Raw genomic sequence first — 144,179 nt, 5'->3', positions numbered from 1 at the left:
GCCCTAAGCATCAATATGTCCACTGGCATCTCACAATGCATCATTCTGAAGCAAAGTTTGCAAACTGCAAATTTAAGGTCTATTAGAAAGACCCAAACCAGGACAAGAGCTTCTTTACATAGCCAAACCCAGACCTTTTATTGGTGCTAAATTGGGCTGGCTTTTGCTTACAGTGAGCTGGTGAGTGTTGCTGCTGCAGTTTTTCTGGAATGTTACTTTTGCTTTGTCTTTCACAGCAGGCCTCATTCTTCCAATCCATGACACCATCAACTGAAAGGTGTATTGGAGAAAAAGAGGGAGCATCCATTATTTTTTTTGGACCAGGAGATGTTCAGGTGTGGGCGATGAAATCCGCTCTGCTGGTGGAGTTCCCAGAATTGTTCCCCAAAAATATGCACAGTGGCACGGAATGGAGTTTTTTCTCTCACTCACCAACTGTAGGTCCAAATGTGCAGCAAGTCCATCTTCCTGCTCTGCTCTTATATCCTCAAGGACTCATGTCTCTGTTTTGATTACTAGGAAATTCGTTTTCTGGATGATTCCAATACTAGCTTAGTTGTGACTGCAGCTAATACAGCAAGGAGAGACAGGGTTGTGGTTTTGGTGGTGGTACCATAGGCCTAGCAGTAATCCCAATGACTTGGTTCCCAGATATGGTGCAGCAGGTGCAGCACATTGCACATTTAAGTGCAAAAAAAAGAAAGGGATTTGATGACCGTGCTCTTACTAGTGGTGACAGACTTCTCTTCAACGCACGCTTTCTTGGGAGAATTTGGTTTCTTAGGTATCATCTTATTAACATTACCAGAGAGATTTGAACTGCAATAAAACAAAAATCGCTGACATTTCTTATTCTCAGTCTTGTTTCCCTTCAGGTAATGTAAGATAAGAAGGAAGAATGTCAAGCTTGGCGATTCTAGTGAATTGAAGATAGGTCAATATAACACTTAACAATGGTAACTTGTAAAACAGTTTATGCTTTAAGGTAGTCAAAATCCTTCAGGAAAAGCTGAGATGGTATTAAAAACAAAGTCATTACTAAAAACTGGGTTGATGCTGATAGTTCATCAAGTGAAATTTGATGTCATACCACACACACACACAGGTACACACATACACACACGGAGAGAGATGAAAAGGTCTAGTAAAAGGTAAATATCATAAAGAAGCTTGAGAACACCAAAACATTAGCACGTTTTTTGGAGAACCTCAGAGCATAATGAACAGGCCCCCACAGAGGCATCCACATGGCATTTATCCCTTATGAAATTCAAAATTGCCCCTCATTTTAGTAACAATATAAAGTAATAAGTGTTGCTCTCAAATATCCATGAGACCCAAATGAGAAAATCAGGGAGGCTGGCAAAATAGAATAAGTTAATAAAAAATAATGACCATAGAGCACCAGGCCCAATCGCTACTGCAGAAAATGTTGAATTTCTTTTTCTTTTTTTTTTAAACAAAGGTAAAATGAGTCGTATCTAGTGAACGTCAATTGCCTACAGGACCCATGACACACAAAATAGTTGCAGAAAATGACAGTCAGCACATGGCATGGCCAAGAGGAAGGTAAGATAGAAGCAAAGAGAAAATGATTTTCTGTCCTGGACCTATCACCTCCTCCCTCGAACAACTAACTCAAAGCAAATCTACAGTGCAGAAATATATATTCTGAAAGGGGGATAGGCTCAGCCCCAGAGCACCAGGACACAACAGCGTGAATGTGAAAACTAAATTAAAAATTAAAATAAAAGAACATCTAAGGCCCTCAAAAAGGGTTCATAAATCTCACAGTACAGCACAGGAACATTGGAACTGGCAACAAGTGATTACAATTAACATTGTAATTGTAATTGTAATAGTATTTATATAGCGCTTACTACCCCTCACAAGGCGTCAAATCGCTTTTCGGCGAGTAGCACGCTACTCTGGAACCCAACAAGAATTAGTGATGGATTAGTATAGGGAAATATGAGTACAGTTTTAGTATCATTATGAGTTAATTTGAGCCGGGTTATGAGAGTTTGTTCGTTAGATTGACTGGAGTAATGGAGGGGTAGGGGAGGAAAAAATCCAGAAGTGTTAATTGGGAGTAATGGCAATAGGATTTAGGCTTGGGATGAGTAAAGGAGGAAGGAGGACGGAAGAGTCTGTGGAAGGGGTTAGGGAGATCATAGTTGCAGGGTGAGATAAATGAGGGCAAATTAAGTAGGGTTGTTTGGGAGGTCATGGTAGTAAAGTGAGGTTTGGTGAGTTAGATGTGGAAGCGGAGGGAAGAGCTTAGGCAGAGTTATTTAGGAGATGAAAATAGTAGAATGGATTTGGGATGAGTCAGAGTGGGAATGGAGAATAGATTGATAGAGACATGACATATGGTGATGGGTAGAGAAGTGTGATATAAGATGAGAGCAGGGATTTATAGATATTTAGGATAACAACCCACCCAGGAGCCATGCAATGACCAACGAACATGCCAAGCACAGAACAACATACACACATACATACATATATATATGCCCACACACACATACACACATGAATACACACACATATGCACACATATATGTGCATACATATACATATTTAAAACCATGAGTAAATATACTTAGTTAAACAGGTATAAAGAGTGTGTGTGTAGTTTATTGTTATGACATAGTAGAGATACATATTTTCTAAAGAACTATACATAACTAGAATATACACATAATCAGAAAAAAATATTTATCATCATAGGCATATGCAGTCCATAGTTGTTTGAATATGGTGGTTATGAAGGAACGAGACAACTCTTGAGTAGTTTTCTGACGACAAGAAAGTTATCTGTGGCTCTTATAGTTGGGGGTAATGAATTCTATAGTTTGGCTGCTTGAGCGGAGAAGGATGCACCACCTATAGTCCTTCTCTTGTATGGTGGTGTTCTAAGGCGGGGTGCCAATCTTGAGCAGAGGTTTCTTTGTTGAATGTATTTGGTTATTTTGTTTCTGATAAAAAGCGGTCCTGTTCCATGTATAGCTTTGTGGGTGATACAAAGCAGCTTGAAAGTACATCTTCTGGCAACAGGTAACCAGTGTAGTGCTCTCAAGGCAGGGGAGATGTGGGCTTGTGGCTTTACATGTAATAGTAGCCTGGCTGTGGAGTTCTGAATACGTTGTAGTTTTTTCATAATAGATAGAGATGATCCATGGTAGAGGCCATTGGCATAATTAAGTTTGGATAGGACAAGCGAGATAGTGGCTTGCACCTTGTGTGGAAATCCGAACGGGGGGAAGATGCGTTGTAGAGTCTTCAAGGTGATGAAGCTTGTTTGTGCTAATTTGTCCACTTGGGCATTCATAGTTAACTTGGAGTCCATGGTGATTCCAAGGTTTTTAACTTCCTTGGATAATTGAGGAGGGAGTCCGAGATCGTCAGGCCAGGCGCACAGTGGGTCATAACTTTTCCAGTCAGCACATATGAGTATTTCTGTTTTGGAGGTATTTAGTTTGAGATGGCTCCCGGTCATCCACTGATCAACGGCTCTGAGGCAACTGAAGATTTCTGAGTTTTCAATGTTTTTGGGGAATTCTAATTTAAGTAGTATTTGTGTGTCATCTGCATAGATGAGGCATGTGAGATGAAAATCATTGATCAATTCTGGTAATGATATCATGTAGATGTTGAAAAGCAAAGGTATGATTATTGATCCTTGTGGGACCCCCGCTTTTGTGAGGTAGGGTTTGGACGAGTAGGGGGGCAAATAGATGATATTAGATCTTTTTTGATGATAGGATGTACTCCAGTCCCTTGTATGCTGGCTTCATGGAGTCTTTGAATTAGGGTGTCATGGTCAACCGTATCAAAGGCAGCTGAGAGGTCCAAGAGAAGTAGTACAGCAACTCCATTGCGGTCGACTGTGTTTTTAAGATCATCCCAGATTGCTATGAATGCCGATTTAGTGCCTCTTCCTGGGTGAAATCCAGTTTGGAAGTCTGAGAGTATAGAATTGTCTTCAATTAATTGTGACATCTGGGCAAATGCTGCTCTTTCTATCAGTTTGCCCAGGAAAGGTCCATTTGTGATTGATCTGTACTTGTTGGGGACCTGCAGGTCTAGGTTTGTTTTCTATAATAACGGTCGTGTGTATGCCTTTTTCAGGTCTACAGGAAAAGTTCCTGTAGTTAAAGAGTTGCTGATGATTCTTCTTACAGGTGTGGCAACAGAAGTAGATAAAATAATGTTTTTGAAGATTTGTGGTGGACAAGGGTCAGAAGGGAAACTGGAAGGCCTGCTTGCTTTGACCAGATCCATAGATTCACCTTGGGATATTTGTTTGAAGGACTGTAGAGGCTGGGTTGGTTTATTCTTAGAGGGTATTTTAGGAAAAGGGTTGGTGCTGATGGTTTTCTTCTGTTTTAAATAGGAGTCCAATGTGTCTGCCTTGGTTGTGTAATGAGTTGCCAGTTTGTTTGTGAAATCTTGAGTAGTGGGATGACTTCCTTCCATGCATGTAGGTTTTCGAAATTCATTGAGAATTTTATAAAATTCCTTGGTTGTAGATTTAGCATTTTGAATTCTGTCTGAGTAGTACCTGTTTTTAGCTTTTTTGATGAATGATTTGTTTATTCTGTTAAGTTTGTGTAGCTTCAGTTTGTCTTGACTGTTGTTTGTTTTGAGCCAGGTCTGCTGCAGCTTTCTGATTTGTTGTTTTATCTTTTTAAGTTCTGTGTTTCTCCAAGGTGTTGGTTTTCTTTTGTTGTGTTTAGTTTTTCTGAGTGGTATTAGGATATCAAAAGCTTCCTGTAGCCACTCATAAAGTTTTGGAACAGAATTAATTGTATCTAGATCTTTGTTGGTTGTTAGTTGTGTTTCTAAGTCATCCAAATTGAGTTTGCTCCATGGTTGATAGGTGCATGTATGTACGTGGTTATGGGGTGTGTTGATTTGTGGAGTTTTATGTTGGAAAGTTATCAAATGGTGGTCTGACCATGTGATTGGTGTGATGCTATGAACGGTAACTAGTTCAGACTTAGCAAAAATGACATCTAGGATGTGTCCAGCGATGTGTGTGGGATTGTGTACAATCTGATGCAGGTTCAATGCGACTAGGCCAGTGGTGATAGCTTTTGGATGAGGCATATTGGGTTGTCAAACCAAATGTTCAGGTCTCCAAGAATGCATAGGTTGGAGTATAGTGTAATAAGGTCTGAGACTGTATCTAGAAAAGCATCTGGGAATGTTCAGTTGTTAGGTGGAGGTCTGTAAAGGAGGAGAAGGTTACAGGAGGAAGTTGGAGTAGGGTGGCATCTGGAGAGGAGGGCTTCACAACCTTGTATGGAAATGTTGTCTGTTTTACTGAGATTTATTGCCTTTTTTAATATAATAGCTAGTCCACCTCCTCTCTTGCCTAAACGGTTTTGTGTGATGGTTTCATAGCACGGAGGAAGGGCTTCGTGCAACACTGGGGCCATATCATCTCCCATCCATGATTCTGTTATGAATAGTAAGTCAGGTTGTATTTCTGAGAGCAGGTCATAGATGTGGTGTTTGTTTTTTTAGAGTGATCCAGCATTTACGAGCTGGCAGTTTAGAAAAGGTGTGTTAGTGACAGTGTTGTTTTGTTTAGGAGAAGGGTAAGCAGTATAATTTGAGCTTGAAGCAGGTGTGTTGTTAGTTGTGATAACTGTATGTGAGGTAGTGCTGGTGAGTGGAATTAGAGGGGGTGTTGATGTGTTTTGGAGATGAATGTAAGAGGTGTATAAGAGGGGATGGATATGTGTCAGGGGAGTTTGTGTTAGTTGTGATGACCAGAAGAGATAATATATTTGGTGGAGTGTGGTGTTTGTATGGTTGTATGCAACTGGTGAAGAGAGGGGAAGGGTGTTTGTAGATTGTGTGTTGGAAAGCTGGGTTTGGGCATTGTTATGATGAAAGGTAGTCTGTGGGGAGTAAACAGAGGATAGTGTTGTTGGTTTGTATGAACAGGGAGTGTGTATCTGGAAGGCTGAAATACATGTATAGTGTGGTTTTGTGTTGTGTGGGTGATGGCAGGTTGTGTTAGTGGGAGTGGACAGAGTAGTGTTTGTTGTAGGAATGCAGGTGCTTGACGGTTGTAGTTGTGGAGGATATGTGTATATGTGTTGTATAATGGGTATTGTGTTGGATGATGGGGCATTGCAATCTGTCTGCGGTCACTTTGTGATGCTTGAGTTGGATGTCTTTGCAGATAATGTGTTTGCATTTGGATGGATATGTAGGGAGTGAAATCATATCTGGTTAATTGAGAATTGGGCAGCATTTCTGGCCCTAGGCCCTACTAGTCCTGAATAGGCCCAAACAGGCAACTTCCCTTGTCTTCTCTGCTCTTTGCCTCGACGCCTGGGCTGAGACGCCCTGAGTCCTAGGCTTAAATAGCCCTACTGGCCAATAGAAACCTAGTCCTAACCCTAACCAATCAGATTTGTAACCCTGATTCTAACAACTAATGGGAGACTGTAGGAAAGTACCATCTTGCCTGGCATGTTACCCCCATTTTTCACTGTATATATGTTGTTTTAGTTGTATGTGTCACTGGGACCCTGCCAGCCAGGGCCCCAGTGCTCATAAGTGTGCCTGAATGTGTTACCTGTGTTATGACTAACTGTCTCACTGAGGCTCTGCTAATCAGAACCTCAGTGGTTATGCTCTCTCATTTCTTTCAAATTGTCAGTAACAGGCTAGTGACTAATTTTACCAATTTATATTGGCTTACTGGAACACCCTTATAATTCCCTAGTATATGGTACTGAGGTACCCAGGGTATTGGGGTTCCATGAGATCCCTATGGGCTGCAGCATTTCTTTTGCCACCCATAGGGAGCTCTGACAATTCTTACACAGGCCTGCCACTGCAGCCTGAGTGAAATAACGTCCACGTTATTTCACAGCCATTTTACACTGCACTTAAGTAACTTATAAATCACCTATATGTCTAACCTTTACCTGGTAAAGGTTAGGTGCAAAGTTACTTAGTGTGAGGGCACCCTGGCACTAGTCAAGGTGACCCCACATTGTTCAGGGCCAATTCCCCGGACTTTGTGAGTGCGGGGACACCATTACACGCGTGCACTACATATAGGTCACTACCTATATGTAGCTTCACAATGGTAACTCCGAATATGGCCATGTAACATGTCTATGATCATGGAATTGCCCCCTCTATGCCATCCTGGCATAGTTGGCACAATCCCATGATCCCAGTGGTCTGTAGCACATACCCTGGTACTGCCAAACTGCCTTTCCCGGGGTTTCACTGCAGCTGCTGCCAGCCCCTCAGACAGGCTTCTGCCCTCCTGGGGTCCAGCCAGGCCTGGCCCAGGATGGCAGAACAAAGGACTTCCTCTGAGAGAGGGTGTTACACCCTCTCCCTTTGGAAAATGGTGTGAAGGCAGGGGAGGAGTAGCCTCCCCCAGCCTCTGGAAATGCTTTCATGGGCACACATGGTGCCCATTTCTGCATAAGCCAGTCTACACCGGTTCAGGGACCCCTTAGCCCTGCTCTGGCGCGAAACTGGACAAAGGAAAGGGGAGTGACCACTCCCCTGACCTGTACCTCCCCTGGGAGGTGCCCAGAGCTCCTCCAGTGTGCTCCAGACCTCTACCATCTTGGAAACAGAGGTGCTGCTGGCACACTGGACTGCTCTGAGTGGCCAGTGCCATCAGGTGACGTCAGAGACTCCTTCTGATAGGCTCCTTCAGGTGTTGCTAGACTATCTTCTCTCCTAAGAAGCCAAACCCTCTTTTCTGGCTATTTAGGGTCTCTGCTTTGGGGATTTCCTTAGATAACGAATGCAAGAGCTCATCCGAGTTCCTCTGCATCTCTCTCTTCACCTTCTGCCAAGGAATCGACTGCTGACCGCGCTGGAAGCCTGCAAAACTGCAACAAAGTAGCGAAGACGACTACTGCAACTCTGTAACGCTGATCCTGCCGCCTTCTCGACTGTTTTCCTGGTGGTGCATGCTGTGGGGGTAGTCTGCCTCCTCTCTGCACTAGAAGCTCTGAAGAAATCTCCCGTGGGTCGACGGAATCGTCCCCCTGCAACCGCAGGCACCAAAGAACTGCATCACCGGTACCCTGGGTCTCCTCTCAGCACGACGAGCGAGGTCCCTTGAATCCAGCAACTCTGTCCAAGTGACTCTAACAGTCCAGTGACTCTTCAGTCCAAGTTTGGTGGAGGTAAGTCCTTGCCTCCCCACGCCAGACTGCATTGCTGGGAACCGCAATTTTTGCAGCTACTCCGGCCTCCGTGCACTTCCGGCGGAAATCCTTTGTGCACAGTCCAGCCTGGGTCCACGGCACTCTAACCTGCATTGCACGACCTCCTAAGTTGTCCTCCAGCGACGTGGGACTCCTTTGTGCAACTTCGGGTGAGCACCGTTTCACGCATCCTTGTAGTGCCTGTTTCTTGCACTTCTGCGGGTGCTGCCTGCTGCTGAGAGGGCTCCTTGTCTTGCTCGACGCCCCCTCTGTCCCCAGACGCAATTGGCGACATCCTGGTCCCTCCTGGGCCACAGCAGCACCCAAAAACTCTAACCGCACGATTTGCAGCTAGCAAGGCTTGTTGGTGGTCTTTCTTCAGGAAAATACTTCTGTACAACTCTCCACGGCGTGTGGGATCCGTCCTCCAAAGGGGAAGTTCCTAGCCCTTGTCGTTCCTGCAGAATCTCCAGCTTCTACTGTCCAGTAGCAGCTTCTTTGCACCCACAGCTGGCATTTCCTGGGCATCTGCCCATCTCCGACTTGCTTGTGACTTTTGGACTTGGTCCCCTTGTTCCACAGGTACCCTCGACTGGAAATCCATCGTTGTTGCATTGCTGATTTGTGCCTTTCCTGCAGAATTCCCCTATCACGACTTCTATGTCCTTTGGGGAACTTTGGTGCACTTTGCATTCACTTTTCAGGGTCTTGGGGTGGGCTATTTTTCTAACCCTTACTATTTTCTAATAGTTCCAGTGACCCTCTACAAGGTCACATAGGTTTGGGGTCCATTCGTGGTTCGCATTCCACTTTTGGAGTATATGGTTTGTGTTGCCCCTATCCCTATGTGTCTCCATTGCATCCTATTGTAACTATACATTGTTTGCACTGTTTTCTAATACTATTACTGCATATTTTGGTATTGTGTACATATATCTTGTGTATATTTGCTATCCTCATACTGAGGGTACTCACTGAGATACTTTTGGCATATTGTCATAAAAATAAAGTACCTTTATTTTTAGTATATCTGTGTATTGTGTTTTCTTATGATATTGTGCATATGACACTAGTGGAACTGTAGGAGCTTCACTCGTCTCCTAGTTCAGCCTAAGCTGCTCTGCTAAGCTACCATTATCTACCAGCCTATGCTGCTAGACACCCTATACACTAATAAGGGATAACTGGGCCTGGTGCAAGTACCCCTTGGTACTCACTACAAGCCAGTCCAGCCTCCTACATTGGTTGTGCAGCGGTGGGATAAGTGCTTTGAGACTACTTACCACTTTTGTCAGTGTACTTTTCATAAGAGAAAAATATACAAAACAAGTTCAGTGTATGTACACCTAACCAAAAAGTTTAGCATTTCTTTTCTCACCTCTTTTCTAAAGTGCTGAAAAGTACCTCTAAACTTTCTCAAAAGTTCTTAAAAGTTTAAAAAGTTTTTTTCTGTCTTTCTAAAAGTTCTGAAAACTTTTTTCTCTTTTTCTATCACTTAAACTCCCTTTCTATAAATGTCTGGCACAGGCCAAAATGTTGATCTGTCCAAACTTGCATATGATCACCTTAGCTGGAAAGGAGCAAGGAGTCTCTGCATAGAAAGAGGTTTGAGTGTAGGGAAGAATCCTTCTTTGGAATTATTGCTTAACATGCTTAGAGAACAAGATAAGGCCAAAAGGGCCCCATCTGTTGAAAAAGTAGCTAATGGTTCCCAATCTGATCCAGGGACTCCACTAGGAAAAGATTCAGGAAAGAAACTTCCTAGCCTGCCCAATACTAGACAGCCTAGCATAGTTGGTACTGAGGTTGAGTCACACCATACAGATAGTGTTGTCTCACATCATAGCAAGAGCATTCATTCTCACCACAGTAGAAGTGATGTTTCTGTTAACCAAGCTGTTAGGGTGCCTTTTGTAAGGGACAGGTCTCCTTCTGTCAATTCTCATCATACCTCTGTTTCTAGACACGTCCCTCCCACCCACCCTGATGACAGATTGTTAGAAAGGGAGCTCAATAAGTTGAGAGTGGAACAAACCAGACTGAAGCTTAAGAAGCAACAGCTGGATTTGGATAGACAGTCCTTAGAACTAGAGAAGGAAAGACAGAAGTTGGGTTTTGAAACCCATGGTGGCAGCAGCAGTATTCCCCATAGTCATCCTGCAAAAGAGCATGATTCCAGGAATCTGCACAAGATAGTTCCCCCTTATAAGGAGGGGGATGACATTAACAAGTGGTTTGCTGCACTTGAGAGGGCCTGTGTTGTACAGGATGTCCCTCAAAGGCAGTGGGCTGCTATCCTATGGCTATCATTTAGTGGAAAGGGTAGGGATAGGCTCCTTACTGTGAAAGAAAGTGATGCCAATAATTTTACAGTTCTTAAGAATGCACTCCTGGATGGTTATGGCTATGTCCCTACTAATAGCAGTGGTGGTGGGAGCAAACCTACTAATAGCCAATCCAAGGGAGTAGCTGGGCTCACTATTGGTAACTTAGTTGGGGTTGGTCTTGTTAGGGAGACCACAGAGGCTGTGTTAGTCTCTGAGGGGGCTATTGATTTAGCCACCTTAGTTGCTTGTCCCCTTAATATGGATAAGTACAAGCAGCTACCCCTAATAAATGGTGTTGAGGTTCAGGCCTACAGGGACACAGGTGCCAGTGTCACAATGGTGATATAGAAACTGGTCCACCCTGAACAACACATACTTGGTCACCAGTACCAAGTAACCGATGCTCACAACAACACACTTAGCCACCCCATGGCTGTTGTAAATCTCAACTGGGGGGGGGGGGTTACTGGTCCAAAGAAAGTTGTGGTAGCCACAGATTTACCTGTAGACTGTCTACTAGGAAATGATTTGGAAACATCAGCTTGGTCAGATGTGGAGTTGGAGGCCCATGCAGCAATGCTGGGCATCCCAGTGCATATTTTTGCTTTAACCAGGGCTCAGGCCAAAAAGCAAAAAGGACAGGGTGACTTGGATCCTGGAACAATGGACAAAGTGCTCCCTAAAGCTAGGGCTAGTAGAAGTAAAGCACTTCCTACTATCCCTCCCTCTACAGTGGATTCTACTTCTGAGGAAGAAGAATTTCCACCCTGTGCAGAACCTACACCAGAGGAGCTGGAAGCAGACACTGCTGAGCTTTTGGGTGAAGGGGGGCCTGCCAGGGAGGAGCTGAGTGTGGCACAGCAAACCTGTCCCACACTAGAGGGTCTAAGACAGCAAGCTGTCAAACAAGCTAATGGGGATGTCAGTGACTCTCACAGAGTTTACTGGGAGGACAACCTCTTGTACGCTGAAGCAAAGGATCCTAAACCTGGAACTGCCAGGAGGTTAGTGATTCCTCAGGAGTACAGAAAGTTCCTCCTAACTCTAGCCCACGACATTCCCCTAGCTGGACATCTGGGACAAATGAAAACTTGGGACAGGCTTGTTCCCTTGTTTCATTGGCCTAGAATGTCTGAGGACACAAAAGAGTTTTGTAAGTCCTGTGAAACCTGTCAAGCCAGTGGCAAGACAGCTGGCACTCCAAAGGCACCCCTTATTCCACTGCCTGTGGTTGGGGTTCCCTTTGAAAGGGTAGGGGTTGACATAGTTGGCCCCCTTGACCCTCTAACTGCTTCAGGCAATAGGTTTATCTTGGTGGTAGTGGACCATGCCACAAGATATCCTGAAGTAATTCCTCTTAGGACCACTACAGCACCTGCAGTGGCAAAGGCCCTCCTGGGAATATTTTCCAGGGTGGGCTTCCCAAAAGAGGTGGTATCAGACAGGGGAAGCAATTTCATGTCTGCTTACTTAAAGGCCATGGGGAAGGAGTGTGGTGTGACTTACAAGTTCACTACAACCTATCATCCACAAACAAATGGACTGGTGGAGAGATTTAACAAAACTCTCAAAGGCCTGATTATGGGACTCCCTGAAAAACTCCGCAGGAGATGGGATATCCTTTTACCATGCCTCCTTTTTGCCTACAGGGAGGTACCCCAGAAAGGAGTGGGCTTTAGCCCCTTTGAACTCCTCTTTGGACACCCTGTTAGGGGTCCACTAACACTTGTCAAGGAGGGTTGGGAACAACCTTTAAAAGCTCCAAAGCAAGATATTGTGGATTATGTACTTGGCCTCAGATCAAGGATGGCTGAGTACATGAAAAAGGCCAGTAAAAACCTTCAGGCCAGCCAAGAGCTCCAAAAGCAATGGCATGACCAGAAGGCTGTTTTGGTTCAGTACAAACCAGGGCAGAAAGTGTGAGTCTTGGAGCCTGTGGCCCCAAGAGCAGTCCAAGATAAATGGAGTGGACCCCACACAATTGTTGAAAAAAAGGGTGAAGTCACCTACTTAGTTGACTTAGGCACTGCCAGGAGTCCCCTTAGGGTGCTCCATGTCAATCGCCTTAAACCCTACTATGACAGGGCTGATCTCACCCTGCTCATGGCAACTGATGAGGGACAGGAAGAAGACAGTGATCCTCTACCTGATCTCTTTTCTTCCACAGAACAAGATGCTCTAGTGGAAGGTGTAGTTTTGGCTGATTGTCTTACTGCTGAGCAGAAAGACCATTGCATAAATCTCCTGGGTCAGTTTTCTGAACTCTTCTCTACTGTGCCAGGCACCACTTCTTGGTGTGAGCACACTATAGATACTGGAGACAGCTTGCCTGTCAAAAGTAAAATCTATAGGCAGCCTGACCATGTCAGGGACTGCATAAAGCAAGAGGTGCAGAAAATGTTAGAACTGGGAGTGGTTGAGCACTCTGAAAGTCCATGGGCTTCTCCTGTGGTACTTGTACCAAAACCTCATTCCAAGGATGAAAAGAAAGAAATGCGGTTTTGTGTTGACTACAGAGGTCTCAACCAGGTAACAAAAACTGATGCTCACCCTATACCCAGGGCAGATGAGCTCATAGATACACTGGCATCTGCCAAGTATCTAAGCACTTTTGATTTGACTGCAGGGTATTGGCAGATCAAATTAGCAGAAGATGCTAAACCTAAAACTGCATTTTCAACCATTGGAGGCCATTACCAATTCACAGTAATGCCTTTTGGATTGAACAAAAATGCACCTGCCACTTTTCAGAGGTTGGTGAACACAGTCCTGCAAGGGCTGGAAGCTTTTAGTGCAGCATATCTGGACGATATAGCTGTCTTTAGCTCCAGTTGGGATGATCACCTGGTCCACCTATGGAAAGTTTTAGAGGCCCTGCAAAAGGCAGGCCTCACTATCAAGGCTTCAAAATGCCAGATAGGGCAGGGGAAGGTGGTTTATCTGGGACACCTTGTTGGTGGGGAACAGATTGCACCACTTCAGGGGAAAATCCAAACTATTATAGATTGGGTTCCCCCTACTACTCAGACTCAGGTGAGAGCCTTCCTAGGCCTCACTGGGTATTAAAGGAGGTTCATTAAGAACTATGGCTCCATTGCAGCCCCTCTTAATGACCTCACATCCAAGAAAATGCCTAAAAAGGTATTATGGACAGCAAACTGTCAGAAAGCTTTTGAGGAGCTGAAGCAGGCCATGTGCTCTGCACCTGTCCTGAAAAGCCCTTGTTACTCTAAAAAATTCTATGTCCAAACTGATGCATCTGAATTAGGAGTAGGGGCAGTCCTATCACAACTTAATTCTGAGGGCCAGGATCAACCTGTTGCTTTTATTAGTAGTTGGTTGACCCCTAGAGCAAAGCGTTGGTCTGCCATTGAGAGGGAGGCCTTTGCTGTGGTCTGGGCACTGAAGAAGTTGAGGCCATACCTGTTTGGCACTCACTTCATTGTTCAGACAGACCACAAACCTCTACTTTGGCTAAAACAAATGAAAGGTGAAAATCCTAAATTGTTGAGGTGGTCCATATCCCTACAGGGAATGGACTATACATTGGAACATAGACCTGGGAGTAGCCACTCCAATGCAGATGGACTCTCCAGATATTTCCACTTAGACAATGAAGACTCATCAGGTCATGGCTAGTCTTATTGTCCTTCGTTTGGGGGGGGGGTTGTGTAGGAAAGTACCATCTTGCCTGGCATGTTACCCCCATTTTTCACTGTATATATGTTGTTTTAGTTGTATGTGTCACTGGGACCCTGCCAGCCAGGGCCCCAGTGCTCATAAGTGTGCCTGAATGTGTTACCTGTGTTATGACTAACAGTCTCACTGAGGCTCTGCTAATCAGAACCTCAGTGGTTATGCTCTCTCATTTCTTTCAAATTGTCACTAACAGGCTAGTGACAAATTGTACCAATTTATATTGGCTTACTGGAACACCCTTATAATTCCCTAGTATATGGTACTGAGGTACCCAGGGTATTGGTGTTCCAGGAGATCCCTATGGGCTGCAGCATTTCTTTTGCCACCCATAGGGAGCTCTGACAATTCTTACACAGGCCTGCCACTGCAGCCTGAGTGAAATAACGTCCACGTTATTTCACAGCCATTTTACACTGCACTTAAGTAACTTATAAGTCACCTATATGTCTAACCTTTACCTGGTAAAGGTTAGGTGCAAAGTTACTTAGTGTGAGGGCACCCTGGCACTAGCCAAGGTGCCCCCACATTGTTCAGGGCCAATTCCCCGGACTTTGTGAGTGCGGGGACACCATTACACGCGTGCACTACATATAGGTCACTACCTATATGTAGCTTCACAATGGTAACTCCGAATATGGCCATGTAACATGTCTATGATCATGGAATTGCCCCCTCTATGCCATTCTGGCATAGTTGGCACAATCCCATGATCCCAGTGGTCTGTAGCACATACCCTGGTACTGCCAAACTGCCTTTCCCGGGGTTTCACTGCAGCTGCTGCTGCTGCCAGCCCCTCAGACAGGCTTCTGCCCTCCTGGGGTCCAGCCAGGCCTGGCCCAGGATGGCACAACAAAGGACTTCCTCTGAGAGAGGGTGTTACACCCTCTCCCTTTGGAAAATGGTGTGAAGGCAGGGTGAGGAGTAGCCTCCCCCAGCCTCTGGAAATGCTTTCATGGGCACACATGGTGCCCATTTCTGCATAAGCCAGTCTACACCGGTTCAGGGACCCCTTAGCCCTGCTCTGGCACGAAACTGGACAAAGGAAAGGGGAGTGACCACTCCCCTGACCTGTACCTCCCCTGGGAGGTGCCCAGAGCTCCTCCAGTGTGCTCCAGACCTCTGCCATCTTGGAAACAGAGGTGCTGCTGGCACACTGGACTGCTCTGAGTGGCCAGTGCCATCAGGTGACATCAGAGACTCCTTCTGATAGGCTCCTTCAAGTGTTGCTAGCCTATCTTCTCTCCTAAGTAGCCAAACCCTCTTTTCTGGCTTTTTAGGGTCTCTGCTTTGGGGATTTCCTTAGATAACGAATGCAAGAGCTCATCTGAGTTCCTCTGCATCTCTCTCTTCACCTTCTGCCAAGGAATCGACTGCTGACCGCGCTGGAAGCCTGAAAAACTGCAACAAAGTAGCGAAGACGACTACTGCAACTCTGTAACGCTGATCCTGTCGCCTTCTCGACTGTTTTCCTGGTGGTGCATGCTGTGGGGGTAGTCTGCCTCCTCTCTGCACTAGAAGCTCCGAAGAAATCTCCTGTGGGTCGACGGAATCGTCCCCCTGCAACCGCAGGCACCAAAGAACTGCATCACCGGTACACTGGGTCTCCTCTCAGCACGACGAGCGAGGTCCCTTGAATCCAGCAACTCTGTCCAAGTGACTCCCACAGTCCAGTGACTCTTCAGTCCAAGTTTGGTGGAGGTAAGTCCTTGCCTCCCCACGCCAGACTGCATTGCTGGGAACCACAACTTTTGCAGCTACTCCGGCCTCCGTGCACTTCCGGCAGAAATCCTTTGTGCACAGTCCAGCCTGGGTCCACTGCACTCTAACCTGCATTGCACGACCTCATAAGTTGTCCTCCGACGACATGGGACTCCTTTGTGCGACTTTGGGTGAGCACCATTTCACACATCCTTGTAGTGCCAGTTTCTGGCACTTCTGCGGGTGCTGCCTGCTTCTGAGAGGGCTTCTTGTCTTGCTCGACGCCCCCTCTGTCCCCAGACGCAATTGGCGACATCCTGGTCCCTCCTGGGCCACAGCAGCACCCAAAAACCTTAACTGCACGATTTGCAGCTAGCAAGGCTTGTTGGCGGTCTTTCTTCAGGAAAACACTTCTGCATGACTCTCCACGGCGTGGGGGATCCGTCCTCCAAAGGGGAAATTCTTAGCCCTTGTCGTTCCTGCAGAATCTCCAGCTTCTACTGTCCAGTAGCAGCTTCTTTGCACCCACAGCTGGCATTTCCTGGGCATCTGCCCATCTCCGACTTGCTTGTGACTTTTGGACTTGGTCCCCTTGTTCCACTGGTACCCTCGACTGGAAATCCATCATTGTTGCATTGCTGATTTGTGTCTTTCCTGCAGAATTCCCCTATCACAACTTCTATGTCCTTTGGGGAACTTTGGTGCACTTTGCACTCACTTTTCAGGGTCTTGGGGTGGGCTATTTTTCTAACCCTTACTATTTTCTAATAGTCCCAGCGACCCTCTACAAGGTCACATAGGTTTGGGGTCCATTCGTGGTTCGCATTCCACTTTTGGAGTATATGGTTTGTGTTGGCCCTATCCCTATGTGTCTCCATTGCATCCTATTGTAACTATACATTTTTTGCACTGTTTTCTAATACTATTACTGCATATTTTGGTATGGTGTACATATATCTTGTGTATATTTGCTATCCTCATACTGAGGGTACTCACTGAGATACTTTTGGCATATTGTCATAAAAATAAAGTACCTTTATTTTTAGTATATCTGTGTATTGTGTTTTCTTATGATATTGTGCATATGACACTAGTGGTACTGTAGGAGCTTCACTCGTCTCCTAGTTCAGCCTAAGCTGCTCTGGTACGCTACCATTATCTATCAGCCTATGCTGCTAGACACCCTATACACTAATAAGGGATAACTGGGCCTGGTGCAAGGTGCAAGTACCCCTTGGTACTCACTACAAGCCAGTCCAGCCTCCTACAGAGACCCAGCCCCAATCAACAGTCATACCCCTAATCCTGACAACCAATCACAACCCCAGCCCTAGAACCAGCAACCAATCAGATGCCCAGCCCTATCCACCAATCACAGCCCCAGCCCTAGAACCAGCAACCATCAGAATCTCAGCCCTATCCACCAATCATAGCCACATCCCTAGAACCAGCAACCAATCAGAATATCAGCCCAATCCACCAATCACAACCCAAGCCCTAGTCCCTAAAACAATGGAAAGACAAGCCCCCAACAACCTATCACAACAACATATGCAACAACCAATAGGAACGTATATAAGGGGCAAGTTAACTGAAGTCCAGTCACGGTGGGCAGGTAGGAGGCAGCTGTTGCTCTATTCAGAATCTCCTTGGATACAGACAGGCTGAATCCACACTTCCAAGCTAGCACAGTCTATTTTCCAGGTAAGGGAGAGATTGTATAAAAACAAAAACTGAAATACTGCTTGTCGCGCACTCTGAAATGTGGCTTTTTTAAGGCAAAAAACAGGGGAAGCAGACAGTTTCTACACACAATGTTAATCACAGAAACAGATTAAGCAGTCTACTAACCACACTCTGCAAGATGTATGTATCCTTTTTAGTTAGAAAAGAGGGGGGTTATGAAGTCTTATGCCATAAACTAGAAAGGAAATTCACACAGTCACGGCTAAAAAAACACCACTTTAAAAGATCAGGCTGCCTGAAACACAGAGAGTCTACAGTTAAACAGGCACGGGTAGCTGTGTAAAACACTTTCAGACAAATAATACTATTTCCCAGAAAAGTCTGGGGCTCCTTACCTGGGTCTTTGTCAATCGCTAAACACTGGGCTGTATTAGGACACAGGGAAAATGCTGGGCTCACTAAATGGGGTTGGCTGTCTTGGACTTCCCTCCACAAACTTAAGGGGCCAGAGCAGGTGTGGGAGGAGGGCCCAGGTTGCCAGGGACTCAGAGAGCCAATCAGTTAAGTCCAGTCCCTGTGGGTAGGGAGAAGGCAGCTGCTGCTCTATTCAGAACCTCCTTGGATACAGACAGGCTGAATCCACACTTCCAAGCTAGCAGAGTCTACTTTCCAGGTAAGGGAGAGATTGTTTAAAAACAAACACTGAAATGCTGCTTGTCGCGTACTCTGAAATGTGGCTTTTTTAAGGCAAAAAACAGGGGAAGCAGACAGTTTCTAAAGACAATTTAAATTACAGAAACATATTAAGCAGTCTCCTAAACACACTCTGCAAGATGTACGTAACCATTTTACTTAGAAAAGAGGGGGCTTATGAAGTCTTATGCCACAAACTAGAAAGGAAATTCACACAGTCACGGCTAAAAAAACACCACTTTCAAAGATCAAGCTGCCTGAAACACAGAGAGTCTACAGTTAAACAGGCATGAGTAGCTGTAAAAAACACTTTCAAACAAATAATACTATTTCCCAGAAAAGTCTAGGGCTCCTTACCTAGGTCTTTTAGCAATCCTTGAACTCTGGGCTGTATTAGGACACAGGGAAAATGCTGGGCTCATAAAATCGAGGTGGCTGTCTTGGGCTTCCCTCCACAAACTTAAGGGGCCAGAGCAGGTGTAGGAGGAGGGCCCAGGTTGCCAGGGACTCTGAGAGCCAATCAGCTAAGTCCAGTCCCTGTGGACAGGGAGGAGGCAGCTGCTGTTCTATTCAGAATCTCCTTGGATACAGACAGGCTGAATCCACACTTCCAAGCTAGCAGAGTCTACTTTCCAGGTAAGGGTGAGATTGTTTAAGAACAAACACTGAAATACTGCTTGTCCCGCACTCTGAAATGTAGCTTTTGTAAGGCAAAAAACAGGGGAAGCAGACAGTTTCTAAACAGAATTTAAATTACAGAAACAGATTAAGCAGTCTCCTAAACACACTCTGCAAGATGTATGTAGCCATTTTACTTAGAAAAGAGGGGGCTTATGAAGTCTTATGCCACAAACCAGAAAGGAAATTCACACAGTCACTGCTAAAAAAAAACACCACTTCAAACGATCAAGTTGCCTGAAACACAGAGAGTCTACAGTTAAACAGGCAGGGGTAGCTGTATAAAATACTTTTAAACAAATAATACTATTTCCCAGAAAAGTCTGGTGCTCCTTAGCTAGGTCTTTTAGCAATCCATGAACACTGGGCTGTGTTAGGGCACAGGGAAAATGCTGGGCTTACAAAATAGAGGTGGCTGTTTTGGGCTTCCCTCCACAAACTTAAAGGGTCAGAGCAGGTGTGGGAGGAGGGCCGAGGTTGCCAGGGACTCAGAGAGCCAATCAGCTAAGTCCACTCCCTGTGGGCAATGAGGAGGCAGCTGCTGCTCTATTCAGAATCTCCTTGGATACAAACATGTCTCTGAGACTAACACTGCTAGCCAATAGCGCCAGTCAAATGTTTTTTTAAAGAGATTGAAGATGAATGTAAAATGTCACTCACAAACACATGCACACACTTAATAAAAGAATGCATAAGCTCATATTAAGAATAAAGTTGTCTGATAACAAAGGCAAGTGCTGCATGCCTGGATGTGGATACCCCAACCACAAACAAGGAACAAATAAAAAAAATAGCCCAAAGTGGATCTGCATTCAGGTTCACAAAAATGCCCTTTCTCCACCTCTACTAAAGCAGCAATTCAAGTTTGGAAACAAATTTAAATTAGGATAAATATCTATAGCCTACTGTGATTACTTCACCACAACGTAAACTATGTAATATCACTGAAACAACAACTGTAAACCTCAGCAAAAACAAGGAAAAGGGGAAAAATAAATAAATAATATAAATACATTTGTCCCTTACCTTCCAGGTGGACCTGCTCTGTGTCTCCTTAGAGAGGCTCTTCATCAACAAATAAAGTGAAACCCCAAAAGAGTACACTGTGGTGATTCCTGCACTCTCTCAAGCATGAATCCATCACAATGAAGTATCTTGCAAAGAAAGAGGCGCAACTTCCATGATTTTGACAAAAAATGCAATATAGGATGATACATTAGAGATTGCAGATCCAGGTTAAGTGACACTTTCCCATTGGGATACAAATCAAAAATTATCAAACAGTGAATAGTGAAAAGGGAGGAGCCTCTGAGTGACAGGAAGAGAAAGTTGCTATTGAATGTACAGTAGTCTTACTCTCTGTAACGTTTTCCCTGAATGAAACATGAATTCCACACCAAAAGGTTTCTCAAATAGTGCATTTTGGTTAAAAAAAACAATTGAAGTGAATTTTACTCAATAATTAATGCCAGCTGATACACAAATAGTGCACACATCCACTCAGTTAAGGTATTCATTCTGTAACTGATGTTAGTGTTGTTCCTTCAGTACTTTTCTTTATGAATGGAATACTGCATTACAGGTGTTAGTGTACTGGCAGATTATCAGGAACTTGATTATTCCAGTGTAATAGAAATTTCTCACATGTGTATTCCACACCAGACTCCACATATCTCTCTTGTTTATAAAACCCCTTGTTAATCATTGTTTATCTATGGGATATATTTTTCCTTTCTTTTGCTTTAAGGCTGACTTCTGCTTCATGTCCTCAAGATACAGCCCACTTCTACCTTTCTGCCCACTTTTTCTGCATATAAATATGTGATATTTTTATTCTAACCTAATTTTTTCTATTTATTTTACAGCTACACCTTAAGGCCCATATTTAAAAAATGTATGCACTACCGGTGTGCCATGTTTTTTAATGCAAAAGCAGAGCTAACTCAACTCCATATTTATAAAGTGGTGCTAGAACAGTCTAGCACCCCTTTTTCTTGCATTGTTTAATGCCAATGATATGCAAGGTAGGCATTCCCTCCTAAAAAAGTATGCTAGCCCGCTAGCGCATAATTCATAAGACATTGGAAAAATGGCGCACGCCTAGGATCACCTAGGAAAAATGTTGATAAGTGTGATTTGTGTCAAAATTGTAACACCTGGTAAAATGATGTGCAGTCATAATGATACGATAAAAACTCATAGACGGAACTCTGGCAAACAAAAGGTCAACTTGGACCTGTTACTGCTACTGCTCGTAACTCAGAGCCGATGACAACAATGCTGCCAAGTGCCACCAGCACCACTGAAGCACCCTCAAACACCACAAAGCAGCCACAATGGCAGCACAGAAGGAGAGAGCAAATATGTTGCCAATGGATATCCATCCTTGGCCTCAGGAAACAAGAGGTCATCAGACACTAACGTCTCAAGGGGGAATCCATTTTATACCTGCTCCACCACATTGCTCCCCATATAACGGCAAGAGTGGAAAGTCCAACAACCATACCACCATGACCAAGCTCCTGGCTGTGCTCCACATGCTGGCCTCTGGCTCATTTCAGACAACTGCAGCATAAGTTGGTGGGTGGATGCCATCATCAGCCTCACTCCCCACCACATCCCGTTGCCCAACCCTCAGCAACTGCAGCAGGATACAAAACAAGGATTCTACCAGATTGCTGGCTTCCCACATGTGCTGGGTGCTGCGGACTGCACACTGCTGCACAGTAACACCTTTCTAGGGACATGAAACATAGACACTCCATAAATGTGTAGGCCATTGTGGACCATCGTGTGCGATTCAACAACATCTTCACTAAATATCCTGGCAGTGTACATAATGCCTACATCTTCTACCACTCAATAATAAACTAACGCTTCCAGGATGGACAATATGGCTCTGGCTTACATTTAGGTAGCCAAGTAGACATGACATAACACATGCAACATACTAATCATGTGGGACAAACAATACACACACCACCCTCCGCACACATCGACAGGGAAGCATAGACGACCGCTGAACAACACATATGCTACATGCATCACTCCACACATCCAATGCACATCACCCTCACATACCACCACATGTATAAGGCCCTTGCACCACCAGGCTGTCATGTTCAATGATGCTCCAGTGGAGCAATCCCCTTTCTGCTTTTAAAAGGGGGTGTTAGGCCATCACGTGTGTCCTAATGCTGACTTGAAAATAAATCCTCTTCACACACATCACTTAGGGGGTCATTCCAAACCTGGCGGTCGGTGTTAAAGCGGCGGCTGACCCACCAACAGGCTGGCGGTGTAAAAAATGGAATTCTGACCCTGGCGGAAACCGCCAACAGAGACCGCCACTTTAACACTCCGACCGCCACGGCGGGACAAACAAACAGCGCGGCGGTCACCGCCAACAGACAGGCGGGAGACAATGTACCGCCCACCCTATCACAACCCACCAATCCGCCACCTTTTCCGGGGCGGTAGCCCCGCCAAAAAAAACACGGCGGAAACAGACATTTCAAACGGAAAACGCTCACCTCCATACACCCCACGAGGAATCTGGACAGCATGGAACCCGAACTACACATCCTACCAGCCATTGTCTTCCTGCTCCTCTACCAGGAGCATGAACGCCGGCGCAGAAGACTACAGTGAGTACTGCACCTACGACACAGGGGAGGGGGAGGAGAAAATATTACGGGCACACATACGCTACACACCCACCACCACCCTCACCCACTACAACACACACATCAATGCATAGCAATACATCACTGTTACAACCCCCAAACCCCCCGGAAGAATGCAAAGACAAAATTAAATGATCATAAACAGTCGAATATATTGTATTATCGGCATATAAAAATATCACACATTTAAAACTAATATAAACATAAATATTAAAAGTCCGATAATTTTAGCTGTCATTGTCCGTGGACCACTGGGCCCAAATCACATGGGCAAGGCCCACACAGGATACCTGACACCAATGGAGAGAACACTGCAGGGGCATCAGATAGAAAAACTACAGGAACCTCAGGGGGAAGGGAAGGGGGGGCACCTCAGCCACATGAGTACACAACGCCAGATCCACGAGGGGCCTCCATGGCCACTGTCCCATCCTTGGGAGTGCAAAGCCACAGTCTCTCAAGTCCATACAGTGGGTGGCTTGCCCACTGTACCATCCTGGGGAGTGCAAAGCCACAGTCTCTCAAGTCTCTACAGTGGGTGGGTTGCCCACTGTACCATCCTGGGGAGTGCAAAGCCACAGTCTCTCAAGTCCATACAGTGGGTGGCTTGCCCACTGTACCATCCTGGGGAGTGCAAAGCCACAGTCTCTCAAGTGGATGACAGTGTCCACTGGTTCTGGAGGGGGACTGGTGCCCAGAGTGCTTCGTGCAGCCCTGCCCGACACAGATGCGGCACTGCCGCTTCCGCCAATGGGCCAGCGGTGCTTGAGATGAAGGGCCCAGTGCAGCGGTGCTTGAGACGGCGGTGCCCAGCGCAGCGGTGCTTGAGATGAAGGGCCCAGCGGAGCGGTGCTTGAGATGAAGGGCCCAGTTCAGCGGTGCTTGAGATGAAGGGCCCAGCGCAGCGGTGCTTGAGATGAAGGGCCCAGTGCAGCGGTGCTTGAGACGGTGGTGCCCAGCGGAGCGGTGCTTGAGACAGCGGTGCCCAGCGGAGCGGTGCTTGAGATGAAGGGCCCAGTGCAGCGGTGCTTGAGACGGCGGTGCCCAGTGGAGCGGTGCTTGAGATGAAGGGCCCAGTTCAGCGGTGCTTGAGATGAAGGGCCCAGCGCAGCGGTGCTAGAGATGAAGGGCCCAGCAGAGCGGTGCTTGAGATGAAGGGCCCAATGCAGCGGTGCTTGCCTTGGCGGTGCCCAGCGGAGCCGTGCTTGAAATGAAGGGCCCAGCGGAGCGGTGCTTGAGACGGCGGTGCCCAGCGGAGCGGTGCTTGAGATGAAGGGCCCAGTTCAGCGGTGCTTGAGATGAAGGGCCCAGCGGAGCGGTGCTTGAGATGAAGGGCCCAGTTCAACGGTGCTTGAGATGAAGGGCCCAATGCAGCGGTGCTTGAGACGGCGGTGCCCAGCGGAGCGGTGCTTGAGATGAAGGGCCCAGTTCAGCGGTGCTTGAGATGAAGGGCCCAGCGGAGCGGTGCTTGAGACGGCGGTGCCCTGTTCAGCGGTGCTTGAGATGAAGGGCCCAGTTCAGTGGTGCTTGAGATGAAGGGCCCAGCGGAGCGGTGCTTGAGATGAAGGGCCCAGTGCAGCGGTGCTTGAGACAGCGGTGCCCAGCGGAGCGGTGCTTGAGATGAAGGGCCCAGTGCAGCGTGCTTGAGACGGCGGTGCCCAGCAGAGCGGTGCTTGAGATGAAGGGCCCAGTGCAGCGGTGCTTGAGATGGCGGTGCCCAGCGGAGCGGTGCTTGAGATGAAGGGCCCAGTTCAGCGGTCCTTGAGATGAAGGGCCCAGCGGAGCGGTGCTTAAGACGGCGGTGCCCTGTTCAGCGGTGCTTGAGATGAAGGGCCCAGTTCAGCGGTGCTTGAGATGAAGGGCCCAGCGGAGCGGTGCTTGAGATGAAGGGCCCAGTGCAGCGGTGCTTGAGACGGCGGTGCCCAGCGGAGCGGTGCTTGAGATGAAGGGCCCAGTGCAGCGGTGCTTGAGACGGCGGTGCCCAGCGGAGCGGTGCTTGAGACGGCGGTGCCCTGTTCATCGGTGCTTGAGATGAAGGGCCCAGTTCAGCGGTGCTTGCCTTGGCGGTGCTTGCCCAGTTCAGCGGTGCTTGCCTTGGCGGTCCTTGCCCTGTTCAGCGGTCCTTGTCCTGTTCAGCGGTGCTTGCCTTGGCGGTGCTTGCCCATTTCAGCGGTGCTTGAGACGGCGGTGCCAGGCGGTGCCCAGCGGAGCGGTGCTTGAGATGAAGGGCCCAGTGCAGCGGTGCTTGAGACGGCGGTGCCCAGCGGAGCGGTGCTTGAGATGAAGGGCCCAGTGCAGCGGTGCTTGAGACGGCGGTGCCCAGCGGAGCGGTGCTTGAGATGAAGGGCCCAGTTCAGCGGTGCTTGAGATGAAGGGCCCAGTGCAGCGGTGCTTGAGACGGCGGTGCCCAGCGGAGCGGTGCTTGAGATGAAGGGCCCAGTTCAGCGGTGCTTGAGATGAAGGGCCCAGTGCAGCGGTGCTTGAGACGGCGGTGCCCAGCGGAGCGGTGCTTGAGATGAAGGGCCCAGTTCAGCGGTGCTTGAGATGAAGGGCCCAGCGGAGCGGTGCTTGAGACGGCGGTGCCCTGTTCAGCGGTGCTTGAGATGAAGGGCCCAATTCAGCGGTGCTTGCCTTGGCGGTGCTTGCCCAGTTCAGCGGTGCTTGCCTTGGCGGTCCTTGCCCTGTTCAGCGGTCCTTGCCCTGTTCAGCGGTGCTTGCCTTGGCGGTTCTTGCCCTGTTCAGCGGTGCTTGAGTTGGCGGTCCTTGCCCTGTTCAGCGGTGCTTGCCTTGGCGGTCCTTCATTGCCCAGCTGGGCTGTGGCTGGCGCTCCTTCATTGCCCAGCTGGGCTGTGGCTGGCGGGGCCCTCCTGGGCAGCTGGGCCGTGGCTGGGGGGCCATCCTGGGCAGCTGGGCTGTGGCTGGCGGGGCCCTCCTCGGCAACTGGGCTGTGGCTGGCGGGGCCCTACTGGCCAGGTTGGGATGGGGCTGGTGGGGCCCTCCTGGGCAGCTGGCCTGCTGCCGGACTTGTCGGGCGTGCTGCCCTTCCCACCCTTCCCTGGTCGTCTGTGGCCCTTTCCCACCTTTGGCGGTGTGCCAGGTGGCACCCCACGTCCAGGCGGAGCCAGGGTAGGGATTTTGGTCCCTGGTGTCCTTGGCCTCTCGCGCCGGGCACTGGTGATCTTTGGGTGTTTTTCCGGGGGTGGGCTGGCCGTGCCTTGGCTCCTACCAGAACTAGTTGCCCTTGAGGGTGGGGGACTCCACAGTCCTTGGACAACAGTCCTGATAGGTCCTGGTTTGGTGGTGGCTGAGGTGCTGATTGCAGTCTTATTCGATGGACGGGGTGGGGGAGTTGTTGGAAAGAGGTCAAGTTTGGAAAGGAAAATCAATTTGGAAAGAGAGGGACGGCTAGGTGTAGTGGGTATGGGAGTGGAGGAAGAGGATGTGGTTGTAGGAGTGTGAAGTCTGGTGTCTTTGGGTGCAGGTGCTTGGGCTGGAGGCTGTTGTGAGGTGGATGGCTGTTGGGTGGGTGGCTGCCTGAGTTTGTGTGGTTTGGAAGAGGGGGTGACAGACACACTGGGAGAGGACACAGGGGATGTGTAAATGGTAGTGGGGGTGGTGACTGCACGTGTGCGGAGTGTTCTGGTGGGTGTGCTGGTGATGGACGTAGTGGCTGAAGTTGTTGTGCATGCAAGTGTGAGTGGAGACGTCACAGGGAGGGAGGGGGGAGACGAGGAGGAGGGGGACACAGTGGAGGCAGTGGGTGTTGGTGTGTCTGCATGTGGATGTTGCTTGTGTGAATGCTTGTGTGAAGTGTGGTGCTTATGTCTGGATGAGCTTCCCTTGGGTGTTGAGGTGTGTGCAGGCTGGTCTGTAGGTGTGTCTGGGATAGGCAGAGGTACAGGGGATTGGGTCTGGGTGGAGGAAGTTGGAGGGGGGAGGCTAGAGACAGGGACAATTGCTGCCGTCAGTGCTGAGGCCAGAGCGTTGAACGATCGCTGATGGGCAGCCTGACCCGAATGAATGCCCTCCAGGTATGCATTACTCCGGTGCACCTCCCTTTCTACACCATGGATGGCATTCAAAAGGGTAGACTGCCCAACAATGATGGTCCTCAGGAGGTCAATGACCTCCTCACTGAGGGCAGCAGGGGTGACAGGGGCAGGGCCTGAGGTGCATGGGGCGAAGGAGATGCCCACCTTCCTGGGTGAGCGGGCACGGGGCAAACGCTGAGGGGCTGCTGGGAGGGCGGTGCTGGTGCGCTGGGTGGCGGCTGTACCTGTTGTTGCGGGGGGCACGGATTTTGCCGCCACCACAAGGGAGCTCCCTTCAGAGGACGAGTCGCTGCCACTGACATCAGCACGAGTCCCGCTGTGGAGCTCCCCTCGCCCTCCGTCTCACTGGTGAACTCCGAGTCAGTTGCATGGCCCGCCATGGCCATGTGAGATGCAGCTCCCTCGTGCTCCGATGCCACTTCCCCTTCGCCTGATGATGCTAATGCACACATGAACAGGAAGACTACAAAAAAGGGGGGGGGGAGAAATAAAGACATGTTGAGAGCATGGATTACCGTTACCGTTGGCGGAGAGGACAGACACAGAAGCCCCCTGCACTACGCTGCGCACTTGTGGTCCACTATGCAATCCGTGGGATGTGGCCTACAAGCCTATGGACGACGACTGCACACATAGATGACACAGGGCCATGAATAGCTGTACTTGGCACCCTACAGAGGTGGGGGGCGGGGGCACAGGGCCATGCCTTACGGAGGGGCCTAGCCTACAGAAATCGCCCTGGACTAGAGATACCCACAGCCCACCTCCCCACCCAGACACCTCCACTGCGCGCAAAGTCACCAGAATGAGAGTGTACTCACCCCCTTGTGTCTGCTGTGATGTCCTCACGCGCCCATCCAAATCGGGGTAGGCCACCGCCAGGATCCGGGACATCAGGGGGGTCAATTGACGACTGGCACCCCGCCTACGTTAGGAGGCCATCCCCAGCAGAGCCTCCGCCGTCTTCCTGCTCCCGCGTCGGATGTCCTCCCACCTCTTCCGGCAGTGGGTGGCCCGTCTGTTGTGGACCCCCAGGGTCCGGACGTCCTTGGTGATGGCACGCCAAATAGCGACTTTCTGGTGGGCGCTGACCTATGTGACATGTACAGGGGGAGAAAAAAAATCATCACCTTCTGCATGCTTGATGTGAGTGGCCCCCCATCCCCACCCTTGCCATGTGGCACATGCTCTCATCTGTCGTCTGATGCATGCCTCAATCGCTCCCCTCCCCACCATCTTTCATCCACCCGACTCAACCCAGGCATTGCCCACAAAGCATGATCCCAGTGTACTTACCTGTTGGTCTGGAGGACCGTAGAGTAGCGCATACTGGGGGAGGACCCATCCACGAGTTTCTCCAATTCTTCAGAAGTGAAGGCAGGGGCCCTTTCCCCAGTCGCAGCAGCCATTGTCTCTTCCAGACCGAGGTCAAAGCAGCACTTGCAGTGTAGGTCCTCTCCTGTGGAAGATCAGGTATCGAGTGATTAAGTAGATAGAAAATGGCGGCCACGCACGCGGCGGTGCGTACCTCGGCGGTGCGTACCGCGACCGCCGGCGCACATCGTCATTGGCTCGTGTAACCCATAGGATTCTATGTTAACCAATGCGGCTTTGCGCCGCGGTCTTCGACCGCCTACCGCCACGGTGTGCCACGCCAGCGCATTGACCTCACATCCCATTGTCACACTTCACAGGTCAGGCAGCCGCCATTTCAAGGGCCCACATGGATTAATTTCTACTGCGTCACACATACCTAGGCCTTTCCTCAACACTCATACAAACCATTCAATGCATAGTTGTAGGAGGCTGGACTGGCTTGTAGTGAGTACCTGTGGGTACTTGCACCTTGCACCAGGCCCAGTTATCCCTTATTAGTGTATAGGGTGTCTAGCAGCATAGGCTGATAGATAATGGTAGCTTAGCAGAGCAGCTTAGGCTGAACTAGGAGACGAGAGAAGCTCCTACAGTACCACTTAGTGTCATATGCACAATATCATAAGAAAACACAATACACAGATATACTAAAAATAAAGGTACTTTATTTTTATGACAATATGCCAAAAGTATCTCAGTGAGTACCCTCAGTATGAGGATAGCAAATATACACAAGATATATGTACACAATACCAAAATATGCAGTAATAGTATTAGAAAACAGTGCAAACAATATATAGTTACAATAGGATCAATGGGGACACATAGGGATAGGGGCAACACAAACCATATACTCCAAAAGTGGAATGCGAACCACGAATGGACCCCAAACCTATGTGACCTTGTAGAGGGTCGCTGGGACTATTAGAAAATAGTAAGGGTTAGAAAAATAGCCCACCCCAAGACCCTGAAAAGTCAGTGCAAAGTGCACCAAAGTTCCCCAAAGGACATAGAAGTCGTGATAGGGGAATTCTGCAGGAAAGACACAAACCAGCAATGCAACAACGATGGATTTCCAGTCGAGGGTACCTGTGGAACAAGGGGACCAGGTCCAAAAGTCACAAGCAAGTCGGAGATGGGCAGATGCCCAGGAAATGCCAGCTGTGGGTGCAAAGATGCTGCTACTGGACAGTAGAAGCGTAGGTTTCTGCAAGAACGACAAGGGCTAGAGACTTCCCCTTTGGAGGACGGATCCCTCACGCCGTGGAGAGTCGTGCAGAAGTGTTTTTCCGCCGAAAGATTGCCAACAAGCCTTGCTAGCTGCAAATCATGTGGTTAGTGTTTTTGGATGCTGCTGTGGCCCAGGAGGGACCAGGATGTTGCTGATTGCGTCAGGGAACAGAGGGGGCGTCGAGCAAGAAAAGGAGCCCTCTCAGCAGCAGGCATCTCCTGGAGAAGTGCCAAAAACAGGCACTACGAGGATGTGTGAAACGGTGCTCACCCGAAGTCGCACAAAGGAGTCCCACGTCGCCGGAGAACAACTTAGGAGGTCGTGCAATGCAGGTTAGAGTGCCGTGGAACCAGGCTGGACTGTGCACAAAGGATTTCCGCCGGAAGTGCACAGAGGCCGGAGTAGCTGCAAAAATCGCAGTTTCCAGCAATGCAGTCTGGCGTGGGGAGGCAAGGACTTACCTCCACCAAGCTTGGACTGAGGAGTCACTGGACTGTGGGAGTCACTTGGACAGAGTTGCTGGATTCAAGGGACCTCGCTCGTCGTGCTGAGAGAAGACCCAAGGTACCAGTGATGCAGTTCTTTGGTGCCTGCGGTTGCAGGGGGACGATTCCGTCGACCCACGGGAGATTTCTTCGGAGCTTCTAGTGCAGAGAGGAGGCAGACTACCCCCACAGCATGCACCACCAGGAAAACAGTCGAGAAGGCGGCAGGATCAGCGTTACAGAGTTGCAGTAGTCGTCTTTTCTACTATGTTGCAGTTTTGCAGGCTTCCAGCGCGGTCAGCAGTTGATTCCTTGGCAGAAGGTGAAGAGAGAGATGCAGAGGAACTCGGATGAGCTCTTGCATTCATTATCTAAGGAATCCCAAGAGACAGAGACCCTAAATAGCCAGAAAAGAGGGTTTGGCTACCTAGGAGAGAGGATAGGCTAGCAACACCTGAAGGAGCGTATCAGGAGGAGTCTCTGACGTCACCTGATGGCACTGGCCACTCAGAGCAGTCCAGTGTGCCAGCAGTACCTCTGTTTCCAAGATGCCAGAGGTCTGGAGCACACTGGAGGAGCTCTGGGCACCTCCCAGGGGAGGTACAGGTCAGGGGAGTGGTCACTCCCCTTTCCTTTGTCCAGTTTCGCGCCAGAACCGGGCTAAGGGGTCCCTGAACCGGTGTAGACTGGCTTATGCAGAAATGGGCATCAAATGTGCCCATGAAAGCATTTCCAGAGGCTGGGGGAGGCTACTCCTCCCCTGCCTTCACACCATTTTCCAAAGGGAGAGGGTGTAACACCCTCTCTCAGAGGAAGTCCTTTGTTCTGCCATCCTGGGCCAGGCCTGGCTGGACCCCAGGAGGGCAGATGCCTGTCTGAGGGGTTGGCAGCAGCAGCAGCTGCAGTGAAACCCCGGGAAAGGCAGTTTGGCAGTACCAGGGTCTGTGCTACAGACCACTGGGATCATGGGATTGTGCCAACTATGCCAGGATGGTATAGAGGGGGCAATTCCATGATCATAGACATATTACATGGCCATATTCGGAGTTACCATTGTGAAGCTACATATAGGTAGTGACCTATATGTAGTGCACACGTGTAATTGTGTCCCCGCACTCACAAAGTCCGGGGAATTGGCCCTGAACAATGTGGGGGCACCTTGGCTAGTGCCAGGGTGCCCACACACTAAGGCCCTCATTCTGATTCTGGAGGGCGGCGGAGGCCGCCCGCCAGAATTCAGCCCTCCATAATACCGCTCCGCGGTCAAAAGACCGCGGAGGGTATTATGAGTTTTTCCCTGGGCTGGCGGGCGGTCTCCAAAAGACCGCCCGCCAGCCCAGGGAAAAACTCCCTTCCCACGAGGATGCCGGCTCGTAATCGAGCCGGCGGAGTGGGAAGGTGCGACGGGTGCTACTGCACCCGTCGCGTATTTCACTGTCTGCTACGCAGACAGTGAAATACTAGCGGGGCCCTCTTACGGGGGCCCCACGACAATCCTTACCGCCATCCTGTTCCTGGCGGGCGAGCCGCCAGGAACAGGATGGCGGTAAGGATTGTCAGAATCCCCTCGGCGGCGCAGCGAGCTGCGCCGCCTTGGAGGATTCTTAGGGGCAGTGGAAAACCGGCGGGAGACCGCCGGTTTTCCCTTTCTGACCGCGGCCAAAGCGCCGCGGTCAGAATGCCCAAGGGAGCACCGCCGGCCTGTCGGCGGTGCTCCCGCCCCCGTTGGCCCTGGCGGTTCTCTACCGCCAGGGTCATAATGAGGCCCTAAGTAACTTAGCACCCAACCTTTACCAGGTAAAGGTTAGACATATAGGTGACTTATAAGTTACTTAAGTGCAGTGTAAAATGGCTGTGAAATAACGTGGACATTATTTCACCCAGGCTGCAGTGGCAGGCCTGTGTAAGAATTGTCAGAGCTCCCTATGGGTGGCAAAAGAAATGCTGCAGCCCATAGGGATCTCCTGGAACCCCAATACCCTGGGTACCTCAGTACCATATACTAGGGAATTATAAGGGTGTTCCAGTAAGCCAATGTAAATTGGTAAAATTGGTCACTAGCCTGTTAGTGACAATTTGAAAGAAATGAGAGAGCATAACCACTGAGGTTCTGATTAGCAGAGCCTCAGTGAGACAGTTAGTCATGACACAGGTAACACATTCAGGCATACTTATGAGCACTGGGGCCCTGACTAGCAGGGTCCCAGTGACACATACAACTAAAACAACATATATACAGTGAAAAATGGGGGTAACATGCTAGGCAAGATGGTACTTTCCTACAATAGTGAATCGTGTTGTGTGCAGGCTGTGGGAACATACCTGTGGGTTGATTGACTCTGTGCTCGCTGTTGTCCTTCCTAGGCACCGTCCGCTGGGCAATGCGAGGAGATGGAGGAATCTTCCCGTATACAGACCGCTGGTGGACCTGTCGACAATGGAGGAAAGACATGTCATACTGACATACAGGCTTGACCGAGCCACTATACAGGAACTGTGTGCCCAGCTGGAGGCAGACCTGATGTCACCCATCCGCCAACCCACAGGGATCCCCCCTCTAGTGCAGGTGCTGTCAGTGCTCCATTTCTTAGCAAGTGGGTCATTTCAAGCAACTGTGGCCATATCATCAGGGATGTCTCAACCTATGTTTTCCAAGGTGTTGTCCAGAGTGTTGTCTGCCCTGCTGAAACACATGAGGAGCTACATCATTTTCCCTGAGGTGGGGGATTTGCCTACAGTGAAGGGTGATTTCTATGCCCTTGGACATATCCCCAACATCATAGGTGCCATTGATGGGACACATGTGGCTTTGGTACCCCCCAGCAGGAGTGAACAGGTGTACAGGAACAGGAAAAGTTATCATTCGATGAATGTACAGATGGTGTGTTTGTCTGACCAGTACATCTCCCATGTGAATGCCAAGTTCCCTGGGTCAGTGCATGACGCCTACATCCTGCGGAATAGCAGAAATCCCGTTTGTGATGGGTCAACTCCAGAGGCACCGGGTGTGGCTATTAGGGGACTCTGGTTACCCCAACCTGTCCTGGCTACTGACCCCAGTGAGGAATCCCAGGACCAGGGCAGAGGAACGCTACAATGAGGCCCATGGGCGGACTAGGAGGGTGATCGAGCGAACCTTTGGCCTCCTGAAGGCCAGGTTCAGGTGCCTCCATATGACAGGGGGATCCCTAATGTACTCACCAAAGAAGGTGTGCCAGATCATCGTGGCCTGCTGTATGCTTCACAACCTGGCTTTGCGCCGCCAGGTGCCTTTTCTGCAGGAGGATGGTCAAGATGGTGGTGTTGTAGCAGCTGTGGAGCCTGTGGAGAGTGAAGAAGAGGAAGCCGGAGAGGACGACATAGACAACAGGAACACAGTAATAGAGCAATATTTTCAGTGACACACAAGTAAGAGTACACACCGGCATATTACATTTACTTAAAGACTCCTACCTCTCTACTGTCTGCCTTTTTCCCCCAGTGTATGGTAACTATGTTGTGACTTTCCCTTCCGTTTTCAGAGCTGTGTGCCACACTGCGTGACATCTGCTTTGTTACCCAATGGACTACAGCTGTGTGACAGCGGTTTGTTGGCATCACAATGTGAATAACAATTTTGGCACTGTCATGTCTAATACATTTGTTAAAATCACAGACAGACTCCAGATTGTTTATGTGCAATAAGTGTGTTTATTCAAGTGCTCTAATTTGGATGGGTGGTTGCAAATCGGTGAGGGGTGATGGTGGAGGATTGTCCATGGCAGAGCCCAGACTATCAGGTTCACAGGTGCATTGTCCAAAAGCCTGTGGGAAGTGGAGCAGGGGCAGTTTAAGGTTGGACAGGGTGACAATGTGGGACAGTGGGATGACAATCAGGGCGGTATCCTTTGCTGGCGGGGGTCTTGACATGTTACTCTGTCTTCTTCCAGGATCTCAGGGCCCGCTTGCGGGATGGTTCTCCTTCTGCAGGGGTGGGGTTTTGGTGGCCTGTTGGTCTTCTGTCGGGGTCTCCTGTCCACTAGCGCCGGCGGAGGTGGTAGCCTGTTCTTGGTCCATGCTAGTGTCAGGGGCCCTTTGAGGTGCCACAGTGGTCCGCAATGTGGAGATTAACTCATTCAGGGCCACTACGATGGTACCCATGGCGGTACTGATGTTTCTCAGTTCCTCCCTGAACCCCATATACTGTTGTTCCTGCAGAAGCTGGATTTCCTGAAACCTGCCCAGGACCGTCGCCATCGTCTCCTGTGAGCGGTGGTATGCTCCCATGATGGAGGAGAGGGCCTCGTGGAGAGTGGGTTCCCTTGGCCTGTCCCCCCCTGTCGCACAGCTGCCCTCCCAGTTCCCCTGTTTCCTTGGGCCTCCGTCCCCTGGACCGTGTGCCCACTACCACTGCCCCCAAGTCCCTGTTGTTGTTGGGGTGGTGGGTTAGCCTGGGTTCCCTGTAGTGGTGGACACACCGCTGATTGACGTGTCCTGGGGACAGAGGTATGGGCCCGCTGGGTGGGTGCTGTGCTGGTGGTCCCAGAGGGGGGAAGGTCTGCTGTGGCCTGTGCCTGTCTGAGGGGAACCGACTGTCCCGAGGTCCCAGATGGACCGGGCTGGTCATCTAGATCCATTGAGACAGAGCTGCTGTCATCACTGTGGGCCTCTTCTGGGGGTTGAAGGGACATTTGTGGACCCTCCTGCGCGGTGACTTGGCGTTCGGGTCCTGCAGGGGTATAAAAGTATGGTTATTGCTTCTGTGTGTGCCAATAGCGTGCAATGGGTGGGTGCCCGTGTACCCCAGTGCTGGCATTCCTTTGTGGGGGCTGTTGTGACGGTATTTTGGGGGGGGGGTGATGGGTATGTGCATTGGGCATGCCTTGGTGATGGGTGTCCATGCTTTGGGGACGCATGCAGGGCTAAGTGTTGGGATGGGTGGGTTGTGATGGTGAGACATTTGCAAGGGGTAGTTGTGATGGGGGTAAGGGTGAGGGTGGGAGTATGAGTTGGCATGCAGGTGGGGTGGGGGGGATGAAGTAGTGAAGATGAGACTTACCAGAGTCCATTCCTCCACCGACTCCTGCGAGGCCCTCAGGATGTAGGATGTTCAAGACTTGCTCCTCCCATGTTGTAAACTCTGGGGGAGGAGGTGGGGGTCCGCCGCCAGTCCGCTGTACCGCGATGTTGTGCCTTGATACCATGGAACGCACCTTCCCCCGTAGGTCGTTCCACCGCTTCCTGATGTCGTCCCTATTTCTCGGGTGCTATCCCGCAGCGTTGACCCTGTCCACTATTCTGCTCCATGGCTCCATCTTCCTGGCAATGGTGGTGTGCTGCACCTGTGTCCCGAACAGCTGGGGCTCTACTCGTAGGATTTCCTCCGCCATGACCCTGAGTTCAGCATCTGAGAACCTGGGGTGTCTTTGAGGTGCCATGGGGTGGTGTGGATGATGTGTGGGGTGGAGTGTGTAGTGATAGGTGGGGTGCTATTTAGTGGTGTGTTGTGTGAGGTGCGTGGAAGTTCTGTGGGTATTGGTATTGTGTGCCTGTGGATGCTTGGTAGTTGACTGTGGTGTCTCTCTCTCGCCTTCTCTCTGAATTTCTGGTCGTAGGGGTTTGTGGGTGATGTGGGTGTGTGTTTTATATTGTATTGGGTGTGTGGGAGTGGTGTGTGTATGTGTATCAGGTGTGTGTATTTCGAATAGTCCAATGTGGTTGTGTTTTGTACGAGTATGTGTATTTCGACTGCGGCGGTGTGTACCGCCAATAGAATACCGTGGTTCAAAGACCGCCGCGTGGATTCGTGGGTCGTAATGGCATGGGCGTATTTCTGTTGGCGTGATGGTGGAGGTTTGGTCATCGCCAGTTTGTCGCTGACCTTTGGTGTGGCGGACTTTTGTGGATGTCGGAATTTGGCGGTTTGCCTGTTGTGGGTCAGAATGACCGTGGCGGTTTACTGCAACCGCGGCGGTGTTATGGTGGTCTTCTGACTGGCGGTAAGCGGCTTTTACCGCCGAGGTTGGAATGACCGCCTTAGTGCTGAAGTGGTCATTAATGGGTCTCACAGTGGGCATGCAAATGTCAAACAACAAACATATTTTCACTGCCCCACATTTATGACATTCTGGAAACTTGAGGCAGCAATATCAAATAATGCCACCCAGGGGTAGCATCACCATTGTCCTCTGGAGACAAATACCTGATACTCTCATTGGGTATACTTCTCACATGTGTGGTGCATAGTGCAGAACACACTGAAAGAGGAAATTACCATAAATGATTTATCATGTGCAGGAAGGGACACCTTACTGCACAGAAGTAATCAAACCTACGAAGTCTACATTGAAGCTTGGCAGCTGAACTACTGCCAGCACATTGGTAGTGGTCAGAAATGCACCATATCTAGGAGATATGGCACATTGCTGGGCTTTACTGGTGATCCAGAGTATTGCAGAAAAATACCTTTTCCTCTGTCCAGTGCCACAGGTGTTTGCAAATGTGCCTCATTTACGGCAATACAACTCACACTATGATGCCACACTTTCGATGATCTCTACATACACACTTGCATGCTAGCCATTAAATACTGATTACAGCTCTGTGTGCAAGGGAGATGTACCATGTCCAAGGGGAAGGGGGGTACACATGCAACACACAGGGCACAAAACCTGTCTCATGTCACAAACCACACAAAATAGTTACAAACTCACACAACATGGCTCTTTTGCAAGTCAAAGGTTATAGGACAAATCTACAATGATTTGCAACATCAAACATATCCTGCATGGGTGGACCGTCATGCCAGACAAATCCTTCAATCACTGTGCCCCTAAGGTTCAACCCTTGATTGGAAAATGCACCACCAGACAACAATACAATCATGCATGCAAACAGGAACCAACACCATGCCAGACGCTATTCAGATTCTCCACCTCAATGACAAATACTGTGGCAGGCCAATTAGAATAAAAACACAAATGCAAGTCTGACACTGTTTCTCACCTTCCATTGCAGCAGACCAAGGTTAGGGCATCCCGCCATGGGTCATGACCCCATATTGACACTCACAAACAGATACAGAGAAGGCTTACAATGATGCACACAAAAGGTCCAGAAATGTGTTGTAGAGGGCATTTGGCATCCTGAGATCCAGGTTTAGATGTATCTGGAGGAGTACTTTTGTGTGCACCCCCTTCTGTGGAAAATATTTCTAGTCTGTGCAATTTTGCACAACATCTGTGTTTACACCAATGTCCCTGGGAGGAACACATCAAGGTCAAAAGGGAGGATGACGAGGACAACGATAAACAACAGGAGTATGGGAGAGAACAAAACTCTGCAGCTGGAGCACACAGAAGGAACAATGTTGTGTCCAACTTCTTCACTTAGAGACTGAATTTATCATCACTGAGCACACATTTTTTAACAAATCACTTGAAAACAGATTTGTTTCATAGTACTTTTTAACCTGCACATGCCTCAACAACTCACCCACATCCTGGAAAGCATGACTAGGCCACAACAGTTGGAAAGTCCAATAGGAACACACTCAGGAACTCCAAACAACTACACACAATGCACTAATAATGAATTGTTGGGTGAAATGTATGCATAGATTATGGATTAAATCATATAAAATGCAACACACATATCACTTAAGTGTGTCTGGTTGACATTTGACAGCAGCCACATTGAAAAAACATGGAATGACTGCTGTTCAGATGTTTGGCCTAAGTATGACAAGAGTAGTCAGTATTTACAACAGTAGGTCAGTGTCTGCTATGTAAAAAGTCAATGCCTGAGTGACACAATCACAGGTGACAACATACAACATACCCCTCAGTGGCACTCACATGTATGACTCATAGAGATTCAAGTACAGAGGTCAGTACACCTGAATGTCAAACTCAAATCAGTTGGTAACTTGTATGCATGTCAAGCAATGTCATAACAAGTCACAAACCCTTGGCAAACTGTATGTGTGAATAAGGACACATACATTTAGAAACATGCATGGCCTACTCATAGCTGTCAGGAGTATTGACACAATCCAAACATGCTTATAGTGCATGTAACCAAGGATTATGAATGCAGCTGTGTGTGACTGCTCATATTCAACAAACAACTGTGGAAGTCCAACTAAGTCACTCCTCTACTTCACTTTGCCAGCCAATATGTGGAGGTGACTCTGACAGTACATATGTGCTATGGCTGGTGTTGAGAGATTTGTGGGGGTCATTCACCCCATATTGCAAACAATGGAAATGGTATGGCAAATTTTGCTCAGCCTGTAGAAGGAGCAATGTCTGTTGGTAAAGTCCACATGTAAGAATTGCCATGGCGAGCATGAATGACTGGACAGTGAGGATGAGGAAGATGTGTAACAAGAAAAGTCTGCACAAACTGTGCAAGGAACTTTGACTTAGAAGCCTACAGTACACAATCTGTCTTCAAAGTGTGGGAATGATCACACAACGTCAAATCCTTAATTTACAAAACAACATTGTAGCCATGTAAATTCAGACACATATTCAAAGGCATTGTGTAGGTCAGAAAATATCCCAGTCACATTGCTAGCAACTACACCTGTGTGCTTGGCCAGCGCAAACAAGTGTGAGTGATGTAAGTGGAACATAACACCAACTGTACCCTGGGTCTGCACACATGACCCTGTTCCACCGTCTACCAGTGACCCAACAATGCATTAGTGGAAAAAATACCAAATAAGATAAAAAAAAGTCTTGGCAGTCCCTAGTATATGATAAGACAAGTCCAACACAACCAACTAGTAAGTCCCTAGTATGTTATAGTGCAAGGCTGCCATCATCAACCTGTAAGTCCCTAGTACAAAATGGGGAAAGGTTGACATCAACAATCTGTAAGTCCCTAGTATGTAATAGTGCAAGGCTGACATCAACAAACGGTAAGTCCCTAGTACGTAATAGTGCAAGGATGGCATCAACAACCTGTAAGTCCATAGCACATAATAGTGCAAGGCAGATATCAATGACCTGTAAGCCCCTAGCATATAATAGGGCAAGGTTGATATCAATAACCTGTAAGTCCTTAGTACTGAATAAGGCAAGGCTGATATCAACAAACTGTAAATCCCTAGTACATATTATGGTCGGAGACTTCAGGTGTGCAGTTGGATTGCTGTCATTGACTGTGCACTGCAGTGGTGTAACAAAAATTGAGAATGCTCACCTCCCTGCAAATTCCCTGAGGGGACTACATCCACTCTGTACACAGTCAGGGGCCTGCCACACATGCACAGTGAATTGTGATGAGGGGGCTACTGTGAGCATGGGACCTCACCAACACCAAGGGCTCTGTGGGGGTGTTTAAAATGTCATTAGTGTACTGATGAGTAGCCAGCCATTCCTGTCTGACAGCAGCCCTGCCATGCAGAGTGTGTGCTAATAGGGAAGTCTCTGCAAAAAGCCATGGTGAGGAATTGTGCAGTCAAAGAGTATGTGCAAACAAAATTTAAACTAAACTCAACCTACATGTACCCCCTATAGGCACAAGCCTTGGTGTGGCCTGTAACTTTACGTATATACAGCTGAAAACTTGCAACATATGGCATGGTGTGTGTGAAAAACAACCCCTGAACATGTAAACACCATACACATGTATCTACATAGGATAACATATTTGACACTGATATGAGCAAATATGTTTATTCTGATGGTGCTCAATTACTCATGAAGGATACAAAAGTTTAGTGGAGTTACATCCCTAAACACACCACTGTAGTAGGAATCACTGATCACATATGAAGAACATATACCACTCACTAACATGTCACATATGGACAAACCATGATGCACCAGTCCACCATATCCAATAACTTGCATGCATGGGGAACTGTAATTTACACGATAGGCATTGCACCATGATGTATGGCCCTCAGGTCACACTTTAAATTGTCACACACATGCACATACATAGGTCTGGGTTAGCGGACCACATAACAGGCCACGTCACCAGCATCCCTAGGTGTGCAATTGTTAAGGGTATCATGTGCATAAACATGTTTTGCACATGGGCCAGCTAACCTAAGCTGTATGGCCAAACAAACAGAGGAAATGTAAAAAATGCGTAGTGGAAGACCAGAAATGTAAATTTTCGCACATATATACACTCACAGTATACACATTGCAAACATGTGAAGACGAGAATTTTGGGAATAGTGTCATACACATGCACACTTACAGTCTGTATCACTCTCCTATGCATCCCACAGACCAACATACATAAACAATTACATTTCAATGTTTGCGTGAAACAAAAGACAGATGTGGTCATTTCCTGTCATCGCATATTAAAAAAAATACGCATCACACCTGCCCATCAAAAATAAGACAGTGTGCACTTTCAGCCGTCCAACAAAAAAACACACATGGCCGTCATGCATCAAATAAACAACACATCACATGAAAACATGATGCATACACCCAGTAAGTGATGAAATTGATCTTCCTTGCTGCAAACATGGTAAAGGGAAAGTTATTTTCACTTCCCCTTTACTGTGTTTTAGTCTGTGCTTGTGTGAGGTGGTGTGGTGCTGGTGTGAGGAGTGGTATTTTGTGAGTCAGTTGTACTGTCTGCTGTGTGTGTTGTGTCCCAAAAGTCTTTTTTGTTGTGTTTTTTGTCTTTTTGTGTTCTTATTAACTGTGCATTGTCAAGTGTCTCTGGGGTAGATTAGTTTGTTGGGGTAGTTTGGGGTATTTATATAGGTTTTTGGGTTGCAGTGGAGTTTGGGTGTGACATGGGGAAGGGAAGGGCAAGGCGTATGACTGCAGATGAGCTGGGTGGTTTAACTTGGCTTGTCTGTCACTACCTCCTCAATATGGTGGCTATGGGTGGCTGTGTCAGTCTTGGTTATAAGACAGAGGCACGGAAGCTGCAGTGGGGCAAAGTCCACCACCAGCTCACCCGCATATATGATGTTGAGCACACAGACCACCAGCTGAAGCACCGGTGGGCAGACCTAATTCCTTGGGAACAGGCCTCCTGGACCACCTGAGAATCGAGGTTGGCGGTATTGTGGGTAAATATCTTATATGTGACTGATTCCAACTTTGCTTTTGCTTATCAGTTGGCCATCAAGGGCCTGGCCACTGTAGTATGTTGCATGGTCATGTACATGAGATGACAAAAATTATGCTGGAATATAGGGAGTCATGGAAGAGTGTGTCCCCTAAGTCATGTATGTGAAGAGTGACACAACAATGTGCTCTGCTTGTGAAAATTGTCAGTGGAATGTCCTCTGCAAAATATGACTAATGTAGCTGAGTCACATATGTATGGTACCAGCACATATCTGCATATATTAGCCAGGCCTTCCTATGGCTGTCAAAGAGACATGTAGAGGGCCCACTTGAATATTTAATACACTAACTCTTCCATGTCCATCTGCAAAACATGTGCACGTTCCCAACACGTCCACCACTGAACAGCTCCAAGACTCTGATAGATAAATCATAGAGACTGAGAGAGTTCAAGAGGGAAGAGGGGATTAGGAAGGGAACAGCTGAGAAGGAGACCTGTAGTAAGAAAAAGGTTAGAACACACAATATGGAAATTATATCTCCTGAAATCAATACTAGACTATGGGGGTCATTCTGGCCCTGGCGGTCATTGACCGCCAGGGTCAACGACCACAAGAGCACCGCCAACAGGCTGGCGGTGCTCTCAAGGGCATTCTGACCGCAGCGGTTTGGCCGCGGTCAGAAAGGGAAAACCGGCGGTCTCCCGACGGTTTTCCGCTGCCCTCAGGAATCCTCCATGGCGGCGCAGCTTGCTGCGCCGCCATGGGGATTCCGACACCCCATACCGCCATCCTGTTCCTGGCGGTTCGCCCGCCAGGAACAGGATGGCGGTATGGGGTGTCGTGGGGCCCCTGGGGGCCCCTGCAGTGCCCATGCCAATGGCATGGGCACTGCAGGGGCCCCCGTAAGAGGGCCCCACAAAGAATTTCAGTGTCTGCTTAGCAGACACTGAAATTCGCGACGGGTGCAACTGCACCCGCCGCACCTTCCCATTCCGCCGGCTCCATTCGGAGCCGGCTTCCTCGTGGGAAGGGGTTTCCCGCTGGGCTGGCGGGCGGCCTTCTGGCGGTCGCCCGCCAGCCCAGCGGGAAAGCCAGAATGGCCTCCGCGGTCTTTCGACCGCGGAGCGGCCATATGGCGGTTCCCGCCAGGCGGGCGATGACCGCCGCCCGCCGGCCTCAGAATGAGGCCCTATGATTCTAAACCTAGTCACTCTGAAAACATGAACAATCAAAGAGTTAAGTTTAAAATGACTAAGTTTCAAGATGGCCGGATACCTGTAGGGGAATCAAGATGAATTCAATTAAAACTTTCTTATTCAAGTACTTTCCTTTACATGAGAATCAGAAAAACATTCTGACTAAATTTTAAACCTGTCATATAAATCGTGTTTTTAGAATGTATACTAGGACCACACAATATTGCATCTAGAAACTCTGAACTTCTGTGTACTCTTAAAATGATTCAACACCTATGAATTTTGGGTTAAACATGTGCTTCTTCTTGAAGTCCATGGCCCTCATTACAACATTGGTGGTAAAAGCCGCTTACCGCCGTGCAGAAGACCGCCAACACACCGCCGCGGCCGCAGAAATACGCCACAGCTATTATGACCCACATCTCGGAATCCGCCGAAATTCAGACACCCACACAAGTCCGCCACACCAAAGGTCAGTGATAAACTGGCGAAAACAAAACTTCCACCGTCACGCCAACAGAAACACGCCCATACTATCACGACCCACGAATCCACGCAGCGGTCTTTCAACCGCGGTATTCCATTGGCGGTACACACCGCCGCGCTCAAAATACACACTCATCTCCAAAACACCGCCACATTGGACAATTCGAATTACACACACCTGATACACATACAAACACCACTCCCACACACCCAACACAATATAAAACACACACCCATATCACCCACAATCCCCTACGACCAAAAATTATTGACGAAGGCCAGAGAGAGAGCACAGAATAGACAACCCCACCACACAGAGGCACACAACACCATCACCCACACAACATCCACGCACAAAACAACACACACCACTACATATCACCACACTTATCACCACATACACCACCCCACACATAACCTACACCACCCCATGGCACGCCAGAGACACCCCAGGTTCTCCAAGGAGGAGCTCAGGGTCATGGTGGAGGAAATAGTACGGGTAGAGCCACAGTTATTTGGAGCACAGGTGCAGCACACCTCCATAGCTAGGAAGATGGAGCTATGGCGAAGAATAGTCGACAGGGTCAACGCAGTGGGACAGCACCCAAGAAATCGGGACGACATCAGGAAGAGGTGGAACGACCTACGGGGGAAGGTGCGTTCCGTGGTCTCCAGGCACAACATCGCGGTACAGCGGACTGGCGGCGGACCCCCACCTCCTCCCCCACAACTAACAACATGGGAGGAGCAGGTCTTGACCATTATGCATCCTGAGGGCCTCGGAGGAGTCGGTGGAGGAATGGACACTGGTAAGTCAAATCTTAACTATCATATCCCCCACCCTACCTGCATGCTATCACACACCCCCACCCTCATCTCCTCCTCTATCACTCCAACTCCTCACTAATGTACTAATAACACAAACCACACATCCCAACACCAAGCCCTGCATGACACAACAAAGCATGGACACCCCTCACTAAAGCATGCCCATGGCACATACCCATAACATCCCCCCCAACCATCATCAAACAAGCCCCCACACAGGAATGCTAGCAATGGGGTACACGCTCACCCACCCATTGCACACCATGACACACACACATGCAATAATCATATGTTTACAGCCCTGCAGGACCACTACCTAACGTCACCAGACAGGAGGGTCCAGACATCTCTACCCCACCCACAGAAGAGGCCCACAGTGATGACAGCAGCTCTGGCCAACTGGATCCAGATGACCAGCCCGGACCATTGTGGGCCTCGGGACAGTCGGTTCCCCTCACACAGGCACAGCCCAACACAGACCTTCCCCCCTCTGGAAAGACCAGCACAGCACCCACCCAGCGGGCCCATACCTCCGTCCCCAGGACACGTCAATCAGCTGTGTATCCACCACTACATGGAACCCAGGATAACCCACCGCCCCAACAACAACAGGGACCTGGGGACAGTGGTAGTGGGCACACGGTCCAGGGGACAGAGGCACAGGAACACAGGGGAACTGGGAGGGCTGCCGTGCGACAGGCGGCGGACAGGCCAAGGGAACCCACTCTCCACGAGGCCCTCACCTCCATCATGGGAGCATACCACCACTCCCAGGAGACGATGGCAACGGCCCTGGCCAAGTTTCAGGAGACCCAGCGCCTGCAGGAGGAACAGTATTTGGGCTTCAGGGAGGAACTCAGAACCATCAGCTCCGCCCTGGGCACCATCGTAGGGGTGCTGAAGGACATACAGAACACCATGAGGGACACCGTGGCACTCCAAGGGGCCCCTGACACTAGCATGGACGATGAACTGCCCACCACCTCCGCCAGCACTAGTGGACAGGACGCCCCGCCACAGGACCACCACACCAGCACCCCACCCCCTGCAGACAGAGAACCACCCCGCAAGTGGTCCCTGAGATCCAGGAACAGGACAGAGCACGATGGCAAGAACCCCGCCAAGAAATGAGACCACCCTGATTGTCATCCCACTGTCCCACTTTATAACCCTGTCCATATTGGAACTGTCCCAGCTCCACTTCCTATGCCCATATGGGCAATGCACCTGTGAGAGTAATAGACTGGACTCTGCCATTGACATTCCTCCACCATCACCCATCACCATTTTACCACCCCCTCCAATATTTAGCACTTCAATAAACACCATTGAACCACAAAACAATCTGGTGTCAGTCTGTGATTTAGAAAATGTGTATTAGCAATTACAGTGACAAAATCCGTGACAAAAACCTGAGAAACCGTGAGGGAAATGTACAACTCAGTTACCAAATACTGGTTGAAATTGACAGACAGGATAGAGGTAGAAGTGTGAAAGTGCTTGTAGTAGTCAAGAAAGTGTTCTCACCTGTGTGTCACTGGAAATATTGCTGTATGACTGAGTCTCTGTTGTCAATGTCTTCTTCCTCTGCTTCCTCCTCATCACTGTCCACAGGCTCCACAGCTGCTGCAACACCGTCATCTGGACCATCCTCCTGCAGAAAAGGCACCTGGCGTCGCAAAGCAAGATTGTGAAGCATACAGCAGGCGATGATGATCTGGCACACCTTCCTTGGTGAGTAGAATAGGGAACCACCTGTCATATGGAGGCACCTGTACCTGGCCTTCAGGAGGCCGAAGTTGCGTTCGATCACCCTCCTAGTCCGCCCATGGGCCTCATTGTAGCATTCCTCTGCCCTGGTCCTGGGATTCCTCACTGGGGTCAGTAGCCATGACAGGTTGGGGTAACCAGAGTCCCCTAATAGCCACACCCGGTGCCTCTGGAGTTGACCCATCACATAAGGGATGCTGCTATTCCGCAGGATGTAGGCGTCATGCACAGAGCCAGGGAACATAGCATTTACCTGGGAGATGTACTGGTCTGCCAAACATACCATCTGTACATTTATGGAATTATAACTCTTCTGGTTCCTGTACACCTGTTCACTCCTGTGGGGGGGACCAGAGCTACATGGGTCCCATCAATGGCACCTTTGATGTTGGGGATATGTCCAAGGGCATAGAAGTCACCTTTAACTGTAGCCAAATTCTCCACCTGAGGGAAAACAATGTAGCTCCTCATGTGTTTCAGCAGGGCAGACAACACTCTGGACAACACATTGGAAAAAATAGGCTGGGACATCCCTGATGCCATGGCCACTGTTGTCTGAAATGACCCACTTGCAAGGAAATGGAGCATTGATAGCACCTGCACTTGAGGGGGGATTCCTGTGGGATGGCGGATTGCTGACATCAGGTCTGGCTCCAACTGGGTACACAGTTCCTGGATTGTGGCACGGTCAAACCTGTAGGTGATGATTAAATGTCGCTCCTCCATTGTCAACAGGTCCACCAGCGGTCGGTACACCGGAGGATTCCGCCATCTCCTCACATGTCCCAGCTGACGGTGCCTAGGAAGGACAAAAGTGACCACAGAGTCAAGCAACTCAGAGGTATGTACCCACAGCTACACAGAACACGAAACATAATCCAAAAAGTTGTCTGTAGGAGTGTTGAGTCCAGGCCTAGCAATGTGTGACACAGTTGAAAATGAAGCCATGTGGGCCCCTGAAATGGCGGCTGCCTGACCTCTAAACTGGGACAATGGGATGTGAGGTAACTGCGCTGGCGTTGTACACCGTTGCGGTAAGCGGTCGAAGTCTGCGGCGCAGTGCTGCATTGGTTAACATTGAACCCTATGGGTCCCAGGAGCCAATGAGGAAGTGCGCCGGCGGTGATGATACGCACAGCCACGGACTTCACCGCCGCGGACATGACCGCAATTGTCTATCTGTTGAATCACTCGATACCTGATCTTCGACAGGAGAGGACCTATACTGCAAGTGCTGCTGTGACCTCGGTCTGGAAGAGACAATGGCACGTGCGTCTGGGGAAAGGGCCCCTGCCTTCACTGCATAGGAGTTGGAGAAGCTCGTGGACGGGGTCCTCCCCCAGTACACGCTACTCTACGGTCCTCCACACCAACAGGTGAGTACATAGGGTGCAAGTTGTATGGGCTATGCCTGGCTGGAGAGGGCTGGTCATAAGGACTATGAATGCATGTGCCATATGGCAAGGGCAGGGATGTGGGCCACTCATTTCGACGGTGCAGTTGGTAATGATTTCTCTTCTTCCCCTGTCCATGTCATGTAGGTCAGCGCCCACCAGAAGAAGGATATGTGGCGTGCCATCGCCAAGGAAGTCCGGACCCTGGGGGTCCACCAGAGACGGAGCCCCCACTGCCGTAAAAGATGGGAGGACATTCGCCGCTGGAGCAAGAAGATGGCGGAGGCTCAGCTGGGGATGGCCTCCCAACGTGGGAGGGGTGCCCGTCGCACCATGACCCCCCTGATGTTCCGGATCCTGGCGGTGGCCTACCCTGAGTTGGATGGGGGCTAGAGGGCATCACAGCAGACACAAGTGGGTGAGTACACTCTCATTCAGCTGACTCTGCGTGCAGTGGAGGGGTCTGGGTGGGGGAGAAGGGCTGTAGGTTTCCCTAGGCCACGGCGAGTTCCGTATGCTAGGCCTCTCCATAATGCAGGCCATGTGGCACTCCACCCCACCTCTGTAGAGTGCCAAGTACAGGTATACATGTCCCTGTGTCATCTATGTGTGCAGATGTCAACCATAGCCATGTAGGCCATATCCCAGGAACTGCATCTGTAGAGCCCAACAGCGAGGCGTAGTGCAGGGGGCTCCTGTGTCTGTATTGTCCGCCAACGGTAGCGGTAAGCCATGCACTCAACCTGTCTTTCTTCTGCCCCCCCCTTTTTGTGCTCTCCCTGTTCTTTTGTGCATCAGCATCATCAGGCGGAGGTACAATGGCACCGGAGCACGAGGGGGCTGCATCCCACATGGCCATGGAGGGCCACAGCACGGACTCCGAATACACCAGTGGAACGGAGGGCGAGGGGAGCTTCACGGCGGTCACCGGATCAGCAACCAGCGACACGGACTCGTCCTCCGATGGGAGCTCCCGTGTGGTGGCGGCAAAATCTGTGCCCCCCACTCCTACAGGTACAGCTGCCACCCCCACTACCAGCACTGCCCTCCCAGCAGCCCCTCAGCATGTGCCCCGTGCCCGCTCACCCAGGAGTGTGGGCATCACCTTCGCCCCAGGCACCTCAGCCCCTGCCCCAGTCACCTCTGCTGCCCTCAGTGAGGAGGCCATTGACCTCCTCAGGTCACTCACTGTTGGGCAGTCTACCATTGTGAATGCCATCCAGGGTGTAGAAAGGGAGTTGCAACACACTAATGCATTCCTGGAGGGCATTCATTCTGGTCAGGCTGCCCATCATCGAACCCTGCAATCTCTGGCCTCAGCACTGATGGCAGCCATTGTCCCTGTGTCTAACCTCCCCCTCCAACTTCCTCCACCAAGACCCAATCCCCTGTACCTCTGCCTATCCCAAGCACACCATCAAACCAGCCTGCACACACGTCAACACACAAGGGTAGCTCAGGCAAACATAGGCACCACATATCCTACAGGCACTCACACAAGCATCACCCACATACAGACACAGCAACATCCACTGCCTCCACTGTGTCCCCCTCCTCGTCGTCTCCCTCTTCCCTCCAAGTGTCGTCTCCACTCTCACCTGCATGCACTACCACTACAGCCACTAGGACTCACACCAGCACACCCACCACCACACCCCGCTCACCTGCACTCACCACCCCCACTACCATTTACACGTCCCCTGTGTCCTCTCCCAGTGTGTCTGTGACGCCCCCTCCCAAAGTACACACCCAACATCCATCCACCTCACGACAGCCTCCAGAACATGCACCTGCACCCAAATCATCCAATGTTACACCTCCTACAACCACCTCGTCTTCCTCCACTCCCAGACCCCCTCCAGCTACCCGTCCCAGTGTTCGTAAGAAACTTTTCCTGAGCAACGTTGACCTCTTTCCCACCACCCCCCCCTCTGATTCATAGGTCCCGTACTAGCACCTCAGCCAAAAAATCTCCAGTACCAGTGGTGCCTGTTAGAGGTATGTGGGGTGCACCGGGCACCAGGGCAGCCAGTGTGACACAGAGCCAAAGCACAGCCAGTCCCCCCCCCTGTGAAGCACCAGAAGTTGGACAGTGCCCGACGGGATAGGGGGAAGTCTCCAGCTGGCAAAGCCGCTCACAAGGGTCCCGGGGGGAGTGTCGACTCAGCTGTGACTCCTCCCAAGGTTGGGAAGTGGCAGAAGAAAGCGCCAAAGTCTGGGAAGAGCAACACGGCGGAGAAGGCCGCCATCATCCCCGCTGCCCAGGAGGCCTCCGCCAGCCCCATCGTCAGTGGTCAGGAGACCACCGCCAGAGTCAGTGCCCAGGAGAGCAGTCCCATCGTCAGTGGTCGGGAGACCACCGCCAGAGTCAGTGCCCGGGAGGGCAGTCCCATCGTCACTGGTCAGGAGACCACCGCCAGAGTCAGTGCCCGGGAGGGCAGTCCCATCATCACTGGTCAGGAGACCACCGCCAGAGTCAGTGCCCAGGAGGGCAGTCCCATTGTCACTGGTCCAGAGACCACCGCCAGAGTCAGTGCCCAGGAGGGCCCCGGCAGCACAGCCCCGCTGGGCAATGAGGGACCGCCATGGCAAACACCGCTGCACAGGTCAGAAACTGCAAAGTCAAGCACCGCTGAACAGGGCAAAGACCGCCATGGCAAGCACCGCTGCACAGGGCAAGCACCGCTGAACAGGGCAAAGACCGCCATGGCAAGCACCGCTGAACAGGGCCAAGACCGCCATGGCAAGCACCGCTGAACAGGGCAAAGACCGCCATGGCAAGCACCGCTGCACAGGTCAGAAACTGCAAAGTCAAGCACCGCTGAACAGGGCAAAGACCGCCATGGCAAGCACCGCTGCACAGGTCAGAGACAGCAAAGTCAAGCACCGCTGAACAGGGCAAAGACCGCCATGGCAAGCACCGCTGAACAGGGCAAGCACCGCCAACTCAAGCACCGCTAGCCCATGTGCGGCAGGGGCAGTGACGGAACAGGGACCGTCACTGGGACAGTGATGCACTCTGGGCACCAGTCCCCCTCCAGAACCAGTGGAGAACAGCATCCACTCCGTCTGTCCTTAACAGGTTGATGGGCACCAGTCCCCCTCCAGAACCAGTGGAGACATGCATCCACTCCGTCTGTCCTTAACAGGATGAAACACTCTCTGCACCAGCCCCCCTCCAGAACCAGTGGAGACATGCATCCACTCTGTCTGTCCTTAACAGGATGAAGCACTCTGGGCACCAGTCCTCCTCCAGCACCAGTGGAGACATGCATCCACTCCGTCTGTCCTTAACAGGATGAAGCACTCTGGGCACCAAGCCCGCTCCAGAACCAGTGGAGATATGCATCCACTCTGTTTGTCCTTAACAGGATGAAGCACTCTGGGCACCAGTCCCCCTCCAGAACCAGTGGAGACATGCATCCACTCCGTCTGTCCTTAACAGGATGAAGCACTCTGGGCACCAAGCCCCCTCCATAACCAGTGGAGCCTGTTATCGACTTGAGAGAACGTGGCTTTGCACTCCCCAGGATGGTACAGTGGGCAAACCACCCACTGAAAAGACTTGTGAGACTGTGGCTTTGCACTCCCCAGGATGGTACAGTGGGAAAACCACCCACTGAAAGGACTTGTGAGACTGTGGCTTTGCACTTCCCATGATGGTACAGTGGGCAAACCACCCACTGAAAAGACTTGTCAGACTGTGGCTTTGCACTCCCCAGGATGGTACAGTGGGCAAACCACCCACTGAAAAGACTTGTCAGACTGTGGCTTTGCACTCCCCAGGATGGTACAGTGGGCAAACCACCCACTGAAAAGACTTGTGCGACTGTGGCTTTGCACTCCCCAGGATACATCAATGGGCATGGAGCCCCCTCGTGGATCTTCCCCCTGAGGTGCCTGTTGTATTTCTATCTGATGCCCCAGCAGTGTTCTCTCCGTTTTGCTCAGGTATCTAGTGTGGGCCTCGCCCATGCATTTTAGGGCCAGTGGTCCACGGACGTATATTTTTATATTTCGTGATGTATATTTTGTAGAATGTGAATATATATCTGTATATATTAGCTTACTGTTTTTTTATACATTACAATGGTTGCACTCATTTCCTTTTGTCTTTGCATTCTTCCGGGGGGGGTTAAGGGTTGTTACTGTGTTGTTTGGATATGCATTGGTGTGTGTGTTGTAGTGGGTGAGGGTGTGGGTGGGGGTGGGGGTGTTGCGTGTGTGTGTCCCTGACTTTTGCCCCCCTCCCCTATGTTGTAGGTGCAGTACTCACCGTTGTCTTCGGCGCCGCCGTTGATGGTCATCGTACAGGAGCAGGAAGACTATCGCAGGGAGTATTTGGAGTTCCGGCTCCATGGTGCCCTCCTTCCTCATGGAGTGTTTGAGGTGAGCGTTTTCCCTTTGAAATGGCTGTTTCCGCCATGTTTTTATCCACGGTGAATCCGCCCCGGAAAAGGTGGCAGATTGGTAGGTTGTGATACCGTGGGTGGTACTTTGTCTCCAGCCTGTCTGTTGGCGGTGACCGCCGCGCTGCTTGTCTGTACCGCCGTGGCGGTCGGAGTGTTAAAGTGGCTGTCTTTGTTGGCGGTTTCCACCACAGTCATAATTCCCTTTTTTTTTCCACCGGCCTGTTTGCGGTCTTACCGCCACTTTAACACCATCCGCCAGGGTTGTAATGACCCCCTATATGTTTTGTGGAAAGCCACACTTTGTCACCTGGTTGATATTGCGGTCCCTCACAATGTTTCTTGTCATAATTCCTTTTATATGTTTTTTGGCTTTTTTTAAATGCTGTTGAATCAGTTTCTGGGTTTGATGTAAATGCTAAATGGTTTCTGACACAGCTGGAGTAAGAGAACTTTCTTGAGGAATTGTGATGGGCAAGGTGTCAGGATGATAGCCAAATAAACCAAAAAAGGGTGTAATGCCAATAGAAGTGTGGAATGAGTTATTGTAAGCTAACTCAGCTAACCAGAGCATAGATGTCCAAGTGCCTTTTCAGCGTAGGCACGTAGGTATTGTTTCAAAGTCTGTCTTAGTCTCTCCGTTTGACCATCTGTTTGAGGATGGTGACTAGTAGATAGCGTAGATGTCACTTGGAGTGTTTTACACCATGTCTTCCAGAAATTGGAGGAAAACTGTGACCCCCGATCGGAGAGGATAACCTTTGGCAGTCCATGATAACGAACCACTCTGTTCAGTAAAATAGTTGCCAATTCACTAGAAGTGGGCAATTTTTTACAGGCAATGAAATGTCCATATGTCGTGAGACTATCTACTACCACCAGAATTATTGAATGCTGTTGAACCACTGGCAGACCGGTAATAAAGTCTAAAGAAATGTGCTCCCATGGACGACTTGGGGTTGGAAGTGGATGTAACAACCCTTTTGGTTTTTAATGACTTGTTTTAATGCGAGCACAAACTTCACAGTTGTTTACCATTGCTTTTACATTTTTGGTTAGGGTAGGCCACCAAAAATAGCGTTGGATCAGTTCAAGAGTTTTAGGAGTACCTGGGTGACCTGCCATAGGTTTTACATGCAACCAATGAAACACTATCTTGCGAAGTTTGGTAGTGAGTACGGACAAACGAGTGTCATGAAAGGGTAAACCTTGATTGATGACCTTTTGGGATCTGCTTGGGCCCATGTTTGCCATTTTTCAACAGTGAAAGAGTTGCGAATTTCTTCAAAGAAATCTTCAGTTTTTATGATACATAGAACCTTGTCAGGAGCAATGATAGCTCTGGAGGCTTGAAATGCAGGCAACGTGGTAGACTCTTGATGGGACAAGGCGTTAGCCTTGCGATTATCTTTACCAGGCCGGAAGGTTACTACAAAATCTAATTCGGCAAAAAAAAGCATCCAGCATAATTGCCGAGGGGTCAAAAGTCTGGCGGAACTCATGAATTGAAGATTACTATGATCAGTATGTACTGTAACAGTGTATTTGACACCCAACAAATGATTTCTCCATTCTTTAAAGGCATCACAAATCGCCAGAAGCTCTTTTTCAGCAATGACATAGTTATGTTTGGCTTCGTTCAACTTCCGAGACATATAAGCTACAAGATGAAGTTGACCAGTGTCTTTATTTCGTTGTGATAAGACGGCTCCTATTGCTACATCTGAACCATCAGCTTCCACTATGAAAGGTTGATTCGCATCAGGATGGGTCAAGACTGGGGCAGTGGAGAAACCTCCTTCAAAGTCGAGAAGGCTTGATCAGCTTCTGGGGACCATACAAACTTTTCTTTCTTTCTTAGTAGCTTAGTGATTGGAGCCACTGTCTGGGAGAAATGATTTATGAACCTCCGGTAAAAATGTGCAAACCCCAGGAAACATTGTACATCACGAACAGTCTTTGGGGTGGGCCAATCAGATACGGCTTTTACTTTCTTTTCTGCCATCACCATACCTTGAGGGGTAAGAATAACCCCTAAAAACTCAACTCTGGTAACATGAAACTCACACTTGGTTAGTTTGCAATATAAATGGTGTTTTCAAAGGGCTGTAAGAATTTTCTTGACATGTTGGACATGTTCGTTTTCATTGTCTGAGTAGATCAAAATGTCATCGATGTAGACTATGGCAAATATGTCGAGGTACGCTCTAAGAATGTCATTCAAGAAAAATTGAAATGCTGCTGGAGCATTACACAGACCAAAAGGCATGACGGTGTATTAAAAAAGGCCATATCTTGTCTTGAATGCTGTTTTCCATTCGTCACCCTCTCTCATTCTGACCAAATGATAAGCACCTCGAAGGTCAAGCTTTGTGTAGATTTTTGCTCTCTTTACTTGTTCCAATAAGACCGGAATTAGGGGTAAAGGATATTTATTCTTGATGGTGACTTTCTTCAAACCCCTATAGTCGATGCAAGTTCGAAGTTCTCCATTAGCTTTTGTAATAAAAACAAAGGCGAAGTTGCAGGAGACTTAGAGGGGCGAATGAAGCCATTCTCCAAAAATTGATCTAGGTATTGTCGTAAATGTTGATTTTCATGTTCTGACAGGGCATATACACGACAGTTGGGAAGTATCGCACCTGGGGCTAGATCAATTTGACAGTCATAAGATCTATGAGGAGGTAGAGTCTCTGCTCCTTTCTCATCAAATACATCTTTGTAAGATGAATACTGTTTGGGCAGCTGAACTTCTTTCTCCGCTGCAGTAGCTATGTAAGAGTTGCTAACTTTTGGTACTTGAATCTTTAGGAGACATTGTTTGTTACATAGCGCAGATGAGAACACGATTTTTCGTTCTGCCCAATTGATCTCCGCATTGTGATGAGTTAACCATGGCAAGCCGAGGATAATCCCATATTTCGGGTGGCATGGATCACGTCAAGGATGATTTTCTCTTTATGTTTCTTTCTTTGATTCTTATCTTCACAAATCATCGACAAGGGGATAGTCTGAAGAGTTACCGGACCTTCAGTCAAGAGTTTTCCATCAACTGCCTGGATGATTTCTGGGGTCTTCTTTTCAATACATGGGATCCCCCATGCACGAACCAATTGGGCATCAACAAAGTTACCAGTAGCCCCAGAATCGACTAGAGCTTTTTTGAAATAGATCTTTTTCTTGACCTGAACTCTTATTTCCAGTTTAAGATGTCTAGATTGTGAAGGGTCCACAGTGACACCCAAGAGCAACCCTTCTCTGCATCACGGGTGTTTTAGTTTTCCAACTCGACTGGTGCATTGTTTGCGACCTTCTGAACTGGACCTTGCTTGTTCTTTGGTTTGATTGGACAATCTTTGGCAAAATTACCTTTTCACCCACAATAAAGACATTGTTAATTTTTCCTGCATAGGTCCTTTTCATCTTTGGTCAAAGGTCTTCTAATGGTTCCAATTTCCATCGGTTCCGGCGTTCTTTCTTTCGGAGTTCTTGAGTCTCTGTTATCATGAACGCGCCATGAATATTTTTCAATCTTTTTGCGCGTTCCTTTACGTTCTGATAAACGATGATCAAGTCTCAAGACAAGATTTATTAATTCTTGAAGGTCTGTAGGTTGCGGGTCGATTTGCGCTAAGATATCTTTTAATTCTTCTTTGAGTCCCTTGTAAAACAAGACAGCTTGTTTTTCTTCAGGCCAGGATGTCTCGGCAACCAGCCGGTTAAAGTTGGCTAAATACGACACAAGGTCTTGATTTCTTTGGCATAAATCTAATAATTCACGATCTGCTGACTGTGTTACAGTTCTACGATCAAAAACTCTCTCAAATTCACGAACAAAATGTCTCCAGTTGTACAACAAGGGACTATTTTTACGCACAAGAGGAATTGCCCAAGTAGCTGCATCCCCAGACAGATATGATAACAAGAAAGCTACTTTGGACTGGGCATCGGGGAAAGTATTTGGTCTGCAGGTGAAGTGTAGTTTCACTTGAACCAGGAAAGATTGCGCTTTCAAAGGGTCACCTGAGAAATGTTCTGGGGAGCTAAAGGAATTGCAGATGGAAAATTTAAGGAAATCAGATTACTTCCAGAAGCCTGAGAAGAAGTACCTGGCCAAGACACACCTGTGGGACTTTGTTCCTTCTTCTCTACCTTATCTCGCAACTGACTCACTCTCTCTGCTAAGCTAGTTGTCAATTCTTTGGATGATACCACCTCTGCTTGGAGCTGGGTGATAGCCTTGACTAACTCGTCTAGTGTGGCCATGCTGAGAACATACACAAGCCAGGAGGATAATAATTTGTGGGCTCACTATTCTGTCAGAGTCACCAGATCCTCGGGGTCTGTGCACGTTCCCAACACGTCCACCACTGAACAGCTCCAAGACTCTGATAGATAAATCACAGAGACTGAGAGAGTTCAAGAGGGGAGAGGGGATTAGGAAGGGAACAGCTGGGAAGGAGACCTGTAGTAAGAAAAAGGTTAGAACACACAATATGAAAATTATATCTCCTGAAATCAATACTAGACTATGATTCTAAACCTAGTCACTCTGAAAACATGAACAATCAAAGAGTTAAGTTTAAAATGACTAAGTTTCAAGATGGCCGGATACCTGTAGGGGAATCAAGATGAATGAAATGAAAACTTTCTTATTCAAGTACTTTCCTTTACATGAGAATCAGAAAAAACATTCTGACTAATTTTTAAACCAGTCCTATAAATCCTGTTTTGAGAATGTATACTGTGACCCTAAAATATTGCATCTAGAAACTCTGGCCTTCTGTGTACTCTTAAAATGTTTCAACACAAATTGCTCATATTGCAGATATATATATATATATATGTATATATATATAATAAATACCATAAAAGGATTGTGCACCATGAAAAACACAATATGGGTTCAGGAAACAAATCACATAACTTATCAACTCGAGTATTACATAATAAATATCTTAGAATAGTGGCATACAATAAACAACATGAATTAAACTCGAGAAGAGAATCGTGTGTCTTGCCGATTCGAGTGCCACCATGTAAAATACCAAGAAATGGTAGCATAACATGAATATCAAAGTCAAATCATCATTAATCGAATCGCGCATCTTGCCGATTCGTAAAACACGATGTAAATGTCAAGAAATAACAGCTCACAATAAATAACAAGATCAAAGTACAATGAAACGAATCGCGCTTCTTTTGCCGATTCTTAAGCCACCATGTAAATGTCAAGAAATGGTAGCGCGCAATGAACAACAAAGTCAAATCCTCATTAAACGATTTGTGCGTCTTGCCAATTCGTAAAACATCATGTAAATGTCAAGAAATAGTAGCGCGCAATGGACAAAAATGTTTAAACACCATAAAACGAAGCACGTATTTTGCCGATTCTTAAGCCACCATGCCAATGTCAAGAAATGGTAGCACGCAATGAATAACAAAGTCAAACCTTTATGAAATAAATCGCGCGTCTTGCCTATTTGTAAACTACCATATAAATGTCAAGAAATGGTAGCGCGCAAGTAATCTGTTACTCATTTAAGAATTAAAACAAGAATATGAAAATTCTCAATAACGGTGTCGGGAAAGTCCAACCACCGTCTTACCGCCTGGAACAATGATCACCAATGAAGGATGAAGTGCAGAGGTCTGGAAGATCCAAATAGGCCACTGGGACAGGAGCTCAGGAAAAAGCTGCTGCTCTGCACCGGAACCTCTGAATAGTGAGCACTGGGAGTTGGGCTGGCTCTCTTTTATAGAGTCTTGGCCCTGCCCAGAACCACGCCCAGGCATGTTGCAGGGAAAGTCTCTGAAAGGCCCTGGAAAGGGGCCACACCCTAACACACTCTGAAAACCTGCAGCAATACATTGCAAAGGAACAGTATTTGTAAGCATATTAAAAATAAGTTTTCAGGATTGAACTCTGCAATGCAAATGGTTAAACCACAACATATCAGCACAATGCATAAATTACGTTGTTTTGAGAGTGCTGGGTTTTTGCATTTTTGTCGCCAATAGAGCGCGTACTGCTCTGGTGTTGACAAATGTCTAACATTTGCCCATGATGTTAATTGTACAACATTCGCAGTGCAATGTCTCATGTCATGTCTTGCAGGTTTATAGCTGGGCCCACCCCCCCACAACTGGAGAGGTGTCATGCTTTGTAGATCACAATGCTACCAGTAAGTGTCATTCTGTTTACCTAATGTGTAATGCAAGGGTTGTGTGTGAAGTTGTATGCTGTGTTCAATGTCATTTAAAAATTGTATGTATGCCAATTTGGACTCCATTATCTATCTTTGGATATGGACAGGATGTCAGATGTTATGCCCAGGACGTGGAATACAACTAAGCGATGCACTAATGGCAACATGTGCTGCAAGGGCCTTGTGATTTTTAGACACAGTAGATTTGCAGACAAACACAGTGATGACAGTCAAGACAAGTGCCAGTAGTACTGTTTTCAAAACATGTATGGAGGGTGGTAATATGTTGGCCACTGCTCTGTGTGTCACTTGTAGCACACAGTTACACAGGGCATGTTAGGATTAGGGACCATGTGAATAGGTCACTAAGAGGCTTAAGATGAAGCCCCTTGCACTGTCTGTGCTTCACATTGTCACCTATGAAAAGTGACATGTGGGTGGTGCAAATGGCTTACAATTAAGCACCTCAGATAGGCAGGACATAGCTCTACATACCATACATGAACACTGCATTTGATTTGCACACCCATGTTGTTTATATCCCATAGACTATGTTGAATGTGGCAACATAGGCAAGCCATGTCATCCTCATTGATCTTGACATGTCTGGATGACATGAGGAATGGTCATGCAACATTGTCACAGAACATGCCTCTACTCAGTACATCTTCAGATAGTTCATGTCCTGGGAGGGTCCATTTTGTAATGCAAACACCTTCACACAATGAACAGTATTAGCCAGTGTTGTTGCTAGATCACTGAGCAGGTAAGATGTGGGGCATGCATGTCCTCACATCTGAGATAGTGGTGCTGAGAGTTGTGCAACATGCTGACCTGAATTTACTGACACATATAGAGGCTTAGGGCAGCACAGTGTGACACATCAAGTTGCTTTAGAACAATGCATGATGTCATGGCACAGCCCAACATGTATTGAGCTGAGAGGATATTGGAGTGAATTCATGCATCTCTATATCACATGAGTGGATATTCCACCCTACATTCTCACATACAATACCTGTCACATATAGGATCAATATTGCTGTGTGTCAAGACATCTGTCCATGCCATATCAGACACTAAAGGACAGATTTAAGAGAAGTGGTGCTTCCCCCAGTGCAGCACCACTTTTCTCGTGGCCCTTAGCACCCCCATCACCACCATGCAAGCACCGTATTTAAAATATGGTGCACCATGGTGTAGGGTAGGGGTCAATAGCGTCAACATGTTTGACTCTATTGATGTACAGTTCAGGGTTACCACCAAAAAGTTTCCTTGAACAGTACATAGAGGCCCATTGTAACCAGTGGTGTGCCCCCCTTTTAATGCCTGCTCTGAGCATGCATTGAAAATGCTGAAAAAAAGTCCCCATTGAATACGTTATACCTGGCACAGACATGATGTGGCGCTAGGGGTTAGAAAGTGGCAAAATACATTAATTGCACCACTTTGTAAATCTGGTGCAGCTGTTTTGGCCTCGTTGGGCTACAATACTGTGAGACTTGGCATCCTTGACGTGGTCTTCCCGGTCTTTTCTCCCTCCTGCTTCCCATGTTTTGACTCTGTGTTGGACTCTGTTTTTGCTGGTGTTGTTACTCTTGGCACATTGCCGCTGCTGACCAGTGCAAAAGTGCAAGTGCTCCCTGGTAAAATTGTATGTGTTATTGGCTTTTCCATGATTGCATATTTGATTTACTTTTATGTCCCTGGAAAGTGTACTAGATGTGCGCAGGGATTGTAAATCAAATGCTAATAGTGGGCCTGCGGCACTGATTGTGCCACTCACTTGAGTAGCCCTGTAAACATGACTCAGATCTGCCGCTGCAGTGTCTATGTGTGCAGTTTTAAACTGGCAATTTGACTGGTAAGTGGACTCATTTGCCAGGTCCTAACCTTTCCTTTTTATATAACCCTTAGGTTGGTCCTAGGTAGCCCCATGGACAGGGTGCAGTGTATGATAAAGGTGGAACCTGTACTGATGTGTTCTACGTGTCCTAACAGTGAACTACTGCCAAATTCAGTTTTCACTGTTTCAAAGCCCATCTATCTCATAGGTTAACATGGGGGCTGCCTTTAAATATCTTTTAAGTGCAGTTTCCCTTTGGAGCAGATAGAGATTTAGAGTTTGGTGTTTCTGAACTCACAATTTAAAAATACATAATTTGGTAAAGTTGGTTTTTAAGTTGTCTGTTTGAAAATGGCACTTTTATAAAGTTGGATTTTTTTTTCTTAAACCATTCTGTGACTCTGCCTGCTTGTGTATTCCTTGTCTAGGTCAGGCCAACAGGCTGTTTGTGAATCTCCACTAGACAGTGACACAAAGGGAGCTTGGGTGTAGCCTAGAGTGGCAGAAGGAGTGGTCACTTACACCTGAATGGGCTGTGCCTGCCCTCACACAATGCAGTCTCCAACCACCTGGTGTGTGTCTGGGGCCAGACCTGTGCAAGGGAGGATCTTGGCCTACTTCAAAACAGACAGGGTTATAAGTAGTGGACCCAAAACCCCAGATTTTCAGATTACTTCTGGATTAAAGAGGAACCTATCCTCTCCTAACCTAAAGAGCTGGAGGAGGAGTACTGCCCCTTTGCCTGTGACTGTGCTTTGCTGGGTTGACCTGCAGTTGCTGCATGTGCCTGAAACAGGACAAAGACCGGACTATATGGTATATTCCTGCTTGTGAAGTGTCTCCACGGGCTTGAACTGAGCTTGCTTCCTGTTTTGAAGTCTCTGCGCCATCAAAGACTTCCTCTGCCAGCACTTGGACTCTCTACTGAGACTCCTGCCCTACCAAGTGGTGCCCCATACAGTCCCTGGGCCCTTGAAAGGTAAAGCTGGTAGGATCAAGGTAGAAATCCATGCACAGGAGCTGTGCGGTGAAAATTTGGATGCACCACCTACAACCTGGCTGTAAAAACAATGCACCACCTGCCTCACGCCTGAGAAATCAATGCCCCCCTGCATCACGGCTGGGAAATTGACGCATCACCTGCGTCTCGGCTGGAGAGACGATACAACATCCACTTGAGGCTGTTGGAACAGCACAAACCCTATGCATCACAGTTTTCCATCACTGTATGGCTGGATTTCAAACGCGTCATTGCTGGACGTCAAAATCAACACGAACCTGCATGGATCTGGGGTGCCCCGTCTGGCACTGGACTCATCTCTCTCTTGCGGGAGAGAAAAACGACGCATCACTTGCCCCACCGGAGAAGAAACAATGCACAGCCTCACTTGCGAATAAGGAATCAATGAATCTCTGACGTTTCCGATGCACGCTCGCCTTTGCAGCTTTATTTTTTACGCCAACCAGGTACTTTCTGTAACAATAACGTTATGTGGAGTAAGATTCCATTATTTTAAAAAATCATAACTTTATATGTGTGTGTTGGATTTTTGTAGTTTTGGTCTTGTTTGATTTATATAAATATTGTCTATTTTTCTAAATGTGCGTGGAGTCCATTCTGTAGTGTCTTCACTTTATTACTCTGTGTGTTGGTACAGGTACTTTACACATTGCCTTTAGGATAAGTGTGACTGCTTGTGCCAAGCTTCCAAGGGGGTGAGCAAGGGTTATCCAAGTGTGTATCTCCTTTACGAATAGAGTGAGGGTCCCTGCTTGGACAGAGTGTAAACTGACTGCCAACCAGAGACCCCATTTCTAACATTGGTGATCAGTGGTTGGGATTGAACTTGTGTTTGTACTTGACATATAGGCCCTCATTATAATTCAGGTGGTAAATCCCGCTTACTGCCACACTGACATCCACCAACTTACTGCCACAGCGGCCGATATCTGTTCACCATATTATGACACACACACACCAATCTGACAGAATCCAGCCTCACACACAAATCCACAATTCCAAAGGTCAGTGCTAAAGTGGTGGTATAAAAACCTACACGTTATGCCAACAGAACACCGCCCACCACGTTGTGACCCACGAATCACCACAGCAGACTTTTAACAGTGGTAAACCATTGACGGTACATACCGCTACGCTCACAATTGACACCCACAGGCAAAACAACACCACATTGGACAATTCAAACAACACACACCTGACACCCATACACACACCACACCCACTCCACTATAAAACACACACACACATTACCCACAACCCTTTACGATTACAAATCATTGCCACCAGAGAGACACCAAAACCACTGAGACAACTAGAGCCACACACTACTCACACCCATAAATCACTCACGCCCTGCACATCACACACCCCAACACATTACCCAACACACCCTCACCAACACACCTCACATAACACCCATGGTATCATAAAGACACCCCCGTTTCGCAGAGGAGGAGCTAAGGGTCATGGTGGAGGAAATTGTCAGGGTAGAGCCACAGCTTTTTGGAACACAGGTGCAGCAAATATCCATTTCAAGGAAGATGGAGCTATGGCGGAGAATCGTAGACAGGGTCAACGCCGTGGGATAGCACCCCAGAACAAGGGATGACATCAGGAAGAGGTGGAACGACCTATGGGGGAAGGTACGTTCCATAGCAGCGAGACACCAGCTCGCTATGCAGAGGACTGTCGGTGGACCCCCACCTCCTCCCCCACAACTCACAGCATGGGAGGAGCAAATTTTGGCAATACTTCATTCTGAGGGCCTGGCCGGAGTCGGAGGAGGACTGTACCCTGGCAAGTCAACTCTCTACTATTATCAACCCCCTACCTGCATGCCATCACATACCTTCACCCTCACTACTATCACTCCACTCCATCCCACACACTCCACCATCACATCTCACTAATCCCAATGCCAAGCCCTGCATGCTGTACCAATGCATGAACACCCATCACTAAAGCACGCACAGCAAAGAGAACTAACAATCCCACCATACAGTAACACACACAAATGAAAGCTGCCAGGGCAAAACCAACCATAGAGTGGAAGACAGGTATATACAATATGTCATACACATCAACCATAACACATTATTTACATCCCCACAGGTACCCCAGCCAATGTCACCAGAGAGGAGGTGCCAGCACTATCCAGTCCCCTAATTGAAGAGGCCCACAGTGATAACAGTAACTCTGGACTTCAGGATCTGGACGACCTACCTGGCCCATCAGGGACCACTGGATAGCCGGTTACCTAAGCTCAGTCACACACCACCACAGGGCCTCCCCCTTCAGGAATCACTACCACAGTGCCCACCCAGCATACCCACACCTCTGTAACCAGGACACGTCAATCAGCAGTATGTCCACCTGTACAGGAACCCCAGGCCACACCTCACACCCAAACAATCACGGCCCTGGAGTCAGTGGCAGTGGCATGCGTTTCAGGCACAGGCCAGTAGGGAAACTGGGAAGAGTGCTGTGCACCAGGGGAGGACAGGCCCAGGGAACCAACTCTCTAGGTGGCACTCTCCGAGATCCTGGGAACCTACCAAAATTCCCAGGACACGATTGCCAGGTCCTGGACAACGTGCAGAACAGGCCACTGCAGGAGGGACAGTACCAGGCGATCAGGGAGGACTTGCAGTCCATCAACAACACCCTGATCTCCATAGCAGAGGTGCTGGCAGACATGGCCAACATTATGAGGGAGGCAGTCTCACACCAGTGGGCCCCTGCCACTAGCCAGTCATCTGAACAGCCATCCACTTCCGCTGCTGCTAGTGGCCAGGAGGCCCCGCCACAGAATTCACAGGCCACCAGCAACCCTCCCCCTGCAGAAGGTGAACCATCCCGCAAACGTTCCCTGTGATCCAGACAGAAGCCAGAGGCACTTGCCAAGACACCCACCAGGAAATGAGACTCTCCTGATTGTCCTCCTTGTGTCCCACTCAGTCACCCTGTTCACCTTGAACTGCCATTGTTCCACTTCCTATGTCCCCTCGGACAATGCACCTGTGCGACAAACAGACTGGAACAATACCCTGGACTTCCCTCCATCATCACCCCATACCACTGCACTTTCCACCTACATGTTAGAACTTCATTAAACACCCTTGGACAAATATTGATTTCGGGAATGTCATGTATATCAAATATGTATTGGTTGAAACAGGTACAACTATTGCATATGAGCTGTGCAGAGAATGAGCATATATTTAATGAATAGTAGTTGGCTGTAGTGATCACACCAGGAGTATTTGTCAAATCACCAACATCTGCACAATTTATAGCCAGAGGGAATAGTAATTGGGCATTGAATTGGGAATTACCAGCATGCCAATGCCACACAGATTACAACCAAAGTCATTGAAATATAAAGTTACACTGTCTTACCTGTGTGTCATTGGAAATACTGACGGATCACAGATGTTCTGTTGTCCTCATCTGCATCCTCTGCCTCCTCATCCTCACTGTCCACAGGATCCACTACTGCCACAGGGACATCTCCAGTCTCGTCCTACTGCAGAAAAGTGACATGTTGTCTGAGGGCCAGGTTGTGCAACATGCAGCATGCCACCACTATCTGGCAGACCTTCTTGGGTGAGTAGCACAGGGATCCACCTGTTAGATGGAGGCACCATCTCTCAATTATCCTTCTAGTTCACACATGTGCCTCATTATAACGTTCTTTTTCCCTTGTCCTGGCATTCCTCACAGGTGTCAGCAGCCATGATAGGTTTGGGTAACCAGAGTCACTTGCAATTATTGAGGGACAACATTTAGCCACACACTATCCTATATGGCCCACCCATACCCATACACCAACATATTCCTCGTGAGAACTAGGGCTCACCTATGAGCCACACCCTGTGCCTCTGTAGTTGGGCCATCAAATTTGGGATGCTGCTATTCCTTAGGACAAAGCCATCATGCACCGACCCAGGATACTTAGCATTAACATGGGAGATGTACTGGTCCACCAAGCACACCATCTGCACATTCATGGAATGGAAACTCTTACGATTCCTGAACACCTGTTCATTCTGGCGGGGGGGAAAAAATGCAATATGTGTTCCATCAATTGCCCCAATTATATAGGGGATATGTCCCATTCCATAAAACTGGACCTTCACAGTGGCCAAATCCTCAACCTGGGGGAATGCAATGTAGCTGCACATGTGTTTTATCAAGGCAGACAACACTCTTGTCAGCACTATTGAGCACATTGGCTGGGACATTCCTGGTGCCAAGCCCACTGTCGCTTGTTAAGAACCAGTTGCCAGGAAATGGAGTACTGATAGCAGTTGCACAAGAGGGGTATCCCAGTGGGGTGACGGATATCAGATATCAGGTCAGGCCCCAATTGGGCACGCAGCTCTGTGATTGTGGCCCTGTCCAGTCTATAAGTGAGTATTATGTGCCTGTCCTCCAGGGTAGCCAAGTCCACCAGGGGTCTGTACACAGGGGTATGTCTCCATCTCCTATTCATCTGCAGCGGTAGGAATCTATGGGACAAAAGAGTGAGGAGCCTGTCACAAACTGAACAATAGATCCACAACAGTAGTTTGCATTCTGTGAACATGTAATGGGTCAGTGTGATTTGTCTAGTATGTGCCTATTACTCCTGTGACGCAGCATTATTCCATAGGGCTCCTCCCCTGAAATGGCGTCCGCCTGTGCTGTGTGGGGAGACAGGTGGAAGTGAGGTAATTCCGCTGACGTTGAGCACCGTGGTGGGAGACGGTTGGGAACCGCCGTGCAAATATTCATTGGTTAATAATGCGCCACATGGGTTACAGTGGCCAATGGTGATCTATGCCGGCAGTGACTGTGTGCACCGCCGTGGACGTGACCACCGTTTTCTATCATATTCCTCACTTGTTACCTGACTTTCCGTAGGAGAGGACCTACACTGCATGTGCTGCTGTGACCTGTGTCTGGAACCTACCATGGCCTGTGTTACTGGGGAAAGGACCCCAGCCTTCACTTTGGAGGAGTTGGAGCGACTGCTGGGTGGGGTCCTACCCCAGTACGGGCTGCTGTATGGGCCTCCAGACCAACAGGTGGGCACTGCGGGCACGATGTATGTGGCTTGGATGTCTGGAGATATGTACGAAGGCATTGTGTAAGGGGGGGATTATCTGTTGGCAGTGTACATGTTGTGAGCTGGCCTATTTATGTGCCAATGGTGATGGAAAGGGGTATGGTGGGCCATGTATGTGACAGGCTGGACTGTTTGCCTAATGGTGTTCTCCTGTCTATCTTGCCTCTGCAGGTCAGCGCCCATCAAAAGAAGGGTCGATGGCATGCCTTCGACAAGGAGGTGCGGACCCTGGGGGTCTATGGCAGGCAGAGCACCCACTGTCGCAAATGGTGGGAGGACCTGAGATGCTGGGCATTGAAGACTGCGGAGGCCCAGCTGGGGATGACCTCCCAACAGCAAGGTTGGTATCTGTTGAATCCTGACCCCACTGATGGCTGGCATACTAGTGGTGGCCTATCCATAGCTGTCTGGTGGGGTGGTATCTGGGTGGTGGGTGTGATTCCTTTGGGTGCCCCTAGGCCAGGCCAGACATAGCAGTGTAGGTCCTCTGGTGACTAGGGGTCTGATTAGAAAATTACAGCTACATAGCTTGTTAGCATCCACTACTGGGCAGGGCTGCGTGGGTCCCAGGTGTGCTGCATTTGGCGGTGTGTGCTCCTTCTCATGCCTTGGTGGCTGGTAATATCATTGGTAGTGCAATGTACAGTGTGTCAGCCTTTTCCCTGTGCGTGAGGGTGCTGTGTACGCCAACTGTGGTGTTGGTGCAGTCATTGACCCAGTGTATCCTTTGTCTCTCTCCCCCCTTCTTGTTTTGTCATCCTATCCCTATGTGCATTGGCATCATCTGCAGAAGAGCAGAGGCACTGGCCATGGAGGGAGCTGCATCACCCAGGACCCAGGAGGCAGAGTCCACTGACTCTGAGGGCGCCAGTGGGATTGAGGGGGAGGTGAGCACCACGGCAGAGACTGGAGGCGACAATACAGACTCTGATCCCTCCTCCGATAGGAGCTCCCTGGTGGTGGAGGACACCTCTGTGACCACCCCAGCTACAGGTACAGCTGCCACCCCCGTACCAGCGCAGCCCTCCCAGCAGCCCCTCATCGAGCTGCCCATTCCCGCTCACCCAGGAGGGTGGGCATCTCCTTCTCCCCAGGCACCTCAGGCTCTGCCCCTGTGAGTCCTGCTGCCCTGAGGGAGGAGGCTATTGACCTCCTGAGATCCATATCTGTAGGCCAGTCAATCATTGTGAATGCCATCCAGGGGCTGGCAGTCCAGATGCAACAATCTAATGATTTCCTGGAGGGCATTCACACTGGATTGGCGGCCCAACAGAGATGGATTCCAACAGAGATGAGGCCACAGACTCGCTCTGGCCTCCTCTCTGATGGCAGCTATTGTCCCTGTTTCTACTGCCCCTCCTCCAACTTCCAGTTCCCAGTCCCTATCTCCTCAACCCCAACCCATCCCAAGCACACAGCCAGACAAACATGCACACAGGACAACACCTAAGAGTGCTACAGGCAAACACAAGCACCACACTCCATCCCCCAGACACTCACACAAACACCATCCAGTTGCAGACACAACAATATCCACTATTTCCACTGTCTTCCCCTCATCCTCCAACTCCCAAACAGTTACGTCAACACTCACACCTGCATAAACTACATCATCATCACCACACCAAGCAGAACACACACCTCACTGGCTGACACCTCCACAACAGCATGCACATGTCCCCTGTGTTCTCTCCCACCGTGTCTGTCCCCCCCCAGGTACACAAACACAAGCACTCAGACACCCAACAGCCATCCACCTCACTACAGCCCATGCACCCGCACCCAAATCCAGCAGACAAACACCTCCAAAAACCACTCCCTCATCCTCCAATCCCATCTCTTCTCCCTCTTCCCACCCCAATGTCCCTAAAAAGCTTTTCCCTTCCACCACTGACCTCTTCCCTACCAGCCAAGCACCTCAGCCACACAGTCCACGGGCTCACTTCCATCCGCACCTACTTGTCAGCAAGAAGGGGAAGAAGCCTGCACTAGCAAGCAAGAATCGGAAGGAGCCTGCACCAGCAGCTGTCACAGAGCCCCCACCATCGACTGTGGTTGTGCAGCCATCAGTGAGTGCAGGAGCTGAGCAGGAGCCTCCCACTACTTTACCTACCACCACAGTGCAGCCATCGCAGGGTACAGGGGCTGAGCAGGAGCCTTCCACCACCTCCACCACCACAGTCATCCATCGCAGGGTGCAGGGGCTGAGCAGGAGCCTCCCACCACCTCCACCACCACCACAGTGCAGGCATCACAGGGTGCAGGGGCTGGGCAGGAGCCTCCCACCACATTCACCACCTCCACAGGACAGCCATCACAGGGTGCAGGGGCTGAGCAGGAGCCTCCTACTACCTCCACCACCACCACAGTGCAGGCATCACAGGGTGCAGGGCTGAGCAGTAGCCTACCACCACCACAGTGCAGCCATCGCAGGGTGCAGGGGCTGAGAAAGAGACTACCACCACCACCACCACCACAGTGTAGCTGTCACTGCCGGCGGACGCAATGTGATCCAGCCTCCATGGCCTGCTGTGTGGACTGTCCTCTCTAGAGCCAGTGGGGAAGACACCCACCCGAGAGACTGTGGCCTTGCACTCCCCAGGACCAAACACAGGACATGTTGCCCCCTCCAGAACCAGTGGGCAAGTCACCCACCTGAGAGACTGTGGCCTTGCATGCCCCAGGACCAAGCACAGGGCATGATGCACCCTACAGAACCAGTGGTCTTGTTTCCGCCTCCGGCTGAGGTGCCCCCCCACCCTGAGGTGCCTGCCTATTTGCCAACTGATGTCCCCGCAGTTTTCTCTCTGTATTGATGCAGGTAACAAGTGGGGCCTTGGACTTTGCCCTGTGGCCATGTGGCCCATGCGAACTGAGGACTGGGCAGTGTCCTTTTTTTGTACATTTGTACATATGTGTTGAATTGGCATATTTATTATTTATACTGTGTTGATCTTATTACAATCACTTTAGTCAATTCCTTTTGTCCTTGCATTATTCAGCAGATTTACGGGGATTAACTTGTTTTCTTGGGCAGCTGGTTGTGTGTATGGTGTGTGTGTCTGTGGTGTGCATGGTGCATGTGTGTGTCACTCTCATTTTCCTCTCCCCCTCCCTTGTGTGCTAGGTGGCTGTAGTCACTGTTGTCGTCTTCGCCCGTATTGGTGATCGTGGGGGAGCAGGACGTAGAATATCATCGGGGACACTTACAGTTTCCATGGTGTTGTGGTTCTTCCCTGTGTCTCCAATGGTGAATCCTTTCACTTCTGTGCAGAGTTTCTGCCAGGCTTTTGATGCCAATGGTACTGCCCCGGAAAAGGTGGCGGATTGTCTGTTCATAATATGGTGGGCAGAACTTTGACTTCCGCCTGGCTTTGGGTGGCTACCGCCATGGGGCCTGTTGTTTCTCCCCGGCGGTCAGTGTGATACATTGGCTGTCTTTCGGAGATCTTTCCGCCATGGTCATAATTTGTTGGTAGTTACCACCAGCCTGTTGGCAGTATTACCCCCACTTTATCGCCAGGGTCGTAATGAGGGCCATAGTGATTAAGTGTACACTACTGTTTTCAGTGCAGACCATTACGTGACCACATACTACTTGTTTTAGCTTTTTCTGTTTTTTGATTGTTTCTGCTCCTACTTTTTAATTTGATGTTTTCTTGGGAACTCTCTAAACTGTTCTTTTTGGAACTTTCACTTTTTTTAAGTGAACTCATCAACATGTCTCAATCTGGGGATGCACCAGCTCTGGCCACAAAAGCTGTGTTTGAGTTGGAGAAACTGGAGGAGTACACAGTGGCTCAACTGAAGCAGTTTTGTAAGGATTGTGCATGCCCAGTCAAGAGGCCCACCAGGAAGGAAGAGCTGCAAAAAGAATTGAGGGCCTTGGTGGCAGCCAAGGAGGCTGGGAGGCACACAGAGGAAGAGGATGTGGATGAGGAGGTACAGAGTGGTCATAATGTGGTGTTGGGTATACCTGTTCTGCCTGGGAGCAGAATCTCCAGGGCAGGCAGTAGTGTTTCATCTAAAGGTCTGACCCCTGAGGAGGTGCAAGACAGACAAGCAGAGAGGGTGCACCAGTTGGAGTTATAGAATTGTAAAATGGAGATGGAAGAGAGAAGATTGGCCAAAGAGGAAGAAAAGATGCTTTTGGCTCATGAGATAAGTTTGAGGGAGCTGGACCAAAGGAGCTAGTCCACCAGAGATGGTGGTAAAAATACCTGAGTGAAGCCTGAAAGGAGTGTACACATTCAAAAGGGCTTATTAAAAGGGCTCTTCTTGACCTCCTATATGCTATGGAGAAAGATGGGTCTGTGGAGGGTGTAAACCTCTCCCCCTCACTGACCCCAGAGCAACAGAGGGACTTTCGCCAAGTGCTGGGACTGTTTGCCTCCTTGTTTTACTTGATCCCAGGGGTCACTCATTTGTGTAAATATGATGTGGACACTGGGGCTAGTCCACCTGTAAAACACAAGGTTTATAGTGTGACTGACAAGGTCAGGACTAGCATTAAGGATGAGGTATCCGAAATGTTAGCCATTGGGGTTATCAAGTTCTCCAGTAGCACTAGTAGCACCCATGCTGCAAAGAGCCCTGAAATGCAAGGATGAGTGTTGTTGTGCAGGAGGCAAGACCTTCCTGTCTGAACACATAGACAAGTGGTGGTTGATCCTTAAAATGAGTGTTGCAGGATGCAAAACACAAGACAAGGTGAAAAGTAGGATGCATGAGGACAGCTCACTCCCTTCAATCGCTCTTAGTACACATGTGTGGTGGCATAAGGACCTAATACATTTTGAAACTTGTTTATGTGTGGATGCTTCAGGTTGCTATGCCACCCCAGGGGCGACATTGTAGTAGTGCTACAAAGGACTGGCATTGATGTTGGCCTCGTTTCTGCATCTTTTTATGGGTGTTGCAATCATCAACAGTCATTGTAAGTGGCAGACAGCATTCCTGTTTGTCGATGTCATAGGATGTGTCCCTTCCTCCACATATGCATTTGGACCTGCAACAGACACACCTCTACACCATGCAGAATGTGTGGCTGTGTTGCCCATCATTCTTAGGCCCATCACAACGCATAGTAAAGGCATGCTTTGCATGTCAGTGACAGCTACACACCCCTGCACATTAAGAGTGATGCAGCACTGCAAGCTGGGCCTCTGCACTGCACTTTATCATTTCATAATACATGGGTAAATATGTCACACATTTCCCATACATCATAGTATCCCACCAGTGCATATTTTTTACATTACACTCCAGTGGTGGATTGTACTAGCTCATATTTACCATGCCAAGCTAAAGCACCTTGCATGCCTTATCATGGCCTGTCGATCATGTGCCCATATCACACCTGGCACTGGATGTAGTTGGCATGCTGTGTGTACTGCTGGGGTTATTCCCATGCAACACATGTGTAACCCACACTGCTTCTGATGCACTCCAATTTTTACACATATAGGTTTGCTTAAGTTGTATCCTAAAACTCAGGGGTGGGGTAGCAGTGACAAGAGGATATGTGAAATCTTTGTATGCCCTGGTAATTTAAATGTTCAATGTGTGTTGCATTGTGCATCAGACATGGGGCACAATTTACCAGCCAATGCTGCATCTCTACCGATGCACCACTCTTCTTGCACTCCCCTTGTCCCACCTATAGACACCATAGTAGCAACATATTTACAATATGGCACAACATGGCGAACATTTCCACAGTAACCTCATGTGTTATGGCACTATTGTGGCACTTTACTGCATCAGTGCCATAATTATGGCACTAGTGCAGCAAAGCACAGGGAGGTCCATTGATTACAATGGGTGCATCATTTTAATGTCTGCCTTTGGCAGGCGTTACAAATGACATCCAACGATGGCACAGTGAAATTTTATAGATTTCATTGCACCATTTTATCAGCCCTCACTGCATGGGAATGTCCTCCTTGCATACATCATATCCGGCACAGGCATATTTTTGTGCAAGGATTTATATTGCGGAGCTATGCATGGCATGCATTGTGCCACTTTGTACATATGGTGAAAGAGGAATGGGCTCTTCAAGGCCACATTAGCATAAATGCCAATTATGCTAGTATGGCACTAAGGCCTTGTAAATATGGCCACTAGTGTGGCAGAAAGACCACTTGTGGCTGATGTTATGCAGGAAGGTGTCCCTTTGTACACGACACCAAGGCACCCTTGCAGCATGGGCACATGGCTGCAACTTGCACAGCAGCCCATATGGTAATCACAGACATGTCCCATATATTGTGTACAAATCACATTTGTGCCCATTCCCAATGATGCAGGCAGGCATATCCCAGTTCTTGTTGCCCCACCCTTTGCAACAGGCCTTGTACTTGATGCTCAATGAGTTTCACACATGGGCAGATGGTAAAGTTGCCACAGTGAAGGGAGTGATCAGAGGGACCGAGGGTTGAGAAATGGTCTGTGCATGTGGGGGGAACAGTACCCATTACATGTGTTTAGCCATTGTTGTGCCCCATGCAACCCTTTTGCATGCATACAGTGGGTCTTATTTGCCCCCCCTTTCTGCCATTTGTTAGTTACCAGATTGCTCCCCCGAGGCAAATAACCCTGAATTTATAGTAGTTCTTGATACACTGCACTATCCTGTCCTGGCATTTCTATCACCAACTCCTCCGGGATGACCGCTGCCACCATCTCCTCCATCTCCTCCAGCTGCTCCTCGTGTGGTGGACTTCCACCTCCGGTCTGCAGTGCTGCCTTTCGGTTGCTAGCCAGTTTCTCTTTAGTTCTGCAGTTACAATCATGCCAGCACTTTTCACAAGCAATCACAGACATCTTGACTATTGATTTTATCTACTAATGACTGCAATATGGCCCCATTCCTACCTACTGGCAATTTAGAGGTAATGAAAAGCTGGTGTTGGTGCTCTATCACTTCTGTGATCAAGATGTTGTTCTCCTCCTCACTGAAACAACACTTCCCCTTCCTTTTCCCCTTCTCCTGTGAGTCTGTCTTTCTATCCTGGCTTGTACATGGCTCATTTGGATCTCTCCGGGGTCTCTCTTGTCCTGCATTCTCCATTTTGGGTCCTCCTGGCTTGGTTTTTGTTTTAGCAGGATTTTTCTTTTTACTCTTTTGAAGCTAAAATGGCGCTAACAGGTTTAGCATAAAAAAGTACTGCCAAATATGCTAGCGCCACTTTTCCAGCATAAGCGTAATTTTTCCATATGACGTGTCATAAAGGTTAGCGTCATTTTTTCCACTCTAACCTTTTCTTAGCACCATGGTACGCCGTTTTATAAATACAGCGCCTGCATGGCGCTAAGGGAAGTTGTTGTGCAGCGTTAAATATTTTGACGTACAACTGTGCTTTTGTGTCATTTTTCTTAAATATGAGCCTACGTCACTCCCTGCTTACATTATAAGTGCTGTGCTATTGGTGTTTACCTTAGATGAGATTGTGAGGTTTGGTTGCTGAGCTTCTGTCTCAAAATTAGGGTACCTCATGTTTAATGGTGATGATATTTTACAATCATCTGTTGTTCTGTTTTACATCTGCATTTAGTTAAACTACCCTCGCTGCAACTGTCTGTTATTCTTTGACAACAAAAGCATAGTTTACATATGATATTTTTCAACCTGCTAAGTAGGGCGCACTGATTGATACTCCTTTGGCCAGACGTCAGGCTATGCAAGAAAACATATTGAAATAAAAATGAACTTGCTGTGACATCTTGCAAGGCAAAATAAATGAAACTTAAAGAAATGCCAATCAACAATGTGCCTTGGCAGTTCACATATCACATATATCTTGACTGTTGTCAACTATATGGAGATCGGCATACCTCTACAAGAAAATTGCTCCCCTCAGTACTTGTGAGATGTAGGTCACGTGTTTTCTGATTAAGTGAGTTCTGGCCGTAGGCGTTTTTTATCTTTTCTTAACGATGAGGAGATGAGGACCTTCTAGATTATGTAAACTGTATTAAACTAAGACTGGCATTTTTTGATACCACACTTATGTTGTAGTAAGTAATACTTTTTTTGATAACACTGCAGTGTCTTCTTAAGAACTTTTGGGGCTCAGGGAAGACCTATTTTAGGGGACCATTTCTGGAATACCTTTGAATTGTGTTACCTACTTTTTGCTCATTCAAGTCTACATGATGCCAACCAAATTTGCAGAAATTGACTCACTCAACAACAGCAGAAATATGTCTGGGCCATACAAGGATGCAAATGGTTACTATTCCTATTGCCAATAGGTTAAACTAATAAAAAGTGCTTATAAAACCACAAATAAATATTCTTTGACTAGGATCCCCAAAACCTTTAAGATGACGAAAGGTAAAGAAAAACCAAGTTAAATGTAGAGTAGTCCAGGAGGACAAAGCTTTACATCAAGGGCTAGGCAGAGTGAGACAGAGAAAATTTTACTTTCGAAGGGAGGATCTTGGAAAGTGGGGGCCCTAGGCAATTGCCCACTTTGCTCATGTCTTAAATAGTCCATGCAAGACTACGATATAAAGTAATTTGGGATCGTTCACGTTCATGCTCATAACCAGAGCCTGCATTTAGTCAGTTGCAGATTTGACTGAAAAAGTATGAATGCAAGTATCTATCTATCCCACCAGTAATGAAAAACTGGTACAACGTGCCGTTGGCATGATAGCCTTATGACTAACGCACTGGCCAGCGATTCATAACATTAACTTTCAGGGGGTTATTTAGTAAGGTTTTACATAAGTGCTCACGTGCCACAAGGTTTGGCAAAATATTGCATCCGTTTTCTAGTAATGTATCCCACAGGGCACTGCAAAATTGCAAAGCGCGGTGAAAGGACCAACACAGCTCTTAGTAAATATTGGCCCACGGTTACTCAATAGGCGTCACATAATTTTCCACCACTGCAGAAAGCTCTGTACTACAGAACTGAATGAAAGTTTAACTGACCGCTCTTTCACGGTTTCCAAGAAAGCTTGCCAGATTTTGACAATGGAGACTGAGGTTATCCAGGAATTGAGGAATCTAGTCCTTGACAGCCACCTCTCTAATAAGCTCCCTAACCCTCTATTTGATTCACAGGTGCAAAGTTACCTCGCCCAGAGCATATTGGCAGGGACTGGTTTAGCCGTCATAATCCATAAACCCTTTCATAACTATGTGCAGGCATCTATCAAATGTTTCATTAAATAATGTAAATACAAGGACAGGTAACCTAAGGGAACTTCCCAACTAATAAATATTTTTCAGTTGTAAGCTAGAGGTCCCAATTCATATGAAAAGGGCCGTAAGGAGTAAACTGCAAAACTCCTAGCAGGAAGTTCTGATTCATTAATTGGACTAAAGTCACCATGGGAGAAGGATTGAGATGTACAGATCTTTAAACATCATCCAGTTAGTACATTTAGCTGAATTTCTATCCCTAAATTAGAGATAAATGTTTAATGGCATACGTCACTGCTCACGACTTACATGGTCAGTGGAGTGCCTGGTCTACGTGGTAAGTGCAGGGGCAATTTAATTATCTGCCTGTATTCCACCTTCATCTGCAGTCAACTTGGTTCAGCTTAGTATTCCAAGTAGTGCTCCAATGAAGTCCGTGGAACACTGGGCCCACACGGTATGGGCTAGGCCCACAGAAGATCACCGACCATGACGGGCAGAACACTGCAGGGGCATCAGAGAGCAAGAAAACAGGCACCTCCGGGGGAGGGAAGGCACCTCAGCCAGTTGAGTGCATAACGCCAAATCCACAAGGGGCCCACATGCCCACTGTTCCATCCTGGGGAGTGCAAAGCCACAGTCTCTCAAGTCTCTACAGTGGGTGGGTTGCCCACTGTTCCATCCTGGGGAGTGCAAAGCCACAGTCTCTATAGTAAACTGTAAACTTTGCACAGCGCACTACTCACCCTTTAGGGTCTCAAGGTGCTGTACTCATACCGCTATGGAACCCCTCCTGGCTTTTCCCTGTGAGGTGCCCACTCCTGGGCACCCCCAGGGTGAAGCCAGGCATCCAAGCGCTGTTGGGGCCGTTGTGGAGATTAAGCAAGCTATTGCCCAGAGTTGCAGAGTGGGACCCATTAATTAGATTAGGCACCGAGGCGAGAATTATCTGGTCCAAGGGAATTGAGCCGAAGACCTGCTGAAGCGGGACTTGAACCCTGGTCTTGAGCCCGATCTCTGCTTCAGGGTCTGCCGCTCTAACCATTGTGCCACACTTCTCCACATAGTGGGTGGGTTGCCCACTGTTCCATCCTGGGGAGTGCAAAGCCACAGTCTCTCAAGTTTCTACAGTGGGTGGGTTGCCCACTGTTCCATCCTGGGGAGTGCAAAGCCACAGTCTCTCAAGTCTCTACAGTGGGTGGGTTGCCCTCTGCTGCATCCTGGGGAGTGCAAAGCCACAGTCTCTCAAGTGGATAACAGTCTCCACTGGTTCTGGCTGGCCTTGTGCCCAGAGTGCTACATCCTGCTAAGGACAGAGGTAGTGGATGTATCTCTCCACTGGTTCTGGAGGGGGCCTTGTGCCCAGAGTGCTACATCCTGCTAAGGACAGAGGTAGTGGATGTATCTCTCCACTGGTTCTGGAGGGGGCCTTGTGTCCAGAGTGCTACATCCTGCTCGTGACTGACTCGGTAGCGTCAGTGCCCTTGGCGCTCATTGGCCAGAGGTGTTTGAGGCGGCGGTACCCTGTTCAGTGGTGCTTGAGGCGGCAGTGCCCTGTTCACCGTCACAGTCGTTGGCCCCCATCCCTACCCTTGACATGTGCCACATGCACACACCGTCGTTTCATGCACACCGCACTCTCCCCCCCCTTCTTACATCCACCCCTCTCCACACAGGCATAGCCCACACAGCATGCTTCCAGTGTACTTACCTGTTTGTCTGGAGGACCGTAGAGTAGTGTGTACTGGGGGAGGACCCCGTCCACGAGTTTCTCCAACTCCTCCGATATGAAGGCAGGGGCCCTTTCCCCAGACACTCGAGCCATTGTCTCTTCCAGAACGAGGTCACAGCAGCACTTGCAGTGTAGGTCCTCCCCTGTTGAAGATCAGGTATCGAGTGATTGAACAAATAGAAAATGGCGGTCACGTCGGCGGCGGTGTGTACCATCACCGACGGCGTACATCGTCATTGGCTCCTGGGACCCATAGGTTCCAATGTTAACCAATGCAGCATTGCGTCGCGGTCTTCGACCGCCTACCGCAACGGTGTACAACACCAGCGCAGTTACCTTACATCCCATTGTCCCACTTTAGAGGTCAGGCAGCCGCTATTTCAGGGGCCCACATGGCTTCATTTTTTACTGCGCCACACATACCTAGGCCTAGACTCAACACACATAGAGGCCACTTTTCAGGTTATGATTCATGTTCTGTGTAAGCTGTGGGTACGTACCTCTAAGTTGGTTGACTCTGTGCTCGCTGTTGTCCTTCATAGGCACCATCCGCTGGGACATGTGAGGAGATGGCGGCATCCTCCGGTGTACAGACCGCGGGTGGACTTATCGACAATGGAGGAAAGACATGTGATCATCACATACAGGCTTCACCGTGCCACAATCCAGGAACTGTGTACCCAGCTGGAGCCAGACCTGATGTCGGCTATCTGCCATCCCACAGGAATCCCCCCTCAATTGCAGGTGCTGTCAGTGCTCCATTTCCTTGCAAGTGGGTCATTTCAAACAACAGTGGCCATAGCATCAGGGATGTCCCAGACTATGTTTTCAAACGTGTTGTCCAGAGTGTTGTCTGCCCTGCTGAAACACATGCGCAGCTACATCGTTTTCCCTCAGGTGGAGGATTTGCCTACAGTGAAAGGTGATTTCTATGCCCTGGGACATATCCCCAACATCATAGGTGCCATTGATGGGACACATGTGGCTTTGGTCCCCCCGCAGGAGTGAACAGGTGTACAGAAACCGGAAGAGTTATCATTCTATGAATGTGCAGATGGTATGTTTGGCAGACCAGTACATCTCCCATGTGAATGCCAAGTTCCCTGGCTCAGTGCATGACGCCTACATCCTGCGGAATAGCAGCATCCCTTATGTGATGCGTCAACTCCAGAGGCACCGTGTGTGGCTATTAGGTGAGCACCTGGAAGCAAGTCAGAGGGAATGGTTATCTGGGTCTGGGGTTATCCCTACAGGTTAGTGTGTGTCTAACAGTTGTCCCTCGTCATTTGCAGGTGACTCTGGTTACCCCACCTGTCATGGCTACTGACCCCAGTGAGGAATCCCAGGACAAGGGCAGAGGAACGCTACAATGATGCCCATGGGCGAACACAGCGGATAATCGAGCGGACCTTCGGCCTCCTGAAGGCCAGGTTCCGGTGCCTCCATATGACTGGTGGATCCCTATTCTACTCACCAAAGAAGGTGTGCCAGATCATCGTGGCCTGCTGTATGCTTCACAACTTAGCTTTGCGAGGACAGGTGCCTTTTCTGCAGGAGGATGGTCCAGATGGCGGTGTTGTTGCAGCTGTGGAGCCTGTGGACAGTGAAGATGAGGAAGCAGAAGAAGAGGACATCGCAACAGGGACTCAGTGATCCTACAATATTTCCAGTGAGACACAGGTAAGAACACAGACCTGCCTACTACATGTACTTTAACACTACTATCTCTCTACTGTCTGTTGTTTTCACCCAGTGTATGGTCACTGAGTTGTCACTTTCCCTTACGATTTCACAGATGTGGGTCCCACTGTGTGACATCTGCTTTGATTCCTCATGGACTAGAGCTGTGTGACATAGGTATGTTGACATTACAATTGAAAGAGCTTTTTGCCACAGTAATTGATAATACACTAATTCGAAATCACAGACTGACTCCAGATCGTTTTGTGCTTCAAAGGTGTTTATTTAAGTGCAAAATATTGGAAGGGGTTGCAAAATGGGGAGGGGTGATGGTGGAGTATGTCCATGGCAGAGTCCAGCCTATTGGTCTCACAGGTGCATTGCCCAGATGGGCATAGGAAGTGGAGCTGGGGCAGTTTAAGGATGGACAGGGTGACAAAGTGGGACAGAAAGATGACATTCAGGTTGGTCTCATTTCTTGGCGGGGGTCTTGCCATCTTTCTCTGTCTTTGTCCTGGATCTCAGGGACCGTTTGCAGGGTGGTTCTCCCTCTGCAGGGGGTGGAGTGCTGGTGTGGTGGTCCTGTGGCGGTGCCTCCTGTCCACTAGCGCCGGCGGAGGTGGTGGGCAGTTCATCGTCCAGGCTAGTGTCAGGGGCCCCTTGTTCTGCCACAGTGTCCCTCCTGGTGTTGAGTACTTCCTTCAGCACCCCTACGATGGTGCCCAGGGTGGAATTGATGGCTCTGAGTTCCTCCCTGAAGCCCAAATACTGTTCCTCCTGCAGGCACTGGGTCTCCTGAAACTTGGCCAGTACCGTTGTCATCGTCTTCTGAGAGTGGTGGTAGGCTCCCATGATGTTGGAGAGGGCCTCGTGGAGAGTGGGTTCCCTGGGCCTGTCCTCCCCCTGTCGCACAGCAGCCCTCCCAGTTCCCCTGTGTTCCTGGGCCTCTGTCCCCTGGACCGTGTGCCCACTGCCACTGCCCCCAGGTCCCTGTTGTTGTTGGGGTGGTGGGTTAGCCTGGGTTCCCTGTAGTGGTGGACACACTGTTGATTGACGTGTCCTGGGGACAGAGGTATGGGCCCGCTGGGTGGCTGCTGTTCTGGTGTTGGGGGGATGCTCTGTAGTGGCCTGTGACTGTGTGATGGGAACCGACTGTCCCGAGGTCCCCGATGGGCCGGGCTGGTCATCTAGATCCAGTTGGACAGAGCAGCTGTCATCACTGTGGGCCTCTTCTGTGGGTGGTGTGGTCATGTCTGGACCCTCCTTTGCAGTGACGTAGGGTAGGGGTCCTGCAGGGGTGTAACAGCATGATTATTGCATCTGTGTGTGCCATGGTGTGCAATGGGTGGGTGACACCAGTGCTTACATTCCTGTGTGGGACCTTGTGTGATGATGGTTTAGGGGGGTGTATGGGTTTGTGCAGTGGGCATGCTTTGGTGTTGGTTGTCCATGCTTTGTAGTTGCCTGCAGGGCTTGGTGTTGGGATGCGTGGTTTGTGATATTGGGACATTTGTGAGGAGTTGGAGTGATGGGGTGAGGGTGGCGGTATGTGATGGCATGCAGGTAGGGTGGGGGATGTAATAGTTAAGATTTGACTTACCAGAGTCCATTCCTCCTGCTACTCCTGCGAGGCCCTCAGGATGCAGAATCGCCAAGACCTGCTCCTCCCATGTTGTTAGTTGTGGGGGAGGAGGTGGGGATCCACCGCCAGTCCGCTGAACCGCAAGGTGGTGTCTTGAGACCACGGAATGCACCTTCCCCCGTAGGTCGTTCCACCTCTTCCTGATGTCATCCCGATTTCTTGGGTGCTGTCCCACTGTGTTGACCCTGTCCACTATTCTTCGCCATAGCTCCATCTTCCTTGCAATGGAGGTATGCTGCACCTGTGATCCGAATAGCTGTGCCTCTACCCAGACGATTTCCTCCACCATGACCCTGAGCTCCTCCTCCGAGAACCTGGGGTGTCTTTGCCGTGCCATGGGGTGGTGTGGGTGATGTGTGGGGTGGTGTGTGTGGTGATAAGTGTGCTGATATGTAGTGGTGTGTTGTGTTAGGTGCATGGATGTTATGTGGGTGATGGTCTGGTGTGCCTGTGGATGCTAGTATTGTTGATGGTGGTGTCTCTCTCTGGCCTTCTCTCGGTGATTCTGGTCGTAGGCGTTTGTGGGTGATGTGAGTGTGTGTTTTATATTGCATTGGGTGTGTGGGTGTGGCGTGTGTATGTGTATCAGGTGTGCGTATTTGGAATTGTCCAATGTGGCTGTGTTTTGTAAATGTGTGTGTATTTTGAGCACAGCAGTGTGTACCGCCAATGGAATACAGCAGTTGAAAGACCGCCGCGTGGATTCGTGGGTCGTGATAGTGTTAGCGTATTTCTGTTGGTGTGACGGTGGAGGTTTTGATTTTGCCAGTTTATCACTGACCTCTGGTGTGGCGGACTTGTGTGGGTGTCTGAATTTTGGCGGATTCCGTGCTGTGGGTCATAATAGCTATGGCGGATTTCTGCGGGCGCGGCGGTGTGTTGGCGGTGTTCTGCACGCCGGTAAGCAGCTTTTACCGCCAATGTTGTAATGGCCGCCATAGTTTTAAATGTGGTCCAGTGCCACTTCAACTACACTACCTCAGCTCATCTACCCCAACCATACAATTGAACTGACTTTTTAAAGTTAAAGTAAACTCATTTTAATTCATCAGTATTTCATTCTAACATAATTTATCTTATCATAAGTATAATTCTTACACAAACCCTAAATTAACCTAAATGAAATTTATTTTATTTAAATATTTATCAGTAACCTAACCCCAATAATATCTAAGGATCTGATTTAGAGTTTAGCGGAGGGGGTTACTCCGTCACAAACGTAACAGATATACCATACTCCGTATTACGATCCCTGTATAGCCATTTGGGATTGTAATATGGCAGAAGGCATGTCAATCAGGTTAGTGACAGAGTAACCCATCTGCTAATTTCTAAATCAGGCCCGATGTCCCAAACCCATTATTGTATTAATTTAAATAAAATTAGAAAATCTCCTTTACCTGACCACCATCATCATCTAAAGAACTTTTTTCAGCCAAAACTGGCCATAAAAGCATAACGGCAAGGAGCATACAGTTTAAAACAGTTAAAATACAAGTAATATAAATAAAATATAACGCAAACAGCTCACAATTAACAGCCTGTCAGTGGCCTTATATCTTTCCTGATCCTAAGAGAATGACATGTAAAACTAGTAACAGCATGGCCGACAGTTTCTGTTGGCAAGCACCGCAGACGTGAGAGGTTTTTTCTGGTCTAGAGTATTGCTGACTAGTATTGTCACATGGATAGCAGAGCAAAGAGGAAAACCAGACATCCTGTTGTGGAAAAGTAATCAAGAAATGGGTGCTACTCAACCTAAAGCCTGTTAAGCAAAATCTGTGCTCCTGGTTGGGTATCCAAGCTAAATGTGGACAGCATCCATCACATCTGGCTTGTTAGATCTCTTTATATCGATATTAGTTTGGGAAAAGTAGCATATTAGAGTCTTTGTGTTGTTATCAACCTTGCTAGGAGATTGGAAAAGGAGGGGGACAACGAGATATAGAAAGGATTTTCTGATATACGCCAACCATGCAGTATGCACTACTATGTCCATAGAGTGGTGCCACTTTAATCATGTCCTCAATATACGAGAGGCCAACCTCAGTATAGGTGATAAAGTTGGCAGTGCTTTTTGGGGCTGCCAACTATCTGGCAAGAATGTATTTTTGGCTGTTTGTAAACTGGCACAATTCACATACCCTCAAACTCCCACCCCAGAGATGCCCACAGGAAGGCTTTTAGACTTATAAAGTGAAATGGGTTCTTTAATTCATTTCTGTTTCAGTTTCCCAGCAAATTTAAAGATTGCATCAACAGCCATTCCCATTCTGAGCACTCTCTGGCCCAGGAGCATGTCCCATTTAAAACTAGCCCCAGATGGTGGTGGACTAGTGCCATTCTAACATCACATTTGCATCAATTTTTTTTACGCTAAAGTGGCGTGGGAAGGGCAAAAACGCTGAGCTATATTTAAAAAGTGGTACACTGCTTGCATTGCGTCACTTTGTAAACCCTTGCGCCGTATTATGTCTGTGCCAGGCATAATGTATGCAAGGAGGGTGTTCTGACGCTAGGGGGGGCAGTAAAAAAGGTGCAAAGGGCCCCAGCGGCGACCTTTTACCATATGGTCTGGGAATGTCGCACAATCAACACTGGCTGGAACCAAATCGTCAACACAACCATAGACCTATCAGGCCAACCGCTTATCCAGACTCCAGAATCCTGTCTACTTAATATACGACACCGGAAAAAAAAAGATAAGCACACCCACAAGTTTGTAGATTTAGCATTCGTGACATATAAACGTCTGATAGCCACACATTGGAAGGCCCCAAATGCACCCCCCCATTCTATCTGGCTGCGTGACCTGCACGATTACACATTGGCGGAAGCTCAAACTCTGAGGCTATCACAGCACAGAGGTCAGACACAAAGTGGGATTGAAAGTTGGGATCTCTTTGTAGTTAGAATTGAATCTAGAGATGACAAATACCCCCCATAAACTACACCCTTCAATAAACTCAAAACATGCTATCCCTAGATCTACTCAAAATAACTGAAGCTTTCAAGAATAGATCCAAATTACTGCATCACTAGGCCTAGCCCGCATCACATTTACCCAACGACCGACCCAGGATACAACTATCCCCCTATACCAAAGAACACACACAGCAGTGTAGCTCTCTGAGCCAGTACACCACTATCATAATGGACGCCAAAAGACATACTTAAGAATATTATTTATCATGTCAAATGTTATTGGTTATAGAATGTTCATGGAAAGCCAGTACATTGAAATGTATCAATACTGTGTAACGTATAAAAGTTAGAAGATAGGTGACTTTTCGCCTAAATATATGTAATGTACTGCTATGTCCAGACCTTGTTTAACTTTAAGTTTAATAAACAGATTTAAAAAAAAAAAAAAAAAAAAGGTGCAAAGGAATCTCTGAGATTCCTTTGTGCCATTTTTATCAGCATTTTTTAATGCCTGCAAAGTGCAGGCTGTAGAAAGAGGCTCCCATTGTATTCAATGGGCCTCTGGAGGCTTTGCAGGATTAGCATCACAATATTTGACACTAATCGTGAAAAGCACCAGACTAGAGTAAACAATTATGACACTAGTCCCCCTGACTACTGCCATGGTGCGCCGTATTTTAAGTACGGTGCACACATGGTGGCATTATGGGGGCGCTAAGGGGCACAAGAAAAGTGGTGCTGCACTGGTTGTAGTGCCCCTTTTCATAAATCTGGGCCTTAGTGTTCAACAGAATCCCCAAATAATTAAAATTGAAAACTTTCAGAATGGGATCTCATCAATGGTGAACCTGCGTGAGAGATTATTGCTAGGGCCCAAAAGTTATAATAATTTTTTTTTTTATGATTAGTCCTTAGACTTCGTTTCACAATAAAATCATCGAAAGAGTCCAGCAAGATCTGTAACCCATTTGCTGTATGTGACAACAGCGCAGCATCATCACCATACTAGAGTACAGTTACTGGTTGATCCCCGATCTTCCCCAGGTCCTTCCCTTTGTGTCATAAAAATTGGTCAAGGGAATTAGCATTAAAGAGGAATAGAAAGGGGGATAGTATGTACCCCAGACTCACCCCCTTGTGGACCTTAAAAGTAGGTGTGCACTTCCCATTAGCCTCAAACCACACCTGGGCTAGAGTGTCCCAGTGTAGGCACATAAGTAGTTTGATCAAGCAGATATCTAACTCAGCTTTGAACATTATATCCCACAATCTGCCCCTATCTACAAGGTTAAAAGCACTAGAAAGTCCCTTGAAAGCCAGATGTAATGAATCTCCCTTGGCTCATAGGTACTTCCCTCTGATCAGGAACAGGTTGAGGGATTGTCCCACCATGCCCACACCTGTCAGGAAAGCAAACTGAAGTTCAGAAAGGAAGTCCTTCTCTTCCGCATATGCCTCCAATTTCTGAAGAATCACCCAGCCAAATATTTTAAAAGAGGAATCCAACAGCGAGATTGGGCAGTTGCATGTTGTGTTACTTCTGTTGCCCTTTTTGATGATGGGGACGATAGTGGATTTCTTCCAAGAGCTTGAAATTTCTGCTTTGAAAATGGTGAAGAAGACATTTGTCAGTAGGGCCACCTAAAAGTGTATATTATGCCTAAAAACATCAATCAGGACCCTTTCCAGGCCAGATGCCTCACCAGGAGTACTCTTGAGGATGGAAGAGGTTACATCATTCACATCAATGGTGAAAAAAAGGAGATTCCTTCCAGGCTCAAAGAAGATGGAGGGTCTTTGCACTAATTAAAGGTGTACCATAAAAATGTGAATCAAAAGGGTTGGAGGGCTTATCCTGAAAAATATTTGAAAAATGTCACAACCAGAATTTTGGTGGGACATGACAGGTAATTTTCAAATAATTATTGTCAGAGAAAAAGGAATAATCAATCACGTCCCAGAACACCCTAGAATCCCTAAGTTTAGAGGTTGTAAAAAGGTCCTCCCAGACCTTTTCTCTGATTTCCCTCCTTCTTAGTTCAAGTCTCACCCTATCAAACCTCCTCATATGCCTTATTTCCTCAATATTTCTAGGGAAAGACTTACATACCAGCTTCAGCTTCTTGGAAGTGGCAGAGCAAGCAAGGTTAAACCATTGGTGACCAGGAGGGTCAAAGATGGTTTTCTTGGTGAATATAAAGCTAGGAATTGATTTGCACAAGTCATTAAATTACACAAAACCAATTACAGTTCGGCTGTATCAGAGAGGCAACACAACGCATCCTCTTTCCTGCAATTTATTAAATTAGCAAAATAACCTATCGGGTTCATGTTTTTCCACTCCATGCATATTCCCTTAATTTTACTCTATTGCAAACCTAGAGGGGAGGCAAGGACAGGTGGTTCATGACCAAGACAAGAAACACAAATAGTTACTGGGTTATGGTTACTTATGTTAAAAGTCAAATCTGATGAATCTGACACTAACGTGGACAAATGAGAGACAAACAGAATAAAATCAATAGTTGATCCACCACCTCTTGGGGGACACTCCACATAATCCTTAACAAACTCCAAATTAAAAGATAAGCCATGCTTAAGGATAATTTGGTTCAAAACATTCCCATACAGGTTGTGGAAGAAGTGGGTTAGACCTTCCCCCTCCCAATCCTTAAAGCCACAGTAAGGAACATTTTGAGATGTTAAAATCGCCTAGCCACATAATAGTCTCCCTATCAGAGTGTCCCTCTACAAAATCTGAAAAAACTACCCAGTTCCAAAGGATTTCAAGGGGACGATTTATAAAAAAGTTAACATTGAAAGTGATCAAAAGAAAAGTAAGAAAAACAAGAAAACTCAGTAACAGAATTTGATACCACCAGGGGGTGCACTTCAGTTCAACAATTATTACACTTCTCAATTTTCAGTGAAATGAGCATCCCAGGCACACCCTTGGGCTGACCGGACAAAGAGGGCATAGCTGCAACTCAAAAGGATTGATAACCATTTACATGAAAATTGTTTAATGCCCATGGCCTGATTTAAGAAAAATGACGCACAAGTGCAGTAGCGCAGTTGTGTGTCAAAAAACTACTGTGTGCTAACACCATTCCATTGCACCATCCATGTGTCATATTTAAAAAATGACGCACCATGGTGCTAAGGAAAGGTTAGATTAAAAAAAACGCTAACCATTGCCACATGCCAGAAAGAAAAAAGACACTAATGCTGTTGAAGTGGCATTACAACGTTTTGTGGCATGTTTTTTTATGCCAAATGTGTTGACGTCATATTTAACAGCATTAGCATAAAAAATGAACGAGCAAGAAAAAAATAGGGAGACATGATGGAGAATACAGACCGGGAGAGACCCGAGAGAGATCCCAATCAGCCCAGTAACATCCAGGAGTGAACAGCAATTTCCTCGGAGAGGGAGAAGAGGAAGCAGGAGTGTTGCATTAGTGAGGAGGTGTATGACATCTTGTTCAGAGAGGTGACGGAGCACCAAAAACTGCATTTTCAGTACCTTCAAATTGCCAATAGGTAGCAGAGAGGCTATATGGCAGGCAATAGTGGATAAACTTAACAGCGTGGCAGAGGTGAAGAGGATTGTCACTGATTGCAGGAAGTGCTGGCACGATTGCAAGCGCAGAAATAAGGAGAAACATGGCCAGGAACTGAAAGGCAGCACTGCAGACTGGAGGTGGAAGTCCTGCAGCCCATGAAGACCTGGATAACCTGGAGTAGATAGTGGCAGCAGTCATCCTGGAGGAGCTGGTCACTGGAATTGCAGGACAGGACAGCGCAGTCTGCCAAGAACTACCATAAATGCGTGGTAAGTTGCAGGGGGACTATCTGGAATTTTACAAATAGCGGAAGGGGGAGGCACATAGGACACACTTACTGCATGCAAGAGGTTTGCATCAGGACACATAGGGCCAAAATCATAAGGCCTCATTGCCACCGGAGCCTCACTTTCAGTGACACTTTGGTGGCCCTATGCACTCCAACATATGCACAATGTGGTCTTAAGCCCTCCTGTCTTGGAACGTAAGTGGTCTCAGGGTAAAGAGTAGGCAGAAAACGTTGGAGCAATATTTGAGGGATGTCCCATTTGATGTCTTGATCTTACAAGAGACTCATCTTTCCAGGGAGGAATGTTTTGAAGTTTTTAAGGTATGCGGGTGGGTTCAGCAGATAGCTAGCTCAAATTGCTTGAGTGGTAGTAAAGGAGTGGCTGTTCTAATTAAGAAACATGCCAGTATTACATTTTTGGAAGGCCCCATAGATAACTTAGGGAGGTGGGTGATGGGGAAGCTGTCTGCTTTTGAATATGTCTTTACTTTGGTAGGATACTATGGTCCTAATAGGGATGATGTAGGCCCATTAAGGGAACTCTCGGATTGTCTCTTACAATATTTAGGTCCAGTAATATGGGCAGGTGATTTTAATGGTGTACTGAGCTACAAATTAGATAGATCAGCGGGTAGTAGGTCCAAAGTAAACGAGAAAATGCAGGGTCAGATTCGGGTAATAATGTCCCACTGGGGGCTATATGATGTTTGGAGGGATAATAGGGGGTCAGAGAGGTGTTACTCTTATAATAATAAGAATCGGCATCAGTCCAGAATTGACTATTATCTGTTGGATACAGGCTTGAGGGACTTTGTTGAGTCAGTAGTACATATTGGGGTCCATTTATCAGATCACTCTGCGGTTAGTTTAGTTCTTAGGTCGCCAACGAAAAGGAGGGAAAAAAGGTGGACTCTAGACAGAACTTTGCTTCTGGAAGATGAGGTGGTTGCAGAATTGCGGATGGATTCAGGGGAATTCTTTAGGATAAATGAGGGTTCAGCTCCCTTAGCAATAGTTTGGGACACATTTAAGCCCTTTTTGAGGGGATGTCTGATTAGGATAGCTGCATATAGCAGGAAATTGTATAATGAAGAAATAAAAAGGCTGGAGAGTCAAATACGATAGTGTGAGCAGGGAACGTTAAGTAAAGAGCAGGGTGAAGAATTGGACAACTTATATAAGCAACGTCAGACAGCCAGTCTGGAGTTGGCAGCTCTTTTGGACTGCATGGTTAGTTTGAGATGTGAAGCTAATAGGGTGATGCATTTCGAGTATAGTGAGAACAGCAGTAAATTGTTGCCTTGGAAGATAAAATCAGACAGGGTCAGGAATCGGGTGACAGAAATTTGGGATGTGGACTTGGGCAAGATTAGTAAAGGTGCTGAGCAGGTGGAAGAAGGCCTTTTCAATTTCTTTAGGGACTTATACTCTGAAGATTTGAAGCCGCTCTGAATGATGAGGAGAAAAGGGCGGTTAATGAACCGTTGCAGCTGAGTGAGGTAGAAAGGGTCATTTCAGCAGGTAAACTGGGGAAGGCATCAGGACCAGATGGGTTACCGATGGAGGTTTATCGAGCTCTGGGTAGTAGCATTTTAAAAGTTCTGAAGCAATTATGTGACAATATCATGGGGGGGACGAGAATCTGCCTCCTTCTTGGAAAGAGGCGATTATTACGTTAATTCTAAAACCTAGTAAAGACCCTGGGAAGTGTGATTCATACCGCCCAATATCACTGTTAAATTGTGATTATAAAATCTTTGCCAAACTCCCGACTGATAGACTAGCGATGGTAATGGGGAAACTCATACATACAGATCAGAAAGGGTTTCCGAAAGGGAGGCATATGCATGAATTGACAGAGGGATTGGTAGTGTCGATAGATTTAGCTACGTCATTGCATATGCCTATGGCAGTGGTAATGGTGGATGCAACAAAAGCATTTGACAGGGTTAATTGGAGTTATTTGATGATGGTATGTGAATCATATAAAATTGGAGACCAATTTATTAGAATATTGAAAAAAATCTGTCAGGACCCAAGTGCAAGAATCTTGGTTAATGGTATGCTCACTCCTCCGGTAAAAATAGAAATAGGGACCAGACAGGGGTGCCCATTATCCCCTCTATTATTTGACCTCTATATTGAACCCTCAGCTTGCAGAATTAGGAGAGATAAGAGAATACTGCCTTTCCGGTGTGGAGACCTGGTTAGGAAGGTCTCTCTATATGCGGATGATCTAATGATCTATACAGAAAATCTAAGCCAGGCTAAACCAGTTCTACAAGAGTTAACAGAGGATTTTGGGGGGATTTCTGGTTATGCAGTTAACAATCAAAAGACCGAAATTATGGCATGGAATATGGAACTAAATGATGATGTAGTGAATGCAAAAAAGAAGTTAGATATTTGGGGATTACAGTGACACTTGAAATAAGTAAAATGGCGGAAACAAATCTTGCTCGGGTTATGAGAGAGGTGCATCTTTTACTGAGAAAATGGCTAAATCTTCCACTAACTATAATAGGTCGGATTAACGTGGTAAAAATGGTGATTGTCCCTAAATTAACTTTTATTTTCAATGCATTGCCATTAATGTTTAACAAGGTTGCTTTAAAGAAATTGCAGGGGAAAATTAGCAGTTTTATTTGGGCATCGAAAGGTGTTCGTATATCTTGGAAAAAGCTTAGGAGAACGAAGGAAAAAGGTAGTCTGGCGGCCCCTGATATACAGTACTATGCATGGGCATATCTGTTAAAAAATGTGAGACAGAGTTTTTATGCATTACACCGTTCTGAACTGGGGCAGGTGTTAACTGCTATGATGGAAGGTCAGGAGGTCCAGAGAAGTATTTTGTATAAGTTCGGGGATCTGAAGTTCTTTAAAAATTTTTTATTTAAGGTATTATTTGATTGGGCAGTGCTGTGGTATGAGGTGAGGAAGATCACGATGTTGTCTTATTATAATGAGTATGTGCCGATTTGGGACTCTCCTGGCTCCCCGGAATGGACTAAAGACGCCCTGGCTATTCCCCTGAAAGAGGCAGGTTTTTTGCAATGGAAACATCTTTGTTATAATGGTGGATGTAAAGAGTAAACGGAGAGCCACTCGGGCTCTCCGTGTTTCAGTAACGTGCTCAGCGTGTCCGGGAGGGGCACGGAGCACGAAGTTATAAATAAAGGACGGAACTGTGGTGACGCAGTTCCGAGTGTGGCAGCACATATACCAGTCTGTGCGTGTTCTTTGAATGTCGCTGCGCCACATCTACAATGGCGACGAGCGGGATGCGAGTCATCGCGCAGTAGGTGCAGAGTATATAACGTTGTACAAGAAAGAAAACACACGTACCGAATGAGTGGTGCAGGCTGCCGCTGGAGAAAGAAATTCACGCGGTGCGGCGTCAACCTGGTGAGGATTGAAGTCCGGGGGTCCGGGGCCTCGTGGTGTGCCTCGCGCTTGCGGAGGGTGTTGATGTGTGGTTTCCCGATCGGGGAAACCCAGGAAGGTGAGCCCTGCCCCGCCCCGCCCCCAGAAGAGGATTGTCGTTGGGAGCGAATCGCTCCATCGAGTGCCCGGCCCTAGGGCGTGTCCGCGCTGCCGGGAGAGCAGCTGAAATTGACGAGGTTCGTCAATTTCAGCCGAGCGCTCTGTTTCTGAGCGTCTCCGGAGGTGTGACGGCTTCGATTGAGGAGCGCGTTCCCCGAGGCTGTGGAGCTTTTGGAATGTACGTGTTCTCCATGGACTAAAAAAATAAAAAATAAACAAACATTTTTTTTCCGATCTCAAACCGGACACATGTGCTCCCCGAGGCTGGGGAATCTCCTATAAAAAAAAAAAAATGGAAAAAGGAGAAGACCTGTGATATATGCTCTCCTAAGCAGGGGAATCTGGTCCAAAAAAAAAAAAACAAAGGAAAAAAAATAATAAAAGGAAAAGACCTGCCAAAAAGAAAAGGAAATAGTAAGAAAAACTGGCAGGCAGACCCTCAGAAAAAAAAAAAGACAAGAGATATCTTAGCCTGTGCAAGACACCGGAGTGAGACAGTGCAAACATGAGTGCCCCACCACAAGACAATGCTAATAATGCCAATCCTCCTCAACCACCAGGAAATCTTCAACTTCCAGCACAACTAAATACCAGTATTCATTCCTCACTTACCTCCTTACCACCGTTTAGCCAGCTGATTGACCCAGCCACAGCTGCGCCAAGGTGGCGTCTATGGATAAATCGCTTAGAAAACTATTTTTGTGCCACCCGAGAGACGGATGGAGCAGTGCGCAGGTCTGTGATGCTTTTGATGGGTGGAGATGAGTTACAGGAGCTTTTTGATTCCCTCCCTGATACAGGGGATAAATCTGATTTTGACGCAGCGGTGACTGCTTTAAATAGGCATTTTGATCCTCAACTTAACTCTGATTACGAACGTTTTAAGCTCAGACAGGCGCAACAGACAGAGGTAGAATCGATGGATATGTTTTATGCCAGGTTGAGAAAACTGGTGAGCTCGTGCACGGGTCTCAACCAACAAGAAGAGATTCGAGCACAGATCATTCAAGGATGTCGGTCGAATGCTTTGAGAAAACTCATTCTTCGGCAACAAGGAATGTCCCTTGATGACATTCTGATTCTGGCGAGGTCGCATGAACTGTCAGCGGTACGAGCAGATGCTATGGCGGCAGTGAGAGGTCAGTCAATGGCTGCAGCGTCGTCGACTCGCGTGGTTCAAGTCAAGGAGGAACAAGTGGATGCCGTCCAGACACGCCCGGCAACGCCTCGTAAGCTGAACCCCGCTAAACCTAGCGAGAGGGCCTGCGGAAGCTGTGGTTATGAACATCGATCGAATGCTGGGTGCCCCGCAAAAGGGCAATCGTGTAACCGCTGTGGTAAGCCGAACCATTTTGCGAAAGTGTGCAGGTCCAGGAGAAACAAGCCAGGTGAACAAAAAGGAAGAGAAACAAATGTCAGAGCTGTATCCAAAGGTGCGGAGGAAGGAAGGGATCAGGCGACAGCGAGTGGTCCGGTATTTGAGGAAGATGAAGATGAGGACATTTTTGTAATATCTTTCACGGGAGGAAAACCAGGGAAAAAGAGGCCGCCGCCCATGAGTGATGTCTACGTCAATGGCACGCGGGTTTCTGTACTCATTGACACTGGAGCGTCTGTCAATGTCATGGATGAAACCCTCTTCAAAAAGTTGGTACCTGCCCCGCCACTTACGTCAACAGCTACTAAAATATATAATTATGGGGGAAGAGAGCCCCTTCCCCTCAAAGGAATCGTGGAAGTGGCCGTAAGCAGTGGAGACCGATCGGCAGAGGCAAAGTTCTATGTCGTAGCCGGGGATCGTGGCACTTTGCTAGGGTGTCACACGGCTGAAGAGTTAGAGCTGGTATTCTTTGCGCGTCAAATATATGACACTCAAGTGGAACGCCTCCTACATGAATTCTCGCAGTTGTTTGAGGGTTTAGGATGTTTGAAAGGAAAACGCATCAAGTTGCACGTAGACCACAATGTGATCCCTGTGGCTCTACGACACCGTCGGGTGCCTTTTCATCTGCGGCCAGTTGTTGAAGAAGAGTTGCGGTCGTTGGAAGAACAAGGAGTCATTGAAAAAGTGGATGGGCCTACGCCCTGGGTATCACCGTTGGTAATCGCACCGAAACCGAAACAGCCAGGAGCGATTTGTCTGTGTGTTGACATGCGCCTGCCAAACAAGGCTATCAAAAGAGAGAGGCACATAACTCCCACCATGGATGACATTATTGCGGATCAGAATGGAGCCCAGTGGTTCTCCAAGTTGGATCTTAATGCGGGGTATCATCAGCTGGAGCTGGACCCTGAAAGTAGGAACATTACCACTTTCTCGACACATGTGGGGCTGAGACGGTACAAGAGACTGAGTTTTGGAGTGTCGTCAGCTGCTGAAGTATTTCAGAATGCGATTCGAGAAACGTTGTCCGGATTGCCAGGGGTAATTAACTTAAGTGATGACATCTTGATCTACTCCAAGACGAGAGAAGAGCATCATCGTCATTTAAGGTCAACGTTGAATCGACTGATGGAAGCTGGGCTAACACTTCATAAGAAGAAATGTGCTTTCTATCAAAACTCGGTAGAGTTTTTCGGATATATATTTTCAAAAGATGGTCTGCAAGTGGACCCACGGAAAGCGTAAGCGATCCGTCAAGCCCCTGTTCCGCAAAATCCAACGGAAGTTCGCAGCTTTCTAGGGATGGCCACGTATTGCGGAAGGTTTATACCACAACTGGCCACCATGTCTGAACCTCTTCGACGACTAACAAAAGGGCAACATCGGTAGGACTGGACTCCGGATGCACAACAAGCGTTTGTGGACATTAAAAATGCATTGCTGGATAAAGCGACTATGGCTTATTTCAACCCCGGTAGGAAAACTGAAGTGGTGGTGGATGCGAGCCCCGTTGGGCTTGGAGCTGTGCTCTTACAAGAACAGAGGCATCAAGAGTGGGTCCCTGTTGCCTACGCTAGTAGGGCACTGTCAACGGTTGAAACCCGGTATGCGCAAATCGAGCGTGAAGCTCTAGCCATTCGTTGGGCGTGCCGCCATTTCCACCTATATTTGTATGGGTACGAGTTTCAAGTAGTGACTGACCACAAGCCGTTAGTCCCCTTGTTTGCGGGTAGTACACGTTTAGCGCCTCCGAGAATTGAACGATGGGCTGTTCTACTTCAACCTTATAGGTTCACGGTTGTGTATCGGCCTGGTGCGAATAATCCTGCAGATTATCTGTCTCGACACCCTCCTCCAAAGCTGTGTGATGGTCATCAAGAACAAGATGAAGAAAACACTGAACTCTTTGTTAGCATGGTTGTGCAGTCGGCATGCCCTAATGCACTTCTCGTAACTGACATTGTGAACGCTACCCAGGAAGATGTAATGTTGAGTCACGTCAAAGAAGCGTTGAGTAACAAAAGATGGAAATATTTTCTAGAGAAGACCCACATGTCCTGCCCTGATCAAAGAGTCGCTATGCAGAGTATTTGGAAAGTGCGTGATGAGTTGTCTACTGACAATGATGGTTTGGTTCTAAGAGGAAGGCGAATCGTGCTTCCCCAATGTCTCTGGTCGAAGGTGATCGAGTTGGCTCATCAAGGGCACCAAGGGGCTGCTAAAACCAAAGCAAGACTACGAGCGAAGGTTTGGTTCCCGGGTATGGATACTCAGGTTGATGAAATGGTAGGGAGATGTCATTCTTGCATTATCAAGTCAATGGATCCTTCGAGCTGCCCAGTAGAAACTGAACCGGCCACTCTGAAACCCTGGGCTAAAGTGAGCATGGACTTTGGGAGTTTCCCAGATGGCAGACTGACTGCTGTTTTGATTGATTCATATACCAAGTTCCCAGTGGTGGAAGTTATAGCGTCAACGGCGTTTGAAAATGTACGGCCCGTTCTACAAAAGACGTTTGCTTTGTTTGGCTTGCCTGACGAAATCCGAACTGATAATGGTCCTCCTTTCCAAGGGCAAGAGTTTAGGTCATACCTTGACTGCCTGGCAATTCGTCATCGTAAGATAATGCCTTACTGGCCTCAGGCCAATGGGGACGTGGAAAGGTTCATGCGCACCTTGAACAGAGCTCTAAGGATTGGAGTAGAGCAAAATGAAAACAGTGAACAATGTCTGTATCAGTTTTTGAGTGCGTATCGTCAAACACCTCATAGCACCACTGGCTGTGCTCCCTCCTCTTTGATGTTCAAAGTGTCTCCACGTGATTGTATTCCCTCTGGTCCTAAGTGGAGACCCCCTGCATTGGACGTAAAAGCCACTCAGAACCGGTGAGAAGCTACCAACCAACGAGCAAGTGTCCGACGACGAGCAAAATATCGAGGGTTCCAAGAAGGGGATCGAGTGGTCGTGAAACATCGGCGAGGAGGAGGAAAGTTCCGAACGCCGTTTGAGCCGGATGTATGGGAAATAATTGGCATAAAAGGGTCCATGATAACTGCAGCAAGAGGGAGAAAGAGAGTAACACGAAACGTATCACATTTTAAGAGGGCTGGTCTGAGAGAGTTGACCAATGATGAAGGAGAAATAGAGGACTTTTCTGATGATGTACCACTGCCGGCTGAGGAAAGGAAGGATGCTACCGAGCCAACAAGGATCGAGCAAACTAGACCTGGTTGTGTTTCTGAACACAGGAGTTGTAGCGCTAGAAGTGCGAGGTATGACTTGCGCCCTAACCCTGTACCGAATAGTCAGCTGAGAGATTTCGTTTGTTGAACAGGGTGCAAGGATCTCCAGCTGTCTAATTTGGACTTTGCGAGTGATTTGAAGGTTCAGGGTGCTAAGGAACGAATTTGTAGTGTTCTCAGTTATTGACTATTTGTGTTTATTCATTCAATTTGTTATTGAGGGTTGTTCCGTATTGAAAATGTTTTCACCTTTTGTTTAAGTTCAGTTTGTTTATCTATGTCCATGTGGAGTAAAACATGGGAGGGATGTAAAGAGTAAACGGAGAGCCACTCGGGCTCTCTGTGTTTCAGTAACGTGCTCAGCGTGTCCGGGAGGGGCACGGAGCACGAAGTTATAAATAAAGGACGGAACTGTGGTGACGCAGTTCCGAGTGTGGCAGCACATATACCAGTCTGTGCGTGTTCTTTGAATGTCGCTGCGCCACATCTACAGTGAACTTAGGGACTTTGATAACCTTAATATCGAGGTAGGAGGAGGGCTGTCTAGGTTTAAATACCTTCAGATGAAGTCCTGGGTTGGGAATGTGACAGAGGAAGTAGGAAGTACTAATGGACTGGTGGACCAGATGCAGCTGGACATTCCGATGAAGAAAGAAGTGGCGAGATGGGATTGGCTGATGATGGACATTGTGGATGGGGAATTTAACCTCCCGGAAGAAATCTGGAGGGCGTGCTTGACGGAGCCGCAGCTTAAAGACCTTTGGCAAGTATCTACTACACTTCTGTATAACACTGTTAAACCTGCTGCGTTAAGGAGAAATCATCCATTTTCTATCCACAGAGCCTTCTGGACTCCCAAAAAATTGTCCGTCCAGGCTGAGACAAGATAATGCGGTGAGGTGTAAGAAGTGTGGTTTTGCATCAGCTGACGATCTACATATGTTTATTGACTCTCCTTTACTTCGTAACTTTTGGCAAGAGGTGGGTGATGCAATTAATGAGATTCTTCCCTCAAGCCCAAAGGTAAGACCTTTGATAGTGATGTTTGGCTGTGCATTTGAGACACAGAAGATGGGTAGAGCTGGAGCTAAACAGTTGTTTTATATGATGCTTGTGGCAAGAAGGGAGATTTGTAGGAAATGGATCAACCCTGTGCCCCATACTTTTGTCGAATGGAAAAATTCTCTAATTTACTATCATAAGTTTGACTGTCACAAAGTTTGTAAGAGGATCAGATTTTGGAATCCGCTGAAGCAATGGTTGGGAAGCTGGGAGGTAGAAATAGATAAGACGTGATCCTATGATTATATCCTTCCTTCTGCTTTCCGTACTAGAGTTTGGGTGGAAAGTCTGTCCCGGACACAGGTGACGAGGCCAGAGATGGGTGGTGAGCAGTTGGGTGAGAACCTTCGCTGCCTCCCCAACCTCCCCCCCATCGGTCACATGAGGGAAATTTGGAAGATAAAAAAAAATGTGGTCTTAAGCCACTTACTGTGGCTTAACACAACCTTTTAAATATGGCCCCTGCACACACAACACTTTGCCCAGAAGGGGCGTGCAATCAGTGCGGCTGTGCCACAACAACACCCATTGCATATTGTTGTTGCCCCAGATCCAAGACCACATGTTAACCTGAGATTGTGACTAAATTCAACACCACCCCAGGGGTGGTGCTAGGATGTCGCAGCAAGGCAAAACGATTTCTTTCCTCCTAGTGTCATTGCCCTTCTTATGTGTGCTGCATCCTGCAGCACACATAGAAATGCTAAATCACAATAATAGATTCTTCATGTGCAGGAAGGGATATATACCTGCAAATAAAAATCTATCCCCTCAACTCAGGCACCCTTGCGCTATGGTACAAGAATGCTTGTGTTGGTCTTGAGAGCTCAAATCTGCACAGGGCGAAATGCAGGGGTGCACCATATTTCTGTAAATATGACACATCTCTGTATTTCAAAAGCGGTGGAGTGCAGTGCTGCTGTTTTTGCCACTGCTCCAAGCTGCGCCACTTTAGAAAAAATCAGGGCCTCATTGTGCCACATGTCCTATGCTACTCGCACAGGGTGGCCCAACAACAGCTCTCACATAGCTCCATCCATCATTTGAAAATGGGCACAGAAGTGAATATATACAACAAATGGGGCATGTCTGTGATCATCATTTGTGCTGCTGTACACGTAGCTTCAATTTCACCATCTAACAAGGTTGCCTGTGTTTTGAGAATGATTGACATTGTGCATAAAGGGACACCTTCATGCATAAGAACAGGCACAAGTGGCATCAATGCTGCACTACGGGCACAATGTCACTAGCCTATCATGCAACTGTACCATCATACAAATAGTTGCCAATGTGGATCCAAGCTGCTCTTTCCCCTCGTCCCACATTAACAAACCCACGAACTGCATACATTGATCCACATTGTACATTCTTACACCAACATATGCCGGTGGCAGATATGCTATGAGAAAGGAAATGTCCCTAATGTAGGAAGGGACAAACTAATGGGGATGACAATCCATAACGCTTGCATTGTGCCATCCACATCCTTGTATGGGGCCTGCTAAAGGCAGATGACAAAGTTACACAAGTATTGTAAGCAATGGACCTCCCTGTGCTTTGCTGCACTTGTGCCATTATTCATGTTGCCAATGCAGTAAAGCACCAAAATAGTGACAACACTCATTACACTACTGTAGGAATGTCCTCCATGGTGAATAGGAATGTAAATGATGTGCTAACATGGTGTCAGTGGAAGGGGCAAGGGGCCTGCAAGGAATATGGTGGTGTGGGATCAATGCACAAAATACCTTGAAAGGTTGCCCCACGTGTGATGCACAATGCAGCACATAATAAACAGCTACAACCTGAGGTCTGTAACATGTCACTGAGCTACCAGTAGCAAGTAAATGATGAGCCATGTCAACAGCCACTACTGTCAAAGATTGGCATTTTACTATCCCATTGAAGAGGATGATGCCTTAGCTCCTGCCGACCTGCCTGTCTTGAAATTTACAGATGACATGGATGACCAGCTGCCGACCATCAATGAAGAGACGCTCAAGGATGTCCTAGGTTCCTTCCAGACACCACCTCCAGTCTCAGGGAGCACACACACAGCATTACAAGGTCTCCATTTGAACCACCAACTACCAACACACAGCACCAACCAGTCCTGCCACAGCCTTGGACTCCGAGGACCCACACATCACCTTTCAGAGGACAATGATAGGAGTCCAGCAGGAGGTGGCCAAGCAGGTGCAGGTGGGGATGGAGACCATGGAAGGCAGCCTAGAGGGAGTTCAGAGGTACCTCAGTCCAAATAAGGGTAACTCAGCTGCCATCAGAGGCACCCACTCCATGCTACATGGACTCCAGCAGTTCCTGGCTGGCAGAGGCTTCAAAAATTGCCATTTCAAAGTGGCAGCAGCATGATAGATGATAGGCTGGGGGTGATATAAAAAATGCCCTGGCATCCATACAGCAGGAAGTGACCTCTCTCAGGGAAACAATGTCTGCCTACCACCGTGATGTACCACCGTGATGTAGCTACGGTGTTGAGAAATCATCAGTTCCTCCTTGCTGCAGTGATGCCTTCTGTGTTCCCACAAATAGCAGGTGCCAGGACCTTTGATTCCACATCTATATCCCCTGATGTGTGTGTAGCCTCCTCAACTTCAACAACAGCACCACTCATGACACAGGAGGCACCACACACATCAGAGAATGAAGACATGGAAGGAACAACATTCACACGTGAAACCACCCAGTAGCAGCGGTCTGTCCCACATGGACAGTATGTCCTTAGATCTATGCTTGAGGTCATGCCAGTTGTGTGACAGCTGGCAATGTGCCCTCTTCACTCAACCTGTTGACATCTCCTAGGGACTCTCATTGTCTCCATTCCTACCTATTTTCAATTTGGACACTTCCTCACTAATGAACACTGCCATTGACTCATGACATGTCCCTCATCTTTGGACTCTAATGTACATCAATTGGCTCAGGATCTCTCATGGGATAGCTGAACTGGACATTGCACTGCATTTGAAAATAAACATGCACATGTAAATAAATTACCATTATCACATGTATCATGCACCTTTTCATTGTTTAATCAACTCAGATAAATGTCTGCATTGTGTGAAGCAATGTCAATGAGAACAGAACCAAATGACATGCGTGGCTTACTGTAAGACACAAAGGCTAACAGTAGGACTCAAACATGATCAAGGTGACCAATAGTATTGTGGACTAAAAACATCTTATTGAGCCTCACAAGCATGTATTGAACATATTTCCATGCAAGGTATAATATGGCATGAATGGTTCAGATTTAAAGTGTCAGGAAATTTCCCTGACAAATATACCAATACAAAAAATATGTGAGGAAATGAAGAGCATATTCAAAACTGTGGCAGGCAGCTGTCAGTTTGCCAGTATCCATACCCGAAATAAGGGGGAGTATAATGTGCAAAACCTTTCTAAAATGATTGTGACAGATCTTAGCAATGACAATTGATGTAGCATCATTACATGTCAAATATATTGTATCCATACACAATCAGGAACTGAGTTGAAAACTGTCTTTAGTAGCTGATCGCATAGGACTGCCAATCACACAGCTCCTTGGACATTGGAGATACACATAGTCATACATGTAAATCAATACTGAATGCAGACCCTAAGGCATTACCTCAACTTGGCCAGTGCAGACATGAGCACGCCTAATTGTCTGAAAAAATAACAGGATATATTAGATCCCAGAAGCATAAGCTATCAAAAAGCTCTCCAACTCATTAACCTACACTAAGCTAACCTAATCTAACTGATCTTAACTATACAGCTATCTATCCTATTCTAAACTTAACTTATACACATAACATCACTCAATAAACATTGTATCCCCTGTCTTCCCCCTTGAGACAATAGACATGTAGGACAACATTAACTAAACTACACACATACTAATTAATCCTATTTTTGGGGGGATTTTTTTCAAGTTTTTGTACATATACCTCTAAACAGAACCCCCCACCCAACTACCCCAAAACAAAAACAATGCCTAAATCCCACCCCCAAACTACACTAACTATATCCTACAACTAACTACACTATCCTACCTGGCCTATATCTAACCCCCTAAAACCCACTAAAACTTTGAACAATGCACACTGGGGAAGGGAAGGTCCATGGAATTGGTGAGTGGCCACACCTACAGCTTCTTGAGCTTTCACTTCATGAACTTGAGAAGGTTATAATTTAGGGCATTGTCTGCCTTCAGTCTGGCCAACCTAGCCTTCAGCTCAGTCATGTCTTTTTGCATTTCTGCCTCAAAGCTGGTCCCTGAAGGAGCACCACGGACTTTGGGTACTGTATTCACTCCTGTAGTTAAGGTGGTTTTTGGATGTTTGGCTGGTCCTCCATTAGGGAAGGCCTACCACGCCCCAGATGACTTTTCTGTGTAGTATCTCCTTGCCATCTTTTTATAACCAGTCTGGACTTTGCAAGTGTGTTGGAACCTCTCCACACATTTAGTGAACTTTTGTTTTTCAACTGGAGTCATAGTGGCAGATAAAATATAGGAGAACGTGTCATCAGTAACTGCATTAGGTAGAGGAAGAACAAGCAGGCATAGTAAACATTATTTTGTGATGACACCTGTTGACAAGCAGTAAGCCAGCATGAAGGGCAAGACCCAAGTCCATGCAAATCTGCCTAACAAGCATCTCCAGTATTTGGTACATGTCACGGGGATAATAGCCCTCCAAAGTTGCACACTAGGGCCAAGATGTGAGAGGGTCTAGGGCCTCTTTCCACCATATTAACATCATAAGCAATATGATGCAAATAATGCACAAGGCCAAATGGTCCTCAGAATCTCAACAAAGTGGTGCAACACATGTATTGTGTCACTTTGTCATCCCTTGCCCCACATTAGGCCTGTGCCAGGCGTGATGTATACAAGGTTTGCGTTACCCCAATAGGGTGACTGCCAAAATGGTGCACTGCAATCTTAGAGATTCAGCTTGCCACATTTTTGTATTCCTAGTTTTAATGCTAGTTCAGAGCTATAACTAAAAGGAGCACACCATTGGTCACAATGGGCCCCTATGTACATTTCAAGGTTGGCATTAGATTCTCTTGCACTAACCATGATTGGTGCATCATGCACATCAGGATGTCATCCTTTGCGCCACATTATGGCTGTGCCAGGTCTGATGTATGCAAAATGTGTGGTACCTCGGTAGTGTGACTGCCAAAATAGTGCACTGCAATTTAAGAGATTCAGCTTGCCACATTTTTGTATTCCTAATTTTAATGCCAGCTCAGAGCTGGAACTAAAAGGGGGCATCCCGTTGGTCACAATGGGCCCCTGTGTACAGCCCAGGGTTAGAATTAGATTCTCTTGCACTGACCATGAATGGTACATCATGACCATCAAGATGTCAATGACATTTGGCACATACGTAGGACCATGGTGCACCATACTTCCTAAATGGCACACAGATGGTGAGGGATAGGGGCGAGCTAAGGATGGTAAAAGAAGTGCTACAGCACTGGGTACAGCACCTATTTACCTGCATCTGCTCTTATCTGTGCACAAACTTGACACACCTCCTAACTACCAGGTACACAATTACCATGCACATTTCATACACACGTGATGTAATCATGCTTACTCACAACTATCATGATGGCTAAAACCTGTTGTTTAATCTGCACACATCTTATTTGCTACAATCCATGGACTTGTCCCACATTCATCTGGAGAAGGGTGCAAATCTCAATGTGTACTCAACTGACTGTTGTCTTTACCAACAGAGCTCCTTGTATGTTCGGTGCCTCACTTCATTATTAAAGAGCAGTGAAGCACCGGGGATGCAATTGTTTCCTAGCGAAAGGCTCTTGGAAAGCTATAACCAAGTACATATATTGTACCATGTCCTGACTAAATTTGTGCAACGTGTAGCACACAGTGCTGGAACAGTTGCTGTGAAAACATATATTTGCTACATCCATGCATTGCAGAGAGCCAGCACCTCTGATACGCATCGTGACTGACGTCAGTGTGTTTGCCGCCATACAAAACATTTCCTGAGACCCACTAATCCATGGCAGCACACGTTGGCACCTGTGCAACATTTTACAAATTCTGCATCCTCAGCATACCATCAGACATGAACCCCTCCTCAGCGCCCGACATCGCCATAGCCATCCTGGATGGCTACAAGATCACCTACAGGGACCGCAGACCAGGAGGAGGCATCGCCATCGTCCACGGGAATACCCTCAGATTCACGACCAGCACCGAAGACACCCTCAGCACCACCGAACACCCTCGTTCACAGACCTCCCAGCCCATGACAGCAGTTCAACAACTCCATCTCCGACGTCATCAGCACACACGCCCTCACATCCACAGACTACATACTCCTCGGGGACCTGAACTTCTACCTCGAGAACACCAACGACAACAACTCCACCACCCTGCTCGACAACCTCAGCCTCAAGCAGCTCATCACGACACCCACCCACTCTGCAGGACACATACTCAACCCCATTTTCTCCACCAGCAAACACGTCTCCTTCAGCCACACCACCAAACTTCACTGGACCGACCACCGCTGCATCCACTTCACCTTCGAGAAACCCACAACACACCATCAGCCGCAATGGATTCCCCACTGCAGATGGAACAAGGTCACTGAAGACAAGCTGATCACCACCTTCTCCCGGAACCCACCTATCAACACCGCTGACACAGCAGCCCGCAATCTCAGGCAATGGATCTACGACTGTGCCAACACTCTTGCCACGATCAGGAAACCCTCTAACAGATGCACTGACAGAAAGGCCTTCTGGTTCACCGCCGACCTCCAAGAACTCAAGCAAACATGCCAAAGACTCGAGAAAAAGTGGCGCCAAGAACAGACACTGGACAACCACACAGCCTTCAAGAACACCATCCGCCGACACCACCAACTCATCCGAAGCACCAAAAGAACCGCCTTCAAAGAACACATCGACAACAATGCACACAGCTACAAGGAGCTCTTCAACATCGTGAAGGAACTCTCCAACCCTGGCTCCAACATCAACAACATGCCTCCATTACAAGACCCCTGTGACTCCCTAGCTACCTTCTTCTACTGCAAGATCGCAGACATCCATGACAGCTTCAATACCCAGACCACCTTCAACCACCGACACCACAGACTCACTGCCCACCAGCCTCCTGCTCTCCTGGACCCACGTCAATGACGACAACACCACCAAAACCATGAACACCATCCACTCTGGCTCACCATCCGACCCCTGCCTTCACCACATCTTCTACAAAGCAAGCTCTGTCATCGCACCCCAACTCAAGAAGATCATCAATGGTTCCTTCGAGACCGCTGAGATCAACGCCCTCCTCAAGACACCCAAGACGGACCCAAAGGGCCCCAAAAACATCCGCCCATCTCCCTGTTCTCCTTCCATGCAAAAGTCATCGAGAAGATTCTCAACAAACAACTGACCCATTTCCTAAAGGAGAACAGCACTCTGGACCCGACCCAATCCGGATTCCGCAGCAACCACAGCACCGAAACCTCGACATCGCTGCCACTGACGATATCAGGATCATACTTGACAATGGCGAAACTGCGGCCCTCATCATCCTGGACCTCTCGGCCATGTTTGACACAGTCTGCCACCACACCCTAAGCACACGCCACTGCGATGCAGGAATCCGCGACAGAGCCCTGGATTGGATCACCTCCTTCCTCACCGGCAGAACTCAGAAAGTCCACCTCCCTCCATTCTGCTCTGAAGCCACCAAAATCATCTGTAGCATACCACAGAGATTGTCCTTCAGCCCAACCCTCTTTAATGTCTACATGGCGCTGCTCACAAACATCACCCGATCTCATAACCTCAACATCGTCTCATGCGCTGATGACACCCATCTGATCCTCTCCCTCACCAAGGACACCGCCACAGCCAAAACCAACCTCCATGAAGCAATGAAGGCCATCACCGAATGGATGAAGAACAGCTGCCTGAAACGGAATTCTGACAAAACTAAGGTCCTCATCCTCGGCTCCACCCCTTCCACATAGGACTAATCACTGTGGCCTGGCTCACTGGGAACCGCACCAACACCCACCAACCACGCACACAACCTGTGATTCATCCTGGACTCATCGCTATCAGTGACCCAACAAGTCAACGCCGTCTCTTCCTCCTGCTTCAACATCCTCTGTATGCTTCAGAAAATCTACAAATTGATCCCCACTGAAACCAGAAAGGCAGTCACCCACGCCCTCGTAAGCAGCAAATTGGACTACAGCAATGCCCTTTATGCAGGAACCACTTCCATGCTCCAGAAAAGACTGCAACGCATACAGAACACCTACACATGCCTTATCCTGGACATCCCCCACCACAGCCATTATCACAGCCCACCTGAGAGACCTGCACTGGCTCCCCATCAACAACAGAATCATGTTCAAACTCCACACCCTCGCTCAGAGGCACTACACAACACCAGACCAGAACATTTCAACAGATGGCTCTCCTTCTATACCTTGACCCAACAGCTTTACTCCATTGACCTTGCCCTTGCCACCGTCCCACGCATCCACAGAAGGACCGCCGGTGGCACATCGTTCTCCCACTTCACTGCCAAGACGTGGAACACACTTCCCACCCACCTACGATAGACACAGGACCTACATACCTTCAGGAGACACCTCAAGACCTGACTGTTCAATCAGTAGCAGCCTCCCCCACCCCATCAGCACCTTGAGACCCTCACAGGTGAGTAGTAAGCTTTACAAATGCTTTGATACCCAAGGATAGATGATGGTATTGAAATTGACACACATGACATTTGTACATGGCTTAATACACATCAAAACCTCTGAGACACAACACTGTATGTACATATGTGACATACAAGGTAACACTTACTGGTTGAATCGGGGTCTTCAAAAGTGAAAACCTCTCCTATGGTGTAGTTTTGAGGTCCGCATGCAGGACATGACAGGAAAACTTAGCTTAATGACTTGTGAAGAAAGATGAACATGGACAACTGTTACACATTGCACTTGTTTATGTGAGTGACCTACTCAACTTAGTGTTCGGAATGACTCACTGCCATCTACAACATGTCAGTCACACAGAAATAGGTAGCACCCAAAAACATATATAGCAATGTGACTCACCCACACATACATGTCTCTGATTCATACTTCATACTTACTGGGGGACAGGACAATGCTAATTTTGCAAAGCTTTGGGGCAGATAATAGGGATGTGTCACTGCACCTATTGCAGCGCCACTTTCCTTGTGCCGCTTAACAACCCCCTACTGCCACCATGTGTGCTGCATCTTAGATACAGCGTAGATACAGCTTAGCTACACTGGGTGCAGTAACACTTTCCTTATATCTGCCCCTTGATGTCTTCTCCTTTCTAGAGAAAAGGTATTATTTCCCTAATGCCCTACTGTCATGCACATACAAAGGAGGATGTAGCATTCTTACAGGTTTACTTACCAACAGGTCTGCCAACCCGAACCACCAGGTGATCCAGGAGATCACCTTCTCTGGAAATTAGGTCTGCCCACCGGTGTTTGATCTGGTGGTCCGTGTGGTCCACATTGAAGATCCTGTGCAGCTGGAACAGGAGCTTGCCTCAGCACAGCTTCCTAGCCTCAGTAGAGTAGCCCATGACCACACGGCCACCCATTCTCATCATGTTGGGAAGGTAGATGTCACGACTTACGTGCTGCTTAAACCTGGAGTCTGCAGAATGAGTGGCTTGGGTCTTGTTCTTGTATGTTCGGCCTTGGCCCAGGTAGGGGCGACTCTTTCTGGTAGCCACGGTGCTGCAGGCAATGGGTACGCCAAGAGCAGACCGTGTCCCTCAAAAGTAGCGCCAGAGGGAAAAAAACCCTGAAGAGGGGAAAAAGCCTCCAAAATAGGTTCCTGAAACAGGGACAAAAAGAACAGGAATCAACAGAGGCAAAATACAGGAAAATATACTGGAACTGACGAGAACCAGCACAGGAAGGCAAAGAAATAGGAGCGAAGACACCATCCAACAGAAAGTGTTGCAGCACAAGGAGAGAAAGAATCACAGCCCTTAAATACCAACAAACAGGAAGCGACCAACAGGAAGTACAAGGACACCATCTTAGATAGGGAAAAAACACATAGAATAGAATGGACTAGGAGCCATAGAGAGTAGGGAACAAGGAATGCTGGGTAGAGAAGCGAAATATGGGAAGGGAGAAAAAACATAAAGGAAGGCACAGATAGCCAGACAAAGCAGAAAAGAAAAGAAAAGAACAGGTGAGTGGGGGGTCAGACCTGCCTGTGAGCTTGGTGCATGAAGGTAGAACGAGGCCCCATGCCCAATTTGGGGTCTCGGAGAATGCAGAGCAGCCTAGGGGCGCGGCACGTCTTGTGCTCGCGTGCCGCGGCCCGAGCCGAATGTTCGGCTCGTGCAGCACATAGCAGCGTGACAGTAGTGGCACACTAACCAAATGAACCCCCATAGTTAATCTGAACTCATGCACATGACCCTTCCCAGACATCCTGCTGTCTTCCTCCACAGAAACTAATTACCCAAAAAGAAAAGATTAAATAAGCCCACCTAACCCCAAATACCCAAACAAACTACACTACCTCAAGACAAACACCCGACATTACTAATACAATTACAGAATAATAACACTACACAAAACTCACAAATACAACAAAAAGGACTGAACAGCAATAGGACACAGCACAAAACTCTCACCAACCACCACTCCTCAACCAGAACCTGCTCCACACAACCTTTCTCAACCACCAACAGAATAGACAGTAAAGTAAAGTGATGATAAATTTGCTTTGCCATGTTTACAGCAAGGAAGTCCTGTTACATCATTTCCTGGGCGTCTGTGTCACGTTTCCTGATATGCATAATTTTTTTTGACACATGATGGACATGCGTGGATTTTTACCTTGAAGGCTGACAAGGCCTGTCGACTTGCAATTGACGTGCAGTGGTCAGGCGTCATTTTTGGAATAAGTGATGTATGTAGAACAAAGGTATGCGTAAGAATATTTATGTGCGTTTTGAGGGAAGGTTGAGCCAGGAAGACAGTTCAGATGTGCATGGTGTAGGGCAACATTTTTGTTATTTGCACTGTATGTAGATGTTCCATATCCGTCAAATTGATTGACGCATAACATCCGTGCGTGGATTTAAGTGGAAAGTCTGACTATGCACCCACATTTACATTCCTTGTTACAGGGGCTATGCATCTACGTTTCTTGCATGTTATGGCTGCATGTGTGTGCATGTGCATTTTTTTGTGTACCGGTAACATAGGAATGTGTTACTATATGTTTTTATTTGTGTGTTGGATGCAGGTGAAGACTGATACAGTTTGCAAATGTGCCTGTGTATGAAGACTCTTACCCAGAAACATATTTACACATGTGCACTGAGTGTACATATATAGGATGCTGCTCATGTTGTGGGTCTACTACACTGCAATGTTGGATTTCTGACTGTAAGTCACTATAACCAAAATAAGATGGAAGGTCCATAAGCAATACATGTTCTTGCATATCAGACCCTTAACAAATCTTTTGCAAAAGATGCTGTTGACTGTCAGCCATTTCAATTTGTGTACACATAGGTACACACTCAGGTGTGTTGTAAGGAGAAGAGTTAATGATGCAGAACAACACATGTAATGTATCATTCCCCTTGCATGCAAAATGTTGGAGATTGTAGCAATATATGACATGTATTTTGTGTGATGTTATAGTTATCATGTCTGATAGGTTCTGCATGATACAGTGGTGTGTTTAGGGATTGGACACATACCAAATTTCAAATACAGCTATCTTATGTTTTGGCCGTTGTTCTAAAGCTGTGTACTCATATCTGTGTAACACATGTTTCACAATGGGGGGACATTTGTACTGGTCATTATCAGTTGTAAGTAATCCTGTGACACGTACACATTTAATGATGTTAATTGTACACATTTGTCCATCTGCAAATTGACAGCAACACGCCTGGTCCACCTAGCTGGGACATGTGTGGATACATTTAGGTATGTTGTGTTAACAACATACATTTTTTAAGTTCAATTACTCAAACAGATATGTCATTGGAAGATTGCTGAAATTTAATACAATCTGTACGGCAGGGGTGCTCTTATGCAGTCATGGCACTCTAGTCATCAATTTGCAATATGATTGGCCATACAGAGCCATTGTTGCATGTATGAACACCGGTTGACTGTGGTCACCTCAGCTCAGTTCACTTTGCGCAATCCTCTGACTGTCAAGGATCAATGTAGCCTGCTCGGGATTTTGAGGGGGCGTTGGTTGGTGATCTCCAATCCTCATGATGGTTCATCTGTACTGCTATGCACAGTCCCTTGCAGGCGTACACCTGCACATTTGTGATCCCATGGGCAAGTATGTATAGTGGCTTTAGAAGGACTTCATGTCAGGCTTGCCCTATCATTTACTCGGGAATGGATTTAGGTGGAAAGTCTGACTATGCACCCGCATTTACTTGTTTGTGTAGGACATGTTTCATCAGTTCCCATTGTTTCATGTGATTCACCAAGAATCGGTGTGGTTATTCCTTGGATGCTTGGCCAGCTCATTGATATCTTCTTTTAACTGTGTCTTGTCTGTAGACCCATGGAACAGATATTATCATTCCTGGGCTTCCCTTCTTTGTGGATGACCACTATGGAAAACTGGCACTGGTCTAAAGGGAGTAACCACCCCTTCTGGTTCTTCTCATACATATGCTTCAGATGTGAGGCAAGCAACTTTTTTGGTTCCATTGTTACCCCGTTGGGCCCTAATGATTTGATGAACTTCACATCCCTGATGCCACTTACAATTTCCTCCAGGGAAAGTGTGTCTTCTAAGGCTTCCCTATCCTCTGTAGTGAGGCTTGAGTGGGGCATGTCACCCAGGAGCTCACCTGCTTTGTCTTTTGTGGAGAAATACCTTGCATAATCGATTTTCTCACAGTAGTCGCCAGACATTTGGGCTATGGTTTGCCCACTACTAGCTGGTTCCCATGTCTCCTTCTGGAACCCAAGTACCCATCTGTCCGCTGCCTCATACCGGTCCAGCCAGGCCAATAATTTTTCTGTTGTGTCCCCCATTACAATGATGTCGTGCTGTGTTGCCCTATGGTGCATATTTGCAGCGTCCTGGGCAATGTCTCAGTTTTAATGTTGCTTAAGGACTAGGATGAGGGCTTCCTCTCATCCCTCCTAATCAGGTATGCTGGTCTCAAGGGACAAAAACTCAAGTTCAAGACCCTTCAATTTGTCAATTTTTAGTTGATTCCCTTGAACCATCATAGGGAGACCTGCCCCCTTGACTACTGTCTCATAGGCCACCCACAATGTGAGTAGAGACTCGACTGATATGCTGTTTCCCTGTAAATGATGGTAATTTGTGCCTAACATCCATTCTCAACTTTTTGGCTTTTTAAGGTACCAAGGCCTCAATATGATGCGGGTAGTGTTTGTCCACTTGGTCCCACCCTACACCAACCACAGAGGAGAATAGTCAGAAATGCCCCAGGTTATTTAGTGACCTCACTGACTTTTAACAAATGGTGAGCCAGCATGAGAAAGTGATTGATTCAGGAAAGACTGTCTTGCACTCCCAAGTAAAAGGATGAAGTGCTGGCTTGCTGGGTTAAGGGTACACCATACATATGCCAGTCCTTTGGAAGTGAAGAAGTCTGCTAATGTTGTCTGACTGAGTCCAGGGGCCTGGAGGGATGCTCTGGGGGGCTGTAGGTATATGCTCTCACTCGGCGTTCTGTTGAGGTCCCCTCACATGATCAGTTTCCCCATCTGGAAAACTGTGTAGCAGAGCAGCCAGGGCTGGTAGGACGGAGTCATGAAGTCACGTTGTGATATCTACAGGAGGTATGTACAAGATGTCCCCCCTCCCAGGTCCTAGAGAGCACCACATAGGGACCCAGCAGATCGGACAATATTTGCCAAAGGACCAGGAGCAGCGTTCGCCTCACAAACATTACTACTCCTCTATAGGAGGTTGTATGGACCACATTAACAGCCTTATCATTTCCCCAATGGTAAAGTGCTTTACACCTATGGCCTAGGAGGTGAGTCTCTTGTGGGAGAATCATCTCAGGAGAATCTGGCATGATGTACTGGGGTATCACTCCCTGTTTGACTTTGTTGGGTAGGCCATTGACATTCCAGTGTAATATCCTTAGGGTTAACGTACTAACTTTGGACATCCCACTGTGTGGTTAAAGGACCACACATGGGAAGGTGCCGGCCCTAAGCTGTTCAGACTGTGACAGTGATTATCCTGTATGCATCAGCTATGTTGACTGCTCGTATGTATCTTGCTTGAATATCAACTACTACAACTATCCAAAGAACCTTCTGCAATCAGACCCCCCGCTACACTGCTACAGATTCCTAACTGCCCACTCCCCAACTACCCCTAGTGCCTGCTGGCCCAAACAAACATACGGCTAACTAGTATGTGTCACTACTACCTTCTGGGCCCCACCCACCCCCTTACAGGAATGTCTTTACCTAGTTGGTGTCTCATCTCCTGTGTTAATCTTGCTGCCAATTTCCAATTTTGGTCCATCGCAGCATGCTCCCAGCCAACCCACAAGACACTTTGGGTGCATATCCAGTGCCACATTTACGATCCCACAGGCCCCTCTTGTTTCGACATGGTTCCCAAAATCCATTTGGGCGATTTGGAGGATGCCCCAGGCTAGGCTTTTTTTTTTTACCCCCACCTCCACTTCAAGTGTTTCACTATACTCCTTTGCCATACCGCCACCCCGGCCCCACTTTGGGTGGTTGCAGTGTCTTGGCCCTCCTGCTAGCTGACATTCAATCCAGCCAGTCACGACCAGCTTCTGGGCTTGCTAAAAAGTGAGTTTTGCATGCTGCTGCTAATTAAAACTGTGCCGGAAAAGACTTTATGCAATTGTGGTCCCGGTCCCTCAGAGCCTTCTTTACCTAGAAGACACTGCGACACATCCTGTGGGCCCAAGACAATTATTGTGGACAAAGGTAACCCAGACTTTACCTATAAGCAATGGAGGGGCACAGCAAGCTGCCTGGTGAATCATGTCCCAGTATTGGATGTTTATGAGTCTTGCTATGATGGGCTAAGGTTATGCTCCAGGCTTTCATGGTGCACCTGGGATGCAGAGTGCTCCCTCCACCTATAAGAATTTTGGGACTCCACTTGTTTGCATCTGTTTCAGCATGAGCTCGTCTACAAACTGGTCCATGGCTAGACCCTCGGTATTTTGAGCACTACTTGTATCCATAGATCATTTCTGCAGGACCAGCCCTCCAAGTCTTCCAACTTCTCTCACATCTTTTCAACTGTGGGTTCATGTTATTTTTCATACATGGCCACATGCTCACATTTTCTGTCCACAACCTATGTAACATTCCCAATGAGTGTAATTTGGTACTGTGATTATTCATGTGAGCTATGAGTAGAGGGAATGACACAATCAAGCTTTCTATGTCATTCTTCACACATACAATTTGGCAAGGATCTCTTACTTGTTAGTACATTGCTTAACTTACATGCAGATTCTGATTTGATTGGGTGTAATACACCTAGGCATTTGTGTGTATTGGTCCCTGTATGTCACTCTCTTACTGATACATGTGAGTGACACCGAGAAGTTTGTTCTCAGTACTCACGCGTGATGTTGTCATTCAGAATTGACCAGGTGACTTAGCAAACACAAAACTGCCATTGTCGATACTTGCTAGCCTTTTCCTACCTAGCCCATACATCCATACAGCAGTCTTCACATACATTTCCTGGATTTCTACAGGCATATGTCAAGCAAACACACTTGTGTGATATGTTTATTACAATGTAAATTGTATTAGCTAGAGACAATGCCTACATTCAACCAACACATTTATGTAGTAGTGAATTATTTAGAAGATGTTTATTGTTCCTGACTATGGGGCAGATTAAAGTAAAGTGGTACAGAAGCCAGTGCAGAGCCACTTTTCCTTCCCTCCTTACCAGCTGTATACCCCCCTCATGTACCTAATGCCTATCACAGCAATTTTGTGGCTCAAGGTGTTGCAAAGTAGAACAATGCCTGACTTGTGCCACTATGAGTTTCTGCTGCTTAGATAATTGAATTGTTGGGCCGCAGTATGGTAAGATGTTTCACACTAATGTTGCACACGGATGCATTAGGCCCTCTTAAATCAGGGCCTATGTCCTACAATTGTTTACAACTGTTGTGGTGTAGTCATGCTGTCTGAGATATGTGCAAGTTACTATGGATATGTGATGGTGTAAAAGAGTATGCCATGTACGTTCTGAGTTTCGGTGATTTTATTTGATTATTTAGATGGTAATTCTTGGAGTACAGTTCTATGTGAAAAAGTTTTGCACTATTAGTTATCTTCTGTGCACTCCAGCAGCAGTATTTTGTTGTTCTCCCTCCCCCAGTTGGACACCATTGTTGTCATCCTCCTCATTGGGAACATCTACTTGGTCATCCCAGGGGACATGTGCGAGTACACAAATGTTATGCAAAATGGCACACACAAGGATGATTTTGCAGACAAGGGGTGTTGTATATAACTGTCCTCCTCCTGTAAGATGTAGGCACCTGAACCTTGATTTGAGGAGGACAAATGGTGCTCTACAACATTTCTCATCCTTATGTGGGCTTCATTGTAGGTCCATTTACATTGTTGTAGGATTTCCAATTGGTGTCATGACCCATGGCAGGATGCCATAGCCTTGGTCAGCTGCAAAGGAATGTGTATCAATCATGCACATCAGTCAATTGCTAGGTGCCATGGCCCATATGTGTTTTGAGTGGAGTGGTGTCTCAGACTAACACCTGGTATTGTGTTTTTTTCCTGTTTGGATGTATGGTTGCATTGGTCTGTGGTGGTGCACTTACAGGTCATGGATCATGGCATAGGTACATGAAAATTGTAAATAGAATTTTAGTCTGACAGTTCACCCATGCCAAATGTGTGCGGTGTTCACTATATTTGAGCAGGGGTACCAAAGTTACAAGGCCTTGGAAATTCCTTGCACCACATTAACCTCATTTTTGCAGACACTACTGTGGGCCAACTAGGCAAATAATCACAGTCCCACTAACCATGCTGTGCAACAATTAGTGTACATTAGCAACACATTAAACCTGTGCAAAGCATCATGTATGCTCAAGGTGTGTTGCCCAATTGGGATAAAGCTTAAATGGTCCAGAGGTATAGAGGAGGTTCCAATGAATATATTTTATATGGTATTTTTGGTGCCTGCACAGAAAAGAATAAAAATGGAGCACACCATTGCATTACATGTGGGTCTATGTACTGTGCAGGATTTGCACCATACATTTGGTGTTTATCGTACAGAGTCCATCAATGGAATCTATCATGTTGACACTATTGCACCTATTATGAGCCATAGTGTGCCATATATTGACTACGGCACACACATGTTGGGTGTAGGGGGGCGATAAGGTGCCCAAGTGAGGTAGCACTGCTTTAGATGGTGTCCAACTTTTCTAACATGTGGCCCTCAGCCTTCACTTTAGACCTGCAGAAGAGTGATGTAGTAGAAATGTATTCCTATTTTGTGTTTTGTGTGCCATGTACCAGGTGTAGGGCTCTGTGTGTTTCGTGTGAACCCCACTCCTTTGTCTTAGGAATACCTCCTTTGCATGAAGGGTTCTTGTTGGCAATTGCTGCCTGGTATACATATGTGCATGAGGTTCATATGCCCAGTGTGGGACAGTTATATGGGATGTACTGTGATATATGCATGATTTATCAGACAGCTGTGGGACAGGACAGGACATGCTGTGCCTTTCAGAAGTGCTCTGCATCAGGAGTCCAGCTCTGCTAAGTTCCATATATTCTCAGTCATGTGCATTTCTGGCCTCTCCCTGTACATTGTCAGTAGTACATCTGGCACAGTACATTGTTGGTACCCTTGTATCATGGTATGGAGAAGTGGGACTTACCTGTCAGTTTGCTGGTGTGCTGTGAGGTGTCCATTCCTACACATGATTTTTCATTCATGGTGATGGTGTATTTCAATGTGGGCTGCACTATGCACCACACAAGCAAGGGAAAGTTGCACACAATGAATATAACTTTCATATTTAGGTGATGTGTAGATGGTGGTAGGACCACTCAAGTGACAATAGATATCGGTGCTGCCTGAGACTTCTACTGCATAGTTAATGTGGGGCAGTGCCAATGTGTGTCTTGTTTCATGTTTGCAAGCCCAATGCAAATCACATAGCAGAGTGATTCCTTGGTAAGTGTATTATCTGTGTTTTGTTGTGAACCTGTGGACACAAGTATTTGTCTGAGTCCAGCTTTTGTATTCATATGGGTCAGTGCTCCACATATCCGTCCAGTGATGTGTCAGGTGGTGCCAGGGACTTGTAGCTATGGGCATATGTGAGGTTGACGAGCATTGCATGCAGCATAGTGTGGCATGTGGCTTCTGTGTTGTGGTCTAAATATCTGTGTTTCCCTGTCCACGAATGTTTGAGTTTATGTTTGTATTGTTTGTAGTAGAAGTTTGTTTTGTTGTGTTTGTTATGATGTGTGTGGTATCTTACCTACAAGAAGGCTGTTGCCATATTGTCCATCCTAGAACTGATGGTTTATAGTGGAATGCCTGAAGATGTAAACATTGTGGACGTTTCCGGAATATTAGGCAAGGATGTTTATGATAATTCCACGGTGATCCATGATGGCCCATACATTGATGAAGTGGGTATATTTGCAGTTCCTGTAGAGGTGTTCGGTTGCTGCAGGAGGGTCAAGTTGAACATGGGTGCAGTCCATAGCACCCAGCACATGTGGGAAGCCAATGATCTAATAGAAACATTGGTTGGTGTCCTGCTGCAGTTCCTGGGTGTTGGGGAAGCAGATGTGTTGGGGTGTGAGTCTGATGATGGCATCCAGAACCTTTGTAAAGAAGGCAGAGAGGGATTGTTGTGAGATCCCACCCACTTGTGAGGCAGTTGTCTGGAGTGAACCTGATGCCAGCAAGTGGAAGACAGTCAGGAGTTTGGTCATGGAGGTAATTGCTGTGTGACTCCGCACTCTTGCTGTGATGTCTAACGCTTAGTGGCGGAGCAGGTGTACAACGGACTCCAGCCTCAGATGGCAGTCTGATCACCTCTTCTTCCCTGAGGGCCAGGATGCTTGCACTCTGGCGAAAGATCTTCTCCTGCCTTCTACTCTGATTTTGTGACTGCTGTGGTGGTGTTTGCAGTTGCTGCAGTGGTGCAGGTAGCACTTAGAGTCATCCCAGTCATCTTTTCCGGGCGCCAACAGTAGGATTAACTCTTCCATGGTGTCTTGTTGCTTTTCAAAGCTCCTTTTGTATGTTTCCCTTATATAGTAGTGTGTGGGTCTCATTTGAACTCCTGGTCTGACCGGGTGTTCAAAGTTTGATGCTAATCAGAGTTAACATCATTTTTTGGAGCCGGTCCTCCCTCTGCGTGCATCATTTTTCCATTGGGTTGTAAATTTGGCACTAGCAGATTAGCTTTTTTTTTTTTTCAAGGGAACGCCTATCTTGCATATCATTGCCCTTAAACGATGCAAGGTGAGGTGGTGCTCCTGAAATAGGGAACGCACCAGTCAAGGGCTTCCAAAATGTCAACTTGGGCATGGCTAACCAGTCAACGCTGCGTACCATAAGAATGTCATCAATCAGATCAGTTTCCCAGCCTATTTTTGACACAAATCAACAAACAACTGTTCGTTTGAGTCTTTCCCAGAAATCATTACACGGGGCTCACTCCTGTAAGGACAATGACATATGATGTACATTCAGGGGCCGATTGTAAGCGTACAGAGCGCTTTGGTCAGTGATGTCACGGCCCTCCGGTTTTGTGCTCTGAGGATTCCCCATCAAACTGGTGACTTGCACAATATTAATTTGATTCAGGTGAGCTGGTGGTATGTTAAAGAGGTCCGTCACAGAAGGCCCGGAAGAGCTGGATGCCAGGGGAGTACTTGATGGATTTGGAGCAGGTGCTTGACAGGGTCTGGATTGCAATGACTCGTGGAGATGGAGCTGTTTAAGATTACTCTGGTTATCACATAAAGTTTGCATTTTATATTTTACCTATCTCTAGACCTAACTCTTATTTCAATCTAGTTTTATTAAAATAATTGGCATTCATTATTTTTAGTTAAACATTGTCCTTAATTTAGGGGCAAAACTATTCCTATTTCTAGTCATTATATAATTGTAAATGTCATAAAATTAAATAATTATCCTTAGACCCCAGTACTAATACTAACACTCATTTTATTGACATTATTTATTATTTTACTGATCAACATTTACGTAGCTCTAAAACTGATCCCAAACCCGCATCTTAATTATTTAAAATAAAATTACATTAAATAAATGTTAATGATTGAAATCCCATAATAATAGCCTTAGCCCTAAAGTAAAGAAATTATAATTAAATTAAATGAATAAATCTTGGACTTAAGAATGATATAAAGCAATAAAAAGAAGACCCTCAATTAAATCAATACTCTTAATTTAAATATTTTGTATTCGCCTAAATCTTAATAGTGGTGATCGCAATTGTTTTGATCATTCCAGTCGTTTTATTATTGGAGTAGCATTTATATAATTACCCTTTAAATCGGCGGGAATGTTTCTTCAGAATTGCGTATTCATTAGAAACGTTCGAAGTGTGCATACAGGCAATCACCTTCGTCTTCAATAGGCAAGCAACAAGAGAGAAGGCCAGCAGGAAGTCCACATTTTGTATTTCTTTTTACACAATACTTTTAATAAAAAAAGAGAGTACGAGGTAAATAATATTTCCGTACATTCAGATGAGGTGCTTGATAAGAGGACTGACTTTCCGATTCAGGCATACTCTGGATATACTAAAATTACACCTTAACGCCTCAAAGATGATGCTGAGGTCTTTGCGAAATTTATATGGACTCTCAAAAATCATGAAAGTGTGAGTTTTAAGCAAACTCTGCTCAATTCTGGGAATGTTAGCAGTGAAATATAGCACTATGTATGCCACTTTTTTCAACAGGAGAGTTGCTTTGGCAGAAAATGTCTTGCAGGAGATATTCTAACCTTGAGTCAGTCCTCTTGCGTGTATGAAAGTGAGTACTGAACATGAGTTATGCCCTCATATTTAAATAAAGTGGAATACGCCGTGAAGTTTTGATTCATGTGTTTCACATAATATCAGCTAGTTTTTGAAACACATTTTGACAATTTTACACATTACAAGTTTCCATTAGCAAACAACAGGGCCTCCCCTTTTGAGAACATTCTTTGCAAAGGTTACTGTGTTCAAAATGTCCTGTGAAGAAAATGGACTCTTTACTCTTCTGTCGTTTATTCTGTATTTATGATCTCTATATTTTCCCCATGGTGCTTATAGGCAAAGCAATATGACCATTCAACGTCAAGAAGTTCAATTCTTCATTTTAAAATGAGATCATATTTTTTTTGTAACTGACCGTATTTATTAAATCTATATCGTACTCTTTTTCCCAGTGGTTTAATAACAGAGTACACAAAAATGTAATATATATCAATATATTTAATAACTTGTCCTTTGTTTCTCGCCCTGGTCCTGAGAGAAACATTATAAAAAGGAGGTACACCATAAAAGTACTATAGATCAAATAGAAATTGAGCGGCATACTGCATCTGCCAATCTATTCACATTTTTCCACACACTTATTCTCTTACTATATTATTATCTGTGTCTCTTGAATGGATTCTATTCTATTTCTAATGATGCTACCCCAGAAACACAGTGTATGTAGTTGAAAATTCTTTAAAAAGGGAAAACCAGCTAAACTTCTTCAATATACTCCGCAGACGAGGAACAATCACTAGAGTGTGTTCTAAAAAATATTTATTAACGCTTTCTGAACAAATCATAATGAAAGGATGTAGGTTTGAGCATATAGTGGAATGTACCAGCAGACTCCATTGAGAACAATAAAACATTTTCTAGGCAAATGCCTGGCATGTGTAAGTGATGATTGGACATGTAATAAATAACTTGGGAGAGTTGGTGATGTACAATATAAGTACCCATGCATCCTTAAACAAACTCATTACTCTTTATTATGGAGAACGTGATGAGAATAATGAGCAGTCCTGTTTAAAACATCAAAAGATGGGAATATATTAATACTACAAATAGGAAGATTTGTAATGTGTGGACGCTCATAGTATGTGCGATCAGAAAAGTGCATAAATGTATAATCTACATATGTGTTTTAGATCTACACAAAAAAGGGTTGATTTTCAGGGGCGAAGAATGTGAATTACAAATTAAGGGCCTTATCTCTAGTGGGATTTAGATTTCAGTAGACAGGATATTTGTCACCGTTTTGACGGAGTGACCTGTCACAAACTTCTTAATCAGACCCTAAGTTACAACCCATACAAAATTACTGTTGTGGGTATTGACAAATATGTTGGACAGGACTTTCCCACTACATCTAGGTGAGGGCCTTACTTTCTGGGCTGTTGAAAGAATTGAAAAGAGGACTAATCAGTACTTTTTTTTACCAGGTATGTATAGAATTTCCATGTACAGAAGAAAAGTTACTGTACAGGAAAAAATGTATCAAGAGAAATTACTGACCTCTTTCCTGCACACATTTTTCCTGTTTTAACCTCAAGGAAATTGAGCAGGGAACACCTTGGCACTAACCAGAATCCCGAATAACACATACAGACATCATGCCTGAGTTAGTAGTCACCCCAGATTTACCTTTAATGTGATGTGCCTTCCATTTCAGTGTATTTTGAAAAGAAGTCTTATGGCCCAATTTTGTGTTTGTCAGATTGGTTACTCCAGCCAAATGTGACAGACAACCTGTTTGCCTTATTACAAGTGTATGATATCCCATAGCACTTATAATGAGAATTGCAGAAACGGACAAGATATCAGTCATATATGTGATGGAGTACAAACCCGCCAAACTCTGAATCAGACAATTAATAATAAGTACTTCATGGTTTTTACTCATTATCTTTCATTACATGATAAAGATCGAGCTTTTCTCTACTCTAACTCCTAATGAGTAAAGTACACCACTCTCGTGGCTCTATGGATTATTGCTTGTGAAATTGCATGTTTTTTACTATAAACCAACAAACATTTTTTATTTCCTTGTGGTTTTAAGTAGAAAATAGACACTGGAACAATTAAACCCTTGACTAAATACTATTGGAATTAGATGTTGTAGGCAGACTGTTTCACATTGCTTAGGAAATTGTCAACTGGTATGTTATGATGTTGTCCAAAAATATCAGAATTCTACAATATTTCATTCCGTTTGTGCCAACAATTGAGTGTAGAAGATAGCTTGTTGGAATCATTGTAATTAAAGTGTGTTATTCAGTCAGTCATAAAAACGTTATTCGATTCCAATGAATTCATGGAAACACTATATGAATACAAACTATGTAAAAATAAAATAAGCACCAGGATATATCCGACATACAATAACAAAACAAAATGAAACACACCAAGGTAGGCATCTTGAGGCACACATATCAGTACTGCAGACCTAACACTGTCATAGCCCACAACCATCTGCCAAATATATAAAAAGGAAATATAGAAACATTAAAAACATTAAACATTAAAGATGAAAAAGAAAATACATTGTCATAATCACAGTAATCGGGACCCTCGGCAATCACAAGGCAACGAATATCTATACCATTTTCTGATAGAAAGTGCCCCCCTTATAAAACTGAGAAGAGAATAACAAATATTATGTGAGTCCAAGGAGTGCAAGAGTCTAAGGTTGTCCTGATATGAACTAGGCCTAGACACCCTTAGTTGGAGAAGCAAAAAAAGGTGGCCTCAGGGTATGACATAGTGGACAAAAAAGTCAAAAGTGTGCAGTGAGTTGCTCTGACATATTGTTACAAGGGCAGGACAGAAGGTTTTCAAACGGTCTTTCCTTTGTGGGGACTGCTACCAGAAAGTGCAGAATGCCCAGATAAAATCTAGTCAGATGGAGCATTTGCTGAGGCCCTGGGTCAGATAAATTATTGATGGAATTATTCAATAAATATTGCGGGGAAATGAGCGCCCCTGAATAACAGGCGCCCATTAAAATTAACTTCCTTTAAGTGGGCTTTAGCAGAAGACAGAATGGAAGCTGGCTTATCGAAAAATTAAAAAAAAAAAGCTCATCAAGTGCGTTTAACATAATTTAACCATGGGATTTTGGCAGAGTTACACAAAGACTGGTAGTCAGAAAGAACGTGTCTGGAAAATTGTAATTCGGGTGTAGACAGTATTTTCACCCATAACAAAAGGGGTCAACACCCATGCAATCCTTCTGGTAGTTCAAACCCGCTTTGAAGTGGCAGAAAGTAGTTGAGGATCCCTTAAGGACCATCAGCAATCTCCTTAGGAAGGCATTCGCCACTACCTTTAATTTAGAACACTCGCCCCAAATACAGCTATGGACATACATTTAGCTTTGTACAAGTTGGTCAGTTATCTGACTTTCTTGGGACACTGCTTAGCCACAAAGCGGAAAAGTTCTTCCACAGATCTATTAACTTGCTTCACCCTTGTAGTTAACAGGGCATCACACTTCAACTGACTATTAAACAGGAGCCCTACGCAACAATAACCGGGAATTTTATCCACCGGATTACATTAAATAAAAGAGTTTGGGTTTGGGCTGTTTTAGAACCACATACCATTATATATCATTTTTTAAGTTCACCTTGAGGTCCAGCGAGGACGTCAACTCTGCAAATACATCGAGTACTTGCTGTAAGCCATTTGTTGTCCTTGCTAGGAGAGTGTCATCTGGGTAAAGGAGAGACAAAATAAAATGGTTCCCAACCCCTGGATAATCTACTTTCCTCTGCAATAAAAAAGCCTCTAGGCCATTTTGTACACAAAATGAACAAAAGAGGAGACAGAATGAACCTCTTTTATATGCCCTAGTTGAAATTAGGCAGTAAGTACAATCACCTCCCGGGGCACACCGAACTATCACTGTGGTATTGGCATGAAGCTTCTGGAGGAGAATAACCAGGTGTTCCTCCACTCCCATCTACCCCATCATGCTCCAAAGTTTGTCACAGTTTACAATGTTAAACGCATTTGTAAAGTTCATGAAGGCCAGATGTATTGAGTTCTTCATAGGCTTTGTATACTTGATGACAATTAGCGCTAAATTAACACATTGTTTAACAGTCCTGTGACCTGGCCTGAAACCAAACTGGCTCCTTTAGAGTATGTTATTTTCAGTGAACCATGCTTCCAGTCACGCCAAGAACACCCTACCCAGGATTCCGACCATAGCCTCAATCAGGGAGACTGGCCTATAATATGCCAGAGAATTCCTTTCCCCTTTTTAAAAAAATCGGGATCAAAATGACCTCCTTCCAAGAGAGAGGGAGCGGAATAATAACAGCAGGTCTAAAGAGATTAGTAAGGATCGATGACCGAAGGGCAGTGCTATGTTTGAACACGTCAAGTGGAATGCCCTGATTAATAAAAGACTCCACTGCCTGCACTGAAATAATTTGGCTAATGTGGGTTGTTTGCTCCTGCTTTTCTGGTGTAACATTACATTATCCCTTTCCTCCTTATCTAACTCCTTTCCTAAAGAGTTAAAAATGTGTGAAAAATGCTCAACCCGTGATATCTGATTGTTTTATATTGTCTTATAGTTTTTCCGGAGTGCACTAACCATGTCCTTATCTCCAGGGTTCATTTGGAGGACCTCCTTTAGCAGTTTGTGGGTTTTTGTGCATGCACTAGTGAACCATCCAGGAGGCCGATCAGATATGGGAGAACGTTTAGCTGCATTTTTCTAAGGAGATAGATTGACACAATAACTCAAAATCTCTAATCAAAACATTAGAGTGACCTCAGATGTCAGATAGCTGCTTATCAGGCACACATGATCCCTAGTTATTTTAGCTTCAAATGATTTTGGGTCAATTTGCTTCCATTTTAATTTTATGCCCTGATTTGTGCTACATTTACTGGCAATTGAGGTGGAATCCCTGACTCTACCCCTTAAATTTATATTTAGACTAGCCACCAAAGGATTATGATCGCTAGTGCAATTCGGAGGACCCTGAAACCCATAATCAGGAAACTATAGCTACATGATATCAGCATAAAGTCAATTGTACTTGATCTAATCCCGCCTGAGAAGGTAGTGTAAGATACAAAATTCTCTACTACACTATCGGACAAAAATAACAGATTACTAGATATAACAATGTCACTTAAGGCTTCTCTATATAATGGGTGTCTGAAATGATTTTCCTCTTAACCAACCTTATTTTCCAAGCCACACACCCTTGTGTTGCGATAACCACAAATTGTGCAGTTAAAATTGCCTATGCACAAAGTACCCCATGGTCGACTGAAGAGATTTTCCCTCACTATGTGTCAACACCAGGACAGTGCGCGCTCTACGGGCATCTAGAATGCAAAAACCCAACACTTGCAAGATAAAGTAATTTATGCATTGTGATGATATGTTATTGTTTAACCTTTTGCATTGCAGAATTCCATCCAAAAGATTCATTTTTAAGGTGCTTATAAATACTGTACATTTACAATGTATTGCTGCAGACATTCAGAGTGTGTTAGGGTGTGGTCCCTTTCCAGGGCCTTCTGGAGACTTTCCCTGCAACATGCCTGGGCGTGGTTCTAGGCTGGGCCAAGACTCTATAAAAGAGAGTCAGCCCAACTTCCAGTGCTCACTATTCAGAGGTCCCGGTGCAGGCAGCAGCTTCTTCCTGAGCTCCTGTCCCGGCGGCCTATTTGGATTTTCCAGTCTTCTGCACTCATCTCTCATTGGTGATCACTGTTTCCAAGCGGTAAGACGGTGTTTGGACATTTCCCAACACCGTAATTGAGAATCTTCATATTCTTACTTTTAATTCTTAAATGAATAACAGATTACTTGTGCGCTGCCATTTTTTGACATTTGTAAAGTGGTTTGGAAATAGGGAGGACGCGCAATTTATTCCATAAAGATATGACTTCGTTATTACATTATTGTTCATTGCACGCTGATATTTCTTGACATTTACATGATGTTTTACGAGTTGGCAAGACGTGCAACTCGTTTCATGAGCATTTAACTTTGTTGTTCATTGCGCGCTATCTTTTCTTTACATTTACATGGTGGCATTCGAATCGGCGAAACGCGCGATTCACTTCTCGTGTGTAATTCATGCTGTTCATTGTGCGCTATCATTTTCTGGCATTTACATGGTGGCATTCGAATCGGCAACACACGCGATTCTTTCCTTGAGTGTTTTATCATGTTGTTCATTGTGTGCTACTATTTCTTGGCATTTGTATGGTGGCATTTGAATCGACAAGACGCGCGATTCTTTCCCTGAGTGCTTTTCATGTTGTTCATTGTGTGCTACTATTTCTTGGCGTTTTTATGGTGGCATTTGAATCGACAAGACGCGCGATTCTTTCCTTGAGTGTTTTTTCATGTTGTTCATTGTGTGCTACTATTTCTTGGCATTTGTATGGTGGCATTTGAATCGACAAGACGCGCGATTCTTTCCCTGAGTGCTTTTCATGTTGTTCATTGTGTGCTACTATTTCTTGGCATTTGTATGGTGGCATTTGAATCGGCAAGACGCGCAATTCTTTCCTCGTGTATAAATAATGTCAGTTACTGTGCGCTACCATTCTAAGACATTTTATTGGTAGCATTTCAAGTTGACACGTCGCATGATTTATTCCTTGAATCTACGTTGTGTGATTTCATGGTGCACAAACCTTTATGGTGTTTAATACTCATATAAAAATCTGCAATGTGCGCAATTTACTTCCAAATGTTTTTTCTGAGATGAACACAACAATACCAGAATTTTAGATGTAGTGCTGTGTGTTCCTGATATGTATTCATAAAAGGAGATTCATATGGTTGTTTAGAAATTGCTTAGAGTGTTTCCTGATTCTCATGCTAAAGAAAGTACTTGAATCTAAAAGTCCTATTTAACTTTTCCTGTTTCCTCCTCAGGTATTCGGTCATCTAAAGCCTAGTCAGTTTTAGGATTATTCCAGGGTTGTTCATGTTTTTTCAGAAAAGACGAAGCTTAGAGTTGTAGCATGGTACTGATTTCATGACATGTAATTTTGATGTTGTGTTTTAACCTTTTGCTTCCTACAGGTCTCCTTCCCAGTTGTTCCCGTCCTAATCCCCTTTTCCCCACTTGGACTCTCTTAGACTCTGTGATAAATCTAATCAGAGTATTGGAGCTGTCTTGTGGTGGAAGTGTTGGGAACGTGCACGGACCCCGAGGATCTGGTGACTCTGACATTATGGCCTCATTTATTTTGTCTGCGATCCTAACTTTCCATTGGTGAAAAACATTATGATAAAAATTTAGCACCAAGATGTCCATTGCACCCAGCCCCGACATCTTCAGCATTTGAGACCATAGCGTACAGTTTAGGGGCCCAACAGTCACACTCTTACATTTGTGGGAAATCAAAAGAGCCAAGCCACTGCTTGCGCTCCCGGAGGAAGCAGGTTCTGCATGATTACAAAAAGACTGATACCCATCAATGTAAAAGTCTGTTAGAGACCATGGGGGTCCGCCAAGCTGTAACCGCCATGCGGCCGCCAATGCGCCCGCACTCCCGCGGTGCCCATTACAACATCCCCGCTGGGCCGGCGGGCACAAACCTAGTTTACGCCCGCTGGCCCAGCGGGGATGCGGCCGCAACATAGGAGCCGGCTCCTAATGGAGCCGGCGGTGTTGCGGCCGTGCGACGGGTGCAGTTGCACCTGTCGCGCTTTTCACTGTCTGCTATGCAGACAGTGAAAAGCTGCACGGGGCCCTGTTAGGGGGCCCCTGCACTGCCCTTACTGCCAGCCTCTTCCTGGCGGTGCAAAGTGCCAGAAACAGGCTGGCGGTAGGGAAGTCATAATCCCCAGGGCAGCGCTGCTTGCAGTGCTGCCCTGGCGGATTATCACCGCCGGGGCTAAAACGGCGGGAAACCGCCAGCCCCGGCGGTGCGACTGCGGCGCTACCGCAGTCGAAATACGGGTCTTCGTACCGCCAGGCTGTTGGCGGTACGGACGCCACTTTAGCCCTGGCGGTCTCATGATTCCTGGACACACATCAACTCATAACATTTAAGAAAAACCCTTCCAGTCCGCATTTCTCAGTTTTGATCATTTCTCTGTGATGTTCCATGATGACATCTCAAAAAGAAAATAATTTACACGAGTATATAATGCAACTCCCTCCCTTGAATCTGGAGTAATTGTAACATCAGTAATAGTGGAATGTTCTAAAGAATTACCTAATGCAAAATCAGAATCTCATGGTGACCTCAGAGCAACCTGGCCAGCATGACCAAGCGGCACATTGGGAAATGGAAGTCACTCAATTTCCTCCAAGTTTTCTAACATAGAGAATCATTTACTAGAGCAAATCAGGGGAGCAGATGCATAAGTTACCGGCTGACGCGATCCCTTATGAGAAAAAGATGAGCCGCTATTCAAAACCCTCTGAGGCGCGTAGTAATAACCCAATGGCATTGCTCTCACTCACCCATGAGATGACAGATAGATGATTACTATAAATAAAGGTCTAGTCACTTGATCTGGAGATCTAAAATTGACCACTCCGCAGTCTCTGTCCTGTAATGATGGACAATAACCAATACTCAAAACTCTACCTGTAAGGTTCTCATGCAAGAGATCCAGTAGCTCCCCACATCAAGTAAGAGCCCATGTATGACCTTACATTTCAGGAATTCTTCAGATTCCATCTACCCTCCCCTCTTGATAAATTGGGAACACTGTCCAGTATAATGACATAGGGCATTGAATCAGGGGGGGGGATGAAGACGTGAGTGAGCTGGTTGTTTTCTTTGGTGGCCTTATCGGAAGCGCCTCTGTACTCATCGGACGCACCACATTTACTTGGGGCTTTCATTGATCTAAGTTGGCGGCCCTAGGATCAGGCATCGGCCATACCTCAATCATCCCTGAGTTTGAATACTTCTACTTTAAGGGGAGTAGACCAATATTGCCATTAATGTTCCCAGATTTAAGATAACACGATGAATCCCCTGTGAGTGAGATGGTTGCTGGCCCTTCGAAGCTGATATATTTTTCAAGACCTTCTTCCAATTTGGCGAAAAAGTCCTTTCTAAGAGCTCTAATTAATGCTTCTATACATTCAAAAAGGTCATCATGACACAACTTTACAGTCAAACTTGCTTTTAAAAGAAGTTTTGCAAAAATTGCCAGAGTTCAGGGGCTGTTGGCAAGACTTCCTCTTTGTAAGTGTCTGCTTCATGCACCTACATCTTTTAAGATAGTGATGAGTCAGAGGAAAGGCTGGGAGCCGCAGTTGGGGTGATGGGCGGAGTGCCGACATGATTGACAATTTACACAGAACCCAAGTTGCCAGCCACCAGTTCACCACCACTACTAAGGGCAACTGGCCTATTGTTCTGATTAGGACTTAAGCAGATAGAGTCTTAAGTGCAATAAATATTCAATGGATCATTAGATGCCAGCTTTACGCCTTTATCATGGGTATTTAGCACAAGAGATTCATGTATGGCACTTGGAGGCTAAAAACTCCTTCTCACTGCAGTAACTTTGAAAGGTTAACACATGCAGCTTACCTCCAAAGCACTTGTGAGGGCCAGGTGAAAGAAAGAGGTCCCAGCCCAGAATTGTCTAGCTAGAGATGGGTACAGATCGGCCTGCTCTTGTCCTGATGTTCGCCTGGGCAGTGCCTAGTGACCCCCGTGCATCCCACACTAGGTGAACTCTTTATAGTGCTACAGCCCCTCCAGTTGCACAAAGTTCAAAGGGCTGCTGATTATTGGAGTCCTTCCAGCACCGGTGTCAGGGAGAAAGAGATCACAACCCCAAGTGTGTTAGCCAAATTCTTATTACGGGACGGATGAGGATATTCGAGAATATTTTAAGTATTTTTTCAATTTACAAAAAGCCGTAGTCTGAAATTAATATGTGCACACCTTCTATATGTGTCACTGGATCAATTGAGAAATATTTTCAAGAAAGCATGCCAATGTTAATTTATGCTGGTTAAAATTACACCTAAACAATGGGAATGGTAACTGAAGTGTGTGTGAGGGCCATTATTACTGGCCACATAGTAATGTTCATAAAATGCTGACAGCGTTCCAATATGTTAGGGACAATAATGATGGAATAAATTCTATCAGAAAAGGTTGGGATTGTATTATCTTAGATTGAGCAGCCATTCTGTCACCATGACTGCTAGTAACATAAAACGTGTAGGGGCAACACTGTTTTCCTCTCAACTTGGATATTTTGGGACATTTATGGAAAAAGTTAGCTCCTGAGTATTTGATGCCCCAGTTTGCTCTATGCCCCCTATTGACACCATGGTAGCACTGTATTTAAAATACAGCGCACCATCGCACTTGTAAGCACAGCTGCATCAGAATTTCTGATGCAGATGTGGTGCTTTGCTGGACTAGCGTTTTGACGCTAGTCCAGCAAAGCTCGGGAGGCCCATTTAATACAGCCTAGTGTCACTTTAAGACCTGCGGGCCTCCTAGTGGGGGAAGGCCTCCCTTGAACACATTATAGCTGGCACAGGTATAATGTGGTGCAAAGGTTTACAAACTGGGGTAATGGCAGGATATCCCCTTGAGGAAGGATCACTGAAACAAATTTGCTGATGTAGAGGTGAACATAGCCAAAGAAGCTGTTATTTCAATCTGACGATGCACCATAGGTGGACAGACGAGCAGGTTGGTCCCGGTCTCATCCTACTTTTCAGAGCAGTTTTTAAGCAAAAACTATCCAAGTCCCCTCTTTTGGATTTTGGCTTTGTGGTCAACATCAGCACCACTTCCAAGACTCGAGAACTGGAAGGATCCCACTTGGAGGGTCAAGATTCACGCAGGCTGGGTTCAAGAGTGGGTCCAAGGTGAAGTGAGCCTTTTGTGTCACTGAAGCTCAGATAAGGAGGCTAGCAAATTAGCACTTTGCAGTCTCTCTGGTGGGCCTTGGACCATGTTGCTGGTCTAGTGCCTTTTGCTTAAAAAAGAGGACAGCAGGATAGAAAGGCAGCAATTCTGCAAGGCAGCAGTTCAGCAGAATGGAAGTCCTTTTAGCAGCACAGCAGTCCTTGTTCCTAGCAGAGTATTCACAAGTCCAGAAGTGTACTGAAGAGTTTAGCCCATATTTACCAAGATTTTGTTTCATCCTTGTACACGCAAAGGGACACAAGAATTACATGAGAAAGTGGCATTTATTAAGCCACTGTAGTGATGTCCATCTTGGACTGAGTTAATTTGCCGTTTTTAGGTTTTTACACATTTTCCACGTTGTACATTTTGGTTGCATTGTGTTTTTAGCAGTCTTATTTTTTATATACAAGCTTACTCTGAGAAGGCAGGTGACATGACGCTTGTTTCCAGTTAGCTTTCTTGACACACAGTCAGGAACACTTTGTCCAAGGCTACATATGGAATGAGATATTGTGGGTGCTGTGTTGCCAGTTTCAGTGACAGCTTCTAATACCAAGACAAAGCATCATGTCAGCGCTGCATCTTCTAACACAGTGCAGCTTTATTATATAAGCAATGCCCTGACTGGAAAGGTCAGAGTGGCATTTCAACCACAACCATCTTGGGACTGATGTGCTTGACAATGCAGCTTTACTGGCACTGATCCATCAGCCTCCTGACAAGAATTGATATTCATCCCAAAAGCAGACTCCTGAAACCAGTTTCAGGCATGAGGCTTGGATCAGGTAGGCAGAAAGGTACACCCAAATATGCTCTTTTTAGGTATTAGGGCAAAGTAGGAATCTCTAGAACTTCGAGAACCAGCTAGCCATGGAAGGAATGTTCATCGTTTTCATCCTGTTCATAATGCTGTTTCTGGTCCTCCGTTTCATCTAACTAATTATCACAGCTCACTCTCTTTGTATAAGAATACTTTAGTTTAAATAAATGTATTGAAAACTCATCCTGTATCTTCTTTGTGTTTTCACCTCAGCATGCATGAGTAATATGATGAAAGTGTGAGGTCTGTTTCCATTACTTTCCGGGGGAGTCCAAAGGGCTCATTGACAAGCCCCTTGCACCACTGAAGAGTCACTTTTTGTGGTGCCCCTGTGATGCTGTGCCCTACTCCATATTTACAAAGAGGTGTAAACCACTTTTCATGGCTGTTAGATCTGGCATCCTTGGTGTGGTCTCCCCTGTCTTTTTTGCCTCTGCCTCCCATGTTATGGCTATGAGCTGGACTTTGTTTTTGCTGGTTTTGGTACTCTCAGTACTTCACCACTGTTGACCAATGCTAAAGTGCAAGTTCACTCACTGTAAATTGTGTGTGTAATTGGTTTTTCCATGATTGGCATATTTGATTTATTAGTAAGTCCCTAGTAAAGTGCACTAGAGGTGCCCATTGCCTGCAAATCAAATGCTACTAGTGGGCCTGCAGCACTGGTTGTGCACCCACATGAGTAGCCCTGTAAACATGGCTCAGACCTGCGACTGCAATGTTTGTGAATGCAGTTTTAAACTGCCATTTCGACCTGGCATTATATATGTAAGGCACCCCGAAGGTAGCCACAGGGGCAGGGTGCAGTGTATGTTAAAGGTGTGACTCATTCTGATGTGTTTTACATGTCCTAACAGGAGAAAATACAGGCAAATTCAGTTTTTACTGTTGCAAGGCCTAGCTCTCTCATAGGTTAACATGGGGGCTGCCTTTAAATATCTTTTAAATGCAGTTTCCCTTTGGGAGCAGATAGAGATTTGCATTTTGGGGTTCCTAAACACACAATTTGCATCTTTTGGTGAAGTTGGTTTTTAGATTGTCAATTTGAAAGTGCCACTTTTAGAAAGTGGGCATTTTGTTAGATAAAACATTCTGTGACTGCCTGCTTATTTATTTCTGTCCGGGTAAGACTGACAGTCGGGCTGGTTCTTTGTCTCCACCAGACAGTGTCACAAAGGGAGCTGTGGCGTAGCCTGCATAACCTGATGGGTCATCTCGGCTAGAGTAGAGGGAGGAACTAACACTTACACCTGAATGGGCTGTGCCTGCCCTCACACAATACAGTCTCCATCCCCTTTGAATGAGTCTTGAGCCAGGCCTGGGCAGGGCAGGATATTGTGAATAACAGAGACTTTCCTTTGAAGTTTGCCTACATCAAAGGCAGGAAGGGGTATAATTAGTGACAATCAAAACCCCAGATTTTCAGAATACTTCTGGAACCAAGAGGCACATCTGACAAGAGGAAGAGCTCAAGAGCTGTAGAAGGATTACTGCCCTTTTGCTGTGTGTGCTTTGCTCAGTTGGCCTGCAGTTGCTGCTTCTGCCTTAGAGAGGACAAAGACTGGACTTTGCTGTGTATCCTGCATGTGAAGTTTATCCAAGGGTGGGATTGAGCTTGCACCCTGTTCTGAAGTCTCAGGGCCATCAAAGACTTCCTCTGCCAGCACCTGGACTCTTTGCTGAGACTCCTACACTGCCAACTGGTGTCTACCCCAGTCCCTGGGCCCTTGAAAGGAAAAGCTAGTGAAAAACTAAGAAGAACCAAGAGCACTGTTTTCGGACAACGCCTGGACTGACGCTGCTGCCGGATTCTGTACCGCAGCCTGCAACTGAAGCTGTGGTGCTCATTGCAGTGCAACATCCCTGCATGCCCAATGCCACAGCTGCCTTGCTGAAGTCCATGACTCCGTGTGTTCCGAAGTGCCGTGTCACTGACATCCGTGATACTCACTCCACCGGAAGTGCAAGGATCCAGCGCTTCACACCAATTCTGCCTCACCTTCACAGCTCCTCAGCAAAGACCCGATGCCTCACACTAATTCCTCTGTTCCTCTGCTTCTCATCCCTGGAACCGGCAGCTCACTGGATCCAGCGATGCCTCGATCCCCAACTCTGTGCCCCAGCTTGTTTCCTCATTTTCACAAGGTACTGTACCTGGCGGTCCGTGTGACTCAGTGATCAGCACCATTAGTATCTGATTGATGGGAACAAATCTGTCACGATGCTGTGATATCACCAATTTGATGCATTTTTGTTTTTAAGCGCTATATTGAAGTTCAATCTTTAAAAATTCATAACTGTGCTTGTATATGTTGGATTTGTATTGTTTTGGTCTTATTTTACTCTGATAAATATTGGATAATTTTTCTAATGTGGTGTTGAGTCCTTTTATGGTGCTTTCACTGTGTTACTGTGTGTGATTGTACAAATACACATTGCCTTTCAGATAAGCCTGACTGCTTGTGCCACGCTACCAAGGTGGCGAGCAGGGGTTTTCTTACTTGACTATCTCCCTTGCCCTGACTAAAGTGAGGGTCCCTTCTTGGACAGCGTGCAAACTGACTGCCAACCAGAGCTCCTATTTCTAACAGTGTGTTAAGGTGGCCTTGTAAACATGGGCTGCCCGATGCAATTTTTCTTTGGCAAAGTGGCATGCAATGGGTAAACCTGAGTCAGTGCCAAAAACTAACAGCTCCTCAGTGGTGGCGTTACAGTAGCGCAATGAGGAGAAATACTTTTATTTCTCCTCATTTTTCACTCTTGTTTTGTGTGCTGCATTCTGCAGCACACATAGAAGGAGCAAATCACCATTAATTGTTTTTGTGCAGGAAGGTGTCCCTTTCTGCACATAAACAATCATCCCCACAATGCCGGCATCCTTGCACCATGGCGCAAGTGTGACTGCATTGGCGCTAGGCAGCTGATTTATCGCCGGCTCAGAGAAAAACACAGGTATGCACTGTATTCTGGTAAATATGGTACATCACTGCATTTTGAAAATGATGCAGCTCAGCGCAGCAAATTTGCTTGTGGCACCACACTGCACCATTTCCTCATAAATGCAGCCCACAGTGTCATGCTTCAGTTTGCCACAAATCATCTTTTCCCTGTAAGGTTAGGGATTAAGGTGAGGTGGTGCGAGTTAGCCAGGAACTGGGCTAACAATTTCTGACAGTGTGGAAGGACTCAGTCCCACACATCCTGAAGTTCTGCTGTCCCAAACACGCAGTCCTGTTTCATAATATGAACCACACCTCATGACCCTGAAAACGTTAGGTCGGGTACTTATCTAACAAGTCTTTTTCCTGAGCAGTATTCTCTTGTGTGCTAAAGGCACCCCATACACCATAAAACAAAAACTACATGGCTGTAGGGTTCCTTAGCTATACAGGAATCACCTATATTTGTCAAGCTTGAACCTATAAAAGGATACCCCACTGTAGTACTTTCCTTCTCTTAATTCCATATAGAATAGCAAATCTAATTAATATTCCTGTAAATTATAGACAAGCACTTCCAGAACAATTACTTCAAAAGGGGCTAGCAAATGGGGTGGATATGTTACGTTCGTGGTTGAGGCACACGTAGTATGTAGAACTGAAGTTTTTTACTCCTGGGTCACTTTTCCATTAGTTGCTGGTAACACTTTAACATTTCAAACATTCACAACACAAATGTACCCCAACAGTACTGAGCTTATCAAAATGTAAAAATACCATAAACATATCAAGAACACTAAAATTGGTTCCAAGACACCCTATTACATGTCATAGATGGGGCTATCAGGCTTGTATCTTTCCGCATAAATGAACCAGAAGCGAGGCAATTCCTCAACTTCCAAATGAGACAAACAGGCTAAAGGAAGCCACGTCTGGCCCAACGGGATGAAGAGACAAATATTTCACCAAGACTCTACCAGGCGTAACCAGATTGACAGATCTGACCTCTGATTTCTAAAAGACATAAAAGAAAAAGTATCTTCAGAATAAGGGACTCATTACATGTTTGGCGGTCCGATGGACCACCAAGTGGGCGGTGGCTGTCAGACAGCCAACAGGCTGGTAGAGAGGACCGCCAAATTATGACTTGGCAGTGATGCATACAAAATCCTGCCAAAGCACTGATGGCACCGCCAGTGAGGTCAGACTACTGTGGCAGAATTAAAGCACTAGCAGGCCTGCGGAGACCAAGTTTCCGTCTGGCCTATTACGAGGTTGCATACCACGGAAACCCAGGTGGAAATTAACTGGCTAAAAGGAGACACTCACCTCCAGGAAGCCATACTCGTCCGAGGCTGCCATGGAACCACAACTAGACGTCATCCCGCTGCTCCCGCTCGCCGTAAGACAACAGAGTCTTCACCTATGAAAGCAACCGAAAGTACACACACTCGCCTGTTATAGTTGTATTTTGTGACATTTTGTACAGTTACACAACATATCATGGGGGGCTGTGAGGGCATATCTCACACATAATAGTACACTGACATGCACACTCATACAACAACAAAGACACCCACACATACACAGCACCCACACACTGTAGCCAGCACACACTGTAGCCAGCACACACACACAGCACACATCACGAACACACACGCACAATAATAAACACAGGCACAGTCTCACACAATCTCATACAACATACCAACACGTCACAACAACACCACAACCGTACCATCATAAACACATTGTCAAGCAAACACAGCCAACACTGGCATGGATTAATCACACCTACAACACAATTTACAGCCAATAGGCAATGAACGCACACAATTACACAATCATACAACTTAGCAATCAACACACAAATCCCACATGTACAGCACATCATACCTTTCATACCATGCACAATACATGGACACTCACATAGTCGAAGCACAAAAAGCCACACACCATAACAACAAACATGTCAACACAAACACCACACAATACCATCACCACAACATGTTTACAACACACACATGCCCATCACACAACACACACCCTATCGCTGGGGGACAAAGGCACTGCATACACCCTCACATACTGCTTACACAATACAGGAAGCACAAAAACCCCACACAAACAAATACTCACAAACAACCAATGTCAGGCAGGAACTACTCTAACCTAGGAAAGGAAAAGCAGGATAAAGATGTAACCTGAAAACCAACAACTGGTTAGTATGAATATATTTTACACATAAAAAATGGAAAGGTTCAAGGCCATGGGCCAGTCCAATATAAAAACAATGTGGTGCTCCAAAGACACTATATGGTGCCCCAACTTGACTCGTGACTGCCATGTAACCGCCACAGGTGACAGGCAGGCACCTCAGGGATGACCTAGGGGAGGTGGAGGGAGAGGGGGGATTAGGCTTAGGCTTTGCAGAGGGGAGTTGGGCTTTGGCTTGGGAGGAGGGTTTGGTTTAGGCTTGGGTCATCTTGGGAGGGGTCAACTTCTTGGTCGGGAAGGGGCATGGATACTGGCAGGGGGTAGAGGAGGCCTTGGAGGTGAAAGAGATGGCCTTGGCGAGGGAAATGGATCACAGAGGGGAGGAGTAGAGAAAAGGTCAAACTCCGAGACAAAAGATTTTTTGCACACATGGGGACAGTCATAACAAAAGTGTTTGGGTGTGGAGGGAGATGTAGTAGCATAGTCAGCAGAACAATGCCATTCTGACATATGGTATATGTGCCCCATGGATATACAACATGTTAAGAATGTTAATGTCACATAGACTGTCAGTGACATGCTTTTCCATTTCAGAAATATGATAGAGGAAAGGGGATGTAAATGTAGTAAAAATCCATTATTTGCCTAGGTATGTTCAGTGTACCGTGTTTCAACAGTTTCATGTGGCATTTTAAAGCAGTATATGTGACATAGGTATGATCATGCTTATGATGTACAGAATGAGTGATACACATACTATCACAGTTTTGGATTGGTCTGATCAGGACTTTGGTTGGGGCACCCCTTGAGGTCACATAATATCCTAAAGAGGTAGTGTGCTGGGGCAGTAGAGCAGCTAAAGGCATACACAGAAAGGACAGCTATAGACAGGCACAGGAAACAAGAAAGTAAAAGCAGAGCAACCCTTGTGTGAACAAATAGGAAACAGATTACTAATGGACAAACACGCTGGGGATGTACACAGAGTAGGGCGCAGAACCTCCCACAGTGACAGGGAATGTCAATGCCTCTGTGCAGTTTGCTCTTACCCTGCCACCCCCATAGAAAGGAGGCAGCAGAAGTGATTCTGTTGCTGGACCCTAGAGCACAAACAAGGATAGTACTTACATACCCAAGACAAGCTCTTGTGGGTCCAGCTGGAAACACAGTGGTGATTCCTGGAACAACAGCAATAGCACATTGTCACTGTTAGGCATGAAAGACAACGTATAACACTAGACAAGGATGGGGGCTGTCAGCCCAGCGGGAAACTCAGAATTACCGCAGCGGTCTTTTGACCGCGCAACGGTATTCTGACGGCGGTACTTTGGCGGGCGGCCTCCGCCGCCCGCCAAAGTCAGAATGAAGTCCTATGTCTCTTGCAGCCTTGAAGAAGTCACTGTGTGATGAAACACGTGTTGGCTGTGCTTGAAATATATAAATTCCAAAGGCTTTCACTATACATGGCCTATAATTCCAACTATTAAAAATCTTTCTGGAACACCAAGAAGAGTACTGTTCTATTCACCAATGGACCTCTCACATCGGACTTCACATTTGTGTCTTTAACCATATATGTTTTGAGTGCTGTGGTCTTATCTGTTTTTGAGGTGTTGTGTAAGGAGGGAAAACAAATAAAACATGAGGCAGATTTTCGATAGGAGCATTACAAGCTGGGCAGGTGGTCACCCCCTCAGATGACCAATGACAGGTAAATGATCTCAATAGTAAGGTTCCAAAAGAAAACTGGAAGTACAACCTTTCTTTGGGAACCAGAATTGCATCCCAAAAAGCTTCATATTTACACATATCTTTCAGATCAATAAAGTGTGATCATTTGAAGTGAAGTGCTGCCCCCAGCTCCTCAGAGTCTACCGCCCTCCAGTTCTTTTTTTTAAGGTCAGATTTCGACGGAAGGGGAGCAATACTTGGAGAATCCCAAAACTCATTGAGCCCAAGCATGTATAACGACTGTTCAATATAGCTGAGCCAAGGAATGCTAAGGGAGCGATCAGCTTCCATTACGGCATGCAGAACTACGGTATAGGGGGTAAGCTCTGTTGTCGTCCAAAGCCGCCTCCAGTACAAAAAAGGGTGTAAACAGGCTTTATAACCTATAATACCCAAGTCCTTGAAAAGAGGAAGCAACGGAGTGCTCAAAGGAACAGAGACGAGCTTTCTTAGGAAGGTATTCTCAACAGTTGATATTTCTTGGGCTTTGGCCCCATAGTTCTGCACCATAAAGAGCAGCGCTCACAGCCTTGGCCTCATAGATCTGCAGTACTGGCCAAACTCCTTGATTAAAACACCCGTAATTTACTTTTGCTTCAACACCTGATTAGCAATACGTGGCTTCCAAGAGATGTTCTCCGATAGCACGAGGCCAAGATAGCTAAATGATTTTACCTTCTCAAGTGGAGTAACTCCAAATGTAGCCTTCCCTTTAAAAGATCTACGGCGATTGAATGTCATCATTTTGGTTTTGGAGGTGTTGGTTTCCAATCCCCAAGCGGAACCGAATTCCTCAAAACATGTAAGGAGTTTTCGTAAACCACTCGGGGTCTTAGATATCAAAGAGATGTCATCTGCAAATAGCAAGACTGGAACTTTATGTATGCCTAAGAATGGTGAGTCTGCCACCACCTTGAGTAAAGAAAAAATAATGTTGTTAAAATAACAGAGTTGGATCAAGGACACACCCTTGGCATACTCCCCTTGACACTGGAATTTTATCAGTAAGCTGTCCCAAAATGCCCCACCTGACATGTGCATAGTTGCCTTCAAGCAGCCGTACTAGCACGGAAAGATTGTGGGTGGGGATTGCCATCCTGGAAAGAACTTCCCACTTCTCATTGCGAGGCACTAAGTCAAGCGTGGATTTCAAATTAACAAAGGCAACGTACAGATTACCCTTATCAATAAAAACCATCTTCCAATATAAAAGCAAAAACCTAGAAACGTTATCAATAGTGAAAGTTTTTGTCAGGAATAAGGCTGTGCGCGGTCCACATCCCAGCCGAAACACCGCAGCGCGTATTTGCGGCACTTCATGCGCACCACTTGTCATCCTTTCCTGTTCTAAAAGTAGTCATCAGCATCGCCTGCCCTGTGGTAAAGCTCATGTAGCTGCAGGGTCAGGACATTGGTGGATAAGATGCACTTATCAGTGCTATTCTAGCAAGGGACTACAAGTCCCAGGTTTTAGAGGCAGTGGCCATCTTGAGGAGTGCAGGCCTATAAAGCCCAGCCACACCCAAGCACATTGCTCACTATTTTGAAGACTTCGATGCAGTCAGACCTCGTGGGGGTTCCTCTGAAGAAGAGCAGATTTCCTGCATGGCAGATTGACAGCAAGTCAGAGTATCCTTGTTTCCATGGTGAATTCAGATACGAGTAGGTCGTACTCGTAGCGGTAAGGTCCTGATGAGCCCAATCTTGAAGGAAGTGGTTATTTCCAAAAGTACAGCGCCCCTTACCACAACGAGCAAAGTGTTCCCAGTTCTAAGAGTAAAGTGGCCTTGGCGCGACGATCAAAGCGTTTCAGTCCACATGAGTAAAGCGCCCTAGGCACGACAATCAGAGCGTTTCAGTCTACATGAGTAAAGCGCCCTTGGCACGACAATCAAAGCATTTCTGTCAACATGAGTAAAGCGATCTTGGAACGAGGATCAAAACGCTTTAGTCCACATGAGTAAAAGCGCCCCCTAGGCACAACGAGCAAAGCGCTTCAAGGCACAAGAGTAAAGTGCCCTTGGTACGACAATCAAAGCGTTTCAGGCTACAGGAGTAAAGCGATCTGGGCACGAGTATCAAAACGCTTCAGGCCCTGCCAGTGAAGCGCCCCTTGGCATAACGAGCGTAGCACTTCAGACAAAGCAAGTAAAAGCGCTCTCTGGTATAATGAACAAAGCGCTTTATGTATGATGATCAAAGCGCTTCATGAACAACAAGCAAGGCGCTTATGCCCAATGAACAAAACGCTTCAAGTTCAATGAGTAAACTTTCATGCCTAGGTAGTAAATGTGAAAACGTTTCAGAGATGAGCAAATTATAGTTTCATTGTTTTTTGGGAAGCATAATATGTGAGATACATATTTAAGTCAGAATTTCTAGGCTGAGGTCAAACATTTATCTTATGAATGTATAATTGTTACATGATTGATATTTAGAGTATGATCATAGTCCAAAGCTCTTGCCATCTTTAGGTTTAGAGGTTACAGTTTGTTCTTGTTCCATGATTCAAAGAAGGGGCTATGCCCAATTCACAAAGGGTCTCAATCTGTTATCACGGAGACGCCTTTATTCAAGAGTCTATTGGTGAGTTATACTGTTATGAATGAATGTATGCATATTTGTTTTAACCGTTTCTTTTCAGATCTCTCTCCCTGCAATCCCCTACCCTAATTCCCTCCCCCCCACCTGGCTTCATCATAAGTCTGTGCTATAATAGCCTTCTGAGTTGGTGACACCGGGAGGTGGGCCTTTTGTTCAGCAGCGTGCAGATCCAGAGGAAAGGGCACTGTGACAGTTTTCTTGTGAAAGCCAGCTTGCAATGGGCTAAGTATTTCTCACTCAGAAATCCAATCCTGAATCTTCCCCAGAAGGCAGTGGAAGAAAACTTTTTGCACACAGTCCAGTAGACTGATTGGTCTATAGCTGCAAGGTAAGGCTTCTATCACCCTTTTTGAAAATAGGAACTACAACAGCACTCTTCTGTGACTCAGGAGTTGGTGCCCACACCGCCATTGCATCGGATATGATAGTAATGTATCTCTACCAGATTTCAATATCAGTTAGAAACAAATTCACTGGAAAGCCATCTGGGCCTTGACAACCTGTTGTGCTTTAAAGTACCTACTGAGTGCACAACATCCGAAAGAGTAAACAATTTCAGCAGTAAAGGGCATGGTGTTTGGTCAGTAGTGGTACTCAAGACCTTATCAGATTCACATAGCATACTGATATGATCATCAGAATACATTCGGCTAAAGTGGTCTACACACTCTGCTGCAGCGATTTGTGTTGTAACATTCAATATACTATTATCAGGGCCAGGTGCAGCCAAAGACCAGAACTGCAGGAATGTCTATGCCTATGTTCAGTCTGGTCTCAAAGGCTGTACCGTCTGCATTATTGAAAAACCTAGACAGCTAAATCAGATTTCCACAATGTGAAGATTTGGCCCATGTAAAGGTTGAGTTTTATGCTTAGGGACACATTCCACATGTGGTTGGAGCCATAGATGACTCCCATGTAGCCATGGTTCTCCCAAATGCCAATGAACAAGTGTATAGGAACAGGAAAAATGTCCACTCCATTAATCTCTAAGTGGTCTGTTTGGCTGACCTCTACATTTCACAAGTTTGAGCAAGGTACCAGGGGTCAGTCCTGATACCTTCATCATGTGGAACAGCCAAATGCTGATGACACAACAATACACAGAGAGGGCCTGGCTAGTTGGTAAGTCACATATGTTCTGTGTGTCTGTAGCTTTTATCTGCTGACAAATGTGTGGATGTACGTTACATATGTTTGCCTTTCTAAACTCTTCTTTACACAGGGCTCTGGTTACCCAAACCATTCCTGGTTGTTGACACTAGTGAGGTACCCAAACACTCCAGGGGAAGTCCTCTTCAAGGAGGCCCAAGGAAGTTCAAGGTGTGTCATGGAGCAGACTTTTGGGCTCCTGATGGCAAGATTTTGTAGCACCAATAAGTCTGGTGGAGCTCTCCTCTATTCACCCACCACAGAATGTCAAATATTGTTTCCTGCTGCATGTTCCACAACCTCAACCTGAGACGTCAAATCCTATTTATACCAGATGAGGGGGAGCCAGCAGTTCCAGCGGGTGGGAATGCAGATTTGCCAAGTGAGGATGAGTATGATGAGGATGGAGCTGGAGGCATCAGGGCAGATCTCATCAATCAGTACTTCACCTGACGTTTGGTATGCAACGTTATGTAATTTATGTAACTCAGTGTGGTATTGGTGGGGTTAGGGATGCTTGATAAGGATCTTAGTATGACCATCAGACAGGTCATAAGTAGCTTCAAGGCCCTTAACTCAGATGTGCATGCAGATTATTACATGGAGTAGAGTGCATGTTTTTGATCACCATAGTCTATTTTAATCACAATGCACATTCTGAATTACTTTTGTATATAGCAATTGGCTGTGTAATGTTTTTGTTTCAATGTGGCCTATACCTAATGTTTGACATTTATAATTTGCACATTACTTCACAAGGTCATCCTCATTTGGCAATATCAGACAGTGTCAGGTAGGTGGGATTTGCAGACTGACAAGTGGAGTGAATATGGATTGAACCCGGTTCTGTCAGGTATGAGATTTGTGGTGTGTGAGTTCTATGCCCAGACTGTCAGACAGTGGGGTGGGGTGCCCTATTCCACTTAATAGACCTGTTTGGCATTGAAGGTTTGTTCAATGGTGCCATGTGTGTGTTCATTTGTCTCTCACACATGTCATCCTGTGCTAATCGTACCCTCAGCCATCAGAATGGTTTGAATTGGCAATAACTAACTTGTTTGTAGCTGTCACTGTGTTTCCCCACTGTAGGCCACTGTGCACGTGTATCAAGACTGACATAGGTGAGTGGCATGCCTACTGATATCTCACCATGTTAAAAGGAAGATTCCATGACTGGCAGCATTTGTACTGGCCTCTGTCTGTATGATGGGGTCTGGTCATTTGGGAGCTATGGTATGGGTATGTAATAAGGTTTTACCTGATGATACATTAAAACAATATGCTTGCCTACTGGGATAGTGAAAAACTGACATCCCTAACTTCAGCAGTCTGTATGTGGTAGTGATTTGATACCTATGCTGAAAAACTAATGTGAGCAGCAGTACTTCACTGTGCTATCATTGGCATTCTCCCAACCTAAATGTGGTAAAGTTCAATGTAAGTGATTTGAGTTATGTCTATCATTATTATTCAATGCAAAATCTACCTTGATTAAACAGTACATGTGAGATTGAACATTTTAAATGTTTTACATTTTAAAGAATTCTTTTGCGCAAGAGGTGTTATAGATGATCGTTAAATATGGCTGATTAATGACTCACCCATGATCTATAGTTAAGCAGTATTTACTGAGGAGTGCACTGCAAAATTAGTGAATTGGATCAAATATAACACAAAGGAAACAGAGACGTATTCTGTCATGGTGGATGAAATCATCAGGGTAGCTGCTACAAAATTTGGAGACACAAGTCCAATGTCCTTGTACCATAGGGAAACGGAGATAGGTTTCAGAAAAGTCAACAGGGTGTATCTATGACACACAAAGGGAACCAATCAGTAGAGGTTCACTTCTTGGCAGTGGTTTTTGGTCTTGACATCTGATCCTGCTGGATGTTTTTGGGGACATCCACCTTTGTAGGGGCAGGTTCTTCAGTTACAGAGGCAGTGGTGTTTGAGGCATGTCCTGTCCGTGACTGAGCCTCCATTCCACTAGCAACCACAGATCTAGAAGGGGCTGATATCTCATTGCTAGTGGAAGGGGCCAACTGATATGTACAAAACCTACTGAGTGAGGGGTTCATGTCTCTCAGCACCCCTGCAATGGAAGCCAAGTAGGCATTTTTATCCTGCCACTACTGCATGACTTCCTGGTGGCTGGCCTTCTGTAGCTGCTTTATCTCCCCCATTATGGTAAGTACCTGGCCTATCATATTTTAGGAGTATTGGTAAGCTCCCAAGACTTGGGAGATGGTGTCCTGGCCAGTTGTATCCCTAGGAGCCTCCATCCTCTGGCCCACGCCATCCCTCCCATGTACCCTTCCCACACACGCCTGTGCCCCTGGCAGTGTTTGCCCACTCCCACTGGTGCCAGGTATATACTTTGTATTGGCTTACAACATGAGATTTAGATACCTGTACCAGGGACACAACATAGTAGACACTGTCCTTGGAACAAAGGTTTGAGGGTGAATGGTTGTCTGTGATTTTGAAGCAACAGGGCTGAGAGGAGTTGATGAGGGCAGGGTGAGGCTTACAGTTGTTAACTGATCAGGTGTCCGAGAGGGGCCAGCTCCTTTCTCAATGTCCACACATTCAGGGGTGTATTCCTCACTGAGGCCTTCATTCCAGAGGGGTGGTGGCAGTCTCTAGTGTCCTTTCCATGGTGACAATGGCTAAGTTACCTGTGGGGGAAGTGGAACACAGAGTTGCTCAAAGTAATGCAACAAGTGATATCAGCATTTGAAGACATGCCATGTGACATGAACACAAAGTCGGTCATTCTGACCGCGGCGGGCGGCGGTAGCCGCCCGCTATGCGGTCACCGCCATTTGGCCGCTCCGCGGTCAAAAGACCGCGGTGGCCATTCTGGCTTTCCCGCTGGGCCGGCGGGCACCCGCCAAAGGAGCGCCCGCCGGCCCAGCGGGAAAGGCCCTGCAACACAGAGGCCGGCTCCGAATGGAGCTTTGCAGACAGTGAAAATCATGCAGGGGCCCTGTTAGGGGGCCCCTGCACTGCCCATGCCAGTGGCATGGGCAGTGCAGTCGCCCCCAGGGGCCCCACGACACCCGTTCCCGCCATCCTGTTCCTGGCGGTCAAAACCGCCAGAAACAGGCTGGCGGGAAGGGGTCAGCAGCGCCTCCATGGAGGTTCAGCCCTGCCAGGGGTATTCTGGCGGGAAACCGCTGGATCCCCTTTTCTGACCGCGGCTTTACCGCCGCGGACAGAATGGGCAATGAAGCACCGCCAGCCTGTTGGCGGTGCTTCCGTTGCCCGCGGCCCTGGCGGTTTAGGACCGCCAGGGTCAGAATGAGGGCCAAAGTCTTTACTTGATTCCCTGAAATGACAATGACACCTGCTTCCAAAGCTTGGTTAGGGCTATTTGGGACACAGATATTTCCAATTGCATACACCTTGCTACAAGATGTTGGAGTATCTTGGTAGTTACATGGCTGTTCATTGACTCATATCTTGTCTGATTGATGATTTGACATTTTAAAGTGATCTCCAAGTTAGGTGTATAGCATCACTGAGTCAACTATCAGCTGCACAATGTACTATGGTAACAAAGCTGGCCAACAGTATAGGTGTAACCATTATATCTAGGCCTATATTGTTGCCCCCACCAGGTGAGTAAATTATATTGTTTGGATGTTGATTTAAAGGTCAGTTCAGTAGGGAACACAACTGTAGCTGTGTGTTGCTTGTTATAGTACTGGCAGATGGCCATATCATTGATGTCATTGCCATGGACTGTTTAATAGTGGAGAAGTCAGCTGGGTTGAATTGATTGTTAATTTCACCCTAATACAAAAGGAAGAAGGTTGTAGGAATTTTGCCAAAATATGAAACATATATTGAGAACATTGCTTCAGAACAAGACGTGGGCAGTGATTCTGCTAGACAGGGGCAGACATCATGATAGTTCAACAGACTTTTCAAGAGTTTCTGGATGCAACAGCAAATAATGACTTCAAAAAATTAGAAACCCCAGATCAGCGAGTGGCGCCACCAGACAGATTTTGTGTACTGAATATGCAAATGAAGGGTGACAAAAAATGATCAAGTAAAAGAAGCATACAACACAGACTGGGCTCTTGCACAAGCACAGTAAAGAAGGAATTTGGGGCCGTATTTATAGGCCCCTAGCGCCACAGGAGTGTCACTTTTTGTGACGCTCCTGTGGCGCTAAGCACAGCGCTGTATTTACAAGGTGGCTTAACGCCACCTTGCAAATACGGTCCCTTGCCATGCAGCACTGTGCATGGAAGGGACATGCAATGGGTGTCACAGCAACACCCATTGCATTTTGACGCAACATCAGATTTATAAAATTTCATAAACCTGAGGCAGCGCCAAAATCTAACGTCACCCCCAGGGGTGGTGTTAGCAGGGCGCAACGAAGATGAATACTTTTATCTCTCCTCGTTTTTTGCTTTTTTCAATGCGTGCTGCATTCTGCCGCATGCATAGAAAAAGCAAAATGCCAGAAATTATTGTTTATGTGCGGGAAGGTGTCCCTTCCTGCACATAAATAAAAATTTGAAAATGATGCTTTGGCACTTCTGTGTATGCAGCATTGCGTAGCACACACAGAAGGGCCAAAGTGTCATTAGTGATTGTTCATGTACAGGAAGGGACACCTTCCCACACATAACAAATCACACCCCTCAACACAATGGTGCAAGGATGCCTGTATTGGCGCTGGTAGCTGAATTTAGCGCCATCGCAGTGAGAAACACAGGCGTACGCCTTATTCCCTTAAATACGGCAGATGCCTGCATTTCTAAAGTGAAGCAGTGTGGCTCTGCCAGTTTTGGCACAGCACCACGCTGCGCCACTTTTCTTTAAATCAGGCCCTCGGTTCTTCATATTGTGCACCAGTGCAAGTCCTTGGAATCCACATTATCAGAACTGTGGTACTACCACCTCTTGCTGGCTGCAGAAACATCTGCTTTGTCTCCATTGATCAAGTTAGATTACATCATGTGGAAGAGGCTGAATAGTAGTCCAAGAAGTTTCTTTGATAGTTTCCTAACCCCATTCACTACCATACAGGAAATATCTCTTCAAGCACTCAACAACATCAAAATTATTTCCCGTAGGTTGGGGAGGGAGGAGAAATAACTTTTGTTGATTCCTGTAACCACTGCAAATACAAAACCAGATGTAAGTCTACAATTTTCTACTACTACCACTAAAAGTAACAGAGTTGTTTATGATGAACCACATTTGGAAGTGTCTACTTGCACTGATGATGCTCCAGTTTTCACACAGACTGTTTTTGAATACTTGGTTAAAATGTATGAT

This window comes from Pleurodeles waltl, chromosome 3_1, assembly GCF_031143425.1.
Source record: "Pleurodeles waltl isolate 20211129_DDA chromosome 3_1, aPleWal1.hap1.20221129, whole genome shotgun sequence".
Classification (NCBI taxonomy): domain Eukaryota; kingdom Metazoa; phylum Chordata; class Amphibia; order Caudata; family Salamandridae; genus Pleurodeles; species Pleurodeles waltl.
This window is presented reverse-complemented; position numbering follows the sequence as displayed.